This window comes from Gopherus flavomarginatus, chromosome 1 (genome assembly GCF_025201925.1).
Source record: "Gopherus flavomarginatus isolate rGopFla2 chromosome 1, rGopFla2.mat.asm, whole genome shotgun sequence".
In the NCBI taxonomy this organism is placed as follows: Eukaryota; Metazoa; Chordata; order Testudines; family Testudinidae; genus Gopherus; species Gopherus flavomarginatus.
This window is the reverse complement of record NC_066617.1, coordinates 138,829,210-138,972,287: the sequence shown is the minus strand read 5'-3', so window position 1 is coordinate 138,972,287 and position 143,078 is coordinate 138,829,210. Positions and strand designations below refer to the sequence as shown.

Below are 143,078 nucleotides of genomic sequence, written 5' to 3'. Positions count from 1 at the left end.
GTTGGAACGCCATGCATCAATGTCATCTAAGTCTAAGATAGCTACTGTGCTAGTATGATGCAAGACTGCATTTTTAAGGCTCTTTGACTGGACTTTTTGGCTAGCTGTCACTGTTGGAATTCCCCTCAGCAATCAGTCTCCTGGCTAGTGTCCTCTGGTTCTAATTCATATTGTTCTGACCACCATGTGGGAGCACTGAGTATATGCACGTGTTTCTCAAGGAAACATATCCTTTTGATCTAAGTTATAGTAAGGGAGACCATATACAGTTCTACAATGAATGGGGGAGACCTTAGAGATAAATAATGAACGTAAAATAAACTCTCACCAGTGCAGTTGCCTCTAAAGATCTCTCTTTTCTTGGAGACTTGGTGAGTCAGGGCACCTGATTTTTCTCCTTGTTCCACCTGGGAGATCACATCAGGCTTGGAAATCATAAATCCTTCTCATGAGGAAACAAAACAAGTGATAGCAAACATTATTAAATACTTGTTGAGTACTCACTATGAGCAATTACCTGTTATTTTAAAACTATCTCCTTTATGTGCTGGAGTGCCTGTTAGCTGAACAGATGGGGGATGTTTACAGAGCTCTTGTGGGAAAGCAAAACTTTTATAGTGGGAGATTCAGAGATATGCACACATATGGGGACTTGATGACTCAGCACAAATATTAAGCTACTAGCACTTGATCATTTCTGTACTTGCAGATAAGTCAGAGACCCTTCTGAGAATGAAGCAAGAGCCAAGAAAGGAGAATAAATTATTTTGTATTAGTACAAGCACATACATGTAAATGCAAGCATTCTCCTTTCATAGAATGCTCTTAGCCTGGTAGGATTAGCACCGCCACTGTGTTTCTGAATTTAGTATTTCATTGAAAGGACACAATCTCTATCACACAGGATCTGGGAAGGAAATAAATTATTTCCCCGGAAACATAAGGAACCCAGGAAAGAACCCTGAGCAGAAGCCAGACTAGGCACTAAACAGACACAAAAGGTGCTATTACCTAGCAAGAGCTTAGTGTCACAAGCCTCCTGCATGATATCCCTCCAGACACTTCTCTTTTCTTCATCACAAAGAGTTCCCTTGTCTTTGATGTAGAATGTCTCTGCTACCTGAAAGTACAACCATTCCCCGGTCACTGCCTACAGCTCCAGCAATAATTCCACCTCTGAACAGAGAGGGAAGGAGCTGGCAGTGTCAGGGCAACATGAATAGCTTTCAGCAGCACAGGCAGGCTCTAGGGATAAGGGCGGAGCTGGTGCAACATACCTGCACAAGGTCTGTGTGCTTATGCAGGTTGATGTGGGCTGGGGTGTGGAAGCCCGAGGGAGCTAACAGGAGACAGAGAGGGACAAAATGTCTTTTGTGATAAACAAATCAATTTTAAACTAAAAGAAGAATTTTAGATATAAAGTGTCCCCGCTCTCCCCCCCCCCCCCCCACGCACAAACACACACACATGTCCCCCTCAGCCAAGGCAGCTGGAGCTCTGTAGAACAAAACATTTAGAAATATAATAATCATGAAAAAGTCAAACTGAAGCAATTGAGGAATCCAAGAGAAAAAAAGGAGGAAAATGACAGCAAAAAATAATAAATATGGGGCCAACAATGCACAGTCTGAAAAACAGTTCCAGAGTAAAAGTAGCTACCTTTAAATGTATGGTGCGATGGATTTCCTGGGGGGGAAATGTCTCTATAATGTCAGGAAAAGTGTGATCGCCTGCCAACTGAAGATGCCACAGCAGGATCCTTGTAAGCCATATTGTGTGGAACATGGATAAGCAGCAGGATGATGCTCAAGGATGAGGTCACAAATATAGCTAGGACCTACCATTAAAAGCTTATAGTCAATTCACCATCTTAGACATAGCAAGTGTAAAGAACTCAAAGCAGCCCTGGTTGCTCAAAGCAGTGAGCACAGATGCTGCTGTGGTCCGAACAAGCTGCAAATGACATGAAAGCCCTGCTAAGAGAGAAGCACAATAACTGAGCCTTGTGGTCATGAGGCAAGAAGCTACTGTTGCAATGGTCATCACAGGACAAATAGAGGTGTACCTTCACAATTAGTGTAACTCCAATGAACTGTCACGTTACGTCCAACTGGGAGTTTTCTGTGGAAAGGGCATGCTCAAAAGCAACAAAATGATTCTTAACCTGACTCACTACTTCTGAACAAATCCCTTCAGCAAGTGGGGACAGGAAGGGGAAGTAAGGCATCATGTAGAAAAGATCATCTATCCAGAATTGAGACTTCTGCTCTCCCAGAAATGAGGATGAGGTAGCTCTGGTTCACCCAACTAGTGACAGCATCCAAGAAGTCCTCCAGAAGAGAGACCAAACCTGCAGGATCCACAGGACATTGTATATCATAAACTGTGTATCATATAATAATTTGAGATAGACTTATCTCATAGAACTAGAAGGGACCCTGAAAGGTCATTGAGTCCAGCCCCCTGCCTTTGCTAGCAGGACCAAGTACTGATTTTGCCCTAGATCCCTAAATGGCCTACTTGAGGATTGAACTCACAACCCTGGGTTTAGCAGGCTAATAGTCAAACCACTGAGTTATCACTCCCTCCCACTCAATAGTGATACTCTTCCACATGGATCTAATTTTGGTACATTTTTAAAATATATAGCAACAGAGAAAACTGGATTGCTCAAAGAAGGACACCACATTACAAATCTTTCCATGAAGATGTAATTTTCCATCCCCAGTAACTGACTACTAACATTTAGGTATGATTAGATCCTCTGGAGGGCAACTCTCATATGGCTTGATCCAGAGCCCACTGAAGTCAAAGGAAAGCCCCCAACTGATTTCAGCAGGCACTGGATCAGACCTTTAGTCAGCAGAGCAACTACCCATGGTTAGTCATATAAAAAGATACCAGAAAGTGCAGCATGACCAAATTGGGCCAACTGATCCTGTCCTATAATTAACAGCATGATCCTGATCAGCATGGCCTCAGAACTGAAGGAAGCCCAGCCCCTGGACTAGAGCCTGATATAAAGTTGGATAAATAGCTTCCAGCTTCTCCATCTATCTCCTTCCCAAAAGATGGGAGGATAGAGACTGGACAATATTTGGTGTTAAGCACTTCAAAATCAAGCAATGTTTTTTTAAGGAAGAGTTGACCCTCTGCAGACTTACAGCTATTCCACACCCTCCCTTTATGAAGTCTGGTGTTGCTGATGCTGGTGAATAAACGTGGGGGTGGCATGGAGCAGATTTTGGTGATACATGCTGTTTGGAAGAGGGTAGCTGTGGTCTGAGATGTGTTGAGGAGATATGGGTGGGTGTGGTAGGAGCTGTGATAGGTTGAATCACAGAAACCCCCTTGGAACTGCCAACCGATGTGCCAAGACTACTTCTGCCCGTGCTTTCCCTGCCAGCCTGGGACCCCAGCACCCTGTCTTGCTCCGCCAGACATGCCCATCTGCTCCAACACAGACCCAGGGTCTGAATTACTTGCCCCTAAACAGCTGCAGGCTTGACTGAAAGCAGAAGTGTTCTTGTCTCTAATACGCTGATGCCCAACTCCCAATGGGGTCTAAACCCAAATAAATCCATTTTACCCTGTATAAAGCTTATACAGGATAAACTCATAAATTGTTCACCATCTATAACACTGATAGAGAGATATGCACAGTTGTTTTCTCCCCTAGGTATTAATACATACTCTGAGTTGATTAATAAATAAAGTGATTTTATTAAATACAGAAAGTAGGATTTAAGTGGTTCCAAGTAGTAATAGACAGAACAAAGTGAATTACCAAGCAAAATAAAATAAAACAAGCAAGTCTATGTCTAATCAAACTGAATACAGACAAAATCCTCACCCTTAGAGATGCTTCACTAAGTTTCTTCACAGACTGGACACCTTCTTAGCCTGGGCACAATCCTTTCCTCCGGTACAGCCCTTGTTCCAGCTCAGGTGGTAGCTAGGGGATTCCTCATGATGGCTGCCTCTTTTCTCTGTTCCACTCATTTATATATCTTTTGCATAAGGCGGGAATCCTTTGTCCCTCTGGGTTCCCACTCTCCCCCCACTTCCCAATGGAAAAGCACCAGGTTAAAGAAGGATTCCAGTTCCGGTGACATGATCAGGTCACTGTAAGACTTCATTACCCACTTGCCAGCACACAGGTATACAGGAAGACTTACAGGAAAAACACAGCCATCTGCAATCAATTATCCTGGTTAATGGGAGTCATCAAGATTCCAAACCACCATTAATGGCCCACACTTTGCATAATTACAATAGGCTCTCAGAGTTATGTTTCATATTTCTAGTTGCAGATACAAGAGTGATACATTTATACAAATAGGATGATCACACTCAGTAGATTATAAGCTTTGTAATGATACCTTACAAGAGACCTTTTGCATGAAGCATATTCCAGTTACATTATATTCACTCATTAGCATATTTTTATAAACTCATATAGAGTGCAACATCACAGGAGGCAATGTTTGTGAATGGTGTTTGGGGTAGAGTGTGTGACAAAGGGTGCTGTGGAGGAAACATGGTAGACAAAGAAGAGCCTTGGGCAGGGTGTTTCCACTACTGGTTCTACCATCGCTGCCGAGGAAATAGCACCTTCCTGGCATTTTCCAAACTTCCATTTGGTAGGACTAGCTAGTTCTTGGGGAATGTTTGGGCTTGGACTACAAGTACACATTTTATTGGTATAACTATGTCAGTCGGGGTTTATAAGTTTTTACCAATATAGTGATACTGATGCAAGCTCTAGGATGGACAGTTATACCAGTATAATTGTGCCTTATACTGGTATAGTTATTCCCCTTCCCAAACAGGAATAAACAATACCATATAAACACTTTTATATCAATACAAGTGCATCCACACTAGGGGAGTTGTACTGCTTTAGCCACAACCCTGTAGTCAGAGCTGTACAACTTACTCCTATAGTCAAGTTCTTACTCACCAACCCCCTTCCTGAAATCCTGGCAGAGAGGGTCAGCTGTCACTATCTGTGCTGAAGATGCACACACCATGTGCTGTGCCTGAACTAGCTGGATTGTTTCTTATTTCCATCCCGGTGCAGCTCAGACTCCAGTCTCCTTTCTGCCCTTACCAGGTCCTGCTGCTAGCAATTCCAGACCTCTCTGCTGTTCTCTGTCCCATGCCCCTCCCCTGCTGCAGCCCGCGGCTCTCTCCGCTCTGGCTCAGCTGACAGCAGGGATGGGGTTGCTAATTTGATCCATGGTGCGTGCCCGGACACGGAGAGCGGGGCCTGAGATGGGGATTCATTCATTCAGGGTTCAGGTGCTGTGAGCGATCTCAGTGCAGAGGGACACACCAGGTTTCCAAGGGATGGCTAGCACAAGATGTTCCATGTGCATTTCGCTTCCCCTCACATTACTTCCTGGTCCTCTCTGGGAAAAGGAAGCAGCAGTTGCTCTCTGGTTTTAATCCTTAACTCCCCAGATTCAGGGAAATCAGTAACTTTTTCCTAAAACCCTCTCACTTCTCTCCATCACCTTAGCTTGCTCAGAAACAGCAATTCCCTCTCATGCCAGGTCAGATCAGGTCATCTAGCCCAGCAACCCAGTCCTGATAGTAAAGAGAAAGTGCAAAAAAACTCTGTAATGGACAGATAAGGAATAACCTGCCCCTGTGCTATATTACTAACCCCCAAAGTTACAAAATTGAGTTAGGTTGCCAAAAATCATGAGATTATTACAAAATATAATTAAAAAATGCATTATGGTGGGTTTTTTAATTTGCCTCTGGGTTTTGAGGCTTTGGGGTACAGTCAGCTCACCTTTTCAAACTGTTCTGGACAACCACAGTGGGTAGAAACTTTTTTTTTTCCAGTGAAAGCTAAGATTCTCATACAGTCAGAAAAACTCCAGCAGCTGGGCCTCTGAAACAAACACTAATTATTTACAAGACTTCCAATAAAATTGTGACATGTGTCACCACTGCATGGGGGAAGTTTCTTCCTAGGCCCTAGCATTAATGGGTTGGTCTATACCCTCTAGCATCAGAGATTATCCTTCTTACTCATATTTATTCTATCTAATGTAATTGTGGATGTTCTCATTGTGACTGTCCATATAAATGTCTCATGCTTTTAAAAATCTTGCTGAAGTCTTGGCCTCAATAATATCTTGTGGCAGTGAGTCTTGTTGTCAGATGCTACCGGTGTGGTGCTCTGCTCTGTTCAATGTTGATATCAATCAGCTGCGTGTGTGTGTTCCCTCTGTGTGCTGTCGCAGCTCTGCGCAGATAGCTGACCCAGCAGACCCCGAGAGAACCCTCAAAGACCACAGACTCTAGTAAGGTACGAAGGCACTTCGGCCAGGTTTATTGTCAAACGAAGCACAATGATAGTTCTCTCTAGACTTTACTCTACAGGACATACTACAAATATGTGCCCCCTGGCAATGGACTCAGCTCAGTCAGTGGCGGGACTTTCCACTGCCCCCTAGACTGGACAAAGACACCGCCCCAGGGATGCATTCTTATACACAGGTACAAACAAGTTACACATCACTCCTGACGTATTGAGGTACAACCCTTCTACGTAGCAAGGTACAACCCCTCTACGTATTAAGGTGCCACCTCTCATCTTGTACATGTTGGTTCGAACAAAACAACTCTATCCATCATATTACCCTTTTGGCCCTGTCATTGGGCTGGGTTAGTCTGTTCCTTGTTATCTGTGTGGAGTGTACAAGTATGCAAATGTTCTGATATCTAGTGTCCAGTACCTTTTAGGTATGTCTCTTTTTGCAGCATCAGCTCTTTCCTTGCCAGTTTCTGTGAGCAGGACCTGCCTCTGGCTCACAGCTTAACTTTGCTTTATGTTAGCAAAGTCTTGACCATTACTTTAGTTTAGGCCTTAGGCCTCATACCGGGCCTTGATACCAAGGTTTATATCTCAGAGCCTCCTCTTACTACAAGTCTCACAGGCCAATCATACATTGCGCAAAATGTATGGATTCCCTTTAGTCAGCTTTAAAGTTTGCTTTCTGTTTACTTTCATGTCCATGTGTTCTCCTGAGAAAGTGTAAACAGGAAAGCCTGACTGCCCCTCTTCAGTCCAGTGACCTCAGTCCTATTCCTGTCATTGTTCATGAAGAAAGAGCCTCCTCTGCAGCTCATGCCATCTGAAGCATAGAGGTATGAAGACTTTAGATACACATAATCCCCTTCTACTCCTTGTTCTTCCGGGAAAGTGTGTCTCTGATTCTGATTATGGGGGCTCAGACCTATGTTCGCAAGGCACCCACCCAATATCTCTGCCTGGAAGGGGAGGGGGCATAACCAGTGTCCTCCAATGGGAACAAGTGCTAATTTGCATACTAAGTAGTACATTGAAATATTCATTTTGACATTATTTTGAGGAAAATTCATCAGTGGAATGAATCAAGTGATTGCTATTTCATCTCTGGCGTTTCCCTATGTTTGAAAATATTTTTGGTAAGAGAGAGATGAGCCACCTGGTGCTTAGTAAATATCATCCCGATTTTGGCAGTCACTCCAGGAAGTGCAATTTGTGTCACTGAAACTCTATTAGTATTTGTTTAATGGGGTTCTTGTTTCTGCAAGAAAGCCTCATTTAGCTAGCTTGAATGAAAAGTATGACTGTTCTAATGTGTTTTGTTTATGTATGTGTGTGTAAAAATAGCACACAGTATAATGCAGTCACTGCTACTTATGGTTGGCAGCTGACTAGGTGGGAATCCAACCAATGCCTGGGGCTCTGAGCTTGATGCATTTTCAAGTTATCTGGAGAGGAATGTTGAAGCTGAGGAGCAAAGAAAAGAGTCAGAGGAAAAAGAGAGGCATCAATCTTTGATGCAATCTTTGATGAGGTGCGTTGAGGGAGTCCAAATGATATCGGGGCTGTTGGGGCAAATAATTCATTGGAGTGGGTTCTCAGTATGGAGAGAGAGAGCCATAGTAATTCACTGTGTTTCAAGATTAGTTGGAGATGTGTGTTTCTGTGAATGTGTGCAGGGGCAGATTAGTTTTTTGGACAGTGGTTTGCGTGTATGTGAAGGGGGCAGGACTGGACTGAGGAATAGATACTGTTGGCCTGCACATAGGACAAGAGCTCCTGGGAAGGATATGATTACATCAGTATCTCACTTTTCACATTTTTATGCAAGTTGCTAGTGCTTGTGGTTGTGAAGAAACACTTGAAGACATGACTCCAGTGTAACTGATGTGGGAGTGTCTGCCTGAATCTGAAGAGAGTTGGGAACAATGGGGTGAATTTTCTAAGTCATCTCAATGGCATGTTGATTTATTTGCCCTCAGAGCCCTGCCAATGTTATCCCAACAGAGAACTCTGTGTGTGGCAGGAGAGGAAGAGTGTATTGGGGCTAGCCATCCAAGCAAATAGCCACTGGGATGGGTTTCTGGTAAGTATTAGGGGGCCTTGTGCTGCTGCTCCTGCCTCTCTGTGGGCTGGATGCCAGAGACAACCCTTGATGCTGTTCTTGCTGCTCCTGAAAGGGTTGGGGAGATGGGGTTGTTGCCATCCCTTGGGGGGAAAGTGGCTCCATGCCACTGCCTTGCTGAGTGGAGAAGTGGGCCTCCTTTCACTGTTATTACAAGTGGAGAGTGGGGACAGAGTGTGAGGTTTGAGTGTGAGTGTGTATTTGTGTGTGCATGTGTGTTAGAGGGCAGGCAGCTGATTAATTCACTGAGAGATAGTTAAGAATGAGAGCACTTGGTCATGGAGTGGGGTTTTCCAGCTCCTCTTCTTTAGTTTGGGTCTCAGTATTGTGGAGAGTTCATGGTAGCTCCTCTCTCAATGAGTTGAGAGCACCTGTCGCATCAGCTGCCCTCTATAGCCTTGTCTTAGACTAGGGCTTTGTGAAGTTTCAGCCATTGGTGGCCAATCATTACTGTAGCTGAGACAGGTAAAGATACGGTTTGCACCTGGGGAGGTTATGCCTCTTTGAAACTGAAGGTAACCTCCCCCAGTGCAAATGGCAACTTTGCCTGTCAGCACTAGTGCTTGCTCTGATACAGCTACAACAATGGCTGCAACCCAGTGAAGCACCAGTCTGGGCCAGGCCTAAAAACATGTATGCAAATTAACAATCCCCTCGTCCCCCCTTTTTTTGTCTGAAGATGCTGGCAGGTATGAAGATCCCTGATGCAAACCCTTCTCTTGCTATTCCTCATTGTTGGCATCTCAGTTGAATCTAGGGGCTCAGGTCTGTTTTCAGAGAGAACCCCATCCCTACCCATTGCCTAATAGGGGGCAGGACCTAGCCAGAGTTCTCCAGTGGGAGCAGGGGCAAATCTGCATGCCAAGTAGGGCCACAAAATGTGTATTTTGATATTACTGTATTTTTGAAGTAATTCTTTATAAGATCTAATCAGATTGCTGCTTCAGCTGTCCATTGAGTCCCTAGATTTGAAAAACCAGTACACAGCTGCATCTGCTGGTCCTTAAAGCGGCTCTCTCTCGTCTCCAGGAGCTGCCCCCCAGAGATGGCAGTAGTTCCTCCTGCTCTCCTCCACTGGCCTCCCATAGCCATTCAGGGAAGAGGAAGATACACTAGCTTGTGTTGCTTAGAAGCACTGTACAGTCAGCCCTGAAGCTCCCATGCTACCTCCACTTGCCCTTCCCCCAGGATTAGCTGAACAGTAACAAGGGGTTCTTGTATTATGAAAACAGCAGAGCCTAGTAATTCTTCTCTCGTACCATCCCCTTCTCTGTCTCTTTGTCTCATCCTCATTGGTTTGAGAGCCTTCCTTTCTGCATCTCCTGTCATACTTCAGCATCATAAATTCTCCTGTACCTTTGAAAAATGGATCTTTACTTTCTATGTAAAGCCTATTAATCCTTCCCTCCCCCATTCACACACTTAAGAGTGAATGGTTCTATGTATTTCAGCTCCCTGTGCCTCAGTTTTCCCATCTGTAAAGCACTTTGAGACCTACTTATGAAAAGCATTATGTAAGAGCAAGATGAAAGTGTTATTCAATATACAATATTTTACTCCATAGATTGCTGCATTTCATACCCCCCAGGCTTTCAGCTGTCCTGTAATAGATCCCCTCTTTTATCCCATTTTAAAGCAACCTTTGCCAGGAGAATGGATAAATCCATAGTTAAAGCGAACTGGAGTTTTACTGGTTTCAGAGTAGCAGCCATGTTAGTCTGTATCCGTGAAAAGAACAGGAGTACTTGTGGCACCTTAGAGACTAACAAATTTATTTGAGCATAAGCTTTCGTGGGCTACAGCCCACTTCATCGGATGCATAGACTGTAGTTCTACTGTGATCCAGTGAAATATTCAGAATCTATTTGCTCCCGCAGATAGACTATTGAAATGACACACTTCTCTCAAACGCATTTATTAGCTTCAGAACCTTCTAGGCCCCTCTACAGGCAGGAATAACAATGTCTGGTCTGTTTTATTAGTCTTTGTACATCTGTGATTACAAGAGGCTATTCTCTCTGTATACTTTGCAGAGTGTCTGAGTCTGCCTTCCAGAATCAATGTAACTTAATTTGCACAATAAAGACACCCAAAGGTTTTAATGCTTCACGGGTTGACTTCAGGTGACGGTCTCCTGTGTCTTCTCTGTCAGTAATATAAATACATAAGGGAAGAAAAAAAATCCCTCTTATCCCTCTCAGTCTCTAGTCAATTACCCCCTACAACTCCTCTCCCTGCTATTCTCCTGTTCAGAATCACTCCCCACAGCTTGACTGATCACCCAGTGTCTGTTCTCCGCTTTCTCTTCACTTTACTTCTTACCACTCTCTGTACAAGCATCCAGTTTTTTAGTATGACAGCTCCACCCTCCCTCATGCTTCGAGTTCTTACTAGCCAATATTCAGAACACACAATCCCCAAATGAGCAGTAACCTCAGGAACATGTTTGCTCTCCTTCCTATGCTCAGTGCTCCAGAAAATGTATTTGTTAATTGGAAGAGTGACTGATGCACCTAAAAATGCAGCTGCCCCCCTGATTTCTACTCAGTGTGGAGACTCTGATGCAATAACATAAGCGCCTTGTTTTGGAGGCTTTCCCCACGCTGTGTACATCTGTAGGGGCCATCCTCCTTGTGGATTCTCTGGTACCTAACCAGGGCGGCTCTAGGCATTTTGCCGCCCCAAGCATGGCAGGCAGGCTGCCTTCGGCAGCTTGCCTGTGGAGGGTCCGTTGGTCCCATAGCTTCGGCAGACCTCCCGGCAAAGCGTCCCCCACGGCTTGCCACCCCAAGCACGCGCTTGGCGTTCTGGGGCCTGGAGTTGCCCCTGTACCTAACAAGGTGTGAGCTCTGGCTGAAGCTTTTCCCACACCGGGGGCATTTATAGGGTCTCTCACACTTGTGAGTTATCTGGTGTCTCAGGCGGTCTGAGCTCTGGATGAAACTTTTCCCACACTCCTTACAAGTGAAGGGTTTCTTTCCCAGGTGGGTGCTCTGATGATGAATGAGGTGCGAGCGCTAGCTGAAGCGTTTCCTGCACTCAGCACACTGGTAGGGTCTCTCTCCTGTGTGGATCTGCTGGCGGTTAATGAGGTGCATGTTGGTGCTGAAGCTCTTCCCATACTCAGGGCATGTATAGGGTCTCTCTCCTGTGTGGGTTCTCTGGTGCTTGATAAAATGAGAACACCGACCAAAGCCTTTCCCACACTTAGCACACTGGTATCATCTCTCTCCTGCATGGGTTCTCTGGTTAACAAGGTCCGTGTTGGCACTGAAGCTTTTCCCAAACACCTTACCTCTGGAGGGTGTCTCTTCTCTGTGGAGTCTCTGATGAGATGTAAGGGGGGAGTTCTCCTGGAAGTTTTTCCCACACTCAGTATATTTAACAGCTCTCTCTCCCATGTGAGTTCTCTGATGTTGAATAAGCTCTGAGCTCTGACTGATGTTTTCCCCACATTCGCTCCATGTGCCCAGCCTCTTTCCTATGGGGCAGGGGGAGGCAAACTATGGCACGCTTGCCAAAGGTGGTAGGCGAGCTGATTTTCAGTGGCATTCACACTGCTCAGGTCCTGGCCACCGGTCCAGGGGGCTCTGCATTTTAATTTATTTTTAAATGAAGTTTCTTAAACATTTTTAAAACTTTATTTACTTTCCATACAACAATAGTTTAGTTATATATTGTAGACTTATAGAAAGAGACCTTCTAAAAACGTTAAAATGTATTACTGGCACACGAAACCTTAAATTAGAGTGAATAAATGAAGACTTGGCACACCACTTATGAAAGGTTGCCGACCCCTGCTATGGGGGATTTCTGGCAAAGACTCATTTCTTTGAGGCTCTTGAAACTTATTTCCTGGTGAGTGGTTTTACCCTGGCTCTTCCATGCAGGGGTTTTCCTCTCGCTTTCTGACTTGCACTCACTGTTGCAGGGTTTTTCCCAGTCAGAAGTTTGGGAAATATTATCGTTAGATCTTTCCAACAATGTCTCTTGGGTTTCCACTGGCTCAGGACCTTTATGAGAAGGAGAATCCAGCAGAAGCCTCTCCATCAGGAACGCCTCATCTTCTGGAATAAAAAGAAAATAAGCGCATGATCTGTGTACTTGGGACAAATACAAGTGTGGAATAGGTAAACTTCAAAATCACAACCCCAAATCAGAATAAGATAAGAGAGATAAATAGTCAGGAGCCAAATCTTTATAATCCTTGATCAGAGTGTCAGAAGGAGGCAAATTGTGCTTATAAATCCCATTTGAATATTAAGAGAGGTACAGGGAAGGAAGTCAATTCGTACTGATGGAAAGCCCTCAGTGATGTCTGCAACAAGGATCTGACACCAATTGGAACAAGAGAGGACTGTATTATTTGCCACAGAATCTGAAGTTTTCATGCTGGCTTTTCTGAAATTCCATCTTATTTATAGTCTAATTGTTTTAGATTGCTTATGCTCATTCCTCACCTGTAGAGAAACCTCTCGGGATCATCCTATACACAGAGACCTGGAGATTTGGAAAACAAGTCTCTTCCCCTTGTTCCATACAGGAGATCACATCAGTTTTGGAAATCATAATTCCTGATCACAGGAAGAAAAGCAGGTGATATCACTCTTTAGAAAACAAATCACTGAGTACTTACGAAGACCATGGACCGGATTGTGACACCTTTACCGGTATTTGGCTACAGCTTTCTCCATAAATAGTCCTACTGACTCCAGAGGGAGTATCTGTGGAGTAAGATACTACTCAACATGACTAAGTAAATGAGAACATGGCCTTGTGAGGTTAAACTCACACCTGTTGTTCGTTGGCTTGGACGTGTAATCCAAAACTGATGGAAAGATGTTCAATGAGGCGAGATGTGTTGCCTCTCCTTTAGAAGCTATCACAACTTCCCTACATAGGGACTCACGGTGCACACTTATTATGCCACCTGCCAGTTCCTAAACAGTGCACCGCGTTGGAATGGAGAATGGCTTCCTAAGCCTTGAAAGACCAGCGCTCTCTTTCCAGGATGAAGCCAGTCTTATTGTGAGCATGTGTCTGGCACTGGGGTAGGAGGGGAGTAGAATAATTCTGGATACATATCATGTCTGTACATTGACAAAGACACAAAATACAAAGCCATTCTTCATCCTTAGACATTCATGCAAGCACTGTAGAAAGCAGAGGGACTGATGACTATGCTCAGGCAGATGCCCATATACACTGTCTGTCATGTACCTCGGAGGGCTGGAAGGCAGGCTCAGACTTTAGTATTCAGGCCAGCCTCTTGTCACGGAAGAAGTGTGTCTAGCTAGGTAAGCAGGCCTCGATCCACAAAGATACTTAGGCCCTTATGGACTTAGGCACGTAAGTCCTGTTTTCAGGCATCACTGCGAGCCACAAACGCCCCATTCGGCTGCTACCTGAGGCTGTAGGTGCCTAATTTGCTAGGCACATACATTTTTGCAGTGAAAGTTCCCTGCATGCCCTTGTTTCTGCTTCTAAGCATGCACACTGCTGCCTCACTCCAGGCCTAAACCCCAGAGCAACCCACAAAAAGGGCAGAAGATAGGCACTTATCTGCCTAACATGTGCGCAGGGCCTGATCAGGATTATAATATAGGTACAGGCCAATTTGGGCTATGTAGCTGTGTAGTAGGGTCCTCAGTGGGCTAGGTGGCCAAGTGGGTAGCATCCACTCAGCCATGGGGTAGTGGTAGGGGAGCCTAGGCCTCCCCACTCCATCAGCCTCCAACCCCAAGCCCTAGGAGGGTCAGTAGCATTGATCATGAAGGGTGGGGACCCTCTGAGTTACCCTCCCTGGGACACTCCATACCACTACTCCCTCTACTTCTGGTCCCAGATCAGGAAAAAGAAAAAAGAAACCAAACCATCAGCCTCAGCCAGGCTCAGCATATGGTCCCGGTACTTCAGGGAGGAGTCTCTAGCCCTCTCTGGCAGAAGCCTGCAAGATAGATCACTACTCCTCTCCTGCCTTCTGGGCTGGGTTGCTCCCTTTTCAACCCTGTCTCCAGTTGGACCGTGGTCTGCAGGGTTGGACCAGCAGGGCTAACTGGGCCCAGCACTGTCCCTTAACCCCTTCCGTCCCTGCGTGGGGTTTGTATACCCCATCACAAGCTGCTATTATTAATGCTTAACAATATGTACACTTAAATGTTTGGAATATGTATTGTGGGTAGTATTATCAGCATAATATATATGCATGCTAGCCAGCGTATATGAGTCAACACACCTAACTCAGGCTTTGTGGATTGCAGTGTTGTTCTCTTACTTTTCAAGGTGCCAAAAAGTTAGGTGTTGTGAAGCTAAGCATCCCAATGTCTAAGCCCCTTTATGGATCTAGGTCCAAATGTCCCCACAAAATAGCTGTCAGGTGCAGAGACATCAAGGAAGGCAGGCAAGCAACCACAGGCACTAAAGAAATAGCTACCCACTAGGAAGCCAAAGGCAGACAGGTAGGATCCAGCAAACATGGCCCTTAAGCACATAGGCCAGCAAGCATGGAGAACTGCAGGTGGCTAGGCAGACTATGAGAAGGCTAGCAAGCACCTATAAGAGTCAATGCCATCTTGCAGGAGCAAAGATAGCTGAATCCTACTATTTTATCCTGGGAGTGAAGTTATCAGATAGCAAATCCACTCTGTTCCCCAAATCAATTCACTGAGTGCCCAGCACAATTGGACACAAATCGTGGGATCCATATTCCAGGCACCCCAGATAAGCAATGAGGTAAATCAGCACAGGCTTGAAGTCTGTTACTGCTCTAATGAATATCTGCATTTGGCAGCCAGACCAATCTGTACTCCCACTGCACAAGTCCCTCTTAGCAAAATATAGTATTCTTGAAAAAATTAACTGAGCACAAGGGAGCCATGGATTAAAATGAAAAAAGCTTGATTTTCTGTGGCCACAACCATCCTAGAACACACGTTTCTGGAGCTCTCACATGTGCCTTAAGACACATTATCTGTGTGTGATGTACAGTTGCCAACCCGCCAGGATTGTCTGGGAGTCTCCAGGAATTAAAGATTAATCTTTTAATTAAAGATTATGTCGTGATGGAACCTCCAGGAATGCAGTGAACCAAAATTGGCAACCTTATCTGTGATGAGGTGTATAGACCCTATGCTGCAACAGCCATAAAGGGGTTAATTATTTGCTAGGCACACTTCCCCAGTTGTGGCTAATTATTTGACAAGCACTAGCTGGGATAAAAGGCTGCAGCTTTGACAGAAAGGGGTAGCTGCTGAAGGGACTACACTGAGGGAGTGCTGTTGCCTCCTAAGGAATAAACCCAGAAATGCCATGAGGTGAGAGTGCTAGAAAATAGCTATGTGAGACTGGACTTTCTTAGGACCATGTTGCTGGGTCCTTAGGAAGACTGCAATACAAGATTAAAAGTAGCTGACATGGGCTTGGAAGACCAAGAGAATGTGACCTTAAAAGGTCAGTATATTCTTAATACCCCTTTAGAGCTGGGGAATAAGACACCTGCAGACAGCCTGCAAGACTAAATCACTCAGTGCCTATTCCAGATTATATCTCCTACTGTTGTTGTTATGGTATAGACATGCCAGAGCAGAAGAATGCTTATTAATCTTCCCAAGTATAGACTGGGTCAGTGTCCTAGGGCAAGCAGGGTGTGAATTTCTTAGGGTCTGGATGTGATAATTAGATGCTGTCTGGTCTCCAGAACCTCTGCTTGCATTTGAAAGCAAATGAAACCCTTGAGTTGTTTCTTAGGACTTGTCTGTAGAATTTTTTTCAATCAGTTGATTGCCAACTAATCCAAGTTAACTAGCCTTTACAAAGATGATAATCTGGACAACATGATGGGTTGCTGTTTTTTGGCTGGAAATTCTGAAGATGGGGGGGAGGAAGGAGTTGTTCTAGGTCAAATTATTTGATTTTGACTTTTTAAACACTTTTTTTCAATAAGTGTTTCAACATTTCTTTTAAAATGTTTAACTTTAACAAGTCACAACAAAATACTTTTGTTGAGAATCTTTAGTTTGGCTTTTTAACAGATGCAGTTCAGTAAAGTGGACACACATTTGCAAAGTTTCAGTGTTGCTGAATTAACCCGCACCCCCCTACCCCCAAAAAAGAAGAACTTCAGCAGAAAAATGGTGCCTCTCTTTAGTCTGGACAACTTGTAAACTGGACACTTTGTGAACACTTGTTCTGGATTACAAAAGTAGCCTGGAACAAACACTTATGGAATGTCCAGACTAGGCTTTCATAAAAGATATTAACTACAGTGGGTAAGAACACTAGTGTAGACATACCTCTAGTCTGGCAAAGGCCTATGTGGATCTGCATAGATCCTGGAATGAAAGGGTTAAGAGCTGTAATTGCCTATTGACCATTAGGGCTTGATTTAGATGCCTAGTGATGCTTAGCAGTGACTTATGGTTTATCTAATTTCTTATTTGAGAAGTGGGGGCAGTCTCACATTTGCACAAATTACTGTAAGTGACATCTAATTTTGTGAGTGGTATCTGGGAGACTTACAAGTGATGCTGAGTCCAAAGATCCTAGCAGAGCCCGTGGGCCTAGTGAAGCCTCAATTAGAGGGAGCCAGGTGGCATGCACAATCTGCTTTAGAGGCATCAAACTCTGGAGACTGTGCTAGGCAGAGTTTAGAGTACCACCACCTTCTCCCTCCCAGCCCTAAAAAATCTAACCCCTTGAATTTTTAATGTGGAAAAATAAGCAGATATTTTCTTGAACTTTTTTCAGGCTTTCTTTATCCAACATCAAAACAAAATCCAAAAAAAGGACAAGCAGCCAATTCTTTTCTACCTTTTCAGGTCATATTTAAAACACAAAGTGACAAATTTTGAGCTGATTTGTGTCCATGCGTATTGTCCTTCTATTCCCCAATACTCAAGCCAGTCCCTTAACTTCTAATTAGCTTGCCATTAGGCAACTGCCACACATGCTCCCAGCAATCCTCTAACCATTGATTCTTAGACAGGAGCTCTTCAGGGCAGGAGATGTATTATGTGTTTGTACAGTAACTGGCACAATGGGACCCTGAACCTGATTAGTCTTTTGGTTGCTATTTCAATGCAAACTCTCTAAATAGGGGCTTGTCTACATGGGGATATTGACTAGAATAGCTATTGTGGAATTAAACTATTCTGCTAGAGCTATTCCAGAATAGCTCCATGTGTGGATGCTCTATTCCAGAATAAGTGGGGTTTTAATTTATTTTAGTCCAAACCATAGAGCAGGCAGGGACAAACACACAGTTGAAACTTTTTTCATTTCAGCTTGTTACTTAATTGCTAGTCCCACAGTACTCCTGCCACCTCTTTCATTGCCACCCTTATGTGTTGGATTCTTCTTTTTAGTTCTTCAGACCTCTTTCTGATGGCACTAAGTGTCCTTCCCAAGTACATATTCATTCTTCTGATTCAGCTTCTCTCCTGAAATTTCAATCAACAGCTCTTCCATCTTCCCTACTAGCACAACCTCATTTTCTTTGTGTTTGCCTTCAAACTATGGTCTTCACAAACATGTCTACTAACACCATATTTACCAATTTCTCTTCGTCAGTCAAAAGGGCCAGATCATATGCTAATTTTCTGCCTCCACAGGGTTAGTCTAGGATGAAATGTCAATGTTAAAAGTGAGATGGAAATATGCTGATTCAGACCTATGGCTAGGCAAACAAAAGTGAGGAGGCAAGGCAAAATCAGGCCCTGATTCTGTACATTACTCCACATGGGCTGAACTGACTGAAGTCAGTGGGCCTTTGAGCAGCACAGGGGTCCATCTGCATGCAGTAACTTGCAACATCAAGGCCCAAGACCTATATATTCAGTTCTGTGTAAGTGCTCCCAAATCAGAATGCTGCCTTTTACAACCTCTTTGCATGGGTCCAAAGGCTATTAAGAATCAGGTCGATATGGGTTTTCTTTCTTTCTCACAGGGCCTACAACAGACAGAAGGATTCAACTCTTCTCCTTGCAAAACCAAGACACTTCTCCCAAGCTGCCAGATTTTTGAAGGTATGATCCACTGGGTGGCTATAGACAAATCCCTTCACCACCTCTTTGTGCCTAATCTTTAAAATTGGAATGGCACTGCCCTCCTTTTCAAAAATGCTTTGAGATCTACTGAGAGCTGTTTAAGAGCTAGGTATCTTATTAAAGATGCTGATAGGCACCAGTGGGATTTTCAAAAGTGTCTAGGTACCTAACTTGGCACTGAGAGGGAGGCACTGTTGCCTAGTGAATAAAGCACCATACTCAAGATACTTGGGTTCTATTCCTAGCTCTGCTACTGGCCCACTGGGCGATCTTGGATAAGTCACTTTAATTGCTCTGTGCTTCCATTTCACCATAGTATCATTATCCCCATTTTAACGGACTTCCTTTGTAAAGTGTTCTGGCATCTTGCTGATGAAGATTGCTATTTAAGAGTTAGATATTGTACTCCATTGATTTCTCTCCCCTCCCCATTGAAATCCATAGAAATTTAGCACCTAGCTACCAATCTGCAACATTAGGTGCCTAAATACAGGGCTGAATTTAGGAGCAGATGACCCAGGCAACCACTGGGAGGCATCAGGCTCAGGGTGCTCTTTGTTAGTGACAAAAGGGAAAATAGAATGTTTGAAGTAAAATGTTTCAAGTATTCTGTATGTGGATTAATCTTAAAGGAAACTTTAAAAATTTGTTTATGTATGGTATGAATAAATACAGATTTAACAATTCCAGTGTGCAAATTTATCATCTGACAAGGATAAATCATACATGAAAATGGGCTACAAATGCATAAAAATGAGGTATTCAAAAGTTTAACAAATGAGGGGTGTGGGCATGTGTGCCGCAGATGCTCCTTGCCTGGGGTGCCATTTGGTCTAGGGCTGGTCTTGCTGAAATACCTTTTGAAAATGTGTCCATAAAATTTAATTTTCTTGAGAGTTAGAAGCATTTATTCCCCCTCTTTCAGATAAATTTCAATGTATTAGTTAAAAAGTAAACTAAGAAATCCTATTTAGTACTAGCAGTCAAAATGACTGATGGAATGTTAAACGGTAATATACTGTTCCCACACTAGGTGGCACTGTATACAAAACATTCTAACCCAGGGGTAGGCAATCTTTCAGAAGTGGTGTGCCTAGTGGACATTTATTCACTCTAATTTAAGGTTTCGTGTGCCAGTAATACATTTTAAAGTTTTTAGAAGTTTCTTTCTACAAGTCTAATGTATAACTAAACTGTTGTATGCAAATTAAATAACATTTTAAAAATGTTTAAGAAGCTTCATTTAAAATTAAAATGCAGAGCCCCCCAGATCAATGGCCAGGACCTGGGCAGTGTGAGTGCCACTGAAAATCGGCTCGTGTGCCATAGGTTGCCTACCCATGTTCTAAGCTAACCTGAGCCATAATTGGCAGAGCATTAAAGGATCTCTTGATGAAGACACCTGGCATGTCTATAAGCGAGCTCTGTAGCCAGTCCATATCTGGTACAGAGGAGCATGACCAGGACCAGTCACTGATTGTTCTAGGAATCTGAAGACAAGGGACAAGGAGGAAATCACGGGAGGGAAGCACTTCCCACACTTATTGTGCCAATCTCCACTAACATGCTTCAGCATTTGTCCTGCAGGAAATACCTTCAAGACTGAAGTTAGTTCAGCCTGTATAGCCCACTCATCCTTGCCTTCTCCAGTGAAGCTGCCAACCAAGGGGCCAGCAGTAATGGTGTGGGTTTGTGGTGAGGCCACCCATCTGTTTGGATCTGGCCTGAAACCACCCACTCCTCTCACAAGGGCAACCAAGCAAGTGGCCAGCTGGGTAATGGCTTTCAGTCAATATAGACGTGGGCTACACTGGAATTGCTACCCTGTATCCCACAGCTAGAGAACAAGATGATTGTGAAATGCCCATGTGGTGTTTTTCTCTGTTCGATGGGGGTCAAAAGATAAGATGAAGGGGGAGGGACAGCTGGGGGTAGGAAGTGCAGGAATGGGGAGTGAGACAAAGAAGGGGAGTGTGAATGGGCAAGGTCCCCTGGAGTAACTGGGGGAGGGAATCAATCTCAATATACAAAGTACAACATCATTTTTTAGAGGGGGGGAAATAAGTGAAGGAGCAGGAACTACACATACATACTTCTTCTCTGCCCTCCAACTATCACAACAGAGCTACTGCTGTGGCTCGTTCATTCTTCCCCTCTGCATGTAAAGATTTGATGGGGCTGATGCAGTAGTAGCTGTGTGCTGGCTTCTTCATATTATTCCTCCTTAGGCAAGTTCATTCTGTGGGATCAAAGTTCAGAAATGAGTGACCAAGGGGGCATGGTGGTAATACACACATCTGACCTGAAACAGAACTTAGCAATACATCTTCCCTCAGTGCCCTGTGCTAGCTCCCCCTTGAATACAGGCTCTGTCCTGACTGTGCAGGTTTCCAAAGGGCTGGCTGTACTACCTGTAGGGTCATGTCTCTCTGTGAATAAGATCACCCATGCCAGTTACATTCCATGGGAGCTAAGCAGCTCTCAACCAATAGGAGGGGCAGAAGACAGAATGTTCACTGTGGCCAACTTACAGCCCTCACTTCCCCAAGAATCACAGGGGACCTCACTGCATTCAGAATTGAAAGCAAAACTTACCTCTGAACTAGCCTACCCTTCCTAACTCTTCACAGAAGTGTGCACCCACAACAACCATCCAGAGCAGACTCCAGCTCTTTTGCTACCCCGAATGGTGAGGGAGGGAAAGCCCTGCTCTGCGGCACTTCGGCAGCAGCTCAGCCGCACCACTTCATTCTTCGGCGATGGGTCCTTCTTGCTGAGAGATCTGCCCCAAAGACCCAGACGTGCCTCCCCTTTCCATTGGCTGCCCCAAACATCTGCTTCCTTTGCTGGTGCCTGGAGCCGACCCTGCAAACAACATACTCTAAACTCATCAAGCTATTTCTTCTACCAATGGGGAAGGAAGAGAGATGGTTGGGATTTTCTATTTTCAGGTTTAAAATTTTTTATTAAAGTTAATGTTTAAAATTAAATATAAATGAGTTATGAGGGATTACAGGTATTGGTTACAAGGATCACAAGATACATACATATCATACAACCAGCATAGACCCAGATTGGGGTGCAGGACTTTTTAAAGCATCAGTGGATAAGTGGGCTCAGGTATGCCACCTATGGAATGTATTAAGAATCCAAGTCAGTACTGGTGTAGTGAATAAGTACGTGGGTGAGGCGCATCCCTTGGTGCATCAGGGAAGGAATTGGGTTACTTCCCTGGTTGATAGTCTTGGTTACTTGACCTGGTACTGGCTGTGTCCCCTGATGTGTTCTATATAGATGTCTCTGGACCACCTGATGCTGTCTCATGAGGTGGGCATAGAAGCAACCGACTCCGCACGCTCTCAGTACTGGCTTGTTGTGGGGGGTCTGTCATCTGTCACCCCTTTTCACAGATTCTTCTCTCTCTGTTCGGGCATGGCTGAAAATAAATGAAACCTTTCCCATAAATATCCTGTTGGGAGAATTAGGAGAGTATCACTGAAGATGGGGATTCATCCCTTGTGCGCTCCAAGCAGGAACACACAGATTATAACTGAACCACTTTATTAGCGTGTTAAGAAAATCTGGTGTTGGTCAGAGCTGGGTACAGAAACCTTAGGGTATGTCTATGCTGCAATCAAATACCTGTGGCTGGCCCATGTCAGTGGGCTCAGGCTATGGGGCAGTTTGTGGTGTAGCTGCTCAGGCTGGAGCCTGGCTCTGGCACCAGCCCGTTTCTCTCTCCCCTGTCCCCAGGAATCAGAGCCCAGGTTCCAGCCTGAGCCTGAACATCTACACTGCAATTGAAGTCATGTAGCCCAAGCCCCTGTCAGCTGACATGCAGGGCCGGATTAACCTTTTTGTGGGCCTGGTGCCAAACATACTGGTGGGGCCCCATGTAGTCACTATGGACCCTTTCTGAGTGTGGGTCTGGTGTGCCAGCACCATGGTATACCTAGTACTGAATCTCAGAGAAATTTTTCATTTTGATCACACACCTCTGCTTATCTATGTGTGTTGCAGCTTCTGCAGCCCCCAGTTTTTCTCATTGAGCAGTACCTGTGTGGGTTTACTGGTGTCCACAGTGAGCAGAACTTTCACAATCATCACCGAAACTCCCCACAGATTTATCTCCTTCCTCATTCAGGCATTCTATAGCCATGTCTCCAGTACCATCCTATTTCACCAGCCACTGTATGTGGTCCTGGCCTCAAATCAATAAAGTTCCACAGCCAGCAGATACCTGATCAAATCTGACAAATTCCTCCGCCAGCACCAGTCCTGCTGTTTGAACAAGCCACTTGCAAACATCATTTCTCCAACCTTGGCTCAGCGACCGCTTAGACCCTGGGAACCTGCAGTCACCAGCCACCTTTTTCCCTCTGCTCCCATCTACGTGCTATTCTACTACCTAGTCACCACCACCTCTCCACATGCTTGCTTCCTTTCTATCTTGGACGTGCTCCCCAGACAGCTGGGACTATTCTCCCCCTGCAAACCTGACCTGCTTCCACTTTCCCTGCTCCCCTTGACATTCCTTTCCTACGGGTGACCTCTGTTCCTTGATGTTAACTCCAGTTTCTTTATCTGCTCCTACCTTAATGGCCCCCAGTAGTCACAAAGCCACTTCTAGCTTCTCTGGCTACAGCCGTAGGGCCAATTGCCAGAGGTCAGCCTTAGACAGGTGCACCTACTAGCTGAGGGAGGGGTGGCAATTCCAAGACTGAGTATGCTTGGAACCTTGCAATGGCAGCACTAGGGGCTCTCAATCCTCAGTGCTGGACTTAGGCAGCTGTAGACTCTGCAGTTAGGTGTTTCCCTACTCCAGGCCAAGGCTTTAAGTACCGAGATGCCCATCCCCTGCAGCAGGGGCCCCTAATTCCTATGCACTCAACAGCTAACACATAGTGAAGAAGGTGCAGCCTGGATGATTTCTGAGGCTGGGGCACTAGGGAGATTCCCCATTCCTGAGCAGCAGTTCTGCAACAAGCTCACACCACCCTCCTCTACTGTGGGAAGAGGACCCTCTGAACACAGTGGAGTTACCCCATATATAACCAGTTCTATCCAAAGCCTGTTGAAGTCAGTGGGAGTCTTTTCATTATCTTTACTGGGCTGAGTATAGAAGCAAAGGAACTAATTCAAGATTCTAGGAGTACAGTTCATTCTAAAACTATGCTGCACTGGTTTACTATTGTAAACAGGAAAGACTCACATTACCTAGTGAATAATCAGCACCTCCTGCAGCACTTAACTTTTTCTGAGAGGCCTCCCACCCAATTACTAAATGTAAACCTGCTTAGCTTACAAGGTTTGAAAATATCAGGTGGTATGGTTACAAAAGCAAGGCACTTCTGAATTCAGTAGGAATTTTGGATGTGCACATTATGCAGGACCAGTTCCTGCATGGTTACAGAACTGCAGTAAAGTGGAACAATTTTCAGTTTGTGTGAATAGAGGATATTTGGATCCATATTGTAAGACTGTCCCACATAATGAGGAAAAGTTGAGGTGCCTTTGCTGTTCTTCTGTTCCACTCTTAGTTTCTGTGGGGAACTTGCCAATGCAATATCACTGTCACCTTCTTTTTAAACAAACAAAATAAAAAAATGGTAATGGTTGCTGAAAATAGCAATTCCAGTTCGCATTGGGAAGATGCCAGGATTTGTTGCTCAATTTTATCCTACTTTTTCTACAGCAAATTACAGTGGATCAGTATTTGATTTGGGAGAAATGAAATAGCAGAGAGCAGCCCAAATTGAACTTGAGTGCTCCTGAATTTTGAGGGAGTTCAAATCTGGAAAGGAGGTGCTAGATTCCCTTTCTGAATATTAGATAAATCTGGAAGGGAAAAGCCAATTTCTGCTTCTGTGTCTCAGAAGTGGAAATTGAATCACATCTTCCTGTGTGCCTGGTACTGTACCTAAAGCTGCCCAGGTTCTCTAGTAGAGCCTTCCCTCTCTTACTTGTCATTTTAGCTTCTCCTGGTGGGGTCCACATTCCTCCCTTGCTAGGATTCAGATAAAGGCACATTGTCCATTCATTCCACCCAATTCCTTCTTTGGGGGCTGCCAGCCGAGGCCACCAGCATCTCTAATCCAGTCTGGGGAAGTCTTCTGAGTGTGGTATCTGGGACGAAGCTTTCTACTCCTTGTGCATACATGTTCTCCATTCACAATACCACCCTCTTGTAGCAGCCAGCTCCCCATACAGAGCAAGCCGGTGCATCGGGTCTCACCAGCCCTGGCAGCTTCCCTACTCCCTCCCCATCCCTTTCCTGTTGATAGGGGCCAAGGGAATGCTGAGAATGTAGTTCCTTCCCAGTGCCAGGGCCGACTCTCTAGGCAGGGAACTGGCCAAGGAACTACAGCTCCCGGGAAGCTCTTGGCTTCTGGGCTGGATCCCTGCAGGTAGAGGATGAGAGTTGGAATGTTGCTGCCTGTCTCTGGGCTTGGTGCGGGTGATAGAATGTAGCAGGGCTCTGTACAGTATATCCTGGGAGGGGAGTGATTGGCAGTCTGCCGGCCTGTGGGGGAGTAAGTGGGGCTGGGGAGGTTGGTAACTAGGGTGCTGCTCCTTGCTTTCTCTCGGGGCCTCTCGCAGTGCTGCGGGAGGGGAGGAGGCCAGTGTTAGGGGACCCTTCTGAGCATGGGCCCCGCGCCACGGAACCATTGGGTGCCATGGTAAACCTGGTACTGCTGACATGTGTTAGTGGTGGGTGTTTAATTGCAATGTAGACATAACCTCAGAGCCCAGAACAGGCCTTTCCATTGGGGCTGGGGTTTCATCCCTTTTGCCATCACTGTCCATTCTTGATGTGGTGCCAGGTTTCTACATAGGTGTCAGAGATAGAAAGCTGGGATCAGGAAATGCACGTTTTACCATACCCATACTTCCTACTCTCTAGTACATTGAGGATTTAGAAGCTGTGTGGTTTTTAACCCTTAACTTTCCAGACATGAGGGAAACATGTTCTTTTCTTTCCTTCATGTTCCCATTCACCTGTGTCATGTCTCACATGACTGCTCCTTGAACACTTCCTTGTGCTACCTTTTAAAAACTGGAGCTGCATCAAGGTTTGATTGTGTGATCTTTAGAAACAGCCATGAACTGCCTGGAAACCAAACATGTTTGCAAACAATCTTAGTGTTAAACTGCCTCTCCCCATCACCCCCTTCCTCAAACACCTCCCATCTTCCCTAGTGATTTCAGAATGCAGCTCAAAATTACCTTTGTGGTTTTAATTAGCCCCCCACCCCTCTTCCATAGACATTCTAGCAACCTCACTGATCTGGTTCTCTGCTCCCTTCCAGGGACATAATTAGTATTACTAGTATTAATACTACTGTAACATCCTTGTCTCTGACCTTGTCCTATGCAAATTTGCCCCCTGAATATCTATGCAGAATCTGCTGCAAAGATCATTTTCCAGCCTTTGCTTCGACGATGTACCCCTCTCTTTGAATCCCTCCATTGGCTCCCTCTTCTCTATTGTGTCAAACATAAGCTGCTTGTCTTCATTTTCAAGGCCCTTCATGGCCCATCCCCTCACTACCTATCACACTCATATACTATTGAAGGCGACTCCAGGCTGACCAAGGCTCCTGGTATGTCAGGGAGATTCCCATTTGCAATCAAAAAACTCCTCACTCCCAATTTAATGTTCTCTCCTTCATAAAAACAGTGTTACCCAGCATCACATGCATCGGCCTCTCTCTCTCTGAGTCAGTGAGAGAGACTGATGGCTGATGCACAAAAGTTTGGGTAACAGAGGTGTCCTCTGCTCAGTGACTGCCAATGGGAATATGTGAGGGGTGGGGTCAGCCAGGCTCAGTGGCCAACAGCAGGGCAGTGGGATAGATGTTAAGTGTGGGGCTGCAGTGGTGGTGGCACAAGGTGGAGGCAGATGTGTGTGTTGGGGGGGTACATTGATCTGTGTGTTAAGGAGGGGATCATGCTTCATTCTCCCCCAGGCCTTGGCTGCAGCAGGGAGGGGGGAGATGAAGGTTTGGGTGGGAGGAAACAGCGCCACTCACCCCAGAACTCAGTGTAGTTGGTGGGGTTTAGGGATCAGGCAGGGACGTTCATCCCCCATTCTCTCCAGCAAGAGGGGGAATCACAGAGGGGGTTATGCCTGCTCCTCAGTGCAGGAGGACTCAGTGCACGAGGGCCAACACAGTTATGTTCTGCTGCAAACGCTCTGCTGAGTGTGGACATTGTCTCTGCTTTCTTGGGTGTAATTGTGGCCCTGCCTCCCAGAACGCTGCCTATGGCCCCACATTGAGGGAGTGTGGGGGGGTGCAAGACTGCTCTCCTTGCTGTGTGTTCTATGGACTACGAGGCACGGGGTGGGGAGATTGAACGGGGGTAGTAGTGAGGGGGCTAGGGGATGGCAGTATGTGTTAGTGGGGCTGGAGGGGAGCAGTTGGAGGGAGGGGGCAGGATGTTCCTTGAAGGTAATTTGAAAATGTTGGTTAGTGTGGTAGACTCCTGCCTCCATCATCCACTTGTTAAATTGTCAAACAAGCCCCTCAGTGCTTTTTCCCATGCTGCCCCCACAAACATCTGCAAAATGATCTCATTAGCCTCCTTCAAAACCCTCCTTAAAACTCTCCTTGACTGCGACAATGGTTAGGCCGCTGATGTGCGGAGACCACTCCCTGTCATGCCCGCCACTATTGTCTCCATGTGCTCCTATTGGTCTATCTGTATTTGTCTCGTCTTATACTTAGATTGTAAGTGTTTTAGTCTAGTGTCAGTGAGGACTGACTTTTTGTTCTGTGTTTGTACAGCACCTGGCATGATGGGGTCCTGCTCTAGGAGCAGGGCTCCTAGGTGCTATGATACCTAGAAAAATAATTCCTAGGGACAATTATCTAGATATTGGGTGGCCTGGACCAGGAGGTTGTGTGGTCATTCCTGCTGATTTCAGCTTATTCTTTAATAGAAACCTCTTAATTATGAAACCCTCAAGAAATCTGGGCCCTCAAAAAATGAATGTTCAGAAGTTTGTCTGATTATTTGACTGTACAAAAATCCCCTTCACAAAGACCTGCAATCTTCCATCCCTAAACAACTCCCTTTCTCCACAGCTTCTCTCTACTTGCAGTTGTCTTTGGGGAAGACAAGGCTCTCTAATGTCTTCTGGGGACATCTCCTCTACTCCCTGGAGAACTGAGGGATATGAGGCATCTCTACTCTCTTAAGGGAAAGGAATTCAGGGCTTTTCCCCAGTCTTTTCCCCCCACGTGTGACCCTTGCTCATATAGGTCATAATGGATTTATGATATTTGTGCACACAAATCATCTTCATACAGTATTAGGTATCCATCATTACAAGTCAAGCCCTAAAAACCAAGCAAACATTACCAAGATTTCATTATGCCAATAACAGTGTAATATTGGCAGAAGAGTGGATGTACAGTTGGAAGCCCCAAACTGAATTCTATTCCTACCTCTATTACTGCCTTGCTGTAATAATGGTCTACACCAGGGGTAGGCAACCTATGGCACGTGCGCCAAAGGTGGCACAGAAGCTGATTTTCAGTGGCACTCTCACTGCCAGGGTCCTGGCCACCGGTCCGGGAGGCTCTGCATTTTAATTTAATTTTAAATGAAGCTTCTTAAACATTTTTAAAACCTTATTTACTTTACATACAACAATAATTTAGTTATATATTATAGACTTATAGAAAGAAACCTTCTAAAAATGTTAAAACGTACTACCGGCACACGAAAATTTAAATTAGCGTGAATAAATGAAGACTCGGCATACCACTTCTGAAAGCTTGCTGACCCCTGGTCTACACTTATATAGTGTATATGCTTTGGGCTCAATTCTCCATTTCAATCGCGATACACTCGATGCAGAAGTGGGTGGGGGTTAGCATTGCCAACCCTCCAGGACTGGCCGGGAGTCTCCAGGAATTAAAGATTAATCTTTAATTAAAGATTATCTTGTGATGAAATCTCCAGGAATACATCCAACCAATACTGGAAACCCTAATGGGGCGGGGGAGGGCACGTCTGTGTGTGTGTATGTATGTGTATAAAACTGTTTTCAGTCACCTTTGCATCTCCTTCTATTCTCATTTCTTCCAGGCATCTGCATGGCTCCCAGTGTAAGATAGAGCAGCCTCAGGGCTTCTCTAATTTATGCAGGCTGTGCTGCACCAGCCTTTCAGGACCTAACACAGCAGCCAGTAGCTGGAGTGCAGCAGCACTGTGGCCACATCCTCTTCCCTGAGGCTATGCTTTCCAGCCCACCCCCCTCTATGCAGGAAATGTCGGGGAAAGGCTTACATCAGCTCTACAATCCCTGGGGAACCCCCTTGCCTGCACGTAGTCTTTCCAGTTCAGCCAGATTTCCAACCAGAGGATCTGGCACATTATTAAATTAGGCCTCATAACTCCTCTTCTGAGATAAGTAGATAGCATTACTCTCATTTTGCAGAGAAAGGTTACATGGCAAGCCAGAGCACAACAAGGACTACAAAACAGTAATCTGCCTATGCCTGATCCACAAATCCCTACCTTCACTGTGGCCCCAAACTTCAGGTTCAGCTGAGCCATGCTTTGCACAGGACCCAAGAGGGTAGGGGCAAAGGTGGCTGTGAATCCCTTCTACGTGCTCTTGATCCCTGAGGCCAGTTTGAGCTGCTGTAACTGATTACTGCCTGCATTGGCCAATGGGGGCATAACGTTCTGATAGTGCCCTCATGCTCCCAGCATGCCACCTATGTCAGGGATGACATAGGACCAGCTACACTGGTTCTGTGCCACCTGGAGATTCCTCTACAGCAGGGGAATCCTCAGTTGACCTTTTAGTTACCCTTAAAGCTGTACTGGGCCCCAGGGTGTGGCCCTGTGTCTCAGTTTCCCCATCTGACAAATGATTCACAGAGGTACCCTGGAGCTTATCTAGGTCAGTGCAAAACTGGTGTTTGTTTGTCACTTATTGACTGCAGGTGACATGTGGGAAGGTAGTTCCTAAACATGACACAGAAAAGGGTACCTGTGGTTAGACCACTTGCACTGTATGTTTCAGGGCACCCAAAGGGACAAGTTTGTGGGAGGAAACCTGGACAGGAAGCACGGCTCAGTGCAGCATCAGCATCTCCAGTCAGATGCTACACAGTGCATGTACAGTTTCTATAAATAACATACTGCTTCCAAGCTGCTGCACAAAATGAACGAAGTGACTGATGAGAGATTGAACAGCTCTGCGTTTGTGGCTTCAGATACTGGGCCCTATGTGGTGTGCGAAGCACAGAATTGCTATGGGATGGCTAAAACACAGAGATTTAGTGACATGCCCTGGGTCCATGGAACACATTGAGCCAACCCCTTCAGTCTCGCTGAGCTGTGTTTTGCACAGGATCTGAGGGGGTAGGGGCAGGGTGACTGTGAACCCCCTTTACATACTTTTGATCCCCGGGGCCAGTTTGGGCTGCTGTAACTGACTGCCTGCATTGGCCTGGGGGGTGTACTAGCACTGTGATCTAGTGGACTAGGTCTGATCCTGAGAGTCCAAACTGTGTTGACTTGAGGCAAATTACTTAATCCCACTGTACTTTTATTTACACAATTTAAAAAAGCCCCGCAGCGTAAGCAAGTGCAGCTCCAGTTTGCACTTCTATTCACGTTGTTATGCCACGCTCATCACTGTGTTATCTGAGCACTTTCCAGCAGTGCATTAAGCAGTGTGACTAATACGTCATGTGTTTGTTCCTCATCCTCTCCCCAAGAGGGAGAAGCATGTGCAGTTTCTTGTTTCAGTGTTTTGTTTTTTAAAAAAAGGCCCTATAGGATTTGTGACAGCAGGGAAAAAGCCAGTTTCCCCTGGCTACATCCCCCTCTACCTTCGATCTGTTCCATCTCTCCTCCATTCTGCCTCTTACATGCCCCTGACACATCCTGGATGCCCTCTACTCTGGAGAGAGAAGGACTCCTGCAGAGGAGGCACAGAGCCCCCATGCACTGGGCATATTCACTAGGCGCAGCTTATGGCTGCCTTACAGCCCCCTTTGGGCTAGCCTAGTTGGTGCAAAGGGGAAGCTATTCATCTGGCTCAGTGTGTTCCATTGGGGTGGGTTGGGTTGTTTTTTTGTATGCACGCATCTCATTGATGGCTCCTGAGACCAAGCACAGAAAATTTCAACCCAAAAGGAATTTGCCAAAATTATGAGCTATAACGAGAGCTGGGGTTATAAAGGAAATTGCATTTCAGCCTTCGCTCTAGCATTCTCTGTCACATTTGCTATTCTAAGGAGGAATTACAGAACAGATCACGAACCACCCAGCTGCCAGGACTGTGGGAATAACCCCTCCTACCCAGACCTCAGCTCTGCTGTAGCTACGTTGATCTCACAGTGGATTATTCTAGAATGAGATTACACCACTCGGCCACTCCTGTAAGGGAGCGAGTAGGTTGTTTCATGCTCTGGGCTTTTATCTTAGATTCACACAGATAGATTAGATGAAACTGAAGACAAATCCTAAGAAATCCCATCATCTCCAGATTTTTATATGGGTTACATGGCAGCTGTGCTAGACAAAACCCATCTCACTGAGAAGAGGTCACACCCATTCATTTCCAAATCTGGTCCTTACTGGGGCCATGAAACTGGGGAGTTCAAGATCTCACTCGGAGGGGGGGTGTGTGGAAAGACAGGAAATCAGAATGTATTGGAAAGAGAGATTTTATTTCAGAGACATTATTAATCCATTAATCAATCTTTTTTAGGTACTTCTAAGGTGTCTTGGTATCACTGTGGTTTCTAAGCACCAGTAACACAATAGGAAGCTAGAGTATTCTAAAAAGCACCATTAAACTGACAGAAGGACCTGGGCACCTGATAGGAACCAATACCTGGGATGGAGTATGGCCAGAACTTTAGACAATCTCCATGGAATTTCTGTTTAAATAAGAAATTTTACCATTTACCAAGGTTCTTCCAATAGTAGCTAAATATGATCCAGAGAGAGGAGACAAATTGTAAAGAAGCTACTAGGGAGGAGACAGGCTGCACTCCTGTCTGCAAAAGTCCATATATCCAGCAGTTTGGGAGCAGGCTTTCCAGCTCTCAGCAACCTCTTAACTTTACACATACTACTCTCTCCTGCATTCTGCCTGTGAGGCTCTGTGCCCTCGGTAGAGATTAAAGTCCTTCTGGAAGAGGAACACATATGGTAACCGCTATATGAGCAAAGAAATGGCAGTGCCCAAATCGCCCTTTGACAGCTAGATCACTATGGGAAGGACAGGATGTGGGGAAGCTAATGATTTCAGCTGTGTGGCAATGAACAGGGGAAATAAATCCAGTATGAGGCACAAAGGAAATTCCAAAGACACAGATTACAGTGTCTTCATAAGAGTGGTGAACAACCTTAGCAGCTCTGGCAATGGGCCCTGAGCCCTAAGACCACACCGAATCTGCACACAATTTTAAATAAGTATACATAAAGATTTTAATCAGAAATAAATGCACACAGTTATTTTTAATTTAGAGAGCACTGTTAAATGTACAAAGCACATAGAAGGACAACATATGCTCAGAGGACTGCAGGGAAAGGAGTTTTCAGTGAGGAAAGTGCCATTGCTTCTCTGAGACCAAATTCTTGATGCCAGGGTTTTCCTTTGAGTTGGTCTTGAGCATTAGGAGTTGCTGGCTTGAGTCCATTAATTGGCTGCAGTGTTTTGATTTATTCAGATTCATAACAGAAAAGTTCCATTTACTGGAACTACCCCAAACTGCAGTCCCCATCACTGAATTCTAGAGTGCTGTCAGATCGGCCATGCAGCAGGCATTTACCAAGGTTCAGTATGTTTCCTTCATCAAATTTGGATGTGAAAAGAGCAGACCGTTAAAAGTCAGTCAACTTTAGCTGAACTTTGGCTTAATCTTTGAGACTGCAAATTGAAAAGCATGTATGCCCTTTGAAAGTACGTCGAGCAAATGAGTCCTGGAATTTCTGGATCCATCCAGCATCTGTCTGACTCTCTCAATCAGATATCTGGAGCATTTGTTGGGAAGTTAAAACCAAAAACCCATTGGTCTGAAGTTGTCCATGGAAAATACTTGCAGTTGCAAGCAAAAGCCTCAGATCCCATGCAGCTTCAGAGAAAGGCATCCACTCCAGAACATTCCTCCACTTCCTCGAGCAGCAGGAAACAAAGGTCCGTGCTCCTCCAGGAGTTGCAAGCAAGTTCCCTGCTCCCCTCAAAGTTTAATATTTCAAAATACATTAAAATAATATTTTGTCATCTGTTGAGAGCCCAGAAGTGGCTTCAGGCTCCCAGAGAGTTCTGATCCCTTAGAGAGTGGCAAGTTTTGCCGAGCTAGCTACAGAATGAGCCTTTCATAAGCTTTCTTGGCTAGCAATTGCTCAAACTCCTGGATCTGCTCTGTAGCTTTAGCACACACAGGAGTTCTTTATTTTCCTGCCCCCCAGACCCTCCATTGGCTCTCACTAGTACTCCACCCTTCTGGAGATATTGTGAAGCCATGGAGCCAATTACAGAAATAATAAGCACATCACAGAACTAATATGTCTTCTCTATTCCTAATATCTAGGATATCCAGCCATGCTGGATAAACACATGAGCTTGATTCTTTTGCTAAAATAACTAGCAGTAAAACAGTCAAATATATTACAATTTACATGTTTCATGGTGAGTCTTCAATGTAGCACCCTAAACAGAAGAGCGGAGCATCTCTTGGAGTGGTTTCCCGCTTATTTGCCTGTAGATGCAGGCAGTTATTAGCACTATGTTGGATCACATTCTGAAGTCATTCTTCACAACTGTAAGGTCTACAAACTTAATATAGGCACAGAGAGGAGAACTTAAATTCTGCAAAACTGAGGTGTCACCAGAAGGCTGCAAGTTGCGTGCCACAATCTTATAAGCTGCAGATGTGACCAAGAGCCAAATAACCGCTTGGCATTTTTTCCTTCACTTCAAAATAAAATAATTTAAAAAAGGAACAAACACCAAAACAAACAGGAAAATTGACCTTGTCATTTCATCACCTGCCAGGTCTGAGATTCCAGACTGATCCATCCATGTTCCAGCACACAGCTCCTTGGCTCCCACCACTCTGTGACCCCAAACATTGCCTGTCATCCCAGGAATGTGTTCCACCCTCCTCTTTGATTCAGTCACCCACACCCCCAGTCGCTGCAGCTGTTTCATGTGCCTGCATGGTACCATACTTGCCCAGGGACCGAGCCACTGCTGCTCCCTACCATACGTGCACTCTCTGATGCGACACTAAGTACGAATTGCGGCTGAAGCTCTTCCCACACTGCGCACATTTGAAGGGCTTCTCCCCAGTGTGTGTCCTGCGGTGCCGGATCAGGGTGGAGTTGTCGCTGAAGCTCGTCCCACACTCGGAGCACTTGTATGGTTTCTCTCCTGTGTGCGTCCTGCGGTGCTGGACAAGGTGGGATCTCTGGCTGAAGCTCTTCCCGCACTCAGGACACATGTAGGGCTTCTCTCCCGTGTGGGTCCGGCGGTGGATGATCAGCTTGGAGCTCTCACTGAAGCATTTGTCACAGTCCGTGCATTTGTAGGGCTTCTCGCCTGTGTGCAGCCGCTGGTGCGCGATGAGGTTGGAGCTGTCACTGAAGCATTTCCCACACTCGGGGCATTTGTAGGGCTTCTCACCTGTGTGGAAGTTGGCATGTCTGATGAGCCCCGAGTTCTGGTAAAAGTTCCTCCCACACTTTGCACACACATAGGGCCTCTCTCCGGTGTGGTTCCTTTGGTGCTGCACAAGATGCGTGCTCTGGCTGAAGCTCTTCCCACAGTCTTTGCATTGGTAGGGTCTCTCCCCCGTGTGGATTCTCTGGTGCTGGATAAGGTGCGAGCGCCGGCTGAAGCTTTTCCCGCACTCGGTGCACACATAGGGTTTCTCGCCAGTGTGGATCCGCTGATGGCGGATGAGGTCCGAGCTCCGGTTGAAGCTCTGCCCACATTCAATACATATGTAAGGCTTCTCGCCCAGGAGAGTTTTCTGGTGAACGATGGTGTCTTTGCGTTTCCTGAAGCCTCTTTCACAACGAATAGGTTTTTCCTGTCTCTCCTCTGGAGAACATATCTCCTGCCTTTCACAGGTTTTGTCCTGGTCAGAACTCGGAAAAGCTTCCCTTATGAAAAAGTCTGATAATGTCCCAGGGGCTTCCACTGGCTTGGGACCTTCCTGCTGAGGATCTTCCTCCTCATTTTCATTCATGTTCCCATACCTGCTGGAACAGAATGAGAATCCAGACATACAGCACCCCCTGCTGTTCCAGTCCTGGGCTCTCCCTCTCTTCACTGCTCTGCCAAAGCATTTCATTTCTGACCTATGCCTCCCCTTGCTATTCCTATAGATTCAGACCTCTGGCACCACACCTCAGCCCGGATCTGCATCTGTGACTGTTCTGCGCTCTCTCTCTTCCACTCCCCACATATTTCCTCCACTAGCCCAGACCCTCAGAGAAAGAGGGCAAGAGCCTGATTCTGTTCTAATTTACACCAGTGTCAATCCAGTGACTTAATCTGAGTTGCCCTGGATTTACACTGGCGTAAGTGAGAGAAGTATCAGTCCCACAGAATCCAGGCTCATGACACAGACACCTTGACTGCAAACAATGGGATTAGGCAGCTACACTGGAAGCAGCCTTCCCTGACATCTCTTCTCTCCTGCTCTGAGAAGAAAGGGAAAGAATTCCCTTCGTGGGCACCATACACTGGCTCCCTCAGTTCCCCTGGTTCATAAATCCCAACTTACCACTCGCTGATATCATGGGATGTGTTCGGTCCCCCTCGACACCCTTTTACTTGCACAAACCACTGAGCCTGTCCTCAAAAAGATTTTAAGGCGAGGGAAGTGAGAAAGGGAAAAAGAAGAGAAGAAGTAGAATAGTGAAGACAAAGATGAGGGAGGTGAGAGTAGAGATGAGACAGAGGCAATAAAAAACGGGAGCAAGATCTGCTGAAGGCACAGAGCAGAAACAGAGAGAGGAGGAAGAGACACAGAAAAAGCAGAGGGGGCTGAATTTTGGGATCCTCACATCAGCGTTCCTAGGCCAATGCGAAACAATCGAGTTTCGCGGAGATCTGCAGGGAAGGATGCCTGCTAGGGGGACATGCAACAACCCAGCATTTAGCCCTCTCCGCTGCCTCCCCAATGACCCCTCTCCTGCAGACAGTTAACTGACAGCATGTGGGGCTACAACAAGAACAAATCCCCCAGGGGCTCTCGGGCAACCCACATGCCGCTATTTAGCCCCAGCCTTTGTGACAGCGGTAGGGGACCCTGCCGGGCTGGAGCCGCACAGACCCCTATGCGCTGTCTCGGAGATGGTTTGTGTTTTTTTCTTTCCTTTCTCAGTCATCATCGTCCAGCCTTGCGAGCCCCCTTCTGCCGCAGCCCGGCCTCACGGGCAGTAATTTCTTGCCTCTCAGCTGTTGTTTTCTCCCTCCCCCTCTCCCCTGGAGCTGCATTTCCACCCTCTCCCATTATGGTAGGCTCCCCCATCCCTGACTCACCTCTCCCACTGGCAGCAAAGAGCTGTATTTTATCCCCTTATGCTCTCTGGCAAGGGCCCGGGAGAGATCATTGGAAGCAGGGATTGAGGCACTTTGGCTACTAGATGCTCCCCCAGCCCCAAGGAGCAGACAACAGGCTCCAGGGTAATGGACTGCTGGGAGTAGGAAGTCCCTTATTTCTGAAGTCCGCCAACCTCCCCCGTCCTGTCCCCCTGCCTGTAAATACTTCCTGCTTCTCAATAGGCAACGGGGGAGTGCTGTGCTCTATGGTTGTAACCCTTACATCCCCAGGCGAGGCAAGCATGAGGCTTTCAATAAAGTCAGAGGAGCTGGCAATTCTGAGCTACCCTTTTTATTATTATCATGGGTAATTAATACGATTTTATGAAATCAGAAGAAACCTTGAATCTGTTTCTTCAGCTAAGCAACAGAAAGCCTAGGCACGCATGAGAAAGTATGGTGTATGCAAAATAATCTATTAGAAGATTGTGACTTTTGCATTATTTGTTTTCATGGTGTGAAATAAACAGGTGTTTTCAGTCTATTTTGCCATCTCCCAGGACTCAGTTGCGATGAACCTGCAGCAGGTCATTTGTGAGTCTGCCAAACTCTACCAGTTATTGAGGGAGAGGGAACAGGTGTCCCTCTGACAACTGAGACAGGAGGATGAGGTCTTCCTCAGAGACAAGGTGGTAAATCTGAGCAGCATAAGAGCGGAACTGAACTCTGTGCAGGAATCTGTTTCTGAAGGAGAGGCCAGATTGCAAGAACAAGATCCTACCACATTTTTCAAGGTGAGGATCTCAAACTCACATTGCTATCCACTAGGGTTGCCACCCCTGAAATATGAAAACCCAGCATGTCCAGGATGTTTGTGAGCCCATAAAGTGGGACAGCTGGCAGTGTGTACTGACCACCCTTACAGATTTCCCAGGACAGCTACCTCAGAAAAGGGATGATCCTGGAAAAACCTGGAACACTGGCAGCCCTACTGTCCACATTCCACAGACACATCCACACCTCTCATCTATCTGCACACATGCCAACCACCCATTCACCCTTCAATACATCATATTCACCTACACTATGATTTTTAGTTTGGCAGAAAACAGGTGATTGGGGCTCAGGGAAGGAGGATCCCTGTGCATGTGTCCTACTGCCCCACTACTGGTTGGGACTGAAACTGCCTGACTGTGTGTTTTACACAGATAACAGCTAATAGAGAGCCTCCTTTCACTCAGGTGATAGAAGCTTTTGCTTTCGAAGCAAGAGAATGGGTTTTACCCTTGAAGCCACCAGGAAATTCCAAGTGACCATGGAATGCAGTAGCAAAGTTACAGTTGTGAAGACCTATGTGGCTTTGGATTTGTTCCAATATAACCAGTGCTTAAGTTGTGCCAGGGCTGAGCCCCGGTACCCCTAGGCTTAGTAGTTCATAGCCCTGGCACCTCTGGGCTTGCTGCATCAATTATGAATGCAAAAAAATTATTTGGGTCCCGGCACCTCTTTCGTTACAAATTAAGGACTGAATATAACATATAACAGAGGATAAAAGGGGGAAAACTCCCTTCTCCCCAATTTATGTATATCTTTGTTGTTATTTGTTGTTATTAAAATCTTACTAGTTTTCACTGAACGGTGCCAAAACTGGTAACACCCTTTCTTCCTCCCCTTCCCTCTCTGCCCAACCCCTGACCAGATGCCTATGGGACATCCGATCCATCCTATCCCCAGATCTATCTCCCCTTGTCCAGATGCTTCTGCTGCAGGCAGCTGGGTTTCAGTCATCACTGAACTGAAAAAATTGTATGGGAACCCCTAAACCAACTCCCAGTTTAATCTTGTAAGTAAAGTTCAGTCAGGGCTGGCTTTAGGCCTATTCCACCAATTCCCCTGAATCGGGCCCCGCGCCCAGTGAGAATCCCTTTCCTGGCTAGAGGCATCTTTTTAATTTTTACTCACCTGGAGGCACTTCGGGTCTTCAGTGGTAGGTCCTTCGCTTGCTCTGGGTCTTCGGTGGCATTTCAGCGGTGGGTCCTTCAGTGCTGCCGAAGACCTGGAGCGAGTGAAGGACCCGCCGCTGAAGACTCAGAGCACCACCCAGTGAGTACAAGCCTCATGTGTTTTTTAACATGTGGTTTGTTTTTTTTAAGTCATCCCTGCAGGGGCCCCCTCGAAACTGTTCAAATTGGGCCCCGCACTTCCTAAAGCTGGCCCTGAGTTCAGTTACTAATTCCTGTCTCTTTGAGTATCAGGGTTGGAAGGGACCTAAGGAGCTCATCTAGTCCAACCACCTGCTCAAAGCAGGGCCAATTCCCAGGTAGAATTTTGAAACAATTCCTGATGGAGCACCTAGATTTGAACCAGGGACCGCTTGATCTGCAGTCAAATGCTCTACCACTGAGCTATACTCTCTCTCTTCTCAGGCCTGCTCTACACACAGAAAGTGCAGCAGTGTAACTTGTGTGACTACTGTTAAATTGGTTTAAGAATGCCTTATATTACTCTGTCAGGTGGGACCAGTAGATTATGAAATGTATTGCTTGGATAAAAAGCAGATTTATCTATTAGGCAAAATCAGATTTATTATATTAATTTGTCAAAACCCTGGAAGGTACAGAAAAGCCTTTTCATCCATCCTAGGGAGGGAAGAGAGGATCTGGGGCCTCAACTCTAACCCGGCTGAAGGGTGGGTTTCTGGAAATAATCTAGTCATTTTAATTTATGTTGGATTAAATAAACCCACCTCTGATGAAAGGGACTGAAATTCTGCTACTGTTGAGAGCCATATCGAGTGCCCTGGCTGGTGAATTCTCTGCAGCTTGAGGTCTTCAAACCAATTTTGAGGATTTCAATAACTCAGTCCTGGGTTAGGAGTTGTTATAAAAGTGGATGGGTAGGGTTCTGTGGCCTGCCTTGTGCAGGAGGTCAGACTAGATGATCATATTGGTCTCTTCTGACCTATGAGTCTATGAGTCTATGAATTGGGCCCCACTGTTTTACAAACTCTCTGATCTTGCTCCTCCTACAGCAGCTCCCCCTTTGGATGGCCCTGAACACTTCAAATGCTTGTAGATGTCTTATCTTCTCTTTGTTTAGCCTAGTGAAACATAAAGTCAACATTCAGCCAATAGAGTGAAATAGGACTTAAGGAAACAAGAAAACGACAAGGTACAAACTGGGTGCAAAATTCTTCTTTGTTGTATTGACTTTTCTCCAGAGAGGCAGACTTTAGATGAGGGCTGCTATCCCATAACTGATGAGGCAGAATTAGGATGGACTAGGTGTTCCATGGTAAACCATTCTGAATATCTAGTCACAATAGGGCAATTGTTTAATTCGGATAATCAAGGGAAAGTTCAATGAAATTAATACATGTTGGGGATGGTACTACCTTTTTCTTCTTCAGATAAGTGAGTTTTACAGGTGAGTGAGTCTTGGTTAATCAAGATTTGATGGTGTTTAGTTCTATTCAACTTTCTTTAAAAGAAAGCTAAGGACCAAGTGGGTAACAGGACGATAGAGGAGGGCTATAACCCTTAAACTCTACCCCACTGCATGAATTAACATACTAGGGGACTGAGATCTTTCTTGTGTGCCTTGCCTTTCTTATCTCATATTTGGAGGGAAATGTGGCATGCAACACTCTGATTAATTAGCATTGAAAATGGATTGTTGTTCAGGTGTCCGTGTCTCAGCTCCAGTTATGGTTTGTGGTGGGAGCTGTCACACTGAAGCACCAGTGGAACTTCACTTCATCTTGGTGTAGTAACATTGAGGACTTAAGAAAAGAGAGAAATAATGAGTGTCCACATGTAGTGGCTCTCGTTGATGATACCACATGGAGGATATCAATTGGCCTTCTTCCTGTGTTCTTCTAGGAGAAGTGTCTTGACCAATAAGTGCAAGAGGCTCCCTTCTTGTCACTCTTCTGTCATTCAGTAACAAAGCATGATGTATCCTTGAGGTTTGATCATGTGAAGTCACTTGGACACAGGGCTGTGTCTAATAAAGTTATTTTGAATGACTTACTTCCGCGAAGGGCAAATGAAATTGTAATGTAGGTACTTTCTGCTTCATTAATGGAATACACACCAAAAGCAAATCATCTGGACTGTGGCTGAGGGCAATATGATTAAAATGGGTCAAAAATCGAAAAAAAAATAGTTGGAAACTTTGGGCATAGTTGAAAGTGTGTTCTGTCTTGTGTTTCACAACAGTTTGACGTTTTTCATGTTCTGATTTTTTTTCTCAGAATATTTTTCTAAGCAACATTTTTCAGCTTTGAATTCAGATACTTTCAAAAATGAAAGTTTTGATTTTGATATAATTTCACCATGTATCTGAGCTGACCAATCAAAACTGACATTTCAATAAAAACAAAACAAACTGGGGGAAAAATACTTTGAAGAGCAACCAATAGGTTACATTTTTTATTTAAAGTTTGCTTTGAATTTTTTAAATATAATATTTCAAAAGAATATCTGAAAAAATAACTTTGATATAAATCTTTCGCTCAAAAAATTCTGACTATCTTTAAACATGACTTCTTTTTCTTCCTTTTTGGTTTATAACTTCACTTGGTCAAAAGATTAATTTAATTCTTTGGTGTTGGCTGTCTTTTAAAACAACAACAAAGAACTAGTAGAATGTTCAGAGGAGATTTCACATGCCAATAGCTAATGTATTCATTTTACTGGTTGCCTTGATACAAGATAAACTTCCTCATTGCACTGTTTGCCTAGATATAAAATGAAGGGGTAGATTTTCAAAAGATTATATGACATTTTGATCCTGGCCTACTTCCCATTGACTTCCAGTGGGAATTAGGCACCTAAATATGTTTACATAACCTGCAGAAGTGAGCCTCCCATCCTGGGCTGTCAGACTTGGGTTATGGGGCAATAGCTGTGTAGACAGTGCTTTGACTTTGCAGGTCAGGCTGTGACTCTGAAGCCTAGGGATTGAGTAGGCTGTCGACCCAGCCTGGGAGGCTCACTTCTGTGCATTGTGTAGACATACCCTAAGTGTGCCTTTGAAAATCTGTCTTAAACGCCTTCATTTTGCCATCTGAGTGAATTTGTGGAGAAAGCTGTTCTGTGATCACTTTAAAATAAATTCCTGTTAAAAAAATGCATTCTTATCTGTAATTGCTTTCTAAATAAATAATTTTTATACCAATATAAATATTTTTCTGTCATGATCTGATGCTCTCAGCACCTCTGATACTCAAACCTGGTCAGCTCTGGCCTGCTTATGGTATCTCTCAGGCCTGGAGGAAGGAAGATGGACACCAATGGGAGTGGGCAGCATGGAGACTCCAGCACTGCTGGGGGAGGATGAATGGGCACTCCAGTGATAAGCGGCGAGGGGGGGGGGAATTCTAGCCACCAGGGATAGCGGCTGTTCCTGTGGAAAAACAGGAGGTGAACCCATCTGCTATGTGGTAAAACACTGGGAAATGAGTCCTGTTGGGAGAGCAATGGGAATATGAGTTAGAATGACACCTAGGTGAACAGGCTCCTAGTGGGGTAGTTCATGGGTGCATATGCATTGTTATATTGCTGTCTGCAGGGTTGTAGCTATCTTGGTCCCAGGACATTAGACAGACAAGGTGGGTGAGGTAATATCTTTTATAGGACCAACTTCTGTTGGAGAGAGAGACAAACTTTCAGTAGTACACAGCTCTTCATCAAGTCTGGCTTCTTTAGACCTGAAGAAGCTCTGTATAGGCTCAAAAGCTTGTCTCTTTCAGCAACAGAAGTTGTTCCAAGAAAAGATATTACCTTACCCATCTTGTCTCTCTTGTTATATTGCTGTCATTCCCAAAAGACCCAATCGGGATTAGGGACCTATTATGGGGGGTGCTGTGAAAGCACATAGGAAGACAGTCCCTGCTGCAAAGAGCTTACAACAAAGTTGCGGATGTGTCACTGTGGAAGGACTGAGTGAGCTGGAGGGAAACAGGTTGACTCTTGGATAGGGGCTTTGCTGGTCACTGTATGCAGATTGGGATGGCATGAGACATACGAGTGGTCTACACCTAGCTGTGCAAACTGGATTGACAAGTATCCCTGGCCTGGGGATGAGCCTGGAATGCCAGGGGTGACTGTTCAACTGCCGTGAGGGTTTAATGCCTGGTTTATTCCAGAGGCAGAGAGAGGAGGGGGCTGAGCCCTGGGTTGGTCAGTGTGTAACTCTCCCAAGCCAGCTAGCCCCAGGAGTTAGTGAGGAAGATCAAAGAATCTCAGAGAGGGACTGGAGACCAACAAAACTAACTTCTCCTTCCACCCCCACTGCCCTGGACTGAATTTCCCACTTACCCTCAGAAACGTGGGCTGCGGGTGGGGATAGGGGATGTCAGGCCAGGGTAGAGCTTGGATCCCACTGCAAGAGGTAATGCTCAGGAGAGGATGATCCTTTGAGAAGAGCAGTGTTTGCCTGTAGGGCATGAAGCCTGGGGAAGGGGCTCTGTAACAGGTGTATGGGTATTGAGGACTAGGGTCCATATTCTGGTCCCCACCTGACCACTGTATGCCCTTAAGGCCGTGTATAGGGGCTGTGATAGACCAGGGAGCATTCTCCTAGTGCAGGCTTCGATGTAGGGGCTGTGCTGGAAGTGGGAAGGGTGTGAGGATTCTGGGCTCCAGGATTGTTGGGGTAAATTATAGCAGCTGCTAGGATTCCTCTACTTTATGCTGAGTGCCATTCCATTCCCTATAACTATGCTTTCTGTACAACACCTCTCTGGAGGCACAGCCCAGAATCTAGTCCTAGGGAGCTGCACACAGAGCAGCTTCATGCATCCAGGAGTTGGGTTCCTGTGAAAGGAATCCACTTCCCACTGGAGCAAAGGAGAGAGTGAGAAGACGAAACTAACGACAAAGACACTGCACATAAATCTGAGCAGGAACCTCTAGGTGGCAGGAGAGTCTAGAGAGAGCAAGCACAAGAGAATCAGAGGAGTATCCTACTCCCCTTTACTGCACCAGCTGCTGGTTTTATTCTGCAGGAGATGATGGCTATGTGAGGAAGGGCTCTCCATGAGACTCACACAGTAGGAAAGGTTTGCCATTGGGGAGAAAGTCCTGGGGGTATGGGTTACAGCTGGGTAGGGCAGAAAATGCAAAAGACAAGTGCCCAGTTATTGGGGATCTGCCCCAGATCCTCAAAGGTATTTAAGTGGCCTAAGTCCCATTGATTTCAATGGGTTCTATATACCTTTGAGGATGTGGTCCAATGTGCCTGGATTGAGAAGCATTAAAGAAAGTTGTCCTACACAGGAAGCTCTGCATTCAGGGCAGCTTCCTGCCTCACTAAATTTCCCCATTTTTCTCCCAGGAGTTGGGTTCCTCCAAAGAACCGAACTGCTCTTTACAACTCCACTTTCCTTGAGATCTCAGAGCTTCTTCAGCCAATGGGAAACCAGTTCCTAAGAACATAAAAAACATTGTCTTCTCAATGGATTTACAGAATGAGAGGAGGTCTCCAGAGCACTTAGCCAGTGAAGATGAGGCCCAGTTCCATATCCATCAGGCAGACGGGATCAGAATCTGTGATCACTTTCTCCTAGGAAACTGTCCTGAAGGACCTGGTTGCCCACTCCACCACACTCGCTATCCCTACCACTGGCAGTTAAGGCGGAGTGACAACAAAGCCTGGCAGAGTTTGAGTGACTCAGCTCAGCGGCACCTGGAAAATCTTTACTGCAATGTTAACAAAAGTCATGCTCATTTTTTGGACAAGTAAGTGATGAATAAATTCCAGCCCCAGCATTTCCCAGCAGGAGGTGCTGTAAAGAACAGCACAAGACAACTAGCTGCAGTGAGATCACTTCAACGCAGGTCCTAGCCTTGTACAGTAGGAGACAAGGAAGAGAATGAAGCAGACATTCTAGTTGTTCTAACACAGGTTGAGTCTTCCCTTACTGGAGGAACTCTAGGGAATGGTGAAAGAGCTCTGGCTGTGGAGAGCTCCCAGCTATGCTCCAATGCTAGCCACTCTCAGCTGGTGGTGCTGAACAGACCAGTAGCACTGGCTGTGAGGAGTGCATAGTTTCTCCAGTCCCAGTCTCTCCCAGTGGAGGGCATTATAGGGGATGGTGGAGGAGTACTGCCTTAGGGAGATCACCACTATTGCAGCCTCACTCTCCCAGCTGTATACATGCTTGTAACTGTTTATTTATTTTTCCTCATAGCAATAATTCTTCTGGGAAACTTCATAGAATCATAGACTATTAGGGTTGGAAGGGACCTCAGGAGGTCATCTAGTCCAACCCCCTGCTCCAAGCAGGACCAATCCCCAGATTTTTACCCCAGTTCCCTTAATGGCCCCCTCAGGGATTGAACTCACAACCCTGGGTTTAGTAGGCCAATGCTCAAACCCCTGAGCTATCCCTCCCCCCGACTTGCCCTGACTTCCTTGGAAGTGATAACCTCTGAGACCTATGACAAAGCAAGGCGTCTTTCCAACACCTGTGATTCACAGCAGAACCCCCATTTCCCCACACAGTGGGCAGTGTTTTGGAAAAATGGTGATAAATGGATAAAATACGAGGAGGTGAGGGAAAGAGAATGAGGCCTCACAGTATGATGTACTGGCTAGTGTCTTTCATGCAAGCTGTCTCCTCAAATAATGCTTCACTGCGATAAATGCCATTACATAGGATTGGTGAGGGGGGTAACTGCAGAAAAGCTCATCCAGCCACCAGGAGCTGCAGAAGAGAAAGCTGTTGTGTTGACTCTAGTGAGACTGAAGAGGCCAAGAGTTCATGGCATACACATGGAGAAGTTAGATAAAAGCATAAATACTCTTGCTGGAAGGTTGCAGTCAAACACTACTTTATTTCATAGAATTCAGAATGATAGGATAAAAGAGCCCAAAACAGAGAGACATAAAGCTGTTCTTCTACAGACTGACTGCTGTTAGACACAGATTTCATGCACCCCTACAGAGCCCCATAGCCAGGGGCTGGGCAAACATTGCCTTCTGTTACCCATCTCTCCTTTGGTAGATCAAAGGGCTGCCCAAGCAGATCCTGCCTCTTCAGTGGGGGGTGGGAGGATGGGCAGGAAAGCCAAGACCCAGGCGGCCAGCTGAGCTACTGCACTTCCTTCTCCTTCCCTTTACCCTTCAGCAGCTGTAACAAAAGGTGCTTCTCCCATGTGTCCCACATACACCTGGACTAGCACATAAATGCTGAGAAGGAGGGCTGTTCCCAGCCCCTGCTACCCCCACACCTCCTGCTCATCAATCTCTGGGAGTGCCTGCTTGCCTGCTCCCTCTCTTCTTGCTGAGTATCAGGGGGAGAAGACATTAGAGCTGGTCCTGACCTTATTAATGCAGGATATTCAGGGTGAGGAGTGCTTGATGCTGTCCTGCCCTACCTCCTGCTCTTTCGGAGGAAAGAGCAAGGAGCTGGTACAGGCACTTCCTTCTCCAGAGCTACTGAGGAGCTTCTCACTGTGGCCTCTTCCTGAGGGATTCCTAAGGGGGTTCCTTCTCAGAACCCAAGGACTGGATTTATGTTAGCTAGTGCAGGAGAGCTTCCAGAAGCCCCTAACTCTTCCCTCCTCCAATTATTTTTAAATCATATTTATATTGGGTATTTCTAACCATGGCCTCACTGTTTTCAAAGCAAGAGTCAGGGGTACAACAACCCTCATTGTAGAGAGGGTGACTGGAAGAGCCGACGGCAGATAGGAGAGAGCAGAGGGCTGAGAACTAAGGCTGGTGGGATTCCGGGCATGAGGGGCCATGGCACAAAGTGGTAGCTGTCATCAGTGAGAGAGCAAGAGCACAGCTCATGGATAGGCGTGGAACATGATAGGCGGGAACCAGAGAGATCTGCATAGCTATGAACACTGTTCAGGAGAATACAGCTCTTGAATGTTAAATGTTGCTCTGACAATACGGCTGATGAAAGCATAGGCAGCAGAAATTAGGGTGTTTTGGAGGGTGGGTGGGTTTTTTTTTGCTGCCTAGAGATGAGTTGCTCTTCTGCTCTGGCCAGAGGGAAGCCCAGATAAAAAATAGACAAAGATGTTCTTGAGTAAGGCCATGTCTACTACAGAGCTTACAGCGGCACCTCAGTACCATTGCAACTGTGCTGCTGTAAGATCTCCCGTGTAACTGCTGTATGCCAACAGAAGAGAGCTCTCCCTTCGACATCATTAAACCATCCCCAATGAGTGGGGGGTAGCTATGCTGGTGGGAGAAACTCTTTCACCAACATAGCGCTGTGCACACTATGCCGGTGAAACTTATGTCACTCAGGGGGATGCTATTTTCACACCCCTGAGCAACATAAGTTTTGCCGACATAAGTGGTAGTGCAGACATGGCCAAAGAGATGGTTGGAGAGATAAGTGCTGATTTCTTCAGCAGTTTGCTGAGAAAGGGAAGGTTAGATACAGGGCAGAGATTGGAGCCTGAGGGCCAAGAGACTGTTGTGTAAGTCTTGGTCTATGCCTAAAATGTAGGTTGACCTAGTTACATCACCCAGAATGTGTTAAAAATACACCCCCCTGAGACACTTAGTGAAGCCAGCCAGAGCCCTGGTGTAGACACCAATAGTTGACAGAACAATTCTGCTCTCAAGGGGGTGGATTTAGTACAGTGACCGAAAATGCTTTCTTTGCTGTAACAAGTGTCTGCACTGCAGCGGGGTTGCTGCAGCACCGCAGATGTGCCACTGTAGCACTTGTAGTGCAGATATACCCTAAGAAGGGGATGGATGAAGACAGAATTGAAAGTGTTGGGGAATGTAGCAAAAGCAAAGGAATGATGATAATAGGAGAGAGCCATGACTAAAGGAGAAGCAAGTGGGTGAAGAGAGACTGAGCATCTGTATGCAGACTTACTGCCCTCAAACTCCCAGAAACATAGGGTGGCATTTCTTCAATGAAATGCTAGAGTGCTATTGAGGGAGCACTGTGGAGGCGTACCTGATTTTTCCCTTTATCCAGTTTATCCTAACATCATATCCCCACCTCTTATTCTCTCTGAGCTCAGCCCGTCTTCAGTGATCTCCTCTCTGCCTTTGAGGAGGATAAGGAATTGCACAACTTCGAGCTCCGGGGCAAGAACTATAGCGTGGATTTGAAGAGGTTTGTGCAACATAGCATGGAACGGGGATACGTTCGCCACATCCAGCGCCGGCCTTCCTACCGATCACTCCTCAGTATGATGCCATACCTGCAGTACGTGTCTCTACTGGCAACAATGCTCCTATAGGCATTTCAACAGCAAGTAGGAAAATAAATGTTCCCTTCTTGTTATCTCCTTAGGATGATCTCAAGTAAAGCCAGTATACCCTCTTGTCCTACTCATGACATCCCTGGGGAAGATCCCACGGATGGTTACTATGGTCCATACCCTGCTGCTTGGATTCCACAGCCAACTGTTGATCAGGCTTTCCTGCAAATGGAGGTGACGCCATCAGAAGCTGCATACCGCTCTACTTGTGTTCTCTTCCACCAGTCTCTTCCAGAGGATGAGGTCCTGGTGCTGGCAATTTACAGGATCCGGAACGAAGATCTCTGGCAAAGATATACCAAGTAAAAAGAGAAGTGGATGTAGTTAGAGACAACAGCCTTGGAGTGTGAATTGCAGTGCTTGTGCCCAGGGTTTAGCATCCCACCATCCTCAGAGGTTGGGAATATGAATGTGGAGCTAGAGGGTGTGGCTCCTACACACAGAGGCAGGGACTGTGAATGTCGATGCCATCAAAGGATAGGACTGTGAATCCTAGTGCTAGTGCCACAGAACCCATTGTGTTAGAGTGTCCCAGCTTCCTAGATACTTATGTGGTCCCCCTCACCACAGTATTTGAGCATATCACTATTTTAAAATGTATTTATCCTCACAACATCCCTGTGAGGCAGTCAAGCGCTGTTATTCACATTTTATAAATGAGGAACTGAGACCCTGATCCACAAAGATATTTAGTTTCTTAGCTTCCACTGATTTCAGTGGAAGGTAGGGGCCTAATTACCTTTGTGGATCTTGGCCTAAATGATTTCTCCAACATCATACAGGAAGTACGTGGCAGAGCAAGTCCACAGTCTGAGACTAGCACCCTAAGCACTGGATTATCTTTCTTTCCATGTGAATAGGAATACTGTTATCAGTCTTCTAGGCTTTGGTTCCCGCTACACTCGGAGACTGAGAGCAAAAATCTTACTACTGTTGCTTTGAACTGTGGGTCCCAGTGCATGAAAGCAAACATATTTGTTCTTTAACAGGCACTTTCTTGTGCATTAATTGGTTGCTTCATCTACACCAGAGTGTGCTTCTCTCTGCACTGGGTGAATCCTAGCGCCCTGCTGTAGGTACAAATAGTGCATATTGATTTGATGAGTGAACAGTTGTGCATTACTGGATGGTGCACTCATCTATGAGTGCACATTGTTGCATGTCTCCATCCACGATGGCTTAATTAGTGTGTTAAGGCATGGATTTTATGGGTAGATGTTTATTTGAGTGCTTTGAGTTCTCAGTTGGAGAGACTGAACCCTAGTTCCCTGGGATTCAAGATTGTGCTACTTATCTTTTGCATAAGTAAGAGCTGAGGGATGGGTGGGAGGGATTACTCTTCCTGGCTCCCTGTGGACCTTCAGCATCACCCCATCAGGGCAGAGACTCTAACCTTCTATTTCTTCTTTGCTCCCAATTCAGCCGGAAAAAAATCATGACTTGGGGAAGAACAAAGCTTGAGAAACTACAACTGGAGAAGCACCTCTTCTTTGGAACCTCAGCCAGAAATGTGGAGCCCATTTGCAAGACAAACTTCAGCCAGTTCCTGCCGGAACAGCACAGCCCTATTTTTGGCCAGGGCATTTATTTCTCATTGACAGCAGATTATTCAAACCGATACTCCCGTGCAAAGAAAGGTGGGATGCGCTACATGTTCCTGGCCAAGGTTTTGGTGGGCAAGACTGTGGCTGGGAGAGCACATTACCGCCGGCCCCCAGAACAGGAGCCTGGTGGGCAACTCTATGACTCTTGTGTCAATAGTGTGACCAAGCCCCAGGTGTACGTGGCCTTTGACAACTTCCAGTGCTACCCCTACTTTCTTATCCACTACAAGCTCCTCTCTGACCCTGTGGAGCTGTACAGCTGATGGCACAAGGAGGAGGGGCTTTTCTGCTCTCTCTGAATCATCCACATAATGACTTCTACCATCAGAACATGAAGAGGGTTGGGTTTAGTCCTTCCCTTTCCTTCGAGCTATACTCCTTGTAAAGGACTTTACAAATAGTTCCTGGGCATACAGAGAGTGCTGGCTGCAAGTACGTGTAGGCTGGAATTTTCAAAGGTGCCTAAGGGAATTAGGCACCCAACTCCCATTGAATTAGAATGGGAATTTGGCACCTGAGTCCAATTCAAATTCAAGGGGAGTTGGATACCTAGCTCTTGGGGTGGGATTTTCAGAGGAGCCTTAATCCTTTCAGTATAGGAAAAACATACCCAACTAATTTCCACGCCATTCCTCCACCACCTTTTTGAATTCTCACTGATGATCCCCTCTATTCTTTCCCACAATCCACATTTACCCACCTCTGACTTTACCCTGGTCACCTTCAATTCATTTCACCATCCATCTAAATAAGAATGGCTGTGTAAGATGTCCCTTCTGGATTCCACTAAAAAAAAAAAAAAAACATTTTGTACATTGGACAGAAGGAGGCACTGTTGCATGAAATGAAGCCATTCTTTCTCATCCTGATCTCTGGAGGGTCTTGTGGACCATGGCGTGTTCCTCAAATACATTAAAAATGCCACCCTTACATTTATATGAAATATCAACACCTTCCTCTCTCTAAAAACGCTCCTCCCCATGTGAGTTATCTGTCAGTAATGACTGTTATTCAGTGAAGCCAGCTCTTAGTAATTGCTACATTTTCTTGTATTAAACACTTGTTTAAATTACTACTACTATAGTGGCTTTATTTGTTGGTAAGGTGTTTTCTTGAATTATTAAAACTAGAGAAGTGTTAATAGTTAATTTACAAAATGTGTGTATGTCAAATTAACTTCTGTATCTGATGGGGGGAGTCCACAGATTTGGGCTTGTCAGGGTTTCTAGTGGGTCAGGACTTGCTCCTGGCAAAAGTGTCTCACACCATCTCCCCCTTGCTACTAGAAAACCTCCATGGTTCTCTTGCACTGCCCCCTCATACCTGATCCATAAAACATCTAGAAAGCAGCTGGTTTCAAGCACCTCTTCCAGCAGTTTTTGGTGCTAAGCACCTACACTATTTTAGCAAGAAGCTGGGGGAGGTAGGAACTGTCCATTTTTCCACCTGTTTGCCACCTCATTGAAATAGCCTCCCTCTAGAGTTTATTCATTCAATCACGGCCAGATTCTGATACCCTTTACTCATGATATGAACCTTATTCTATCACTTCAGTGGGATTAATGGGGATTAAGGCAAGTAATGATCATTGTGATCACCTTGTCTGATCTCCTGCATAATACAGGCCATAGGAATTCCCTGAACTAATTCCTTCTTCAGCTCCAATAGCTGTGATTGAACTAAAGCGTGTATCTTAGAAAAAACACATAATCTTGATTTTAAAATTGTCAGTGATGGAGAATCTACCACAACTCTTGGTTACTTGTTCCAATGGATAATTACCCTTAGCATTAAAAAATTGCACCTTATTTCCAGTTTGAATTTATCTAGCTTCAACTTCCAGCCTTTGGCTCTTGCCATACAATTGTCTGAGGAACTGAAGAGCCTTCTTTTATCAAATGTCTGTTCCCCATGTAGGTACTCACAGACTGTGATCAAATCACCCCTCACCTTTTTGTTTGTTTGTTTTGATAAATTAAATAGATTGAACTCGGGCTAGATTCACAAAGAAATCTAGGCTCAGCATTGCCACACCGAACTGTTAGGCTCCTAGAAAATCATTGCAATTCATAAAGCCTGATTTACGTGCCTTGGCTCCCTATACAATGAATGGGGAGAGAAAGTCACCTCAGAATGGGATTCACAAAAGCCAGCATGCTAAGTAGTTCCTTGCCTAAAATAGCTGGTGGGAGCTGCCAAGGTGAGGGGTGTGTGCTCAGCCCCACCCTTCTCTCTGAGAGTTGTACCTTAATCCTGACTGTAGAGAGTGCCTCCCTCTGCTTGGGATTCTCAGCTGCAAACCTTCTCTTGGGCCTTGGGTACACCGGCGCTTTACAGCGCTGCAACTTTTTCACTCGGGGTGTGAAAAAACACCCCCCTGAGCGCAGCAAGTTACAGCGCTGTAAAGCGCCAGTGTAAACAGTGTCCCAGCGCAGCTCCCAGCGCTGTAAACTAATCCCCACGGGGAGGTGGAGTAACTGCAGCGCTGGGAGAGCTCTCTCTTAGTGCTGGCGCTGCGACCACACTCGCACTTCGAAGCGCTGAGAGAGAGTGCAGCTATACATTTGGTGTTAAGCACCTACACTGGTTTAGTGAGAAGCTGGGTGAGGAGAAGTATCTCTCATAACTTTTATCCCAGTGGTTAGAGTACTCACCTGGATGTGGGAGAGACCTGGTTCAAGATCCTCCTCCTGAGGGGGAGAAGGGATTTGCTATCTGAGAGGTATGAGATATTCCTATGTGAGGCTTCTTCAATGTCTCCTGCTGAAGCTGTTCCACTTTGGAGTAAAAATGAATGAATCAGTGGGCCAAAGAGATTGATTCTGTAGCCTACTGGTTAGCACATTCACTTGGGAAGTGGCAGATCCATGCTCCAGTCCTTCTGGTCCACTGACTTAAAAAAATATTTAGTCAAATACTATTGTGTGTGCTTCACAGAGAATTTCTCTTACATGCAGCTCATCTCTGGTTGCAGTGTAGAAGCCACAGTGCAGGTGGATGGAGTGTATGCATGAGGTGGTTGGGTGGCTCCAAAAGCAGGCGTACTGGGATGGTTTTAGTATAGATAATATTTCCTAGTTGCTGTTTTAGAAAAGTTTTCTAAATAAAACAAATCTGTTTAAAATGAGAAATTGACTCCAGGACAGTTTTTCTGCATTGTCTTTAGGAATGTAAAGGTGTACTAATCAAGGACACTCCCCAGCCGTGAAGCAGGAGGAGGAGGAGCTGTGAAGCAAAGCACAGTTGTTGCACTGTGGGTGCCAGGAATACATCACATGCAAGTGTGTACTATACATGGAAAGAAGCCAGCATCATGCACTAGTAGAGGGCAGCCCCACGTACAACATAACATGAATATTCATCATGATAGTTTTGTGTAACAGTAAACTTTGGAGGGGGGAGGAGGGGAGGGTTAAACAAAAACAAAGGTAACAATTTTGAGATTTTTGACTTTTCATCCCAATTTGTGACACACACAAATGTCAGAATTTCTTGGGGAATGGAAATTCCATTTGAAGACCAGCTCTAGTTTCTAGCCCTTATGGTTGCAAAGAAAAGTTGGTAAATGTGACCCAGGTGCCCTGTAAAGGCTCAGAAACCAGACAAATAAAAAAACCCACAAGTATTTATTTTAAGATTTCATTATTTTTAAGCCAGACTCATCACTTCTGGGGCACAAGTAATGATTTTTGAACACTCAGGGTTGCCAAGACTGGGAACGGGTAAATGTGATGCCAAGGAATTAACATCCCAATTCAGTACAGCAGAAACTTTAGGTAGAGCTAGTTCCCTCTCATTAATATATTTTCCCTACCTGCTGATACAGTAGCTGCTGGTTGGTGTCACAAGGACTCAGGTAGATCACTTTCTAAGTAGCCATAGTTCTGTGGATGAAACACCCTGGTTCAGTGACTCCAGGGGAAAAGTCTCTCATTCTTTCTATTTTGCTAGGTCTGGCACAGGTTTTTGCAACAGGCAGGAGACTTGTGACTGAGGAGCCACAGGAAACTTGCTTACCAGTACAGACTGTATGAAAAAGAACCAGCCTCACCTCAGACTGTATTTCTCCCTTGTTTTTGAGCACATGTTTCAAGTGGCCTCCTGCCTCCATTTCTCACAGCACTATCACACATCCATCACTATCTCTAACTACAGAGCAACTAAGATCTCCTTATGTCTCCCTTTCCCACCAGAAGGCCTCAGTGTAGTTGGCATTGTGTGCACCAGTATCCCCCCAGCACAGATATATTTATAATAAAGAGATTATTCAAATTAGGGCAGGGGTTCTCAAACTTTATTGCAACACCCCCCTTCTGACAACAAAAATTACTATATGACCCCAGAAGGGGGGACCAAACCCTGAGCCTGCCCAAGCCCCACCATCCCAGGTGGTGGGGCCAAAGCCTAAGCTCCACCACCCTAGGCAGGGGGCCCAAAGTCAAATTCCAGTGGCTTCAGCCCCAGGCCTGTAACCTGAGACCCGCTGCCCAGGGCTGAAGCCCTCAGGCTTCAGCTTTGGGCAGTAGGGCTCAGGGCTTCGGCCCCAGGAAGTCTAAGCCAGCCCAGAGTCACAACTCACTTTGGGGTCCCAACCCACAATTTTAGAACAGCTGAATTAGGGCAATGCCTATAAACCCCAAACAAGGATCAGGGCTCTACTAGGCTATATGCTGTACAGAAAAATACCAAACACAAGAGCCCCTGTGCTAGAGAGCTTACAGAATGAGAGTCAGAGAGACCACAGAAGGTGGACAAAACAGACAAATGCTGGTGAAGAAAGCAGGAGGATGAGATAACAGAATGAAAAGGTTACCAGAGAAACTGAAGTCTCTGCAAGTGTCTAAGGCAGCTCACCCTCTCTCCCCTGCAGACATCTTGGTAAAGCTTCCCTACTCCTCTCATTCTCCAGAAGGAGGCAGCAACACAGAAGGCAGCACTACTTTCTGCTGCTATCACATGAACACTGACAGCTCTTTGCATATATGTCTGTAGGAAGAAACCACATACCCGAGCAAACACTTCTCCCCAGAGCCCTTGCCCTAGTCATTCTTTAGCCCTGGAGCAGTGGGAGGAGCTATTTCCACCCTGACCCTGTCAGCCAATCACTGCCCTCAGCACCTTCTCCAATGAAAGGCTCACAGGGGGGGCACAGGGGAAGAGGAGGGAGGGAGGGAAAGCTGGAGCATGAGCTACAGTCTAAGCCCCAGCCCTTTTGGGCCTCATCAAGTAAGCCTGGCCTGAATGCAGGGGACTCTGATTGGATGGGGAAACTCAGGAACTGGGGTGCGTGTGTGGAGGGGTAATTACATTCTGGAGGAAACTGAAGGAAGGGAGAGGAGCTAGCAGTGCAGTGGGGAGAACTTGAGGAAGTGGGAGGGGGCACTAAGGTCAGAGGGTAGATTAATATAGTATTGGGTGTGGGATTCCTTGTTGCCAACACCAAGAACTTATTGGCACTAGGAAAGGGGTTGAGATTGAGCCATGGAGTATTAACTAACCCTGACCTTTTCTCTAAGACAGTGGTTCTCAAACTGTGTGTTAGGACCCCAAAGTGGGTCACAGCCCCATTTTAATGGGGTCATCAAGGCTGGCCTAGTCTTGCTGGGGCTAAAGCTGAACCCTGAGCCCTACCATCTGGGGCTGAAACTGAAGCCCAAGGGCTTCTACCCTGGGAATCAGGGTCAGGTTACAGGTGCCCTGCCTGGGACTGAAGCCCTTGGGCTTCAGCTTTGGTCCACCTCTCCCGGGGTGGTGGGGCTTGGGCTCTTGTGCCCCCCTGGAGCGGGGCTTGGCTCAGGTGGGATCAGGCTTCAGTCCCTCCTCCTGGGGATTGTGTAGTAAGTTTTGTTGTCAGAAGGTGGTCACAGTGCAATGAAGTTTGAGAACCTCTGCCTTAAGATAAACTCTCTTCTCCTGTTCTTACCTGTAAGATTACCAAACTGAGGCTCTTTCCACCAAATTCAGGGCTCCCTAGCTAATTGCTAATTGCTCACCAGTGTGGGACTGACAAATTCTCCCCTATTGTCTTAACATAACCTGTTCTCGCTGCTGGGGTGCATTGCATCTGTTTTCTTTCCCAGTAAATAAGGTTTCAAACTCCAGATCCCCTCTCTTCTTCTAGATAGAGCTGGAGGAAGAGCCTATGGCCTCTGGGCTGCAGGGCTCCAGAAAATGTAAGATCCAAGGAGACTCTTGCACAGGTGAGGAGTAGTTTATAACAGTTAAGTCACCCACAATAACTGAACTTAAAAAGCTGGGATATCAGCAAAGGTATTGTGAGCTCTAAAGTCTGTCTTCTCTCATCTGTTTGCAGTCTGCCATGCCAGAGCCTGTGTTAAGCACTGAGCTGGAGTCATGTGCTCTCTGTGATGCTGAGTGCTCCTTTTTGCCCTGGGCTTCTTCCGCTTTTTAAAAACAGGAAAGCAAAATCCACCTGAAATGAGTGACAACAAAAGCCAGAATTTCTCTCTTTTGGCTTTATCTTCCTCACACCAGAAGTTGGGGGATCTGAGCAGGTGAATTTGGACTCTCACATCTAAAGTATCTCTTACCCCTTAAAGGCATTTTGCAGGGCTGTAAAGGTTACCTAGGTCCTGCTGCACTGTCAGGGTTGTGAAGGCAGTTGATCACTGCAGAGACACACAGTCTCTGCAAATCACTGCAGCTGTTTTTGGGGGAAGCCTCCCTACTCTTACAATAATGAGTGAAATTGCTCCTTCCTTCCAATGGAGGGGAAAATACCAAAAGGACATTGTGGTGTTTTTAGCTCCCTACATGTGTAACTCCAACCTCAGGAATGAGCTAGCTCTTCACTAATGCATTGAATGGCAGTAACTGAATCAGTTTGCCTGTTAGTCTTGCCCAGGAAAGCTTTCTCTTAAACATACATGTTTGTAAATCAGAAGCTCAGGTTCCTGGTGTGAGGGAGAGGAAACCTCAGTTTTAAAGCAGGCAGACTGCAGGGAGGTGCTCTCATTCTCTATTAAATGGGCAGAGGTGATGGGCATGTGGGCTGAGAGAAAGATGGGAGGGGTCACTTGTTTGAGCCCATTCCTTTCTCTTCCTGTTTTGCAACAGGATTTATGTGAGCATAGTGTTTGGCTTAATCTGCCTTGTTCTGAGGGGAGGAAATTCTCGAGCGGGGAGAGTTTCTCATCTGTTCATCTTTGTCTTCCCTCACTCTTTCTCCCACTCCTCCATCACCTATTTCCTTCTGTCCTCTCATCCCCTCTTTTCACTTCCTCCTTCCCTTCGGGAAAGGGTTTGGTGGGAATTTGATTTTTGGATTTAAGGCCTCATGAACAGTCACTAATTAGAGAGAGAGGCTTTGCAAGTTTCAGTCCAAGGCTTTATTCCTCCCCAGGGCAGGGAATGAACCATGTCAGAACTCCCATTTTTATTCCAGCAAGTGATAGCACTGTGAGTGAAAACGAGGAGGAGAAACCTAATCAGGAAGATCTTGAGCAGGATGAGTTATCGCGACCAGCTGAAGCCCAGAGTCCTGGCTGGGGGAAAGCCAGGCCAGAAAGGCAGCAGAGAAAGAGATGCACTAAATCTGCTCATCAAGCAAGAGGATCTAAGAAACTAAAAGTCACTCTTAATCAAGAAAAGCCCCCCAGAGAAGAGAGTCCCTACATATGTACAGAATGTGGAAAAAGCTTCAAGGGGAGCTCGACCTTCCTGAACCATCTGAAAATCCACACAGGAGAAAAGCCCTTTGAATGTCCTAAGTGTGGGAAAAGCTTCAGCAGGAAGGCAAACCTTGTGGTACATGAGAGAATCCATACAGGAGAGAGACCCTATAAATGTAAAGAATGTGAGAAAAGCTTTGGCCGGAGCTCAAATCTAATCGCCCACCGTAAAACCCACATGAAAAAGAAATCCTATGCCTGTGCTGCATGTAGCAAAAGCTTCACTTGCAGCTCAGCCCTTGTCCAGCATCAGAAAAGCCACACAGAAGAGAAACCTTACAAATGTACTGAATGCAGGAAGAGCTTCCGCCTGAGCTCAAACTTCCTTAAACATCAGAAAGTCCATGTGAGAGAGACATCCAGTGAATGTGCAACAGGTAACTTGATTGCTTATGTTAAATAAATGGAGGACACAGTCTGTATTGGCTTTATTCCCAATGCACAGGAAGACTAGTCCATAGTCCTCTGGCCTCCATCAGATTCTAAACACTTGGCCTGGCCTACCACACTTTGGGTTTTGTGTATATCTATGAAATGTCCAACACAGACCCACCTAAGTAAATGCATCCATAATGTCAATACTGACACTTTTGTATGATGCTCCAGGAATTGCATTACAGACTTCACTATTGATTTCACATGAAAGATTCTCAGACACTATAATGATGCATGGCAGTATAAAGCCCTAAGATAGCTAGCTATGAAACACTGATAACTCGCATGCACCTAATGACTTATTAAAGGTAAGTCTCTCTTTTTTGCCATCCTCTTTAATCCTATAAACCAGCATAACAAGAGACCTTACATATTGACTCTTTATTAAGAAGAAAAAATCTCTTCTGACATGCTGGAAGAATGAAAGAGCCATTTTCCTCTCTCTCCTTTAAAAAGGATCCATCACTCACTAGGCAATAAAGCAGATAGACTTAAACCTGTCTATGTTATTACTAAAGAAACTGACTGGCTATTTAATAGAAGTATCTTCTAATGTACATGGTACAGAACTGTACTCAGTTCTTCTGGGAGCACTTGAGTGTAATATATTAAAGTTAAGGGGTTAGTTAAGAGTCTCATGTACACATTTCATAATCTTGTATATTCTTATTAAATTGGCCTAGAAAATATGGGGTAGGAAACTGGATTTGTTCCTTTCTCCTTGTGTGTGTATCATACAAGAAAAAATATGTGTGTGTGTGTGTGTGTGTGTATGTGTATATATATATATATATATATATATATATATATATATAAATAAAATGACTTAGGTTGGCTTTTTTTTTTTTTTTTATTAGAAATTCAAGGGTTGTCTACCATGGAAGTCTCTATGGATGACTGGGGAACAAGTAGTTTTATGACCTCAGTGAAGTGAAACCTGATTGAGGCCCTGATTCAGCAGAGCAGTTAATCACAGCTGAATTGAGAGGGGAAGTGATTCTTATTCCAGTTGTCACCTCTAACAAAAACACTTGAGAGAGAAGCTCTGTCTAAGCATTTAACTTCTCTTAAACTAAGCATGTGAAACTCCTAATCCATAGATAATGGAATTACCTAGCCAGCTCTCCCAACATAAACAGTGCAGACTAAAAACTTCATATTCCTGAAATTTGTAATGATGAAAAAAATTAAAGCTTTTTATACAAAATAAGCCCACCTCTCCAAAAAGGCACAACCTCACTTCCCCTTTACATCTTGTCATTAAGAAGAAATAGTACCCCCCTCATTAGATAACAAAGGAACACAGCATCCGCTTAATACTGATCTTACTTAAGAAGAAATTAATCCCACTTATTATGGAGTAGTAATACCTATTCCATAGTTGTATAAAAGACACTCAGTTGCAACAAGGGGGCCCATGTTATAGGACACCAAAAGAAGTCACATTGCTCTCAGAATTCATAGATTCCATCTGGTACTGAGTTAAATTTTTGCCTGTCAGATTTGAAGTGAATCAGCTTTGAGTTAACCAGCCTTTTGTAGAGCGCAGTAGGGAAAGCGCTGCAAATGCACTGGTGTGGCCGCATTAACAGCTCTTGCAATGGCCACAGAGAGCAGTGCATTGTGGCAGCTATCCCAGCATGCAAGTAGCTGCAATGTACTTTTCAAATGAGGGGAGTGGAAAGGAGTGTGTTGTGTGTATGTGGGGGAGAGAGAGTGGGTTTTGGAGGTGTCATAAACAGATAAGTAAGAGTTAATAGAACAAAACTGCTTCATATCTCTTTTGCCTGGAAAGGGTTAACAAGATCAGTGAGCTTGGCTGTCACCTGACCCAAGGACCAATCAGGGGACAGGATACTTTCAGATCTTGAGAGGGGGAAGTTTTTGTGCTGTGCTGTTAGTTTTGGTGGTTGTTCACTCTGGGGGCTCAGAGGGACTGGATGTGCAACCAGGTTTCTCTCCAAACTCCCTGATACAGGTTCTTATAGATTCAGAATAGTGAGTACTAGATAGATAAAGCGAGTTAGGCTTTTGTTTGTTTCCTTATTTGCAAATGTGCATTTCCTTGGAAGGAGTTCAAATTGGTATTTCGCTGAAAAGATTTTAATTTGTACTTGAATACTTAGGCTGGGAGAGTATTCCCAGTGTCTATAGCTGAAAGACCCTGTACCTATTCCATTTTTTTAAAATTTACAAAGATAATTTTTACTGTTTTTTCTTTTTTTAATTAAAAGCTTTTCTTGTTTAAGAACCTAATTTTTTTTTTATTCTGGTGAGACCCCAGGGGACTGGGTCTGGATTCACCAGGGAATTGATGGGGAGAAAGGAGGGAAGGGGGAGAGAGAGGCTAAATTCTCTGTGTTAGGATTACTGTCTCTCTCAGGGAGAATCTGGGAGGGGAAGAGAGAAGGAGGGAAGGAAGGTGCATTTGCCTCTCTGTTTCAGGATTCAAGGAGTTTGAATCACAGTGATCTTCCAGGGTAGCCCAGGGAGGGGAAGGCTGGGAGAGGCAACGGTGGGGGAAAGGGTTTACTTTCCTTGTGTTAAGATCCAGAGGGACTGGGTCTTGGGGGTCCCCGGGCAAGGTTTTGGGGGGACCAGAGTGTACCAGGCACTGGAATTCCTGGTTGGTGGCAGCGCTACGGGTACTAAGCTGGTAATTGAGCTTAGAGGAATTCATGCTGGTACCCCATCTTTTGGACACTAAGGTTCAGAGTGGGGGTTTATACCGGCATGTCATGGTATAAACCCCCACTCTGAACCTTAGTGTCCAAAAGATGGGGTACCAGCATGAATTCCTCTAAGCTCAATTACCAGCTTAGTACCCGTAGCGCTGCCACCAACCAGGAATTCCAGTGCCTGGTACACTCTGGTCCCCCCAAAACCTTGCCCGGGGACCCCCAAGACCCAGACCCTCTGGATCTTAACACAAGGAAAGTAAACCCTTTCCCCCACCGTTGCCTCTCCCAGCCTTCCCCTCCCTGGGCTACCCTGGAAGATCACTGTGATTCAAACTCCTTGAATCCTGAAACAGAGAGGCAAATGCACCTTCCTTCCCTCCTTCTCTCTTCCCCTCCCAGATTCTCCCTGAGAGAGACAGTAATCCTAACACAGAGAATTTAGCCCCTCTCTCCCCCTTCCCTCCTTTCTCCCCATCAATTCCCTGGTGAATCCAGACCCAGTCCCCTGGGGTCTCACCAGAATAAAAAAAAAATTAGGTTCTTAAACAAGAAAAGCTTTTAATTAAAAAAAGAAAAAACAGTAAAAATTATCTTTGTAAATTTTAAAAAAATGGAATAGGTACAGGGTCTTTCAGCTATAGACACTGGGAATACTCTCCCAGCCTAAGTATTCAAGTACAAATTAAAATCTTTTCAGCGAAATACCAATTTGAACTCCTTCCAAGGAAATGCACATTTGCAAATAAGGAAACAAACAAAAGCCTAACTCCGCTTTATCTATCTAGTACTCACTATTCTGAATCTATAAGAACCTGTATCAGGGAGTTTGGAGAGAAACCTGGTTGCACATCCGGTCTCTCTGAGCCCCCAGAGTGAACAACCAAAACTAACAGCACAGCACAAAAACTTCTCCCTCTCAAGATTTGAAAGTATCCTGTCCTCTGATTGGTCTTTCGGTCAGGTGACAGCCAAGCTCACTGATCTTGTTAACCCTTTCCAGGCAAAAGAGATATGAAGCAGTTTTGTTCTATTAACTCTTACTTATCTGTTTATGACAGGGGGGCTGACAGTATGTCAGCATGCTGTCGTGTAAGTTCAGACAGCAACAGACCCTCTCTCCCCTCCCCCCCCAACCTCTCTGGAGGCTGATCAAAGTGCAGTAATGCAACACCTCATTCACACTGATGCCCAGGCATTTCAGCCAATACGTACCAACTGTTAATCTTCTCACTGAGGTGGAGTACCAGGAGTGCTCTAGCCCTGGAGTCAGAGTGCTCTACGTGTCTTGCCAGTGTGGACAGGTAGTAAGCTAAGGCACCCGGGGCTGCTTTAATGCACTTTAACTTGCAAGTGTAGCCAAGCCCTTAGCAGGAATGTAATTGTAGATGGTTAGCTCTGATGAGCTTTAACATAGGTTATCAAATGATACTGGGGACGTGTGTGTGTGTGTGTGTGTGTGTGTGTGTGTGTGTGTGTGTTTAAAAAGGGCCTGACATTCAGCTGGCTTGCACTATGGGTAGTCACCTTCACTTTTGTCAAATGAGTGAAATATGCTTCCCTCCAGTTTGCAGCCAGGCACTGGAGAACTAGTGGCAAGAGCTTGTCCTTGTGGATACAGATGATCCTGTATTTACAGTTCTGCCTAATGATGCTTACCACATAATTCATGCTAAATATAAATGTGTGATTTACTATTCTATATTCTTTTTACACTTAAAATGTTAACATTATTTTCATTCCTCTTCTATAGTATGTCATGAGGAACAACAAAGTGGTGGCACAGAGCAAGTAGCTATGGACCAGTCGAGACTTATACTTGAAGAGTGTAAGTATAAAAAGGGTTTCTAAAGTACCATGCATAACACTTTTTAAATTGTAGAAATTAATACTCTTATCTTCACACAGTGAGGAGAATGAGGGACAACATGGATATGCTTCTTCTGAATCAGCAAAGTCAGCTACAGGTCCTTCAAGAGATTCAGAAACAGCTGAATGTCCTCCTCCCAGGCAATGATCTCATTAATTCAAATGTGTACAGCTTGGGACTTCTGTTGGGACAGCAGGCAGCTGCTATGGCCTCTTTGCCTTTTCCCCTTCTTCTTAACCCTAGTAACCTTCTCCCAGAAAACGCCCGGCCTTTTTCCTCCCAGGTTTCATCCCAGTCATCTACTTCTGAAATTCTCACTACCACACAACCTCCAATCTCTCAACTTCCTGCTGCTCCAGCAACTGCCTGATCCATCCTTATACTGTAAACATGGCAAACAAAATGTTTATATATAGTCATTCTGATTTACCCTGTCTGAGGTAAATATGGCTTTTATATTGTCGAGTTACAGTTGAGAGGCCTTTCAAGTGCTATAGCACTTGACCTTGCTCTTCATCTCTGAGGCATCCTTTACTGAGATGCAGTCAGTGAACACAGGGGATCAAATCAATCACACATTTGCTTACTGTAGTAACTGGTTTAATACGAAGGATGGATTTGTCCCAGGCAGCCTCTACTAACAAAGATGTTCTTCATGGAGATGCACCTAAGTAGAGCATCCTTATCTGAGGTGCTCTTAGCTAATGTGTCCCCAACTGTATAAGGTGTACTTAAGTGGCCCTTGTCTGAGATGTCTTTAAAATGCACCTTGTTGATACACTCTGGTAAAGCTATAAATTTTGGTGCTGTTTCTTACTCCAAGACTTCTCCATGAGAAAAGACTTATAAACTTGCATTGATTTTAATATAGCACTCTGGTTTGTGTCTTTAAAATGCTACCATGGTTACAGTTAATCTATTCTTTAAATATCCCACATTTTCCATACAGGAAAATGTTAGTGTTTAAGTAGATATTTAAATCTCTTTGATCTAGTTAACTAGGGTCTAGCTGGTGGCATTTAATCCCAGCCTATGAGTCAATCTCACAAGGCAAAGAGGCACAGATTTGCAGGGAGAGCAGGCTCAGTCCCACCTTTAAATTAAATAAATTTAAGCCACTTTGACATGAGAGCGCAGAATATGGGTTTGCATCAGCTTAACTAAACCTTGTGTGTAAACAAGGCCCTAGACAACATTCCATTGGCATAAGCTTTTACTAACAGTCCATCTTTCATGAGTTGAGAATGTCCCAGTGTAAGTGTGTAAAGCTGAATTTTATGGCTCTATACCTGTGCCTCTGGTTGCAGTTTGCATAGTGATTCTGACAGTTTGTCTCTTGCTTTTAAAATTGTTTTTTGTAATAATGGTTCTCACTTCAGTGTTTTTAAATTTCTTCAAAAGTAGGGAATTAAAATATTGCATTTTCTTAGAGTAGAAAAATCTAAATCTATCTGTGCCGTGCTTTTTCTGTCTCTTTTGTGGCCAACAAGGGAGATAAAGATCTAGTGCACTTGTGAATCAATTGCTTTATTGGGGTTTGGGTATGCCACTTAAGGATCATGCTGTGTGAAAAGGAGAGTCTGTTTGTTTTCACTAGCAAGGGCGTCCTATTTCGTGGCTGCTTAATTCACTCCTTGCCCTCCTGTTGAGGCAGAGTTGGGCTCAAATATCTTTCTTTCATTGTTTAAAAAGAAAATATGGTTCTGATCAGTTCTCAGATTGTTAGATGAGGGAAGCAGGGAGCCAACAAAAGTTATATGAAGCTTCCTGTGCAAGGACATATTCCTAGTGGCCAAATGCACCAGTTTTTTGGCCCCTACTTACCAGCAAGGTAAAGAAGCTGTATTGGAACTGATAATCAGGCCCTCTGCTTCTAGCCCTCGGAGTTGTGAAAAAACTAAACTTGAGTGAAGACTGATGCCTTCTCAAGTCTGCAGGCAGCTTGAAATAATAGCTCAGAGGTGGGGACTGTATTTTTAACTATCTCTCTGCTTCTGATTTTAGCAGGAGTTTCCAGCTCCTGTGCTTATCCTTTAATTCTGAACCATCCCTAATACCTCTCCCCCCACTCATTGTCAAAAGTCCCCTATTTAGTTGCCAAAAATCTCTGGCTTCCCCCTCTTCCAACAATTTACATGATAGTTAGGAAAATGCTGCAGTGCATCCAAAGCTGAAAGTGTTGGGACAATCAATTTTATTTAAATAAATAAAACATTGAACAAAAATCTGTACCTACTTCAATAAACACTTCCACTTTTATAATTCCAAATGAAATGACTACAGAATTTCTAGATGTCCTAGAATCCAAGGACATTGCCATGGAAAAATATTTCCAGCTTGTGTCAACCTACACAGGGTCTTGTCTTGCACCTATTCTAATAAAAACAAAAGGGGGGGACTTCTGAGAGGCAATCCAGGACCTAGATTAGAATAACTGGAAAGATGTCAGACCAGAATAGGTCTATGGGAGGGTCAAACTCACACTTTATTTAATGCCTGACAAGGAAACAGCCATTGCCATGAGACACTGATCGCTAAGATTCTTCAGAAGAAGAAAGTGACCTCCCTCCACGTTCTTCAGGGGTTTCTCTCCATCAGGGGTGTAGCAGGGAGCAGTGGACTAGTTTCAGTCACTGCATTGATGCTTTCTGTTCATCCTGTTCACAAGCTATACCTTATATCAGTGATATGCAGATGGAGTCTTGAGAGCCACAAGTAGCTCTTTAATGTGTCTTTTGCAGCATATGATATTAAATCACAGTTTAATTACTATCCAATCGGGATGCTTTTACTATGTTATTAACCAATTGTAGAATACTTGGTCAGTCATTTTGCTGTGAGACTATTATATACACTAAATGAAACAATGAATCCACACTACTGTGGATCTTCTGGGTAATGTTGATCACTAATTTGACTCCTAAGCCACTGAGGTTTGAGTATTGCCTCATACATACACAAGTAGGATCAAATCAATGGTGCAGCACTCCACCGTCAATTGGGTCCTCCACGACCTCAGCCTCAGCTTGGTCGTTCTTGGTCAGGGCCTGACCCCCCATTGAGATTCTTCATGGCCATGGATTGGGTTAGGAGCTGGGGCTGGTAGTCTAGTCCCAATGCTTGGGCCTCAGTAGAGTTCTCCATGTCTGGTGTCTCAGCATGGGTCTGGGCCTCTGTTTTCACAGCCTAGGCCTCAGGGGAGTTCTTGGTGTCCTGGTACTCCATTCTCAGGGTCTGGACTTCAGCCAAGTTCTCAGTGCCTGGTGTCTGAACACAGGCCTGGGTCTCAGCTGAGTTTTCTATATTCAGTGTCTGAACATGGGCCCAGGCCTCTTGTCTGGGTCTCGTGGGAATTCTCCTTGTGTGGGCACTGGGCCTGGTATGTCAATCCCAGGGTCTCGGCCTTTACTGCATTCTTCTTATCCAAGATCCTTGTTTTTACAAGAGTTTTTTTTATGAGTGATTGCTTCCCCCCTGGCAGGGTATAGATGGAGTGTCTCCCCGTGTGGCAGTTTCTATTGTGTTTTGTCAGACTGGACTGGGTGCTGAAGCTTCGCTCACGTTGGGGGCAGGGGTAGGGACTCTCCCCCATGTGAGTCCTGTGTGTATGGTGAGATATGATTTGTGAGAGAAGCTCTTCCTGCATTCCAGACAGAGGTAGGGTCTCACCTCCATGTGGGTTCACTGGTAGATATGGAAATTGTAGAGCCAACTGAAACTCTTCTTACACTCAGGACAGAGGAAGGGCCTCTCTCCTGTATACATTTTCTGGTATCTAGTCAGGTGCATGAGTTGACTGAAACTTTTTCCACACACAGGAAAGTGGTAAGGTTTCTCGCCCATGTGGGTTCTCTTGTGTCTTATAAGATGTGATGGGTAACTGAAGCTTTTATAGCAGGCAGGACAAGAATAGGGGTTCTCCTTTCTGCAGACTCTCCTATGGGCTGTGAGCTCCTGCTTTGGCCTGAAGCTTTTCCCGCAAGCTCTGTACTTTCAGGAATTCTTTCACAGGTGGTTGCTGTTCTCATGGCTTTTCAGGTCCCTCTGCCCCTTGAGGTTTTCCTTACATGCATAAGTAGTACATAGTCTCTTGCTTTTCTCAGGTCTCCCCTGCACAAGGAGATTGGGAATCTTCGCAAAAGAAAGTGAAAGGGGATGCAAGGTCTCTCGCTCACCCTCCATTGGCTTTCTTTTCTGACACTGTAACCTATGCTGCCTCCTGCAGACCGCTCTCTGCTGAGTTCCTCAGAATAGAATGCCAAGCACCAGATCTTCAGGACCCTCTATGGGATGCTTTTTCTCAGTTCTGCTCAGGATCCCATCACCTGCTGGATTAAAACGGAATCCAGACAGTCTAGTGCAGTCACACATCACTCCTCAAAGCAGTTTGCCCCTGGCACCTAGGAACTTGATCTGCCGAGCTCAGCAGATTAGATATGTGAACCACAGATGCAGTGGGTAAGCATGGGGAAAAAAATGAATGGGAAAAGCATGGGCAGGGGAAGGTTTAAAAGGGGCAGAGGCAAAAGGAAACAATAAGAGGAAAGACTACATGATGGAGTGAAGGGGTGCGTGTGTGTGAGAGAGAGAAGAGAACAGGAGATTAAGACAGGGAGGGAATATGTGGGGAGTTTGATATAGAAAAGTGGAAAGACACTAAGAAGAATGAAAAAAATTAAGCGCAATAAAAGAGTGGTTTTAAATTAGAACAAAAAGAAAATACTGAGAGGAACATATAAGAAGTGTTCTGAAATGCAGCAACATTGTATATTTACCCATATAAGTTGTAAACAGTTCCTTGGGGACCATCTCTCAACCCTCTAGTGATGTGGGGGCCACAGAGCAAGAATTTTGACCCAGATCTGTCTCTGTACGTGAAAAGCTTCAGCAGCAGAGTTTGCTGGGAAGCCAACATATATTCAGATCATATTTCACCTCAAGGGCAAGGAGAGCAGTCTGTCAGTCACTATTCTTGGCCCATGCCAGGCTGGAGGGGGTGAGAGTTGTGTGTGTGCCTGAGTTTCCAGTGGGAAGGGAATAGAGACAAACTGTTCAAGTTGCTTACCTGGTGTGATTTTCACAATACTCTCGGGATATGAAATGCCATCACAGGGCTAAAGGAATGTCCCAGGAGTACGGCTCCAGCACCCTCTCCAGCTGCATGGTTTAGGAAGTAGCTAATTCTAGGAGCCACATGTACTCCCTCTAAATATGCACACCAAATGCTGAAGTGAAAGGCTTGGAGAGAATGCTTCTTTGTAGGGACAGTACAGCAAGGGGGGCCTGCTTTGGAAAATCCAGCCTCAGGGATTCTGCTAAAACCAGCTCTCTCTCTTATTCCTATAGTATGCCCAACCCCACACCTTCTAAAATAATGAGTCAGATCCCCAAGGAGTTAGGAGATTTTTTTAAAAATGTCATGATTTTTAAGCCAAAGTAATACTGCATTGTTTTTTGTTTGCCAAACAAACATCGAACAATAAATTATGCCTCTGACTGTGGAGGGGAACTCTGCTTATCCTGACCTAACTCCTGTGGAAGCTGCCATTCTGTCCTTCTCTCTCACTATCCAGCCTTCTTTCCCAAATCTTTCCCTGCCCTTCCCAGTCCACTGTGCTCATCACATTCTCCCTCCACCTTCTCGCACATATTCTGATATATTTCCTTCCTTTCACCTCAGTCTCCTACCCCTCAAATCTTCATTCTCCATGTTTTCCTGCATATCTCCCTCCTTGGTCCTGTACAGTTTTCAAACCCTAGAATGCCAGGGGAGTGGAAAGAGGGAACCATCGTCACTGAGGGCAGCCTGGCTTCAGTCCTACTGTAAACCATGAGAGACAATGTCCATCTTTACTAAGTTTAGTCTCACTTCCATATCCAAAGGCTGTAGGAAAGTGGCAGCCACCTTAAGGCAAGGCAACTTTCAATTTATAACATGGGAAAAGGGGATGGCCACTGCCAGAAATCAGTACGGTTTGCTTGGAAGCCATGATTAACATCTGCCACAAGAACAGGCTGAAGTCTCATAGCAGTACTGCACAAAAAACACAGTCAGCAACAGCAGCCAGCTCCTGTTGATCAGAAAAATAAAGACCAAAAAACCAAACCAGGCTTCTTTTGTATAGTTCCCTAGCCTGAGATGTGCTCTCCCATGCTCTACCCCCATGAGACTCTCCTTTGTTGTAGGTTGTCTCTAGAGCACATGCCCCATAACAGTCATTTAGCCTTAATTCTTCCATCCTACAATGATATCTCTTTCATGATGAAAGTAGCAGTTGCTATGACAGTGAATATAACTCATGATGACTTTGTTCAAACCACAGCTTTTTAATTTACTCTGATAGTTTCTGAGATAGCTTCATTTATTTCTCACCTGTGCCGGCTTCTCTTAGTATTACCCTTTCTCTGGCATCCTGACAATCTGGGATGCAAGACTCTTCCTCGTTTCCATCTGAGAGTTCACATCAGGTTTTGGAGTCTCAAATCCTGCCCATAGGAAAACAGTCCAGGCAATACCACGATTTGTTATGTATTTGTTGAGCATTTATTACAAAATAAATTATCATAGATGTGAACCCAACCTGTTCTTTCATGGAAGCAGGGATTACAGAATCCCAACAGATGAGATTATGTCCACAGAAACCCATTGGGGAAGTAAAATATGTAGCTGGAGTTATTTTGTTTCCCTTTTGGAGACTCAAGGATATCCACATATGGGGGACTAGGTAAGTCGTGAGCAGTGCAAATGTTAATACACTTACCTATTTCTCGAAGTCAAGCACCTTCAGAGCTGGTGTTAGTCCCAGGGAGGGTGGACAGGGCAATTCTATGATTGTACTACACAACTAAACCACAAGGATGAGGCTGAGGTGTGACTACAGATCTCCTCCTCAGAATAAAAGGGCAATTCAGAAAAATAGTGGTTGCATGGCAGTGACTGTATCTCTCGCAAAGTTTCTGGGGACTACAAGGACCAAGCCCTTAGAAATCCAAGAGAAGAATCCTGAACCACAGTTTAACAAATTCTTGGGAGACCACACAGCTTTTAAGTAATGAGGGAAAATTAATTTTTACCCAGAGAGAAGACTTCAAATTCTTCTGCATGACATTCGTGTAGAGCTCCCTCTGCCTTTTGTCCAGATGACCCCAGTCCTTCTTGGTGAAATACACAGCCACGTCTTCCAGTGTCACTGGAACCTGAAACAGGTATTCCCTGTTCAATATATGCATATTCAGTGACAATCCTGCTGCTCAGTCACAGGCTGTACAGGCACAAGGGTTTGTTCTGTGTGATGAAGTGGAAGAAGAGAAGAAAAGAAAACAGAGGGGGTGTGTGCATGGGGGATAAAAAGGGAGGCAGGACAGGTTAGGGAAAAATGTGTTGGGGAAAAAAGAACGAAGGAGACAGAAGTGGGGAAGGGTCAGGTTGAAGAATAAGGAAAGAGATGGAGGATTTGGAAAAATTCAGATGCAAAGAAGTCACCACATTCAGAGTCACTTGAAATAAAATGAAATGCAGGGGACAGTCTATGTGTCTCTCTACCTTCTCCCTTGATAGTTATTCTTCCTTCTCTTTGCTTTGGAAGTATTATACTTTCTCTGCTCTCAGGTCAGCTCTTCATGGGCTCAAGCTAGGACCATCTCAGAGCTACATCCAGAATCAAGACCATTTTCAAAGTACCACCAGCATATTCCTCTTCAACCCACTATCACATTCCCTGACAGAAGATTAGGCTTCACCTCCCCATGGCTATCATCTGATAGCACTCTGCCAGGGACTCAGGAGCTGAAGGCTCAAGAAAGTAAATAAGCTGGCAATAGTCTCTTCATAGTCAAGATTCTTTCTAGACACGAGTATTCAACCAATACAAAGTAAAATTAGTGTGTTCACCTCAGGTGGTAATGGAATTGTTTAGAGTACAAAAATACTTTATTTTACACGTTCACTAACAATCTCTCCCTCATTCTCTCCATCACCTCACCTCTCTCCTGTTCCCTCATATGAATTAACATTCAGTGGTCCTTACCTTTTACCCACATTTCCCAATCTCCTGATGAATTAGCTGGAAATCCTCTACAAGGGCAACAACCTCATTACGTGTTTCTGAATGAAATCTCTGGGCCCATGTCTGGATTCCCTCAGGCGAGATGGTCAGGAATTGCTCAAGAACCAGCAGCTCGATGATCTGCTCTTTTGTATGGAGACCCAGCTGCAGCCACAGATGGGAAAGTTCACAGAGTCGGCTGTAAACCTCTTGGGGTCCTTCTGCTTCCTGATAGCAGAACTGTCTAAAGTGTCTGCAGTGCTTCTCCATGCTGATGCTGTACTGTTGCGGAGTGGCTTCCCTATCATTACTGGAGTCAACTGTCCCAGATAGGGATAGTGTGGGTGCATTTTTTGCTTGCTCTGTTTCCGCTGCTGGTCGATGGCTGAATACGTTTTGCTCCTCCATCTTTACTTCAGATTGCACCACTCAGTTTGTCAGTGTCTGTAACTGAAGGCGCACAGATGCAGTTACTCACAGCTGCATGTCTGGTCTGTCTTTGTGAGGTTACTCCAGCTTGGGCCTATGCTCTAGTTGTCTCAGTTCTGCATCTCACTTGTATGCTTGGTGAAAAACATTCATCCTTAGCATCCCATAGTTAGGATCAGCTCCACTAACCATTTCCTGCTGCACATACTTTTTGTAATGGTTTGATGATTTGTAGGCTTGCATCTCACACTCTGGAGATGAACTATTTAAACAAATCTAGATGGCTTTATTGGTCCAAGTGAAATTCACTCACAAAAGGTGCTTCCTGCAGGCTTTAGAGAAGAAAGAAACAAAACTGAGAAAAGGAATGATACATTCAGAATCAAACCAGGCTCTCTCACCCACCCAACTCCAGGGAACAGCAGAGAAGAAAGAACTAATCTGCCTCCAATGATGGATTTCTGTTTCTTATTTTCACAGACTGCAAGAAATTCAGCTCCAGCAGTCTCTCTTCTGAATCTCTCAAGACAGCACTGAAGTGATAAAAAGCCAAAGGCCTATACCCTTCATTTAAATAGCCAGAACTTCATTTCACTCACGCCAGTGAAAATCAAGAGCAACTCTACTGCACTCAATGGAGTAGCATCTGCATAAAACAGATACAAGAGGAGAATCATGTGCATAGTGTATAAAGCCATGTAACTCACAACTCTCTTTAAATTTCTAAGGGGTCTGTCCAGGGCCATCCCTATCCATTTTGGTGCCTTACACAGCCCCCCCACGGGGTGTGTGCATGGGGCCCCAGGCCTCTGTGGGAGGGCAGGAGCAGGCGTGCGAGGGGGAACTGCCCCCCAGTATGAGTCAGCAGAGCGGAGCAGGTTGGGACCGGGTCGCTCCATTTCCTGCCGCCTGGTGAGCGCAGGGCAGGCCTGTCCCCTCACTCATGGGGCAGCGGAGCGACCTGGCCCCAGCTCACGCCGCTTTGTTCCCCTGGCTCCCAGCCTTGGGTCTTGGGGAGCAGGGGGAAATCATCCCCCAGCACTCACTGGTGGTGCAGCTGGGAGTTGGCGGTGCGGAGTGGGCTGGGGCTCACTCCATTTACTGCTGCTGGTGAGTGCAGGCCCAACCCTTGCTGCAGTCCTCAGAGGAGTGGGGGTGGAGCAGGAGCAGGGGCTTTGGGGAAGGGGTGGAGTGGGGACGAGGCTGGGGCGAAATGGGGTGTGGCTGGGGCAGAGCATGGGTGGGGGCTTTGGGGAAGGGGTGGGGTGGAGTGGAGTGGAGTGGGGGTAGGGCTGGAGCAGGGCAGGGGTGGGAAGAGATGGGGCTGGGGCAGGGCAGGGGTGGAGGCCCTGGGGAACAGGCAGGGCAAGGATTGGAGCAGCACGAAGCTGCACAGGACACCAGGTAATTTGGTGCCCCAAATTTCCTGGTGCCCTACGCAGCTGCGTATTTTGTGTTAGGAGTGGTACAAACATGCCATAAATGACAGTCCTTACCCCAAAAAGATATTTGCTCTTTTTTGATTGGTTGTTTTCTTTAAATGAAAAGCAATTCAGAGGGCAAATGTATAGAAAGAGAGCAGAGAAAGGAATGAAAGGGGCAGAGAAAACGGGCCAGGGGTGAGAGGCAAATAGAAGACTGGTCTGAAGATGGAAGAGAAAAAGGGATAGGAGGGGACCTGCTGTATTTTACGGGGAAAGCACAGAAAGGAGAGCATAAGAGGGAACTACCTTAAGTCCTGTAATGGGTCCCAGTTCCTATTCCTAAAGCTCCCAGTAGTTACTGCTTGTTCTCTCTCCCTCTCCTGGCTTCAATGGAGATGGCTGTAATGAGTCTTCTTAGCATATGTGCAATGTCCCACAGGGGGCATGTGACCAGGATTCATCATTGAATTTGGTCCACTGTTTGGATCATTATCTTCCCCAGCCTGGGAACAGCTGGAGAAGGAGCTGGGTTGCCTGCCTCCTGCTCGTAAAGATGCACATTACAGTATTACCCCAGGTCTACTGACAGAAATCCCAGGCCCCAGGGCTATCCCTAGGGAGACGGGGCCTGGGGCAGAAATGACGAATCCATCACTCCTGGGACTGCTCATCTTCCTAGGCATGGTCTGGGCCCCATGCTTTGGGGGGCCCTGTGGGTCTCTGCGATTGGCCAGTGCAGTTGAATGTGCCTAGGAACCCTGTGGCCCACCTGGGCAATTGCCCTTCTTTCCCTGCCCCCTCCATTGGTGGGCCTGACCAACCCCAATGGTTCAAAAATCACAAGTTAGCTCCCAAAAGTCAGGAGACAGATTTTTAAAAAGAGTCTGATTCTTTAGCCTTCAGTGTATGTCTGCTGCCCCACCATTGGTGTGATCAGTTAAGCTTGAAGATTCAACCTTACAGACAATGCACACACAAGAGTATGAGCTACGTCCCTGGCTGCTTAGAGGGAACTCCACTAATCTCCCCCTTACCTCCTGGATGGGGCAGCTGCCATTCTTCTCCACCCCAATCCCTCTCCTTCCTCCATCCACAACCTCTCAGCCCCTCTCATCTATCTCCTGCTTCCACCTGTCCTCCACATTCTTCTTTTTCCCCTCAGTCTTCTGCTATCTCAGATTTTCCCACCCTGTCCCCACATTCCATTCCCTCAAGAGTATCCCTCCCTACCCCTCAAGCTTCTCCTGTCCTCCAGCATCCCCTTGATTCCCCACATCACTCCAAGCTGATTGGTACACTGTCTCTGTGTGTTCCCTAGATGTTCACCTGCCCCTCAGTGAACTTCTCTGCCTCCTGATGGCACACTGTGTGGCATCTTCAGTGAGGGTAGCCTTGCCTTTAGTCTCACTGCAAACACTGTACACACTGGTGACCATCTGTACTAAGGGGAGCCTGGCATCAATCCTGCTGAGAACAGGACACAGTGGCCACCCTATAAAAGGGCAAGACTTCATCCTTAGTTCATGAGAGACTTTGAAACAAAATCACCTATTACCCACCCCAGAACACACAATTCCATCTGGAAAAGAGATCTTTCTGAGAGGTTTATTATCTCACTGTCAGGCAAGGGGCAGGTTCCCTCCCTACCTCCACTCCCAAATCTCTGCATCCCCCTTGCAGGAGACATCAGCACGAAGGCAAAGCAGCTAAAAAAAGGCTCCTGTGTAAGGTACTTGCAATTCCATAGACAAGTGGAGAGATCCAGGCAGGACTTCCCTGCTCAAGGCTCAGGCTATTGCACCCAGGCAGAAATCTCTCGTTCCCCCTCGTCCCCCGGACCGGGCTACCAACTTCAGGCTCCCTATTTGGTTTAGAAAAGTCCCTGATCCACCTCAGAGCCCCACTATGACCTGCCCCTGACTTGTCTCCTCTTGCCTCTGCCAGCGGCGGTTCAGCCCTGGGTTCCCCTGGGTCTGCAGGAGAGGATTTCTTGCCCCCCCTGCTGTTCCATTCTGCAGCCCTCCTACTACTCTGCTATCTCCCCTCAGCCCAGACTCACCTCGCTGGGCTGGCAGCATGTGGGACCAGAGAAACCTCCTTGTTTGGGGCCGATGCTTCTTTGGAAACGGATTCAGCCACGCAACTCTAATGCACAATTGCTGCAGTGGGCTAAGTTACAAGTGAGGAGGGCAAAGAGTTGGGGACAGGAAGTTCCTTTTATATTAATTTCCCCCCTTGCAGTAGTTCCTGGTCCTCTCTACAAAGGCGTATGAGCTCTGTGGTTTAACCCTGTCACTGCGCATACAAACACTAGCGGAAGGGTTGCAGCTGCAATTCAGCTAGCGGAAAGGCAGCATGCGCAGGTACTGAATGGGACTGGGACCCCGTCTTCAGTGTAGGAGGGATGGCTGAGCAGCGATCTCAGAGCTGGGCTTTTTTTCCTCTATAAAGAAAGAACTTCCGTTTTTCCTTCTGCTGCATCTGCTTTTAACCCACTGCTCTCCAGTTTACAAAGCACTGTTATCTCAGTGCCACGGGGGTAACTGCTACCCCCTCTGCCCCTGCTTGTACCAGGGTTTTGCCCTCTGACACCACCTCACTCCTGGGCTTAACTCTGCCTCCCCCCCCTTTCTGATTTTGCCCTTTAGCCCCTCCCCTAATGTTGCCTCCAGCTGTTTGACCCACCAGACCAGTAAATTTTCACCCCCTGCTCAGACCCTGGTCACCCCCCTCCTCCGATTCGCCCCTTTTGTCACTTTTTAACCCCTCTCAAAAGTAGTCCGCAGAAACTTACGACTAATAAGGACAAGGTGAAGGGCAGTGGCTTCAGCAGATGTACCGAGCACGCTCAGTGCACCCTAAGTAGCACATTCCTAAGGAGTATTTTAATACACTACACCTGTAGCGACAGAGATTTTGGTCTCATGGACGTGCCCGGGTAAGAAGGATTTGTATGTTAAGAAAGAGCTACCTCACTGCTCGGAGGCAGGGAATGACGAGCTTGTGGGGTTTTTTTGTTTGTTTGTTTTGTTTCTGCCAGGAAGCTCTGAATCTTAATATGAAACTTTTTAGAGGTCAAACTCAGGTAACCCCTGGCCCTTCTCAGGATGTTTCTTACCTTAGCGCTGTCTGGGAACAATCTGGGAGAGGAAGAGAGCCAGCCTGGGAATTACATATCCTGTAGCATTGAGAGTAAGAATTGACACTCCTCCTAGGCTGGAGCGCTCCTCCTCTGAGCCTTCTGCGGCAGGTCCTGGAGTGAGAGAAGGGGTGTTCTGTTGCTTCTCCCCAGGACCGTGGAGTTGGGTGGATGAGAGAGCTTGCTCTGTTCCTGAATATGTAATGTATGGCTCATTTTAGTTTGTTTCTCTTCCCCAATGAAGCCTGCAAGAATACCTCTCACTGGCCATGATCTTCACTTGCACCTGTATAATGTCTTGGATTGTCTAAAGAGTTTGTTTGTTATTAGGATGCAGTTCTCTTATTGATAACCTAGACTCAGCCAGTCACTTTATTAATTAAAGGTATGATTTGCTCAGATGCTGGCTCAGGGTCTAACTAATCACCATATTTGGAGTGAGGAAGGAATTTCCCCCAGGTCAGATTGGCAAAGATCCAGGAGGGTTTTTTGCCTTCCTCTGTAGCACGAGGCCTGGGTCACTTGCTGGACTGAACTAGTGTAAATGGTGGATTCTCTGTAACTTAAAGTCTTTAACTGAAGATTTGAGGACTTCATTAACTCAGCCAGAGGCTATGGTCCTATGGCAGGAGCGAGTGGGTGAGGATTTGTGGCCTGTGATTTTCAGAAGGTCAGACTAGATCATCATGATAGTCTGTTCTGGTCTTAAAGTATCTGAGTCTGTAAATCAGCACAATGCAGAGACATTTGTCTTCCAGAGCTGGTAATGCACCATCTCTTGCAGTGGTCAGCCTGTCTCATATTTATATTCAAGTTGTTTACAACAAAACAAGGTATTCCAGCATTACCCAAGATTTACACACCAGTTTGTGACAGTTTTTTATCCTGTTTTGAACATGGTATTACAGAAGTCAGCAAAGCTTAGAGACACCTGTACCTTGGTATAGCCTGCATGTTGGTCAACATGAACAAAAATAATTTATTTTATCTTATCTTTTTGGCATGTCTCTGTTTCTGGCACAGAAATTACAACATTTCATATTTTCCCTTGGTTAAAGAGCTGAACATAAATAAAAAGCATCCTGGAAAGAGTTTAACATGAATACAATTCATAGATAAACAAAAATATACCAGATATTATATATAATATTAATATTGTATATTATATTGGCTGAAACTATATTACCATAGTGTGCAGGAGCAGAGAAGCTGCCACCTGGCACAGCAGGGGTTAAAAAAAAACCCTATGGGTTCAGCTAGCCCCACCCTGCTATACCTGCAGCCAATGCCAGGCCTGGAGAGGGGAGAAAAGAAGGGAGCCTGGCAGGGCTGGTGCTTCCACTAGGCAACCCTAGCCAGTCACCTATGACGGCAGGATTTTGAGGGGGGCATTTTGCTGCCCTTGCGGAAATTTGGCAATGGGGGTCCTTCCGCTCCGGGTCTTCGGCAGAAATTCAGCGGTGGGTCCTTCTCTTGCTCCAGGACCTGCCGCCGAACGCTCAGAGGAGGAGCGCTGCCGCCTAGGATGGCAAAAACCCTGGCACCGCTCCTTGAGCCTCGCTCAGTTGGGGACTCACTGGCGAGGAGGCAGGAGCCTACATGAAGGTGGAGATCTGCGACTTGCCAACCAATGCAGCCACTGGAGGCAAGTAAGTCTTTCCCTGCCAAGAGGAGTCTGCAGATAAGCCCCAACTGTGGGATAACTGGACTACCTGGGGCTACACCCCAAACTAAAGAGACTTTAGTAGAAAGTACCAGTGGGGGAACCCACACTGGCCAGGCAGGAGCCCCACTTCCTCTGGTAGGGCCCTGGGCTGGGACCTGGAGAAGAGGGAAGGCCCAGGTCCCCCTACGTCCCCACTGGCCAATGATCTAGCCACTATGCCGCCCAGCCACCAAAGGCTCTATCGCACACAGACCTTACAGACTTTCTTTATACAAGTTTTGCAAGACACAGAGGCGCCTTGTACCAACTAGACTCTTCACAGATTCATAAATTCCAAGGCCAAAAGGGATCATTGTGACCTCCTGCATTACACAGACCACAGAACTTCCCCAAATAATTCCTAGAGCATATCTTTTAGGACAACATCCAATCTTGATTTAAAAATGGTCAGCAATGGATAATCCACCAATTGTAAATTGTTCCACTGGTTAATTACTCGCACTGTTAAAAATTTACACCTTATTTCCAATCTGAATTTGTCTAGATTCAACTTCCAGGCATTGGATTGTATTATATCTTTGTCTGCTAGATTGAAGAACTCATTATTAAATATTTGTTTCTCCTGTAGTTACTTAAAGACTGTAAGCAAGTTACCTCTTAACCTTTTCTTTGTTAATCTAAATAGATGGAGTTCTTTGAGTCCCACTACAATTTTCTAATACCCTAAACAGTCTTGTGGCTCTTTTCTGAACCATCTCCAATTTATCAACATTCTTCTTGAATTGTAGATACCAGACGTGGACACAGTATTCCAGCAGAGGTCGCACCAATGCCAAATACAGAGGTAAAATAAGCTGTCTGCTCCTATTTGAGACTCCCTTGTTTATGCATCCAAGGATTTCATTAGCCCTCTTGGTCACAGCGTCGCACTAGGAGCTCATTTACGGCAGATTATCAACCATCACCCCGAAATCATTTTCAGAGTCACTGCTTCCCAGGGTAGAGTCCCCCATTGTGTAAATATGTCCTATAACCTTTGTTCCAAGATGAGATGGAAACAAGAGACAGACTTGTTGAAAGTCTTTGGGTAAAGATAAAAGGGGTAAAAAAAATGAGGGTGATGTCATGGTAGGGGTCTACTACAGACCACCTAGGGAGGAACTGGTTGAGAATTTGAAAGTGGAAGGCAGCTTGGATAAAAGTGATCATGAAATGGTAGAGTTTATGAGTCTAAGGAATGGTAGGAAGGAAAACAGTATAATAAACGTAATGGATTTCAAGAAGGCAGATTTAGCAAACTCAGGGAGTTGGTAGGTATGATCCCATGGGAAAGAAGTTTAAGGGGAGAATCAGTTCAAGAGAGCTGGCAGTTTTTCAAGGAAACATCATTAAGGGCACAAGAGTAAACCCTCCTATTGCATAGGAAAGATAGGAGGTATGGCAAGAGACCACCCTGGCTTAACCAGGAGAGCTTCAATGATCTAAAACTAAAAAAGGAGTCCTACAAAAAGTGGAAACTAGGTCACATTATAAAGGATAAATATAAACAACGAAAGCATGTAGGGACAAAATTAGAAAGGCCAAGGCACAAAAATGAGATTAGATTATCTAGGGACATAATGGGTAACAAGAAAACATTCTACCAACCCATTAGAAGCAAGAGGAAGACCAAGGACAGGGTGGGCCCGTTACTCAATGAGTGGGGAAAAACAATAACAAAAAATGTGGAAATGGCAGACATGCTAACTGATTTTTTTGTTTCCGTTTTCACCAAGAAGTGAAACGTGGTAGTTATTGGACATCTAAGAGAGCGAACACCAGTGAAAATGAGAAGAACAAGTTAAAAATTATTTAGAAAAGTTAGTTGTCTTCAAGTTGCTGTGGCCTGATTAAATACATCTTAGAATGCTCAAGGAGCTGACAGAGGAGATATCTGAGCCATTAGTGATGATCTTTGAAAACTCATGAAAGACAGGAGAGGTTCTGGAGAACTGGAAAAGGGCAAGTATAGTGCCAGTCTATAAAATGGGGAATAAGGACTACCTGGGGAATTACAGATCAGTCAGTTTATCTTCAGTACCTGGAAAGATAATGGAGCAAATAATCAAGCAATCAATTTGCAAACACACCTACAAGATAATAAAGTGATGAATCATAGAATATCAAGGTTGAAAGGGACCTCAGGAGGTCATCTAGTCCAACATCCTGCTCAGAACAGGGTCAATCCCCAGAAAGATTTTTACCCCACATCCCTAAGTGGCCCCTAAGGATTGACCTCACAACCCTGGGTTTAACAGGCCAATGTTCAAACCACTGAGCTATCCTTCCCCCTGAGTAACAAGGAGGATGGATTTGCTAAGAACATATCATGTCAAACCAACCTAATAGCTTTCTTTGACAAGGTAACAAGGCTTGTGGATAGAGATGAAAGGGCAGATGTGCTATATCTTGACTTTAGTAAGGATTTTGATACTGTCTCACGTGACTGTCTCATAAACAAACTAATGAAATACAGCCTAGATGGAACTACTATATGGTGGGTGCATAACTAATTGGAAAAGCATTTCCAGAGAGTCGCTATCAGTGGTTCACAGTCAAACTGGAAGGGCATATTAAGTGGGGTCCCGCAGGGACAAGTCTTGGGTCCAATTCTGTTCAATATCTTCATCAAGGATTTAGATAATGGCATAGATAATACTCATAGACTTTAGGGTCAGAAGGGACCAATATGATCATTTAGTCTGACCTCCTGCACAAAGCAGGCCACAGAATCTTACCCATCCACTTCTATAACAAACCCCTAACCTATGTCTGAGTTATTGAAGTCTTCAAATTGTGGTTTGAAGATCTCAAGCTGCAGAGAATCCACCAGCAAGTAACCCATGCCCCATACTGCAGAGGAAGGCGAAAAACCTCCAGGGTCTCTGCCAATCTGCCCTGGAGGAAAATTCCTTCCCGACCCCAAATATGGCGATCAGCTAAACCCTGAGCATGTGGGCAAGACTCACCAGCCAGCACTCAGGAAAGAATTCTCTGCAGTAACTCAAATCCCATCCTATCTAACATCCCATCACAGACCACTGGGCATACTTACTGCTGATAATCAAAGATCAATTGCCAAAATTAAGCTATCTCATCATACCATCCCTTCCATAAAAACTTATCAAGCTTAGTCTTAAAGCTAGATATGTCTTTTGCCCCCACTACTCCCCTTGGAAGGCTGTTCCAGAACTTCACTCTTCTAATGGTTAGAAACTTTCATCTGATTTCAAGTCTAAACTTTGTAGTGTCCAGTTTATACCCATTTGTTCTTGTGTCTACATTGGTACTAAGCTTAAATAATTCCTCTCCCTCTCTGGTATTTATTGCTGTGATATATTTATAGAGAGCAATCATATCTCCCCTCAGCCTTCTTTTGGTTAGTCTAAACAAGCCAAGCTCTTTCAGTCTCCTTTCATAAGACAGGTGTTCCATTCCTTGGATCATCCTAGTAGCCCGTCTCTGAACCTGTTCCAGTTTGAATTCATCCTTCTTCAACATGGGACACCAGAACTGCACACAGTATTCCAGGTGAGGTCTCACCAGTGCCTTATATAACGGTACTAACACCTCCTTATCTTTGCTGGAAATACCTCGCCTGATGCATCCTAAAACTGCATTAGTTTTTTAACGGCCATATCACATTGGCGGCTCATAGTCATCCTATGATCAACCAATACTCCAAGGTCCTTCTCCTCCTCTGTTGCTTCCAACTGATGTGTCCCCAATTTATAACTAAAATTCTTATGATTAATCCCTAAATGCATGACCTTGCACTTTTTACTATTAAATTTCATCCTATTACTATTACTCCAGTTTATAAGGTCATCCAGATCTTCCTGTATGATATTCCGGTCCTTCTCTGTGTTAGCAATACCTCCCAGCTTTGTGTCATCCACAAACTTTGTTAGCACATTCCCGCTTTTTGTGCCAAGGTCAGTAATAAAAAGGTTAAATAAGATTGGTCCCAAAACTGATCCTTGAGGAACTCCACTAGTAACCTCCTTCCAGCCTGACAGTTCATCCTTCAGTATGACCCATTGTAGTCTCCCCTTTAACCAGTTCCTTATCCACCTTTCAATTTTCATATTGATCCCCATCTTTTCCAATTTAACTAATAATTCCCCATGTGGAACTGTGTCAAATGCCTTACTGAAATCGAGGTAAATTAAATCTACTGCATTTCCTTGTCTAAATAATCTGTCACCTTCTCAAAGAAGGAGATCAGGTTGGTTTGGCACGATCTACCTTTTGTAAAACCATGTTGTAATTTGTCCCAATTACCATTGACCTCAATGTCCTTAACTACTTTCTCCTTCAAAATTTTTTCCAAGACCTTACATAATACAGATGTCAAACTAACAGGCCTATAGTTACTTGGATCACATTTTTTCCCTTTCTTAAAGATAGGAACTATGTTAGCAATTCTCCAGTCGTACGGTACAACCCCTGCCTTGTGTGCAGGGGACTGGACTAGAAGACTTCTTGAGGTCCCTTCCAGTCCTACACTTTTATGATTCTATGTATATATTTACATTTAGCCATATTAAAATGCATATTGTTGGTTTGCACCCAGCTTATCAAGTGATCCAGATAGCTCTATATCAGACCTGTATTCTTCATTTGTGTGTCATCTACAAACTTTATCAGTGATGGTTTTGTTTGCTTCCAGATGAAAGAACCTGGTGTACTGTTTTCGCAAGACTCAACAGGGCATCCATCTTATTCACTTGACGGATTCTTCCAAACTTTGCACATATAGAGGTAGCCGGGACAGGAATTGTACTTGAGCCACTTGGACTGAAATTTTTGATGCCAGGTATCCGCCTCAAGTTGATTTATTTAAAAGTTTCAGCTAAATTAGTTCAGCCATTTGTAACAGATATTTGTAACAGTTTAGCTACCAGTAAGTTTCCACAGCAGAATGTAGCACAAATATGAAGAATTCTGGATGTAAAACATTCTTTATAATGTGCCTTATTTGCTATTAGCTACTTTCTTATCTTAATAGCACAATACCCTTTATTCAATCGCACTGTAGTTACATCAGTAAATCAATTTACACATTTTGGTTAATACTAGGGCTGTCAAGCAGTTTAAAAAGATTAATCATGGTATTAAACAATACTAGAATACCATTTATTTAAATACTTTTGGAAGTTTTCTACATTTTCAAATATATTGATATCAGTTACAACACAGAATACAAAGTGTACAATGCTCACTTTATATTTATTTTTATTACAAATATTTGCACTGTAAAAAACAAAAGAAATAGTATTTTTAAATTCACCTAATACAAGTACTGTAGTGCAATCTCTTTATCATGAAAGTTGAACTTACAAATGTAGAATTATGTACAAAAAAACCTGCATTCAAAAATAAAACAATGTAAAACTTTAGAGCCTACAAATCCACTCAGTCCTACTTTTTGTTCAGCCAATCACTTAGACAAACAAGCTTGTTTACATTTGCAGAAGATAATACTGCCGGCTTCTGGTTTACAATGTTACCTGAAAGTGAGAGCAGGCTTTTGTATGGCACTGTTGTAGCCAGTGTCGCAAGATATTTACATTGCTAATGCGGTAAAGATTCATATGTCCCTTTATGCTTCAACCATCATTCCAGAGGATATGCGTCCATGCTGATTACAGGTTCTGCTCAATAATAATCCAACGCAGTGCGGATCAATGCATGTTAATTTTCATCATCTCTGTCAGATGCCACCAGCAGAAGGTTGATTTTCTTTTTTGGTGGTTTGGATTCTGTAGTTTCTGCATCGGAGTGTTGCTCTTTTAAGACTTCTGAAAGCATGCTCCACACCTCATCCTTCTCAGATTTTGGAAGGCACTTCAGATTCTTAACCCATTGGTATCTTCTTTGCATTTTGTCAAATTTATAGTGAAAGTGTTCTTAAAACGAACAATGTGTGCTGAGTCTTCATCCTAGACTGCTGTAACATGAAATATATGGCAGAATGTAGGTAAAACAAAGCAGGAGACGTACAATTCTCCCCCAAGGAGTTCAGTCGCAAATATAATTAACGTATTATTTTTTTAACAAGCATCATCAGCATGGAAGCATGCCCTCTGGAATGATGGCCAAAGCATGAAGAGGCATACAAATCTTTAGCACATCTGGCATGGAAATATCTTGTGACTCCAGCTACAACAGTGCCATGTGAACATCTGTTCTCACTTTCAGGTGACATTGTAATTAAGAAGTGGGCAACATTATCTCCCATAAATGTAAACAAACTTGTTTCTCTTATTTCTTTTGTTTATCATTTCTCATTTTTACAGTGCAAATATTGGTAATAAAAAATAAAGTGAGCACTGGACACCTTGTATTCTGTGTTGTAATTGAAATAGATATATTTGAAAATGTAGAAAAACATCAAAATATTTAATGTCCATTTGTATTCTATTGTTTAACAGTGCAATTAATCATGATTAATTTTTTTGAGCTAATCTCGTGAGTTAACTGCAATTAATCGACAGCCCTAGTTAAGGCCATCTGTTTGCAAGAGCCAGTTTCATGGTTGTTAGTACAATTCCATTCCTTACGTGGTGACACTACCATTGCAACATCAATAGCATAGTTACTCAAGGAGTGTTTTTCTGCTTCACTTATAGCCTAGTCATAAAGTACTGTGGGACTTTCATTCATTTTGGTCAACTCTATAAAGCATTAAACAAACACTGGTGGTTTTAGCAGTGTGACATGGCCAGTGGTGTTGATTCTAAAGTACAAGACCAAAGTCTTAGATATCTTTTGCCAGTTACATTAGAGAGATACAGCAGTGAGATGGCTAGAGCATAGTGCTGATCTGTATTAAGGCAATCCCCTATGTCATAAACAGATAGTAGGAGTTAATAGAACAGAAATACTTTATATCTCTTTTGCTTGTAAAGGGTTAACAAAATCAGTGAGCCTGGCTGTCACCTGACGAGAGGACCAATCAGGGGACAGGATACTTTCAAATCTTGAGAGAGAGAAGTTTTTGTGTGTGCTGTTAGTGTTTGGTGGTTGTTCACTCAGAGGGACCAGATGTGCAACCAGGTTTCTCTCCAATCTCTTTGATACAGGCTCTTGTATGTCCAGAATAGTAAGTGCTGGGTAAATACGGCGAGTTAGGCTTGTGTTTGTTTTCTTTATTTGAAAATGGGTATTTGGCTGGGAGGAGTTCAAATCTGTATTTTGCTGAAAGGATTTTTATTTGTACTTGTATACTTAGGCTGGGAGGGTATTCCCAGTGTCTATAGCTGAAAGACCCTGTAACATATTCCATCTTAAATTTACAAAGATAATTTTTTACTGTTTTTTCTTTCTTTAATTAAAAGCTTTTCTTGTTTAAGAACCTGATTTTTTTTTTATTCTGGTGAGACCCCAGGGGACTGGGTCTGGATCCACCAGGGAATTGGTGGGGAGAAGGGAGAGAGAGAGGTTAATTTTCTCTCTGTGTTAGGATCACTTTCTCTCTCAGGGAGAGTCTGGGAGGGGGAGAGAGAAGGACGGGGGAAGGTGGATTTTCCTCTCTGTTTTAAGATTCAAGGAGTTTGAATCACAGTAATCTTCCAGGGTAACCAGGGGAGGGGAAGCCTGGGAAGGCAATGGTGAGGGAAAGGGTTTACTTTCCTTGTGTTAAGATCCAGAGGGTCTGGGTCTTGGGGATCCCCAGGCAAGGTTTTGGGGGGACCAGAGTGTACCAGGCACTGGAATTCCTGGTTGGTGGCAGCACTACAAGTACTAAGCTGGTAATTGAGCTTAGAGGAATTCATGCTGGTACCCCATCTTTTGGACGCTAAGGTTCAGAGTGGGGGATTTATACCATGACACCCTAGAAATAATTATGACTTCAAAAAAGGGTGTACCTGCACCTGTGTGCTTCCAGTTACATCTAAATTGAAGGGGGAGATGCAGCATACATTGAACCCTAAAATGGATGGAATTGAAGAAAGCATTAAAAGCCCCTCCTGTATCCCAATCTGGGGCAATTTTCTATATTAACATAAAAGAAGATATCCACTATAGTACAGCATTGGCCTGGATAACAATTTTATCAGAAATGTGAAGGATCCTGAGAAGTTTACAGTCAACACTGTGAACTTTCCCATCCATGGCTGCAGCCAGAGATCCACACAAAGGAGCAGATCACAGGGTTGCTGGTTCTCGAGCATTTCCTGACCATTCTGCCTGAGGTAATCCAGACTTAGGTCTGGAAATCTCATCCACAGACTAGTGATGAGGCTCTGGCCCTGGTAGAAGATTTCCAGCTAATTCATCAAGAATCTAGGAGACTTGGGCAACAGGTAAGGAAATTTAATCCTGTTAATTCCAAGGAGGAATGAAGATAAAGAAGTGAGACCAGAGAAGAAGAACGACATAGTGAGGGAGAGGAAAGCCATGTATGTGAATAATGCAGAAACGGGTATAATGCCCATTGTTTGTCCTCAAACAAATTCTCTGCACTCTAAGATGTGCCCTGTAGGTTACTGTTCAGAAAGAGCCTAGTGGATGAGTGCAGCTGCATAACCAGGAATGATTGGGGTATGAAAGCTGGCCATCTGAACTATTTTAGTCAGGGGTGGCTCTAGCTTTTTTGCCGCCCCAAGCACAGTAGTCAGGCTGCCTTTGGCTGCATGCCTGCGGGAGGTCCCCAGTCCCACAGCTCAGCGTACCCACCGCCGAATTGCTGCCGAATCCGCGGGACTGGCAAACCTCCTACAAGCAAGCTGCCTAAGGCTGCCTGACTGCTGCCCTCGCAGGGACTGGCAGGGCACTCCCTGCGGCTTGCCACCCCAGGCATGTGCTTGTAGCTCTGGTGCCTGGAGCCACTGCTGATGTTAGTACTGACTTTGGTCTTCCTGAGAAGGAAGTCTAGACTTTAGTGATTAGTGTGGGATCTGGTAATGGGATACATGTTACCAGTATAGAAGAACCATGTGTATCCGAGCCTCCATTATCTGGCTCTCCATATTAACCGACCAACCATCACACACACAGGAATATGGGAAATTGACATCACCTTGGCAACACTACTGTAACCATCACAGCTTTTCAGCCTTGTAAAATGACCACGATTAGTAAGTGAAAAAGTGTAGTACTGTCATTGGATGCTAAAATAGAGATTATTAATAAAATAAAAAGGATAGTCACTGGCAAAAATAGCGCAAGATTATAACGTTGGAAAAGCACAATATTGGACATCAAACACAATACCGAGCAAATTCTTAAATACAGAATGAATAACTCTGCATCCCGAAAGAACATGAAGCAATTGATGGACTCTGGTCTGGATGAAGTCCTTTATTGGTGGTTTATACAGGTGGGAGAGGAAAGTATTCCTATTAGTGATCCTTTACTATTTGAGAAGGCTAAGAGCTTTAATCAAACTTTAGGAGAGGACTCATGTTTCTCTGATAGTCAGCGATGGCTCAGTCAGTTTAAAAAGCCTAATGACATCTGACAACTGATTATCAGTTTTTCATTTTTATAAAATTGCATTGTTTGTGATGTCATATGTAAACCAATTATCTAGAGATGGTGCCTTCTGTAACATTAAACAGACTTTGTACATGGTCCTTATAATGTTCAGGGTTAAAAAATAAAGCATGTAAAAATGATCAGTACAACTTGTTAAAAACTCAGGTTGGTTTTCCTGTTAATAAAGGAACAAAACGTTCTTGTTTTCAAGAATCAAATGCTTTGTATATTCTGTTAAGGAGATAACAAGGGAGCTATGTTTTAATGCTTTTCTGGGAGGGGTCAGCTAGCTTGAAAGCAATGCCGCATCTTAAAATAACGGATAGAAAGCTCTTTGCCCATTCTCCTGAATTTTTGATTATCCAATCTGGCCCCAGTCCCAATTAGATCTGATAAATGGGGTTCTACTGTACTTGGTAGTCCGGTATTGATGGCTGGGAGGCCATATATATCTAAGAGAGCTCAGTGCTGATCACATAAACATCTGGACTGTGAACTGGAAAAGGAGAATTTCCCAAAGCACAGAAAAAGAGGAAAAAATGCCAGAGTGGGTTAGGGATGAGAAAGAGAATGAGCTTCACAATTCAGTACAGGCAGAGCTGGTAGCAGTGCCTATAGTTAAGTTTGCCCAACACTTTCTATTAGAAGAGTCTGTTTTCAGTTGGTCTTGATCTTCACATACTTCAACCACTTGGACTGAAATTTTCCATGGCAGGTGTCTGCCTCACGCTAATTTTTTTTGGAAAGTCTCAACTAAAATAGTTCCACCATTTCTAAGAATGAGAAGAGAAAAACACGTTTTGTCCATGTAAAGAAATGCTCCCAGCTGCTTTATTGAGAAGTTCTAGCACCTCCAGGCATTGGCAAAGGGACTTGAAGTCAATGGGAGCTGCACTTTAAACATATAAGTGCTATATACTTCTAAGTACTCTGATCAATCAGGTCCTATATATCTCAAATTGGGCACCCAAAATTAATAGACACTTTTAACAATTTTGGGCTTTAATCTCTCTGTGCCTCAGCTTGCCATCTGTAAAATGGGAAGAATAATAACCCCTCACCTCACAGAGGTGTTGTAAAGATAAATTTGTTGATGGCTGGGAGCAACTCAGATATTAGAGTGATGAGCACCACAAAAAAAAACCATGAGGAAATGAACAATTCAGTGTTTAGTGCAAGGTTTGGATGGTGTGTGGTAAATAAGGTGAGGAGCCACACATTGAACGCTGAGTAGAAAAAGAAATATTAAAGAGCTACCCATTCCATGAGCACCATCCATCCATCCTGTGCACTGAATGAGGTTGTCCTCTGAAAAAATAATACAAGTTCAAGTAATTAAAACTGTATCATAATGCACTGAGGTTGCACAGGCAGCCTTAACTCTGACAATTCGTAACTTTGGGGTGCTTGACTTTGCCACCTTAACATGCTTTTAATGTAGGCTTTTGTTGTTGTTTGTTGTATATAATGGTATTTAATATGACTCTTGAACTAGTGAATTCTCTGTATCTACTTTTTTTAAATACCTGTCTCTCTCCCAATAACCAATCCTGTCCCTTTTCTTTGCTTTTTCCCCAACATCGCTTTCTCTACCCCCTTCCTTTCTCCTTCCACCTCACTACATAAAACAGGTCCCAGATCCTGAACTAGTAGAGCACCTGCCTCTGGATCCTGCCAGCAGTGTTGGGAGCATTATGCCACCCTCAATTTGCTGCTTCTGTCTCCCTAGTCTCATTACTCAGCATTGGGTAGTGGGATTGTCGTTGGAGGTAGGGTCACTTATTAGTTCACATGCTGGTGACATTCCGTGATGTGGCTGTGTATTTCAGACACGAGGCATAGGCGCATTTGGATGAAAGGCAGCTTTACAGGGATGTCATGAGGGAGAATTATGGGACTGTGATCTCTCTGAGTAAAGATTTATTTTCTCTCATTCCATAGAAGCTGTGTGATCTCCTGGTACCAGGTCTGCTGTGGCTCTTGGTTCTTCTCTCATGTCCTAGGCCTGGTCTGCACACACAGTTTTCACCAGTTAACTAAAAACCTTAAAAATTTTAAATTACTAATTTACTGAGTTAAGCTAAATCAACACTGAAAAAATTTACAGCTGTGTGAAGAGGTTTGCACTGGTTTAACTAAATTGGTTTTAAAATGGATTTTAGATAATCAGGTGTTTTCTGTGTAGACAAACCCCTATACTCCACCTTTCAAACTTTCCACATCCCACCTGTTAACCTCTGTTCACATCCCTCTGTTGTGGAAAATCGACCACATGGTTGATTTTAGATCAGACAGCCTGAGGCACCTTTATTTCATACAAGCATATATGCAGGGAGAGACAGCATAGACCCCACGCAAGAGGCAGGCTGCTCTACATGTTACAAATTTTACCAAGCTTATAAAGGTTAAAACTGCAAAACGTAGCACACTGGTTACACATATTATTTGCCTTATTTGAAATAAAATATTGCAAACAAGCAAGCTATCTAACAGATTTCCATATTAGGTTTTTCCTGTTTTTGTCCTTGGTAGTCAAGTTGGTGGTTTGACTATTGCAACGACCCCTACATTGCGGTTACATTGTGCAAAAGCTATTGCTACAAGTCGGTGCAACAAGTTGGCGCAACGAGTTGGTGCAATGAGGACCCTCCTTTTCTCCTTTCCCTAGTTTCCTTTTAACAATTCTTGCTTCATTCCCTGGTCCCTGGTGCCCCTTCTACAGACAAACAAATTAAGCAGAAGTTAAACTCATATTCTTAGTTAAAGGCTCTGTTCTTAGCTACAGGCCTTGGGTATGGCCAAGGGAAGTGCAAAAAGGGGGAAGGGGAGGCTTTTCCCTATCACCTCTTAGCGCTGCCCTAGGACCAATCAGCATTAAGGGGTCTGACATATGTCCTACCACTAAGCATGTACTGTGAGGCACAGTTGGGCCTTCCAGTGCTAGGTCCTCCTCCCCTGGACCAATCAGCTCTGAGATGATTCTGAAAATCACAGCTCTCTATGTCTCCCAAGACTCTGCCCCCGAGGCACACATCGCATGTGTTTGATTGTTTTTCCAGGGGTGAGCCAGTCCTCATGATCCCTTTTGTAGGCTGCCCATGCTCACCTCTACCAGTCTGTCTCAATCTAGGCCCTGCGTAGTGTTGCCTGATTTAGGGTGTTAATAATATTAATTTGAATAATATGAGTTTTAGGCTCGCCCATCTATTTGATCAGATAATAAAAGTTCTTGTCCCGAATCAGGCTCCATAGAATTTAAAAAGGACCCTTGGGGGTATGACAGGAAGCTCACACTGAGGCAGATATAGCCATAAAGACTTTTTATTAAAATAAATGAAGTAGTAATTAAATGGTAAAATAATGAGAGTTACAAAGTTATAATTGCGTTGCTGCTATTCAAAAGATACATATGGTAATACAGTATTAGATGCTACAAAGCTTTGGTTAATATACTCACACCTTTTCTTGATAACCTGGTGGTTATCAAGGCACAGGACCAACCTCGCCTCTGGTAGTTCAGGTTTCTCAATTCTTGAGTGAGAGATGCAGTGCTTAGAAGAAGCTAACGCTAAGAGCTATCAAAGCTAACTTGGAGTTTACTTAACTAACTTAAACTTAAATCAAAACCTAATAAAGAAATGAAGAAAAAAAGTAGGGAAACCAAACAGCCTAGTCCCCTTGGAAGTTAGAAAGTTAAGAAAACAAGTACAGCCTACTAATGTAGTAGTTGTCATAGATAGAATAGAATACTCTAGAGAGGTGGGTCATCTCTTTTATAGGGCACAAGTGCCAGAAACCCTTCCTCCTATGCCAAAACTTCATTGCTCACCCACAAAAATGTTAAGGTACACTTACTCCATAGATAATATGTTTGTGCGTATTGATGACATGTACATCCATACATGTTATTTTTGTTCTTTAGTCATTTCAGTTCTTTCCTTATCATGTACCTGTTAAGTCTGTGGGTACAAGCTTGGACTCCCCGCACCATGCCATTCTTCCATTATCTATCTATCTAGGTCAGGGGTCAGCAACTTTTCAGAAGCGGTGTGCCGAGTCTTCATTTATTCACTCTAATTGAAGGTTTCGCGCACCAGTAATACATTTTAACGTTTTTGGAAGGTCTCTTTCTATAAGTTTATAATATATAACTAAACTATTGTTGTATGTAAAACAAATAAGGTTTTTAAAATGTTTAAGAAGCTTCATTTAAAATTAAATTAAAATGCAGAGCCCCCCTCCCCCCCGACCAGTGGCCAGGGCCTAGGATCCGGGCAGTGTGAGTGCCCCTGAAAATCAGCTTGCATGCCGCCTTCGGCACGCGTGCCATAGGTTGCCTACCCCTGATCTAGGTAAAAGGTCTTAGACGTATACATGGATGTTGACTTGCTATTTAGGTGAAAGGTCTCAATATGTAGGTCAACTTTTTTATCTCGGTGAAAGGTCCCAGATATAGATATATACTAACTTTGCCTTAGCTTAACATACAGGATATGGCCTGTAGGTCCCTTGCATTACAGCCAAACTTACTTTACTATAAACTTATTACAATAAACCAAATACTTAAATTATAAGAAAAGATATTATATATATATATATATATATGCAAGCAAGCACAATAATCCTATAGGCTACAGTATGCCCAGTTGGGAGTGGGACCTTGTGGGTAGTGGGACCTCCAAGACCCACACGAACCAGAGATGGTTTCTAGGCTGGAAATCTGACCTCTAGTGCTTAGCCTTTGGTTGTTTGTAGCATTACGCCAGGAGGCCTCAAATCCTCAAGGTATGAAAGAGGCAATCTTGTTTCAACAGCACATTTTCAGAAATTGTGGAAACATGGACTGCTTCACCACCCCATGAGAGTTACAGAATTTGTTTAGCTCTGAGTGTGCTCAGGCATTGCAAATAAAGCACTATGCCAGTGACATTTCTGAGGAGGACGTGAAGCCTTCTGGCCCAGCCACTGCTGGAGATTCCAGAACATGACCAGGAGACCTGAGTGATCTTGAGGCTGTCTGATGAGTGTGCTGCCAGCCCATTGCTTGAACCCATAGAAGGGAGGCCTCATATGAGGCTGGGGAATCTCCGTCAAACAATCTGAAAGGCAGAGCCATGTCGCAGGTCAATAGGGTATAAAGTACTGAGGAGGCTGGTAGTGTTGGGGGTAGGAACTGACCAGGGCTTTATATATCTAAAGCAGGAGTTTACCAATGTTTGTTTTCTTAAAATTTCTTAATAGCTGGACAATGGCTAGAGACCCTGGACAGCTTTAGATCAGAGGACACAGATGAAACTGTTCCAAGTTGGTTTTGCTCATCCCTGAGACAAGGTGTTCAAGAGGATGCCGAGAGTGAAGATGAGGATGGCTATTTGGCTTTAAGCAGGGCAACAGGCATAGAGCTATCCAAGGCCAGGTCTACACTTAAGATTCAGGTTGAACTAGCTATGTCACTGTGAAAAAGTCACACCCCTGATCAATGTCGTTAAGCCGACATAGCCCTCGCTGTAGATGCTGCAAGGTTGAGGGAAGAATAAAGTGCTATAGTATTAAAATGCTATTATCCCTGTTGGATAATGAAAGGGTTAGTGAACTGTACAAAATGTGCCTGGAATAAGTGATCACCCTGACCAAAACCACAGTTTGGCATGTTTGAATGGACCTTGGACAAAGCTAAATGACTGTGTCTTCTGATATGAGTGTCTGCTTGGTGACAATGACTCAGCTTAGGGTCCTATATGCCACTAATTTCCTCTCTGAAGACTTTGCCAAGATGTGGCACAGAGGAACCTTTCATAAACAAGAGGTGGCTTTGAGGTGGGTGATGGTGGCTGTTGCTAGAGCCACAAAGGGCAACACGATAAATAAAGAACCCTGACAAAAGCCCCACTACCTCTGTGTCATGTGGTAAAGCCCCCAGAGCAGACCAGGCTGTTCCTTCCCTTTGTGGCTAGAGATGGACCTACACAAACTCTGGACCTCACCAATCTCAAACAACAAACAGTGTGTGTGTGTGGGCGGGGCAGAGATAAGGCTGCAGTGAAGAAGTGGGAGGAGGGAAGTGTCTATGCAGGAATACATTGCCTTACTTGACACTCACACCATGAGAGGAGGATTCTGTTGAAGACTATTGTAAGACACTCTGGAGACAGGGAGGAGTCTTATTTTATTTATGTATATGCACACAAATATTGTTAATTAATTATTACTGGCTTTCCCAAGTTTATTCTGTCCCCTTTCCCCCACTGGTGGCTTGCTCTAGGGCTGGAGATCCTGGGGCTAAGGTTGCCCTAATTTTACAAGCTGAGAGTAATCAGGTAATTCAAATACAAAAGGCAGCAGGTGAATGGCTGAGAGAAGTAGTGGGGACTGCCAGAGGCAGGAGGCCTGGCAGTAAGTTAGGGACTCACAGAAAACAGGAGAGTGTGTGGAGCTGACGAAAGACTTTGTGTTTGTTTTGGGACTTCTGAAATCTGTTTTTGACAAACTCTGTTGCCAGTCTGGTGAAGTGTGAATTAAAGGACTTTTGCGGGTAAGAAGGTGACCAGAGACTGACTGACTTGTTAAAGGGGCCTGGTGAAGCAGAAATAGAGGTGGGTGGTGATCATGGCACTACACCCCAATAAATCTTGTTTGTTTTGTGCAATGAACTCAGGGCTTGCAAGAAGAAAGCAGTGCCTGTCAAGAGCACATAGTGGGGAATTCAGTTTTTCCTAAGTTTCTGGGTGGGGGGTGAAGCTGATATGTAAATTTTTAAGGAGAACCTCATAGTAATTAAACCCAGCTCTTTTAATTGCCACCAACACACGGCAAAAGGGTTAAATAGGAACATACCAACCCACTAGTGAACAAACACTTGCCAGGCAAAAGGTATATGGCAGTCAATTCTTAAACCGAATTTTACTAATCACACACAAACTAAACAGTTGCAGCTAGCAAAGTATCTTGGATTACTATGAGTGTCCATTTTCAACAAGCAGTGCTCCTTAAGGATTGCTTGGGAGGAAAGTGCACTATAGGCGAATCACAAAGCAACCCCTTAGATTTCCTTAACAAAATAGTTAGTTTAGGATTTTCTAGCTGTAAACTATGGATTTACCCGTGATCTTCCCTCACTTTGCAATGCTGACAAATTTCAGACACATGCAAACCAACTACAACTGTCTCTTTCCAACAGTGTTCCTGATTCCTTTGGCACCTGCTGCCTTATATCCTATAGTCCTAGGGAAGGAAGTTGTGTGTAAAACTTCTCAGCTCCTCAGTTCACACATAACAGTGAGTTGGCAGAGGTGTCCCATTCTTAATTGAATAATAACCAGGGGAGCTGCCGGGGGTGGTACCTGTGGAAGGTCAACATCAGAAAAATGTCTCACGGCCCACAATCAGATTACTCTGATGGGCCACATGAAGCCCACCGGTTGTCCACCAGTGTCCTAGAATGTTGTCAGCCGTGCCCTCCTGGGTATGGAAGGGGCGGAGTGTCACCAGTTAGGCAGTGAGATATAAGAACAAAGTGAGAGCACAGCTGCAATACTGTGAACTTTATTTTATTGTGTAATTGTGAAAGTATACTTGTGTTTTAAGACTCAAAGAGTGTAAGTAGCAACTAATAAAGGACATTTATATATGGCACGGATAAATACAGATTTACAGATCCTAGAGTGCAAATTTATCATCTTATATGACAGGGATAAACCATGCGTGGAAATCATGCATCAAAGTCATGAAATGGGCTACAAATGCAATAAAAATAAGGTATTCAAAAGTTTAACAAATGGAGGGGGTGGCACTGAAGATGCTCCTCTCCTGGGACACCATTTAGTGTAGGGCCGGTCCTGTGCTCATGGTAATGTTGAGGTGCTTTGGTAGATGTGTAAGAGGCATCCTAGGACTGACATGGGAGGGAGCAGAGCAGACCAAGACTGAGGGACAGCAGCAGAGCTGTGGTGAGCTCAGGGAATTGAAACAGCAAGGAAGTGGCATATCAGAATTGTGGTGTATTGTTCAACTTGTATTAGAGCCTCAAAGGGAATTTCAAGAATTTCTGAAAGTTAGAATTTGAGGGATTAGCAACATTTTGTTGGAACCCTGGACTGAAGTAGCAAGTACTGCTGATGGACATACAGACGGACAGCAAAGGGAGAGAACTCAGGCCCCTGCCACTGATGGACAGGAACGAACTGCAGTGGGAGAAATGTAGGTGGACTCAGAACTGGAATAATATGGATGCTCCAGGTTAATCTGATGAATGTGCAACTGAGCAAAAAGTGCAGAGGTGAATTTATACGGGATATCAAGAAACCTCTCTTCTTGGGGTGGGATTTGTTAGACTGTTGAACGGTCTCCAAAAGGGAAGAGGTAGAAGCTCCATCAGAAGGGACATTTAGACATCTCATCATGGTATCTATCACAAGAAAGGGTGTGGGAAAACCTCAGCAACTTCTTTTCATCACTTTTCTTCAGAAGGCACATGGGCAGATACCTTCTCTATACAGGCAATCAAGATGAGGCATTGTCAGATACTGAGGTATCAAAAAAAAAGTAAGATTGAAACAAATTGATAAATCACAGTAACTCAGGGTCAGATGAAATTTTCCAAGAGTTCGCTACAGATTATAGTTAGGAGTGACTGAGCCACACCCCAAAATATGAAATGTGTTATGAAAATAGTAGAAGGTAATTTACTAATCTAGCCTGGCAGGTAATCAGTGCTGTGGATATCTTTGGTTTGTTTCCCTGACTCACATGGAGCAATAGGACTACTTGTAGGGTAAGGTATTTATCCACACGTAGCCCTATTTCTCAGAGTAAGATGCTACTCCATGAGAACAAAGTTAGCAGAAGCTGGCCAGGGAAAGGAACAGAAAATTCAGATCACAGAAGACATTTGCTTCACATGGAAAAGGCAACTTACTTCAGAAATACCAACAAGTATGAAATAGATAATTAATGAACTCACACCAAACAGATTTGAATCTAGCCTTAAAGGAAAGACAAGCGATTATGAAAAAAGAATGCGAGTACTTGTGGCACCTTAGAGACTAACAAATTTATTTCAGCATGAGCTTTCGTGAGCTACAGCTCGCTTCTTCAGATGCACATCATGGAACACACAGAAAGGAGATATTTATGCATACAGAGAACATGAAAAGCTGGAAGTATGCATACCAACAGGAAGAGTCTAATCAATTGAGTTGAGCTATCATCAGCATGAGAAAAAAAACTTTTGAAATGATAATTAAGATGACCCATAGAAGGTGTGAGGAGAACTTAACATAGGGAAATAGATTCAATTAGTGTAATGACCCAACCATTCCCAGTCTCTGTTTAGGCCTGAGTTAATTGTATCTAATTTGCATATTAATTCAAGTTCAGCAGTCTCTCTTTGGAGTCTGTTTTTGAAGTTTTTTTGTTGCAAAATTGCCACCTTCAAGTCTGTCACTGAGTGGTTAGAGAGGTTGAAGTGTTTTCTCCCACTGGTTTTTGAATGTTATGATTCCTGATGTCAGATTTGTGTCCATTTATTCTTTTGCATAGAGACTGTTCAGTTTGGCCAATGTACATGGCAGAGGGGCATTACTGGCACATGATGGCATATATCACATTGGTAGATGTGCAGGTGAACGAGACCCTGATGGCGTGGCTGATGTGATGCCAGCTCTGTCCACATATCTATTCAAGTGGCACCATCATAGGATCTAATCTGTCACTTCAACCTCTCTAACCACTCAGTGACAGACTTGAAGGTGGCAATTTTGTAACAAAAAAACTTCAAAAACAGACTCCAAAGAGAGACTGCTGAACTCGAATTAATATGCAAATTAGATACAATTAACTCAGGCCTAAACAGAGACTGGGAATGGTTGGGTCATTACACTAATTGAATCTATTTCCCTATGTTAAGTTCTCCTCACACCTTCTATGGGTCATCTTAATTATCATTTCAAAAGTTTTTTTTCTCCTGCTGATGATAGCTCAACTCAATTGATTAGACTCTTCCTGTTGGTTTGCATACTTCCAGCTTTTCATGTTCTCTGTATGCATAAATATCCCCTGTCTGTGTGTTCCATTCTATGCATCCAAAGAAGTGAGCTGTAGCTCACAAAAGCTCATGCTGAAATAAATTTATTAGTCTCTAAGGTGCCACAAGTACTCCTGTTCTTTTTGCGGATACAGACTAACATGGCTGCTGCTCTGAAACAAGCGATTCTGAGTTCTCTCTAAAAATTACAGCCACCATTCCATGTGAATAAAGCATCACACTTTTTTCATTGGGTTCTTATCCCAGTTGGGCAGAGATGCCAACTTCTTAGCGACTTCCCCCTTAATGGGCCAGCCCCAAGCCACAAAGAAAGGGGCCAGATTCTTCTTCACCTGCCGAGAGAACTTCTCTGCCCACAGGTTCATCTTGGAAGGGCTGTCTGTGGGGATATTAGACATTGTCTGGTATTCAGAGAAGAGTTGGATAAAAGGTTTCCAGCCAAAGGCTTCCTGCAGCTGAAGAGCATGAAAAAAACCAGCATTAAATGTGCATCATTCTCCGCTAAGGTAACACAAGACACTGCACCTGGTCCCATGTTATGAGGATCACTGACAAAACCTACATTTATTGCTAATCACACCTCATGAATATTACATGGTTATCTGTCATGATATCATTTTGGGGTAAGATACTGAAATTGTATTTTAGTGTTCATGTCACAACCCAATGGTGCTAGATGAGAAATCTGCAGCTGTGTTTCTCTCCCACTCAACCACAGATAGCCATGAGAAAAGAAAAAGTATGCTGAACCAGGGCTGCAGAGATGGAACACACAGGCGAGACAACGGGGGCTGGAGGGAAGCAGAGCTGCTCGTCCCTGAAGCTGGTATGTTTTGAAAAAGTTAAAAAGACCACAAAAAGCCAATTTTAACTGGTACAAAAAGCACCAGGAACAGCGGTCCCTAAACGGAACACCCCCAAAGGAACCCAGGACTTAAAACTCTCCTAAAAGCTAAAGCACCTTGGAGATCACAGCTGACCCAAGACGACCTGGGCCAAGGACAAAAACTTCCGTCCACCCCTCCCACTCTTCTTCTTACATTGGCCAGCCTTGGGTAGTGTGGGTGTAAGTATGAAAGTGGGTTAGGCCTTGGGGCACTAATGCTTTCTTCCTTCTTCTGAGTGATGTAGGAACCCCTTCCCCCAGCCCCCAGCACTCTCTGCTGTTATTTTATTAATAAAACTTTCAAACTTAAACACTTGGTGTGTTTCGTCATCTCCTCCCCAAATGATCCTGTGGCCTCAGCCTGATCACCTAGGGCCTCAGGCAGGTTGGTAGCAAAAATTTGTCACAATCAGAGTTAGGTGTGAGGATGGGGAAGGGCAATTTTACAGTGTATTTCTACTCTGCAAAGAGACTGTTTAAAAAAACAGTACTGGTATGGGATTCCAGGCTTATTTTTTCCCAATAGTTTCACTATCCAATATGCTCAGTTTACAATTAAAAAAATGCTTTGTCTTTCTACCAGCCCCTCCCCCTCTCCTCCCCACACACCTGAGCTAGGATCTTTCCTTTTCATGTATCATCACTAATAAGAAAGAGTCCACAGATCCAGTTAGGCAGGGCCAGTGCAACCCATTAGGCGACCTAGGCGGTCGCCTAGGGTGCTACAATTTGGGGGATAGGGACTGCGGTGGTATTTCGGGGGTGGGTCCTTCCGCCACCTCTGTGGGGGGGCGGCATTTCGGGGCGGGACCTTCCACCGCCTAGGGCGGCAGAAAAGCTGGCGGCGCTCCTGCAGTTAGGCCATCATTAAGAGCTGTGAAACATCATTGTGTTACCTACTAGAACATATACACCTCTGATGATGCATAATTCACCTTCCTCTCACTGAGACATTGCTGATTATGTTGCACTAACAGGAGTAAGAACTTAGTTTTTAGGGCCAATTTTTTCAAAGTATTTAGTCCCCTAACCATGCTAATAGGTGCCTTTTGAAAATCCCACCAGGTGCTTATCTGCATTTTTAGGCACTTAAATACCCTTAAAAATCTATCCCTTAGTCACTAAAGTGAGGGACTCTAATTCTGCCTGCACACAGAAAGTGTGTCTTAGAGTTTGAAGGTGTCTTTTTTATATAATTACTTTTCAGAAACAATTTAACCTGCATTATTAAATGTGCTATCTGATGTGAATGTGCCACCACTGCCCTTTACTAGACATACTGGAATAGGTCTGTAATTCCAAGTCAGTATGTTGTGATGAGGCCGGTAGAATAAATAAGCCATGCAGTGAATGGTGAGTCTTATTTAGCCCGAATGGGAGGGGCCTGAATTTTAAGGGAGAAGTTTCTGAGTACTCTCCCCCTGCCACCTGTTTCTATGTTTGTGGAACATGCAAACCAGCCAGCATCTTTTATAGAATCGTTTGCAGTCAGACACTTTCTTATGAATCTCTCTGTGTTACCTGCAGGTAGGCCTCCAGTGCGGTCCAAACATCCAAGTCCTTTAGCTGGGCTCCTTTGCCAAGGTAATCGCTGATTCTCTTCTTGCGATGCTGCAGCTGTAGCTCTTCGTTAGCTTTGTCCCTGGAGATTCCCAGCACCTTCTCATGCACATAGACAGACCAGAGGTTGCAGGTGGCCTCAGTAGTGTGAGGGGGGAATTCCCAGCCTGCCCGCTGCTGGTTGTGTCCCAGCTCATGGATGGGCCCCCAAAGGCCATTCGCTTGCATGTATTCCATGTTCACCAACTCCTTTACTGAATCCAAATTACACATGATTGGGTAGCCAGAGTGCATCCAGCCTGGAGGGGGGAGACGGGGCCAACAGTCAAGGTGAGATCTCAGCTCAAGAAAGTTGTTTTTCTGTTTTTTAGAAGTTGGCAAGTAATTCCCAAAGAACAATAAATCGGACCAATTAAACCCTTTGTGGTGGTCTGGAATTATCCTCTGGATAGTTCTTCAAATTAATTCTTTATCAATGTTAATGGATGAATACTGAAAACAAGTCAGTGTGTGTATTTGATAATCAAAATTTGATCCATGTTGTGATTGGTCAGATAAATCATCTTGTTGTAAATGCTGTACCTGTTTGGGGATGTATGTGCAGGTCCTTCCACTGAGAATACTCCCATGTTAATATGAAAATTTCAGTTTCTGCACAGATTCATGCACACCTCTCTGAAATTCACTTTCCGTGACCTTTTGTGACAGTGAAACTCAAATACTGATGGAAATCAAAGCCAAGAGAGGCACAAACACCACCATGGAGGATGCATTAAAGCAATAGAGCTGATATTCATGAACATTTTTGTAGTGGTGTCCCCAGCTCTAATGTTTTTATTGTATTTTAGAATGTTTTAATATCGTGTTCATTATATGGCTCTTTAGAAATAAATGGTCTGAGTGTCAGAGATGCTGATCCCCTTGGGTTGCAGGGGAGTGGGGGTGGAGAAAAGGGGGAGGGGCAGTATGATTTAGTATTGATATTTAATTTCTTTGTTACAGTCAATTTCAGCATGAAGAAGGGTGCTGGATTGACAACTGTAGTTGGATAACAAAACACTCAGTAAATCCACAAAAGAGAGAGACACTGGGCAGTGGCAGAACAAGCTTCTAAATTACACACCATCTCCTCTCAATTGATCGCAATTTTTTGGAGCATATTGGATATTGAAACTATTGGGAAAAAATAACCCTGGAGTCCCATACCATTACTGTTTTTTTTAAAACGGTCTCTTTTCAGAGTAGAAATGCACTGTAAAATCGCCCCTCTCTGTCCTCACACCTAATATCAATTTTTTGGAGGGACCACCCCTTGTGGTGCGAAGTTAGTTCAGTCTTCATGATCCAGTCTATCCTTGGTATCTGATTCTCAACACAGGGCACAAATCATTCTAATCATGATGGTTGTTTGTTGGTGTGGGCATTAATCTGCTGAGGACTGGACTGACATCCACCAAGTAATTTCAGACAGACCACTGAGTCATCCTCAGATAGCACTCAGCCTTGTAAAATGCTGCATGCTCTGGCCCCAGTCCAGTAAAGCATTTAACAATCAGCAGAAACGTAGCCCCATTGATGCAATTGTACAGCTGGACAAGAATGTATAAGTAGCGTGATGAAATTGACCAAGAGACATTTATAGTGGTGAGCTCTACTAATGTAGAATATGGAATAGTCTTCTCCAAAGGAAGTTGCATGGTTGGAGTCATTTAAATCTAGGAATGAACAAGGACTAGAAAGTATATTGTAGGAGGGGATTGAATTACATTTGCTAAACTACAAATCTGCTGAAGTTTGGTTCACTATCACCTAAGAAAGCCAGTCACATTATTTGCTATCTGTTTGGAATTTTAAATATTTGATAGATACCAAAAGCAAACAAATGGCATTTCTACGGAGGATTTGCCAAGGATCAAGATGGCTATTCAGGCTTCAGAATTGACCAAGCAGCTCACTAGTGGATTGAGTAAATGTGCTGAACATTGTATAAGTCTTTATCCAGATCAGTTTCTAACTGAACTAAAATCCTTCTATTAATAGCATATATTTTTCCCTCTCAGTATTTTGACCAGCTCTAGCTGTCTAGAATAATTTTGCACTGGTAAGGAGAGCTGCTGTACTGTGAGTTGGGTATGACCAATTCCTTTCCCCCCGCTTCTAGAGTAACTTGAGGCAGGTGCTGACAACTCGAATAAGGGTGTGCTTGAGAGAGAAGCTTCACTGTAAATAGAGTTACACTGTTAGAGGGCCCCACTGTATTCACCACATTTTGAGTCTTGGTGAAAAGGTCAACAGAGGTTAGTGACTTTCCAAGGTGTCATAGTGAAAGTCAGTGGAAGAACCAGCATTGCAATTAAAGAGTTCCTGGCTCCCAGCCTCCAATTCAATCCTTTACCCCAGGGTGTCACTCTTTCGCCTTTTATGACAATACACCATACTCACCAGCTGAGATCTGAACGTCTGCTACAATCCTTTCTGGCCGAGGAAACGTGGCTGGTGTGGCTGCCAGCTCAGCTACAGCTGCCATAATCCGCTCCCAGAGGGTCAGCAAAGGCTCTGGATCGTCTATGGGACGGATGCTGTCAGCAGGCACCGTTAAGATGATATTCTGGGTAGCTAGTTCTGCCCATGGAGCTGGATAGTGACGGACGCAGGTCAGCCACTGGCTCTTAGATGTCTTCCCTGCATCAATATGGGAGAGAGAGATGAAGTGCACAAATCCCGTGATGATTTGGTTCCATGTCAGTTGGGTATAGTTGATTTTACTTGGGGCCCTTGGAAGCCTTAAAGATGAGCAGAAGCTACTTAAGTAACCTCATGATTTGATTTGATTTATTTTCCTTGATTCTCCTTCCCTCCTTTTTTTGGTTGCATTCTCTCAAAGACTGATCCAAAGTCCGTTATAGTAAATGGAAACAGGCCCATTGCATTCATTAGTTCGTGGACTGAGACTCTGTTACACCTTTTCTCAAATTAGATTATAAGCTGTTTGAGGCAAAAATGATCTGCTATTCTGCATTTGTACAATGCCAAGCACAATACGGCCTCGATCCTGATTGGGACCTTTAAGAGCTGCTATTGAACAAATCATTATATTTGACTTTTCCCTTTTCTAAATAGAATAATAGACTATTAGGGTTGGAAGGGACCTCAAGAGATCATCTAGTCCAACCTCCTGCTCAAAGCAGGACCAATTTCCAAATCCCTAAATGGCCCCCTCAAATATTGAACTCACAACCCTGGGTTATACTTAACAGCCAGAAATGATAAAATAAGTGTGTTCTTCTATTTAACATGAAAACTAGGGGCTGAGGATCAATTCAGTCAACTAATTGCAAAGAAAAGTCATTTGTTCTCACCAAGGCTGTATGAATAAGAAACACTACTGATTTTCTTTAAAGAGAATTTTACTATCAGGTTAAAGCACATTTGAACACAAGGAAAATCACTTTGAATACATGGGAACAATATGTTCAAAATACTATTGATTCAAGAATCATTAGTAATATTAATTTTTGAGCCAAATTCAGACTGTCTCCCCCATCCCAATCCACTGACTTCAGTGGACTCGTGTGGACGTACAGTAATTCTAAATTTGGCCCTGTATATCCATATGAAAACTTAAAACAGCCTGAGATTTTGTTGGATTCATCTAGCTCAGTGGCTCTCAAACTGTGGGTCAAGAGTCAAGACCTCAAAGTGGGTCGCAACCAGTTTTAATGAGGTTGCCAGGGCTGACATTAGACTTGCTGTGGTCCGGGGCCGACGCTCGAGCCCCACCACCTGGGGTCGAAACCCAAGGGCTTCAGCCCTGGGCAGCAGGGCTCAGGTTACAGGCCCCACACCCAGGGTTTAAGTCCTTGGACTTTTGCTTTGGCCCACTCACTTGGGGTGGTGGGTTTGGGCGGACTCAGACTTTGGTCCCCCCTCCAGAGGTCGCGTAGTAATTTTTGTTGTCAGAAGGGAGTCGCGGTGTATTGAAGTTTGACAACCCCTAAAAAGCATGAGGCTACAATCTCCTTTCCCTGCCAATGTTGGTTCCATCTTCTGCCTTTATCCTCTTCCCTCATAGCATTTTAAGGTGCTATCAAATAACTCTTGTTCTTGCTCTAATGTCTGGTGAGAAACATGAAGGTATCAAGTTGGCAGAGATACACTAATCTCTCTGACAGAGGAGAACAAGGTTTAGTGAATACACAACGAATACACAATACATACTAAAGAAGAACTTGCTCAGAAGTGGCACTAGACTTTAAACAAGAAACATGATAAAGGCAGTTGGTGGCTGCAGTGAAAGAGGTGAAAGAGAGAGGAGCAATTACACCTTACAAGAACTGACTGAAAACTGATCAAGCCCAAATCATGGATAATTAGAGAGGCATGTCTCTGTGTGTCTCTTCACAATCAGCAGCAGCAGCTGCAAAACTGGCTAAGAAGAGATGTGCAGGCCATTTACCAGCACACTTACCAAACCTGAAGAAAGGAGCCTGCACAGCTCCTTTTACAGTAATCGACACTCTCCCCAGCTGGCTTCCCTTTGGCACTATGATGTAAATGAGGCCCCCCCAGAGAGAGGAGACTGACATCTTCTGATCTTTGATGTCACATCTGCGTATCACCACAGGGGGGCGTTTCAGCTCCTCTGCTCTGCTGAGGTCATCTGATTGACACCCAATCTGCACCTGGAAATGAAAAGGTGGCTTGGTTAAGGGAACAACTGAGCAATGAACTTTACAGACCATTGTTTAAACACTTATCCAAGTGGAACAACTTCAGCAGGAGAGACTGCAGGTGCCCAACACCAGACTGCCCTGAGAGGTGCTAGTCCCTGTTGAAATCTTTTTGCCTTATCAGGCAGAGAGGGGAATTGAACCTGGATAACCAACATCCTGGTTGAGTGCTCTAATCACTGGGCTAAAATTTTGGGCCATGCAAGCAAGATAGGGGGGCCAGTGCCAATCTCCCCCTGCTTTGTGGATCATGCTGGGGCTTATGTTGGAGACAGGCATCTGGACACTTGGAGGGAGGTGGTAGTTTGCATGCTCAAAGGCAGACATTCAGGCACCCAGGGAAACTGAACCCTGAAAATGTAGGCATGAAATGAGTTTTGTTGTATGCAGCATGAGGTGGCTGCCAAGCAGGCGTTTTATGGATTGCAGTGGTGCCTAAAGCTGGGGGAGCCAGAGGAGAGCAAGTGCGTGTGAGGAGCTGGGAGCAAGAGGCACAAGGAGCTGAGAGTGAGAGGGTGTGCTGCTGGAGGACTACGGAGTACAAGCATTATCAGACACCAGGAGGAAGGTCCTGTGGTGAGGATGAAGTAGGTGTTTGGAGGAGGCCATGGGGAAGTAGCCCAGGGAGTTGTAGCTGTCATGCAGCTGTTACAGGAGGCACTATAGACAGCTGCAATCCGCAGAGCCCTGGGCTGGAACCTGGAGTAGAGGGCGGGCCTGGGTCCCCCCAAACCTCCCAACTCCTGATCAGACACAGGAGGAGTTGACCCAGGCTGTGGGGAAGATCACTGAGGTGAGCAAGTCTGCCAATAAGTGCAGGACCCACCAAGGTAGAGGAGGAACTTTGTCACACCATGTATTGATGACATAGCTACTTGAGAGCTCCAAGCTTGGGAGCACACTGTGCCAGGAACTATGACCCACATCCTGAAAGGTATTTAGGCACTCGAATTCTACTGATTTCACTGGGAGTTAGGGGCCTAAACTGCTTTTGGAGATCTGGGCGTAAATAAAGATAGAAGATAATTTGGGTCCTAAACCAAAGAGCTTAATATTTATGGGACAATTCATTAGAACTTAGTAAACAAGTCTCTTGTCAGGAAGACATGATGCACAAGAAGACAGAAAATCTAGCTCCCTCTCTACTGCCTGTGTTTGCTCTGCATGGTAAATGCTCCTACAAAGCAAGAAGCCATTATTTTTCCACAGAGCTGAATATCCTCCAGGAGCAGAGCTGTACAATAAGGTGTTATTTTTTATGTAATCACATTTCCAAGTAGAACTACAGTTCAAGAAAAGTAACAGGCATCAGAAAGGATGATTAGTTCACCTGCAGGCCAACTCCAGTAACAGTGCTAGGAAATATAAAGGTCACTGTGTTCCCACGTGGAAGGTAAAGTCCTGTGCTCCTCCATGCTGCATCACCTGGCATAAAACACAGAGGACAGGTGTAAACACAGAGCTACTCTTAAACACCTCCGTCTGTTTTCCAGTATGAAAGGATCAAGACAATGGCATGGCCAGTCTGCATGAGGAAAGGTCTCCTCTCACTGAATGTCATCGGGGGGTGAAGAGTATTCCATGTGAGATGGAGTAGTGGAGCAGGGGAGGGCTAATACTTCCTGCTGCATTCTCCTAGGAAATTAACTTCTTGTTTATAACATTACCATTATGCAGACATTGTAACAACTTGATTTGTATGATATTCTGCTGCTGCTGTCAGAGCTGCAAGCAAAAGGCCAAATGACAATCCTTCAGTCTGGTTTCTTTAAACAACATCATTCAGGATCCTCAGTCCTGGGTTCCTGCTCCTTAGCACAAACCAAATGTACTCCCTTGGGCAAAAATCTAAGGTCTCGAGCATAGGGAGATACAACAGGAGCGAAGACCTTACTGGTCTTCGCACACTAACTGCACATTAGATTAGATTATGTGGACATACCACTGCCATAACACTCCATGCTTTTCTCTGAATTGAACAGCAGGTGAAGCTCAGCAAGGGATACCAATCAAAATATGAAACCTTACACTGTTGCCTCAGCAATGTAAAAACAAGGAGCTGTAACAAATATATAGATACCCCACAAGGAAGAAAACCAACTTAGAGGGGGATGGATGAAAAGCCTGTTAAATAATGTTTTCAAAGAAACAGAATTACTGTGATTTCCAGATTTCCAGTGATTCTCACTCCTGGAGATTAGGAGGTGTGAGGGACAGGCCAAAAGAAGAGAGAGCATTTTTAACAGTGTTATGGAAAGTTGGTGGTGGTTGTTACAGGTGGTTGTTAAAAATGTTACAGGGCAGATTAAGAGAACAGACCATTACCAGGGAGACTTTGTAGTCTGAACAGTAACATTGAACGGGGTGTGTGGGTGTGGGTGTGGGTGTGGGTGTGAGAGAGAGAGAGAGAGAAACCCAAATTTGATGAGGAAAAAAGCCTTGACCTACATAAAATAAGAGACATCCACATTCCTAAAACAAATGAACAACTTCTCTGGAGGCAGTAGAACTGGGCCTCACCCATATTTTGGAAATAAGTTCTGGAATGCAGAGCATCCAAGATGGGTTTCTAAACACAAACAAACAATAAGGCTGTAGGAGCATGTGGAGGGAGGACCATATTTCTCCCTTGCTGAGAAAGTCAGGGAAGAGAACTGCATAATTGCTAGTTGTGGCAGCTTTCCCTGTGACTAAATTCACATTGATATAGCCTTCTAGTGCCATGCCAGGGAGGAGAAGCCAGAAGATGTACTTTGATACCCATTTAGACGTAGTCTTCTTAGCAAATAGCACTGTCCAGTGACTTGGTATCAAATGAAATAAAAAGTTGGGTGGACTTTCTAAGGGTTTTAGTCTGCTCTATGTAGCATCCCAAGGACATTTTTATATCAAGTATCTGAAAAAGCATTTCTCCCACAATGGCATGCAGGCATGGGACGAATGTGGGCAGGCCAATAGCTCAATAAGGTGACCTTCAAATACCACCTTGGAGAGAAATATAGGACTGTGGGGAAAAAGTAGTTCATCCTGGATAAATTCAAGATAATATAGCTTGACTAAAACATTTATTGAAAAACAGATTTCAAAAACAGTAGTTCCGATCATAATAGACAATAATTAAATGTGTGCTTGCAATGTTATGCCTCAGCAAAATGGCAAATGTGAATGTTGGGGCTACATGTGCAGAGGTTTAATTACATTGTAAAATATGAGGTAAGGGTCTCTCTCTCTGCTTTTCTGGTGACTGCACCAGAAATACTGGATTCAGTATTGGGCATCTCTGTTCCATTAAGATATCAATAACACAGAGGAATGTAGAGAAAAAACAACATGAATGATTAAGGCAGTGCTTAATTTGTGCCAGGGTTTGCCAAGGCTGAGCCTGGACACCTTTGGGCTTGCTGCATCGGTTATGAATGTAAAAATATTGATTGAGCACCAGCACCTAATTACTTGAGCCCCATAACCTTTCACTGCAAACGGAACACTGGATTAAGGGGCTGGAGTGATTTGGTGATGAAGATTAGGAAGTAAAAGGGTAAAGTGAAATCATGTCTCGGTGGCAAAACTCATTGATTTGAGTTGGGCCAGGATTTTACCTATCGAGTGTAGCCAAATGATGATGAAATATGGAGGTAGAAGAGGCTTTCTTTGAAATAGAGCTGATCAAAACCCAGGCTAAAATAGGGGAAACTTTTGCAGATTTTCATCAAACTGGTCAGAAGATGAAGGAGACACACCAGCCAATTGTTGTTCTTGGCTTTTGTCGAAAAAAATTGTTGACAAAAAGTTCCTGAAAAGTTCTGATTTGAAAGCTGTAAACTCTGAAGACAGCAATTGTTTAGCATGTACCAAAAGGGTGTAATTAGCAGTAATTGGATGAGGCTGATGAAAGTAAATTAAGGCTAAATGTTTAGAAATGTTTCCTGATTGTGAGGTGTATTAGATCATGGAATGAATTTTTTAGAGAAATTGCAGAAGTCCCATCACTCAAATAATTTAAAACTGGACTAGATAAAAATGGAGAATTGACTTTAGGGGGAAAGCCTAGACTAGTTCCAAAAGCAGAAATTAAATGTAACCTCAGAGGAGCCTTTCCATCTCTTGCATTTCTGCACACAATGTGACAGATGTAATCTATGTGATCAGGGCAATGAAGAGTTATACACTGTTATACCCCATGTTCTACAGGCCATTCCATGTTGAAACGAGGGAGGGGAGATTAGTGAGGAAGGACAGATTCTCTCACCTGAGTTTGTGCAGTTGATTTCCACAGTGGTGCTAGGGACTGTGGGGAGTTCACAGAGTGCTAGCCTCTCACAGTCGGACATGGTTTGGCATAATGCTGTAGCCACGTGAAGCAGCACGACCTCCTTGGAGTTCCCCTTGACTGGGTGTTCCTTGCTCACCGGTGGGATCCCATTGCTCTGCAGCATCTCATATAGGATGTGGTACAATGAGGCGTAGACGTGGCCATTTTTGACTGGGATCTGAAGGACTTTGGCACAATCCCAACTCAGTTTTTGAAGCCAGCCTGTCACTGGGGGCTGGAGTTCCTCCTTCTTGTCTAAATGCTGCTGGAACTGAGCGAGTGCCCTGCGGAAGTGATAATGTCCCCGCTGCTCTTCGGGTCTTAATGCTGGGTATTTGCCTGTCTCACTGGTTTCCCCCAGAATGCTGATCCCGAACCCATTGAGGATTTTGTTGCCAGGATATTCAGCCAGAACGTTTTGGCCCTTATTCTGAGAAGCCCACCACCAAGCCTGACCTCCAATCAGCAGGCCTCCTCCTTCTGCCACAAACTCATGGATTTTCTTGGCCTCATTGTCACTGTAGGACTGGCAGCAGTAGATGCTGAGATTGTCGGTAAGCTCTGAGATCTCGCACACCACCTGCCTTTGAATCAGTAGGTCATGAAGGTTCTTCAGATTGGGATTGATGCCAGTTCTTCCTCTCTTCTCAGCACCCAGCCAGTGAATGGCATTGAGGATGAAGTCTGTGAGTTTCGGGGTGCTAAGATGGACCTCATGTGCAGCCACCACTACACGGCCCCGGCCATAGTGAGCTGCTGCAAGAAAGCATTGATAGGCGCTGTCCAAGCCAAGGGGGAAGGCCAGTGTGCCATGGACCAGCAGGTGAGAAGGCACACCATCTGTCACTATGTCTAGCTCTGACACACCTCTTAGGAGAAGGTTTAAGTCTTTGCTGAAATCTAGCCTGCAAAACAGGAGATGTTCTTGTCAGGCCATATGCCAGCACTGTCACAGCCTCAAAAGGTGGAAGAGGAAGATTGTGTCGTGTCTCTACTCTGTCCTACAGCATATCCAAATGTTCTGAAATCACTTCTACAAAGAGCTAATTTATACAATCAGAACTCAGAGAATTTCATTTGCTCAGCAGTAAAGGGCTCTTATTTTAGAAAAGTTTGTAACAGGTTTTTGTCATGATCATCCACAGTGTATACATAAACAGACATTTGTGGAGCACAACTACTTAAAGGTTAATTATTGTTATTGGTTCTATACTAAATCAATATTTCAGACCACAAATAGTTAGCAGGATCCCTGCTTACTGAAGTACACACAAAACAAGTTAAAGGATTCACTTATTTGCTTTGTCTCATGCTTAGAACTTCATGAGTCATCTGAACTCATTCAGAGCATCACAGTCCCCAGAAGTCAAATGTTTCCCCAAACGTCTTTAGCAGGATTCTGGTTTTATTTCTTTCCTGTTAATTCCTTTTTCCTCCCCCTGGGATAAGGACCCGCATACCCCCTTAGGTGCTAGAAAATAAAACCCTTTCCAACATTGCAGTATTTAAGAATATATTCTTCTCCTGAGGGTGTTCAGCACCAAAAAATTAAAAATTGTGCTGATTTTTTTTGTCAAATAAATGTGGAAGTTCCAACATGGCATTGGGGAGCATAGGCCACAGGCTGCATGGAGGTGGGAGATTACTATGCAGCTCCCCCCTGCCAGCACACGGACTCAGCGATGAGGTTGCCCCCAACCCTGATACAGCGCAAGGACAGGGTCTGCCCCAGAAACACCCCGGGGCCCTGCCTCTCCGTGCCAGGTGCAGCAGGTGTGGGTAGCAGTCTCAGCAAGGTAGGATCCAAGTGTGGAGGGGCTTAGTGTGGGGGGATTGAGGGATGGGTTGAGACGGTTCTGTGTGGGGCAATCTGGGTGCGGGAGGCTCAATTGGGGATCAAAGTGCAGGGGGATCTGGATGCACAGGGGCTTGTGGTGGAGGTTGGTGGTGCAATGATAATGGGACTCTGTGGGGGAATCCAGCTGAAGGAGGTTGGGGTTCAGCAGGTGGGTCTGGATGTGTAGTGCATAGAGATTGGCAGGGAGGACTTGGTGTGGATGTCTCAGCTGTGAGGGTGTATCTAGATGCTGAAGGAAGTGGAGCTCAGTGGGGTGCGGATCCAAGTGCAGCTAGTTGGGGCTTGGTAGGGTGAGGATACAGGTGCTGTTAGCCAGATGCAGGGGGAGTGGGGCTCATCAGGGTGGGTTCTGGGTGCAGGCAGGGTGAGGCTCGGTGGGAGGATCTCGGTATGAGGGGCTCTGGATGCACTGGGATTGGGTCGATGGGAGAGCAGCTTCTTGTACAGGGATCCTTCCCCCTGCAGCTGAGGAGCAATGGGTTCAGAAAGCACAGGAGTGGGGAGAGAGTTTGCAGAGCTTCCTACAGCCAGAGGAGAAATCTGGAGTTGGATCTGACACAATCCCGGATGCCATGCAAGGGAAGAGGAAGTCCCGTCCTTCCCAGACCAGCCAGGACTAGCAGCTGAGTCTGGCATAGGGTAGGATCCCTCAGCCCCAGTTATTTACCTCTCTGCTGGCTGCCCTGGGCACCTGAAACATACTGCTGGGGAGAGTCTCTTGACCTCTATTGTGACTTCCCTTTCCTTCCCTGTCAGAAAGTCATTTTTCTGCAGGAAAGCAAAGAAATCTGCAAGAGACATAAATTCTGCGCTTGCTCAGTGGCATAGAATTCCCCCAGGAGTAATTTTCTTACAGCTTTAACTACAAGTTTTAATACATAGGAAAAGATTTCAGATACTCACGAAGTGATCAAGGGAATTGCAGGCACTTTGTCTGAGACACTGAAGATCCCAGTCTCGCCATATATATCCATGAAATAAACGCCAGCCACGCTGGTTACATGGTTCCCAGGGAAATCGAACAGCACTCTCTCTGTGTTGTGTCCAGAGGCCCAGTGCCAAGCCTGACCTCCAATGAGCAGACCCCCTCCTCTCTTCACAAACTGGATCAGCTCCCTCCCCTGTGTAGCATCATAGGCATCCATACAGTAAACCCCAAACGAGGCAATGAGCTCCGTACTTGGCTGCACTTGGGTGCCGGAACTACTGAGAATGCTCAGCAGGGAGCTCAAGCTCTTCTGGACACCAACCACTGCTCCTGGGGAGGCACTGAGCCAGCCCACAGCATTGTGTAGGAACCGAGCCATCTTGGGACTCCCCAGGTAGCTCTCATGAGAGATGACCACCATCCGGCCTTTCCCATACTGTGAGGCAGCGATCAGGACCTGCCCCCGGGGGTTCACCAGCACTGGGAAGGCAGTCTCGCCAGTGAGCAGCAGCTCACAAGGAACACGGTCACCTGTAAGATCCCAGTCCTGGACATCGTCCACCAGCAAATCATAGGCAGCTGAAGGATCCATGTTCAGCATTGTCTTGTCTACAGGAAAGACAAATTATAGTTTTTCTTAATAGTTTTTCACTCCTGGGAAATTCTACATGGAAGGAAGCTTGTCCTGTGGGATTGGAAGCTGAATGAAGGAAATAAAACAAAACCACGTGAACATTTTCAATCTTTGTAGTTGTTTGAATTCTGAAGGGCCAGAGACTCTTAACTGAAGCCTGAGATATCTAGGGACTGATTTCTACCTGCCCTGAAAGACACTTTGAATTGACAGGTCACTATAACTCTGTCACTCTTAGGATGTAGATGGTAACTCATTTGTGTATAAGTAGAATATACCTCAATAGTATTCATCACCATGTATTTTTTGGACAGGTTTCCATGCCCCCTATAGGGCTTATGTCCTGACCTCCATTCCCGTTTCCACTGGTGTCGAGGTTTGGCATAGTTGGCCATTTTGAAAAAAAAATTGATTTGTTTTTATGTTTGAATAGGGGAAATGTTGTGTGCTTTTGCTTTGATACATTTGATTGATTGTTTAGAGAAAAAGGTTGAAAGAATAGAGTGAGAGAACTTAAAGAAAAATAGAGATTTTTTGTTTTTAAAGGGTTAGTTTGAAAGAATAGCAGCAAGTTAATAAAATAAAGAAATATTTTTGGTTAGGTTTACTAAGAAGAGGTGTTTTTAAAGGCCTAGTTTGGTATGTTATTAAAGAATAAAAAATTTTGAGAAATTTAAAAGGTGTATTAAATATAAGGGTAGGTTAAGAAAAGAGCATTTAAAAACATTAAATAATAATAAAAAATATAAAGAGAGGTCAAAAAAAGGGAATTTTATGAAGTGGAGACTGTTTGATAAGCACACAGTAAAAATATAAAGGGAAGTTAATAGAAAAGCATTTAGAATATTAAATACAAGGATAGGTTAAGAAAAGAGTGTTTAAAAAGAGTTAAATAAAAAAGAAGCATATAAAGATAGATTAAAAGAGAGACCAGGGCAAGAAAAAGGAAAAGAAAGCCCCTTTGCAAAGGGCAAAGATAGACAGCACGTGGCTGAATCAAAGAGAGAGACAGATCTTACCTTTTCCACTGTTCCAGGGGAAAGAGGGAGCTCCCACGGCTCACAACCTCTCAGGCTAGTTATCTTCGCCTTTGGATCGGACCAATCAGAGGCTGTTCTACAGCTGCATCATAACTGCCTTATTCTTATCTGAAGAAACAGACTCCAAGCATCTTTCCTGCCATGTAGCACTTTTACATAGGTCGTGTAATAAAGGTTAAAACCGTAAGCCCTTAGTAACAAACAGTTTTAAAAAGTGTTTCTCCTATGTTTTAGACTAGTATTGGTCATTTTTTAGGAAGGACAAATTGAAGCTGCAGCAAAGGCACTGTTAGCAAAAACAGTCTCTGTGAGTCAGTGGATCAGAGAAAAAAAGAAGGCTGCTTCTTGTCCCACTTTTTAACAAAAGCAAGTAAAAGTTATGTAAAGGAATAAAGCTCTGTTTTAAAAACACCTGAAAAGACAAGCCTCTATGAAGACATAACCCTTCATTTATAGGTGTGTTTTAATAAAAAATGAGCATGCAGAAACACCCCAGGGCTAAAACCACAGGCAACCAGTTTATTAAAGTAATTTATAGTAACAAAAAAAAGTTTTCCCCTATGCTTTTGCTAACATTGGTGATTTTTAGTGAAAACAATTTGAAGCAGCCTTTCTAAGATAGTGGATTAGAAAAGAAGACCACTTTGAAAGACAAACCTATCTGAAGAAACATCCCTCCATTTAACACTTTTACATGGGTGTTTCAATAAAAAGTGAGCATGCAGAAGCACCCTAGGGTTAAACCCACAGACCCTTACTAACAAAAAGTTTTTAAAAGCTTTTCCCTATGCTTTTAGTGAGGACAATTTGAAGCTGCAGCAAAAACAGCATCTGTGAGCCAGTGGATCAGAGATAAGAAGACTGCTTCTTCCCCCACTTTTTAACAAATACAAATGAAAGTTATGCTAACCTTTGTAAAGAAATAAACACTTTAAAGGACAAACCTATATGAAGGCACATCTCTTTATTTAGCACTTTTACATATGTGTTTCATATAAAAAGTTAGCATGCAGAAACATCCCAGGGTTAAGAACGCAGATATCTCTATAATTTACTTTTAAAAACAGGTTAAAAATGTTTTTCCCCTACGTTTTAGTCATAAAACATTGGTCATTTTTTAGTGAGGACAATTTGAAGCAGCATGCTTTTTCAGCAAAGTCACTGTTAGCCTTTGTAAGCCAGTGGATCAGAGATAAGAAGACCGCTTCTTCCCCCGCTTTTTAACAAATACAAGTGACAGTTATATTAACCCTTTGTAAAGGAATAAACACTTTAAAAGACAAGCCTATGTGAAGACAGAGCCCTTTAACATTTTTACATGAGTGTTTCAATAAAATAAAATAAAAATGTGCATGGAGAAACACCCCAGAGTTAAAACCACAGAACCTTAGTAACCACTAGTTTATATTCCCCTTATTCTGTAAACCAGTGGATCAGAGAGAATTTTATTTTCCTCCCCACTTTTTAACAAATCCACGTAAAAGTTATACTAAGCTTTCATTTTCTTAGGACTTTTAGATTTAAGTATGAATTTTTCTGTTGCATTATCAGAATGTCTTTGTTTTCAAATGTTTGCAACCCGGGTGCTGAGACACAGGTACAAGGCTCCTGTGTTTGTTTTGGGTCCATAGATTTTATTAAAATAATACATCACAGGCTGGAGCTGTGGCTTTCTCTACATATTAAAAACAGCTAAGACTAATTAGGCTAGCCAGTGATCCATGCACTATAGTCTGCCTTAGCAATGTTCTAGGGGTCACCCCTGCTTGTTTTTTTTATACAGACTTCTTTCCTAACTTTTTAAACGCTGTTAAAGTTTTAACAAATGGTGAGATTGCATTGAAAGACACTTTGTGAAAATTATAACAAAGTATTTTATTCCATTTACTGATTGAAAAAGTAAAAAACCATGGTTTTGTGACTGCATGAAGCTCAGAGATCTATCTGAAGAACATCCCACCCCTCAAGTTTTCCTCCATACTTTTAACACTTGCTAAACATGCAGTGTTTCGTTATAGAAAGGGTTTTTTTTAAAAAATATTTAACATGAAAAAGCCGTATTGACTGAGCGTAACAAAACAAGGCCACTCTTAGCGATATTTTGCAGAAGTTTAATGAACTAAAAAGACTTAAGATACTAGCCTATCCTTTTAAAAATAGAGTTTTTAAGGTACCAAAACAGCTACTGGGTAAGAATATGAAAACTGGCAATTGAGGGAAGTTTACGTATGTGTTTTAATTAAAAACAAAATTAACAAAAAATACTCAAGATTAATTTTTAAAGGTTGGATTTATACAAAAAAAACACATAAAAATTAACGTATTTAAAAAAGTTACTTTTTTTTTTTAAACCAGAGATAAGGAGTCTGCCCCCCCCAACCTTCCTACTATCTCCCCCCCCCCGCCTCCCCGCCACACACACACTTTCTTCTTTTTTATTGGTTTTTAAAATCTAAACCAAGGACAAATAAATTTTTTAAAAAGCCACCGCCACAGAGATCAGGCCATGGGAGTAAGAAAAAGTTGTCCTGACCTTTAGTAGGCAGCAGACACCTAGGGTAATGGTGGGATGGATATGGGGCCAGAGGAGGCAGTGGGAGGCCTAGAGTGAAGTGGGAGATGAATGCAGGGCCAGGAAGGCAGTTGGGTCCAGACGCGATTGGGGGACGGGTGAACGCGGGGCCAGAAATGCAGCAGGAGCCAGGGGTGATAGGGGTGGGTGGTGAGCCCTGCCACAGCATGGCCAAAGTCAGAAGTTGGCACCCACTGCCGCGTGGCCAGGGGTCAGTGCCTGCGGACAGAGCCCAGAGCAGGAGCTAAGCGGTCGGAGTTAGGGGTTGGAGCTGCATGGCCAGAGCTGGGTATCAGAACTCGCTGCTGCAGGGTCAGAGCTGTAGGTCAGTTCCTGTGGCCAGGGCCCAGTGCCACACGGCCAGAGCCCAGAGCTGGGTACAAAAGCCCAGAGCCTCGTGCCTGGAGCCAGGGGTCAGTGCCTGGCACTTGCTGCTGCATGGCCAGGGCCGGGGGTCAGCATCCAGGGTTGGCTCCTGTCATCTCACAGCTGAAGCCCGGGACCAGAGCCAGGGGTTGGTGCCTGCTGCCATGCGGCTGGGGTTCAGTTCCAGGGCCAGGGATCAGTGCCAGGGGCCGGGGCTGTGAGGCCAAAGCCAGGGGTCAGAGCCCCAAATTCCACTGCTGAAGCAGCACAGCCAGAGCCAGCACTCAGCACTCACCGCCATGCAGCTGGAATCAGGTGTCAGCATCCAAAGCCAGGTCTGGGGGTCAGCCTCTGGGGCCAGCGCCCATGGCCGGAGCCACAGCTCAGCACCCAGAGTCCTGCGGCTGGAGCCCACTGCCAGGCAGCCAGGATTCAGGGTCGGCCTCTGGGGCCAGTACCCACTGCCGCATGGCCAGAGCAGGGGCTCAGCAGCTGACGCCGCGGGTGAAGCCTGGGACTAGAGCCCAAAGGCCCGCAGCTGAAGTCCAGGGGCCAGCATCCGCTGCCGGAGGCTGGAACCAGGGATCAGCACCCACCGCCCCACAGCCAGAGCTAGGGGCCGTGCAGCCAGGATCCCGAAGCCCAACTACCTCAAGGCTGAAGACTGGAATGCCCCCCACCCCCAAGATGGGTCGAGAACTTACCTTGCTCCTGCAGCGATGTGCCCCATCTTTCTCCAGAGGCGGTGCAGGGCGGCACATTCAGGAGCAAGAGGGAGGGAAGGGGAAGGGCTGATGCTTTGTCATCCCCCCCAACCCCTATCACCGCTGTTGTGGCTGCATGAAAAGCCCCTGGTGGCTGCATTTGAGAAATGCTGAGCTCGGGAATAGTTTAGACTGTTCCAACAACTTTTCTGGTCAACAGGTCACCATACCAGAACAGCAAATTAATCTGTCATCAAAGTAATCAAAGAGTCATGGTGAAAAGAGTCAGCTTTGTGCAGAAGGCCACTTCCTGCTCGTTTCCAGTAGCCAAAAGAAACAGAGCTTGCAGCACTCCAGAGGCGATCCTGGCAATGATGTGCCAGTAAGCCTAACTTCAGTACCAGTCAAATTGGTTGAAACTATAGTGAACAAGTGCTACATAACAACTGGCATCCTTGATGACAGTCTATGAGACAGATCAAGAAATGGAATGGGCATAGACTCAACGACTCAATCACCAGACAAGCAATCCCTCTAAGACAGAATAGTATGTTAATGGCATGAAAAGTCTTGCATTACTATTCCCTAGGCGCTAAATAAATTATTTTATTATCTCCAGGTGGTCAATGCAACATCTTTCACAAACATGAGATGACCAGGAGTTGGCATGACATATTTTGGGACTTACAGAAAAAAAAATAAGATGCACACCATTCATTACAAAAAGTTGAGAGCCTTTGATCTGGCATTTGAAGTGATTTGAGGACCTAGCAAGTCTAGCAAGGGTTGTGTTTTGGTGGCACCCATGATGGAGAGGTAAAAAAGACAGGATAGGTCATTCCCAGGAAATTTCCAGCTGCCACAGGAATTCCGAGGTAGGCTTGAAGTCTTATGGGATTTGGCTCAAGATTTGGAGCCATTATAAGAGCCCTGTGCAAGGGGCCACTTCCTGTTTGCTGGTTTCCAGCAGCCAAATAGAAACAGAGCATGCAGCACACATGCATCATAGGCAGCAGTCTGGCAACGATCAAATCCTGGTTTACTGTGCAGGGCACATGGTTGGGCTAAGAGACCCATTGCAGCTGCCGGATGCAGGGGGACTTGTGTTGCTTATCCTTGAGCAGGAGGCAAACAGAAAGGTCAGAAATGAGAAAGAAAAAAAGCATGGTGTTGGAAAGGGAATCACATACTAAGCATCAGGGAATAGGGCAATTCGTGGAGATGATGCAGTCCATTTTGGATCAGATTGAAGCTGAGGAAATGCATAGTCAGGCACACCATGGGACACCCTGGTCCCTGCAGTAGAGTGTGTTCACAAACAGGCAAGGACACCTGGGAGAGCAGGCAGCAGGCTACAGTTGTAAGCCCCACAACCACCACCACAATGCATGTGTTTTGGGTTCAGCACACTCCCAACTCCTGCTGTCTCAGACACGCAGCTCTGGTGGGAGCAACAGGGTGGGCTCCAGGTGGCTTCAGAGTCAGACCTGCAGGGGTACACAAGTGGGACATGAACAGAGGGGAGGTCACAGAACAAGCCCCATGACTGAAGGTACGGGGGGGACCACAATGCCCGGAGCCCCCAGAGGACAACCCTCCAGCCTCCATCTCCTCAGATGGTGGTTTTACAGATTCCGGCATCACAGCTGCTGGCCCCATAGCCTTTAATGCAGCAACCCAGAAGGTTTACTAGTGTGGGTTTGAATGCGATCTCGTATGCAGCTGCTTCTGATAAGTTAGGGGCCCAGCTTTCGTTAACAATATGAGAAGATATGGTGAGCAGATTATATGGACATATTTTCCCTGCAGTTCAGGGAGAGCCTATATTGGAGGGAAGGGATAAAATGGAGAGGAGAGTAAAAAAAGAGTACAAGGTGCCCCAAGATAGAGATGAATTGGGACAACAAGCTTATAGCCTACATCACCTACATGGGGATGATGGGACAGCTGTAACCAGCAGTGCATGGGCTCATGCTGAAGTATCTAGATATTTTATGTAGACTGTATAATGCTTTTTGAGGCACTTCAGGCCTCTTGTAGGATGAACAATTTAGAATGAGGAAACCCTAGACCTCTTCTTGTGCTGGAATGAAACCGATCAGGAACTGTGGCTGTAGTATTTGGCTTGGGGGAACCTGTTACAGGCTCTTACATCAATAGTGGCCATACACTGGTAAAGTCAGGGTGTGAAAGGGTGGGGGTGTAACTCGGGGGATCACCCTGCACCCCTGTGTTCATTCTTATAATATGATTGTGTGGTATCCAATGCAAAATTTGTCATGTCAGGTGTCTTTGAAAGGCTCATGATGCACTTGTTATAGTGATGTTATAGGCTATAATTTCATGTATATAGTTATGAGGCTGAAAATGTATCCTCATGGCTTAAAACAAGCCCAGGCAAAACTCTCCAAGAGCAGAGAGGCAGTTCACATCTCATCAGGGCATGTATGAGACAAACCAGCCCAGCCTCACGGGAAAAAAAGACGCGGGCCTAGGCAGCAACAAAGGATCTGTTGAACTCTTGAGTAAGTCACCCCTCTTCCCTTGCTCAGTTTGGGACTATAATGAGGTCATGCTTACCTGACTCTGAAGGGGGCGGAGGCAAAGCCAAAAGGAGAGAAAGAACATGATAAAAGGGAGAGACGTTTGCCATGCTCTCTCTCTTCCACCTCCATCTACAGACACCACCACCAAGCAACTGAAGCAGTGATCAAAGGGGAGAACCTGGCCGAAGGGCTACCAGCCAGCCTGTGGTGAAAAGCATCTAAGTTTGTAAGGGCACTGAAAGTGTTAAAATCAGCTTAGAATGTATTTTGCTTTTATTTCATTTGACCAAATCTGACTTATGCTTTGACTTTTAATCACTTAAAATCTGTCTTTATAGTTAATAAATCTGTTTGTTTATTCTACCTGAAGCTGTACATTTGGTTTGAAGTGTGTAAGAGGCTTCCCTTGGGATAACAAGCCTGGTACATATCAATTTCTTTGTTAAATTGACAAACTCATATAAACTTGCAGCTTTCAGCGGTCATAACTGGACACTGCAAGATGGAGGTTCCTAGGGTTGTGTCCAAGACCGGAGACATTGGCTACTTTCATTTGGCTGCACAATCCAAGCAGCAGCTGGCCAAAAGTGCTCAGTCATGTGCTAGGAGCAGCACAAAGGCTGTGCATGAAAAGCCCGGGAGTGGGGGTTCTCACAGCTGAGCAGGGTAAGGCTGGCTTGCAGAGTCGAGGATTGGAGTGACCTAGCAGATCACCCGTCCAGATAACACCAGGGGAATGACACAGGAGGATAGGGTGAGGCTCAAGGCACCAACATCTGTCCAGCCAAGGCTTTCATGCTGGGAGTACACTGAGACAGGGAAGTGTTTTCATGCATCGTGTAGGTTTTGACATGAATGCAGGCATTGTGGAGGCAGGCACGAATATTCAGGCTGCCCATGTTTTAAGCACACCTTCCCCAGAGGATGCGGGGAGCAGCCCAAGACAGCACAGAGCAGGGCCAGAATGGCTGAAAAAGGCTATATCTCCAATTAACTTGGGCGTTTTAAGAGACCTTTTAAGGGATTATTCCAAGGAAGAGGATTCCATATATTTGTGGGAGGGTTTGTTCATGATCCCATAGAAGGGGAGTGGGTGCACAAAATGGCAAATAACCTCACATCTCTTAAAGGGCATGTCCAGGGACAAGATTCAAAAGTAGGTTTGTTTGGGCAGGGTTGCAGGTCCTGTTCAGCAAATGCTGTTGCCTGATCTCCATATCTCCTCTGTAGGCCTTGTCCCTAAAGGTTCCTGGTGAGTATCACCTCATTCCCCTCTCTTGTACCCAAAAGGGGGAAATCTGTGAACAGTGCAACCAAACCCAGGCTCTGCACCATGTACTACACATCATTTGATGCTATGCACATGATACCCTCATACGGCCCTTTTGCCTTGCTTGAAAAAAACTGACATTAAACAAGTCTTCTGCCTTTTCCCAGGCCACCCAGTTGACTGGGACCTCTTCTATGATCAGTTTTATATGAACAGAGCAATGCCTATGGGCTGTGCTATTTCATGGGCAACCTTTGAAAAAATTCAGCACAAGGCTGGACTGAGCAGTCAGGAGGTGTGCAGGATGCCAACAGGTGACACACTACCTGGATTATTTTCTGTTTTCAGGCAGGGTGAGTGTAAGGGGCTCCTTCAGGTTTTTTAGGAGCTGATGGGCAAATTGGGTATTCCCTTAGCTGATGAAAAAATGGAGGGACCTGAGAACACATTGATGTACCTAGACATTCAGCACAACACAGTCCAGAGGCAGTCCCACCTAACTTGGGACAAGTTCATGGTGCAAAAAAATAAATATGGTTGTTAGAGTCAGCAGGACCAAAAATATTTGTCTAAGGGGTCTCCAATCCCTGTTGGACAATTTGAACATTGTATGGAATGTCATAGCCTCTGGGCATGCCTTTTGTGAGCAATTTGCTACTGCTACCATTGAGATATGGGCCCACACCACTTTATGAAGGTCACTACAGAGATGAAGGAAGACCTGGCAACCTGGCACTGATTCCTCACTCACTATAATGGTGTGTCTGTATGGAGGGATGTTTACATGATCAGGGCTGACTTGCAAGTCCACTCAGATGTAGCAAGCAGGATAGATTATGGCTTGTATTTCAGCAAGCACTGGTGTGCCCATGAGTAGCCCCAGGAATGGAGGGAGTCTGGAGTTTTGAAGGACATCATGATCCTGGATTTCTTTCCCATTCTGGTCACTATTCAGGATGGGGCATTCAAGGACAAGATGATCAGGTTTTGGTGCAACAATCAAGTGGTTATTCACTTGGTGAACTTTCAGTCCGCTAAAACTGCCAGGATAATGAGGTTTGTGAGGACTTTCGTTCTCCATTTTCTCCAATGCAATATTCATTTCACTGACAATCATGTACCTGGGCTTAACAAAGGCATAACTGATGTTCTCTCTCAATGGTCAGTAGACAGATTTGGAGCACTAGCACCAGAAGTCACAGGTGCCAGATCAGATGCTTGCAGCCCTATGGAATCTTGGTTGCTAGTGCAGTATTCACAGCCAAGGGATCATTGCACCATGCATCTCTTTGGCGTACTTGATGGTGTTTGAGGCATTCCAGACATTCAGGGGGCTGCGAGTCTCCCCAGGGCCCAGATCCCCAAAACCTGGCAGTTCATGATATCACTACATAGGAAAGGGCTGGCACCACCAACAATAGCTAACCAGTTAGCTGGGGTGGCATTTGCCTGTGGGTCTGTAGGTCATTTGGACCTATGTAGGGGATTCATGGCCCATAGGATGCTGGAAGGTTGGGCATGTGCTGCTGGGACACAGAGCAATGTCAGGAAACTAGTCACCTTGCAGGTACTAAGGCAATTAGTTAAGGTTCTTCCCGGCATCTGCCATTCGTGGGTGGGCGGGTGTGAAGTTGTGCTCTTCAAGGAAGCCTTTCTGTTGGCTGTCTTTGGGCCCTTTCAGGTCAGTAAGCTGGTGCTTTCAGCCCGTGGAGACTCTTCAGGGCAGGCTCCCAAACTACATGACGTGGTGCAGTGGGAAGGTGACTCTCTACAGCTCAAGGTCCACAGCTCAAAAACAGATCAAAGGGTGTTCAGTGAGGCTGTTGTTCTGCAGCGTTCTGGTGAGATGAACTTGCTTCCTGTACATGCACTGCAGACAGTGTCTCGATGCCAACCCAGCGAGGGGGGACCCCTATTTCTACACAGTAACCATTCCTTCCTAACCAAATTCCAGTTTGTTGGAGTCTTTCAGAAACAGATCTTATTCTTGAGCTTGCCACCGAGAGAGCATGCTTCCCACTCTTTCTGTACAAGGGCTTCAGTAGTGGCTACCCAGTTGGGCACGGGTGAGTCAAAGGTCCAGGCTATAGGACGCTGGCAATCCAGGGTCTGTAAGTCATACGGCAGGTGCCTGAGGAAAAGTAATGCAAGGGGTGGGCCATAAGCACCACAGGTTTTAACCATGTCTGCTTCCTCCCCCATGTCGATCATAAAGAATGTATTGCAGCGCACATATAGTTGAGGATATGGATTTGAGAGCACAGCATTGTGCACTGGGCTTACAGGAGAGCATGTAATTTGGCAAGAGACTCTCAGGTGGACATTGGTATGGATGCAATTCTGTATTGGCACAGCAGACAGTGCATGTTCTGGGACTAGCTCATGCCCTTCTTGCATGGTTCTGGCACCCTGAGAGGACATGCCTGACATCATCATTATCCACCTAGGAAAGAACATCCTGGGAATGTGCTCCAACCTCAAACTGATTTTGAAGGCTAAGCAGGATATTGGACTGTTGGTGGTGAACACATTTCCCAGTGTGGGGATTGTACTGTTGGAGATGTTGACCCACAAAGTTTGGTGAACTGCAATACAGCCACAAAAATGTGGATATGGCCTAGAGGAAGGACCATAGAAAGTAGAAACATGGCTGGAATCCCAAGGTGGCTCTGTTATCAGACATGGTCATGCAGCTCAGAGTATGGCCGAGCTTTATTTGATATAAGTGCTGATATGTTCCTGGATGATCTCAGTATTGCGCTGGCCAAACTTCTAGGTTGCGATGGAAGCAGCCCAACTGATGCTGGTGCTTCCTTGTGGCAGGTGCCCAGCGCAGGAACTCATTGATTTAGGCTCCAAATCCAAAAATGTAACATAATGGGCATCCCCTTATGAGATGGGAGCATCATATCTAAGCCCTGCTGCAAACAAACTGGGTCAGGGGCACTACCCTAGGGGGACTGCCCCAGAAATGTGCTTGATGGCAGTGCTTTCTGGGGGTTGAAGTCCCCTGTCACCTCAAGCCCTGGAAGGAGGAGGGATGCTAGCAGAAAAATGGAAGTGCCCTTAGACTTTCCTAGTGTGATTATTGGCTCCCCCGATGGTGGGAGCCCACACGAATTGTCAAATAATCAATGGGGTACGAGTGACTGTAGTGGACTGCTCCCGGAGGGATACCTTGGATGTAATTTGACTAATACATTTGTGGCATGGTTAAAACCCATAATACATATCCTTGCCTTCTTCCATGCAGTGAGTACACCAATCCAGGGGAAGAGAGAATTCCTTTACTAAAGAAAAATTTGATTATGTCAGTTTTACTTTACCTGTTTTCAGAAATGAAACATTTAGAACAGGCCAATTATAATAAAGAAATTATTAGATTAAGGATTTACTTAAGAGTTTTATCAAACCACAGAGCTGTAATCTAGGAATTTCATGCAGCTTTCTTTTTTTTTTTTTTAAAAAAGAGTATCAGAAATTATTTCATTTCTTTCATCTACAGGAATTTTGTTGTTTCCTTTCCTAAGGCATGATATTGGGAGAAACAAGAACTATGCTTTCTTGACACAAAAAGCAGACTATTTTTATTTGTATCACACAATCTTTAAAACTGCTAAAATACTAGTAGATTTGGTAAAGTCCACTCATTTGTATACTGTCACGTAATCCATCAGAAATTCACTCCATTATAACACTACGTAACTAAGGCCAAACTCTTTCCTTAGTTATATCACTGCCTCCTACTCTGGTTTAAATTGATGTTATAGCCACACATCAGAGGGTGAAGCATATTATCTCAGTTGTGCAGATAACTATGCACAAGACTCACTGTTAAAATACCGGGAAGTGGTGGCATTTTAGTTACAGTACAGTTCCTGTTGTGGATGTTGTGTGAATTATTTTGATTAGCAGGGGACAAGACCCACTGTAACAGGAGGGTGCACAAGAGTGTTACTGTGTACTCCATTCTGTCTCAGGAAGCTTTAGGGAGATAAAAAAAAAATTATGCTAAAATGATACTCACCATATACTTTGTAATTGTTAAGAGGTATAGGAGGCTGCAGGGAAGCTGCATGGGGGATACACTCTCACTTAGCTATAGATAGGGACTACTTTTATTTCTATACTTCTAAAATACATTCATGAGACTCTCTGGCCACACAAAATACACCTGAACTACGTCAACATTATCCCTTCAAGCAAAACCCTGAGAAAACAGATGGTCTTGCACAATACTAAAGGCTAAAAAATATGAAAGACACAGTGGATGAAGTAACACTTTCTTTTTTTGAAACCAACTTCAGTTGGTGGAAAAGACAAGCTTTTGAGCTTTATTCGGCTCTTCTTGCGATATGGAAAATGTAATCAGAGGCTCTCAGCTAAATACAAGGTGGGACAGATTGTTAAACACATGGGGCTAATTAACATTGCAAGAAACCACATAAAATGAAGTGGGCAATTAACACCCCAAGAATGGCACAAGAATAGAAAGTCCATCACTGAGAACACTTTGCCTCAGTTATCTAAATATAGGCACTGCTAGCAATATCATCAAGTAATCTCAGGCTATGTCTACACGATGCCTTATGTCAGCAAACTTATGTGGCTCAGGGGTATGAATGAACCGCCCCTCGTGAAGCAAGGGTGTGCACCAGGGGGGACAAGCCAGACATGGGGCCCCTCAGTCAGTGGGGCACAGAACTCTTCCATGGTGGGGAAAGTGACCTCCTCTGGCCCCAGACCAATGAGGGAGATCCAGCTCCTCTGGGCTGCGGCAAGAGAGTGAGCTCCACTAAGACACAGGGGGAGGCGAAGAGAGCCAGCTCCTCAGGCCCCAAAGCCACAGGAGGGAGAGCCAGCTCCTCCAGCCACCTGGGGAAAGCCATCTCCTTGGACTGTGGGGGGCATAGAAAGTGCCCCTCCAAAAGCCTCTGGATTTTTATTATTGCATATGCCCCTGCCCTTGAGAGACATAAGTTACACCAAAGTAAGTCCTAGCACAAGATCTAAGCTACTGCGTCAGGGACATTTACGCATATAGGTGAGTTAATCTTTGCTTAGCTTTTGGCAGGTTTTGGGCATCTACAGGCACTGTGTACTATCATACCCAGCTGTACAGGGAGAGGTGACACGGAGCCATGCTCCCAGTCTCAGAACGTGGGCACCCTCAGGATGCACAAGAGGAAGCATCACATGTGAGAGCAAAACACAGACAGGGCACTGATGGATAAGGAGGTACACATGAGACCCAAGGACTACATCTACACTACACAGTGTCAGCGGCATGCACTGTGCATGTAGCTGTATGCTGCGGCAGTGAAAAGCAAGCTGCTTCCACCATGCAGTGTGTGGCTACTCGTGTCAATGAAAGACTCCAGCAGCAGGGAGGCACCGGGAAAGGCTTCTGCTGACAGAACCTTTCACTGAGGGAAGGAAAGGCTCTGGCAGGGGAGAGGAAGCTGGGAAACCTCCTTCCCTGGGGCGGGGAAAGGCTCCGACAGCAGGGAGCTCCCCAAGCTTTTTCCCCACTGCTTCCCCCACTTTCCCCCCCAGAGCCTTTCCCCCCTTCTGGAGTCTTTCCCCTCTAGTGGAGAAAGGCACTGGCAGCAGGCTAGTACACTGCTAAAAATAGCAGTGTAGCAAGGGTGGCACAGCTTGGATGAATAGAGTTTCCATAGGGTATGGACTCGCTTACTTACTCACACTCTTCACACACGTCTTTACTTGCCTAAGCCATGCCTCCTTGGCTACGCTGCTATTTATATCCAGACTAGGTAGGGCTACATTGGTAGAGGTACCCTATATGCCACCAAAAGAAGAGGGCAGTGTAGACATACACCATCATCCCGACTGATTTACACAGCCCACCCAAACTTAATATTGCTGTCTAATAAAATTGAAAAATACATCATGACAAGTTACTAGATTATGAAATCATATTCTTATTCAAAGGTTCAATTTTCAAATATAATCTAGCAATGTATACCTTTGCATATATTTTGCAAACTTTACAAGGGCAGCATGGGTCAGTATGAAATGGTATGTTCCCTGTACATAGCATGTACCTTTGACTGTAATAGTCAGCCCCCACTTCACAGCAGCTATGTATGCACCATATACTCGCACACGTGGCTGGGGGAGAATGAGACAGTACAGGGTGAGATCCCTACCAGATCCCTCTAGCTATGTGTATTGTGGCATTTGGTTGTTTTGCAGAGGTGCTTGGATCAGTATGGATAGTAGACAACACCCATATGCTCAGTGTATTTCTGCGTTTGACTATGTGGTAGTGAAAGGAGCATGGGACAGTACTGGGGATGGCATGAAGGAGGAGTTTAGGGAGGTATGAAAGGAATATATGCCCTCTGTACACACTGTGTACTCCTACACTTGGCTGAGGAAAGAAATGAGGGCAGTTGTAGGACAGCATGGTAGAGGGGTGGCAGGACACATGTACATACCGTGTGCTCCTATATTTGACTGGTGGGAGGTATGATACAGCAGCATGAGGGTACTATGCGGGTGGAGTACAGAAGCATAGGGATGCAATGTGTCCTCTGTACACTATCACTTATCTGTGGAAAGTTAAGAGTTGTAACAGCAGAGATGGTATTATGCAGGCACAAATAAGCCTCCCCATGCACATCATGTACTCTCGCACCTGGCTATAATGAATAAGGGTCATGAAGCAGTAGCAGGGAAAATACAGAGTGGCACATAGGGTAGGTTGGAGAGGCAGTATGGGTAGATAAGTAGTCAGTATTAGAAATGGAGGGCAGTATGAGGTGGCAGAGTGTGATATGGGGCAAGTATGAGGGGAGGGAGGAACAGTATGAGAGGATGTAGTGTAGTAAAATGGGAGGATACAGAGACAACAGTGTGAAGATGAGATGCATAGGGCAAACAGGATAGTGAGGGCACTATGAGGAAGATATAGAGTGGAACAGTGAGGGGAACTACGAGATTGTAGGGGAGTGTGGCAAATTGCCAGCACTACTATGATGGGTCTCATGCTTTCTCTTCTGGGGAGGAGGTCAGGGCACCATTTCTTGCCCCTGAATGAGGATATTAACTGCCCCACTAGTGTCCTAAAGGAGGGGAGTAGAGAGGGAGGGAGTCAGGCCCACCCTCTACTCCAGGTCCCAGGCCAGGGGCCCTTGGGATAGCAGTAAACTACCTGAACTAGTGGTTCCTTCTCCTGAACTACGTCCCTCTCCTGCCCTTCAGCTTGTGAGGGCTTCCTGCCCTCCCTATGCACAAGCCAGGTGTCCCTTGACCTAGGGTCTTGGTCTTCTTAGCCCACAGCAGCACTTCTCCAAACTTTCCTCTGCTCCAACACCAATCCACTCTGCTTCAGCTCCTTTCCCTGTCTGTTTGAAGCAGGGGGGTTTTACCAGGTGACTGGCTTCAGGTGCTCTAATTGGCTTCAGGTGCTTTAATTGGCTTCTGGTGCTTTAATTAATCTATAGCAAACTTTCTTCTCTCTACAGGGAATAAAGCTCCCTTCTAACTTTTTCCTGTTGTCCTCTGGCTATGCTGTATCACAGGGAGGTACAATGGTGGTAGGTTACCAGGCAGGATGATCTGGGGCGGTGTTAAGGGGTTCATGGGCAGGCAGGATGGGGTGAAAGGTTGAGGATGGTCCTCAGGAGAGGAAATAGGAAATTCAAAATATTTTTCTCTCCTTACTACCCAGCCCTGAGAGAATAAAATATAGCTGTATAGAGATAAACCCATGTGGTTCATCTTTACCCTGCAGACTTCAAAATCTCTTTCTAAACAAACCCTTCCATCTCCAATGAGTTATTACCCCCAGGAGCTTGCTGGAATCTACACTCCCTTTGATCAGAAAACTTTCTCAGGCAAGGCAACAGGACAAGTGCATTGCTGCCTGTGCCTGCCTGCTGAGTAGATGAACTGTAAGGATCAGAGATCTTATATATATATCTTTTCTTATAGTTTAAGTATTTGCTTTATTGTAACAAGTTTATAAATTTATATTAAAGTAAGTTCGGCTGTAATGCAAGGGACCTACAGGCCATATCTTCTATGTTGAGCTAAGGCAAAGTTAACACATATGTCTGGGACCTTTCAAGCAGATAGCAAAGTCACCACACACTCGTATGTCTAAAAACTTTCACCAAAATAAATAAATAATAGTAAAATGGCATAGGGGATTTCCAAATCTGTAGCCTCAAACTTAACAGGTACAAAACAAGAGAAGAACCAAAATAACTGGGAGAACAAAAATAACGTATGCGTATATAATCTAATGCAGGGGTGGGCAAACTTTTTGGCCTGAGGGCCACATCTGGTTTCTGACGTTGTATGGAGGGCCTGTTGGGGGAGGCTGTGCCTCCTAACTGCCTCCTACCTCCCCATCCAACCCCTCCTCTCATTTCTGACTGCCACCCCCCCCCAGGACTCCTGCCCCATCCAATCCCTCTCTCCTTCCTGACTGCCCCCTGAGACCCCTACCCCCATTCAACTCCCCTGTTCCCTGCCCTCTGACCCTCCCCCATCCATACCCCCACCCCCTGACCACCATCCTGAACTCCCCTGCCCTCTATCCAACCTCCCCTGCTCCCTGACTGCACTGCCTGGAGCACCAGTGGCTGGCAACACTACAGCCACGCCGCCCAAAGCACCAGGACAGGCAGCTGTGCCGCCGGGCTGGAGCCAGCCACACGACTGTGTAGCACAGAGCACTGGGTCAGGCCAAGCTCTGCAGCTGTGCTGCTCCAGAAGCTTGCAGCCCCGCTGCCCAGAGCATTGTGCCAGGGGTGCAGTGAATTGAGGCTGTGGGGGAGGGAGGCAAGCAGGAGAGGGATTGAAGGTAGCCTCCCTGGCAAGGAGCTCTGGGGCCTGACAGGAGGGTACCACGAGCTGGATGTGGCCTGCAGGCTGTAGTTTGCCCACCTCTGGTCTAATGTCATTAATATGTATGTACATGTCATCAATACGTACAAACATACTAGCTTATAAAGTAAGTGTACCCTAACATTTTTGTGGGTGAGAAATAAAGTTTGGGCATAGAAAAAGGGTTCAGGCACCTGTGCCCTATAAAAAAGGTGACCCACCTTGCTAGAGAGAGCCTGTATTTGTTTTTCTTAGAACTTTCTAAGTTCCAAGGGGACTAGGCTAAGCTTGGTTTCCCTAAGCTTTTGTTCTTAGTTTTGTTTATTATGTTTTAAGTTTAAGTTAGTTAAGTAAACTCTAAGTTAGCTTTGATAGCTCTTAGCTTTAGCTTCCTCTAAACTTTGCACCTCTCACTCAAAAATTAAGAAACCTAAACCTCCAAAGAGAAGGCTGGTCCTATGTCTCTCACCACCAGGTTATCAAGGAAGGGTGTAAGTATATTAACCAAAGCTTTGTATCATATAATACCATATGTATCTTTTAAATAGCAGTAATACAATTGTAACTTTGTCACTCTAATTATTTTACCATTTAATTACTACTTCTTTTATCTTAATAAAAGGTCTTTAAGGCTATATATGTCTTAGTGTAAGCTTCCTGTCATACACTCAAGGGTCAGGATTCAGGACAGAAACTTTATTATCTTCTAACCAAACAAATTGGCGAGCCTAAAACCCATACTATCGAAATTAATATTATTAACCTTCTAAATCAGGCAACAAATGGGCTATCAAGGCAGGAGACTCAAGGAGTGTGGGACAGGGATTTTCAGGGATTCCAGGCATCTTTAGACCCCTGAGAATCTCACCTGAGGCATAAGTAAAGAGTTAGAGAGCAAGATTGTGTCTCTTACTCACTCTTAAGAACACAGGAACCTGATTTTCTGTGACTGCTTCTTGGCAGCGATCTCAGTATTTCCTGTTATGTGCTGTGGTTTGACTTAGAGTTTTAGCTTAGAGGTTTTGAATTTAAACTTGCAAGATAAAAAGTAATAGTGTTGTTATTTAAAGTTATATGCGTGTTTAAGGGGCTTTGTTAAAGGCTGAAGTTATAATGAATGGTACAGATTAGATATTAGGAGTAGCCACACTAGTGGTGGTGGGGGAGTTGATAAATTTATGTATTAATTGCTACCAAGAAGCTGCAGTAACTCAGAACTTGTACAGTTGGAGCTATCTTATTTCAGTGCCCTCGACTCTCCCAGGCTGCACCTCTGATCCATCTGCCTCAGTTTCCACCAGCTGTTTGGCAGGTCCTTACAGAAGAAAGAGATCTCTCTATCAGCTACGAGCCATCAAGGGAAGAGAGGGGAACACCTCCCCCCATCGTATATGTGGAACTTATTGAACTAAGCATAAAAACTGGTTTGGGGTGTGGTTTCCTGTTGTTTCTGTGAAGGGAAGCCTTCAGTTTCAGAGTGAAAAACAGCAGCGTGTTCATTATATAGTTTATTACATAGGCTAGTCAATAGTAAAATTTTAGAATTGAAATGAGTTTTAACTTACGTGTTAAAATGAGTTGAGCAAGGGCAAAAGTAAAGTATATTGGAGTTACCCGCAGTATGGCTTTAGAAAACTTTGCTAGAAAATACAGTCAGGAACATGGAGAAGGTTTAGTACAACTGATAAATAGCAAGATAATCTCTGAGCATTGTAACTCTTGGGGTTTTGTGAGCGAGGTGTTTAATATAGAAACAGAGCAGAAAAAAAGAAAGACTAAACTGGTGAAGGGAATAGCTCTTAAATGTCTGCTCGTGGCGTGTAGCTTGCTGAGAAAGAAATTAAATAAAAAATTACTCAGGAAAGGCCAGCAAACTTTGGATGAGGGAGGAAAGGTTATTCAGGATTTAACAAATCGGCTACATGTAGTGTCAGAGGAGTGGTCAGTACTTTTCAAAAAGAAGCAAGAGTTAGAGAAAATGTTAGAACAGTGTAGGTACCTGTCATAAACAGATAGCTAAGGGTTAATGTCTCTTTCACCTGAAGCACCTGACCAGAGGACCAATCAGGAAACCGGATTTTTTCAACTTTGGGTGGAGGGAATTGAGTGTCTAAGGTCTTTGTTTTCTGCCTGCCTGCTTTCTCTGAGCTTTGGAGAAGTAGTTTCTTTTTTCTAGTCTTCTGTTTCCAAGTGTAAGGACAAAGAGATCAGATAGTAAGTTATATGGTTTCTTTTTTTTGGTATTTGCATAAATATAAGTGCTGGAGTGCTTTGATTTGTATTCTTTTGGAATAAGGCTGTTTATTTAATATTCTTTTAAGCAATTGGCCCTGTGTTGTATCATCTTAATACAGAGAGAACATTTGTACTTATTTTTCTTTCTTTTTATATAAAGCTTTCTTTTAAGACCTGTTGGAGTTTTTCTTTACTGCAGGGAAATTGAGTCTGTACTCACCAGGGAATTGGTGGGAGGAAGAAATCAGGGGAGATCTGTGTGTGTTGAAGTGGCTAGCCTGATTTTGCATTCCCTCTGGGTGAAGAGGAAAGTACTTTTTGTTTCCAGGATTGGGAACAGAGAGGGAGATTCACTCTGTTTGGATTCACAGAGCTTGTGTCTGTGTATCTCTCCAGGAGCACCTGGAGGGGGGAAGGGAAAAAGGATTATTTCCCTTTGTTGTGAGACTCAAGGGATTTGGGTCTTGGGGTCCCCAGGGAAGGTTTTTCAGGGGGACCAGAGTGCCCCAAAACACTCTAATTTTTTGGGTGGTGGCAGCAGGTACCAGGTCCAAGCTGGTAACTAAGCTTGGAGGTTTTCATGCTAACCCCCATATTTTGGACGCTAAGGTCCAAATCTGGGACTAAGGTTATTACATGGTGGCAGCGGTGGGAGATAGAATCCAGAAGCCAGTAGGAATATTATATTTTTCTTTTCTCTGCTAAGGGCTTTTTAGCAGAGAGAAACAGTTGGTTTTAAAAGGGAACCAGAGAGAATTTTTTTTTTCTGCTCTCTCTGGCAGTTTGTGGCTTGCATGTTAAGCGAGAAGCCATTAAGAGGCTGTTGAGCGTCTTTTGTCATGCAATAGCCCTCCCATTAGGAAGCAAGTACCGGCACTTATATGCATGCAAATAAAGTGGTTTTTCTGGTTTCCTTTCATTGAACATTAGCTAGAGAGAGAAAAGGAAAAAAGCACTGTTGCTAGGCAGACTTCAGGAGGCAACAGAACCTGCAGTTCAGAAGATAAACACCGGAGGGCACCCCAACACAAGAAAACAGGAACCATGACTTCTAAGGCAAAAATTGACGCCGAAGAACAAATCAAAGAAGCTGAACACAGGCGACAGATGGAGATGAAAGAAAAGGAAGAAAGCATGAAACTGGCAGCCTTCCAAAGAGAACAGGCAGCCCAAGAGGCAGCACACAAAAGAAAACTAGAAGAAGAAGAGATAGCCTACCGAAGGAAACAAGCAGAAGAAGAGTTGGCCCACCACCGAGAAATGGAAAAAACACCAAAAAGAAATGGAAAAACACCAAAAAGAAATGGAAAAACAACAAAAAGAAATGGAAAAACAACAAAAAGAGAATAAAGAGAAGGAAAAACAGAGAAAACATGAACTGGAGTTGGTAAAAGCTGGGCTGCATGTGCCCGCCAACCCTAACAACCCGGCGCCAAATATTGCTCCACAGCACAGGAAATTTCCCACCTACAAGGCAGGTGATGACACCGAGGCCTTCTTGGAAAATTTTGAAAGAGCCTGTCTTGGGTACAGCATTCCCGAAGACCAGTACATGGTAGAATTGAGGTCACAGCTCAGTGGACCTTTAGCAGAGGTGGCAGCTGAAATGCCTAAGCACCAAATGAATGACTATAAACTTTTTCTAACCAAGGCCAGATACAGGATGGGGATAACCCCAGATCATGCCCGTCGGCGCTTCAGAACCCAAAAGTGGAAACCAGAGGTGTCATTTCCCAAACACGCCTACTACATTGCAAAAAACTATGAGGCCTGGCTAACAGGAAACAACATTCAAACCTAGAAACAGAGCAGAAAAAAAGAAAGACTAAACTGGTGAAGGGAATAGCTCTTAAATGTCTGCTCGTGGCGTGTAGCTTGCTGAGAAAGAAATTAAATAAAAAATTACTCAGGAAAGGCCAGCAAACTTTGGATGAGGGAGGAAAGGTTATTCAGGATTTAACAAATCGGCTACATGTAGTGTCAGAGGAGTGGTCAGTACTTTTCAAAAAGAAGCAAGAGTTAGAGAAAATGTTAGAACAGTGTAGGTACCAGGTACAGGAAGTAGAAGAGGAAACACTTTGTTGGCAGGTGCAAGTGACAGCTAGCTTAAGATCGCTGGACAGCTATAAATTAGACCATGGTCGGCTGCTGGAAAGAATCAAAGAGTTGGAAAAGATAGGAGATGCGTTAGAGGAGGACAAAGACTCAGTTCCCATCCCTATTGGCAAGGTGGAACCGACAGAGATAAAGAAACCTGCAGGGCCCATTACTAGAAGTAGAGCGAAAGAGTTAGTTCAGGCTCTTTAGGAGCAGAGTTGGAGATTAAGTCTCAGGAGCCACAGAAAGTTAGCAGTGCAGAAGCTACTAGCAGTCTGAAAATAAAAAAAGGAAGTCCCAGGGTGGCATCACAGGAGATGGAGTTGAGTGTCATCATAGAGGAGACGACTGGTGATGTAAAGAATAAAATGAGCAGAGCAAAGGGGGAGGAGATAGCCTCTCCTCTGTTAGTGTCCACCCCGATAGTGAAAAGGGAGTGCCTTTAGAGACTGTGATTATTCAGGGACTAGAAGATGTGGTGTCAAAAGTGACACAAGAAGACAGTGCTTGTATTGTAATCTCTAGGTTACAACAGAAAGAGATACAACAACCAAGGAATGCAATTCCTACTCCTCCACCCAATGTTACATTGGCACCATATAGATTAGGAGACCCAGCCCCTTTGCCTGGACATTTATTGGCATTTGGGCAATCATCAACATTGCCTAGGTCCCTAGAAATTTGTGAAAGCAGCAAAGAATCCTGTGGCACCTTATAGACTAACAGACGTTTTGGAGCATGAGCTTTCGTGGGTGAATACCCACTTCGTCGGATGCATGTAGTGGAAATTTCACACACAACTATTTCAAATTTGATGACAATATATATCTCCAGATCAGTGGCACTGCTATGGGCACCCGCATGGCCCCACAATATGCCAATATTTTTATGGCCGACCTGGAACAACGCTTCCTCAGATCTCATCCACTCACGCCCCTTCTCTACCTACGCTACATTGATGACATCTTCATCATTTGGACCCATGGGAAGGAGACTCTAGAAAAATTCCACCACGATTTCAACAGCTTCCACCCCACCATCAGCCTCAGCCTGGACCAATCTACATGGGAGATCCACTTCCTAGACACCACGGTGCAAATAAGTGATGGTCACATTAACACCACCCTATACCTAAACCCTACAGACCGCTATGCCTACCTTCATGCCTCCAGCTTTCATCCCGGGCACACCACATGATCCATTGTCTACAGCCAAGCGCTGAGGTACAACTGCATCTGCTCTAACCCCTCAGACAGAGACCAACACCTATAAAATCTCCACCAAGCATTCTCAAAACTACAATACCCGCACGAAGAAATAAGGAAACAGATCAACAGAGCCAGACGTGTACCCAGAAGCCTCCTACTGCAAGATAAACCCAAGAAAGAAACCAACAGGACTCCACTGGCCATCAGATACAGTCCCCAGCTAAACCCCTCCAATGCATCATCAGGGATCTACAACCCATCCTGCACAATGATCCCACACTTTCACAGGCCTTGGGTGGCAGGCCAGTCCTCGCCCACAGACAACCTGCCAACCTGAAGCATATTCTCACCAGTAGCTGCACATCGCGCCATAGTAACTCTAGCTCAGGAACCAATCCATGCAACAAACCTCGATGCCAACTCTGCCCACATATCTACACCAGTGACACCATCACAGGACCCAACCGGATCAGCCACACCATCACCGGTTCATTCACCTGCACGTCCACCAATGTAATATACGCCATCATATGCCAGCAATGCCCCTCTGCTATGTACATCGGCCAAACTGGACAGTCTCTACGGAAAAGGATAAATGGACACAAATCAGATTTTAGGAATGGCAATATACAAAAACCTGTAGGAGAATACTTCAACCTCCCTGACCATACTATAGCAGACCTTAAGGTGGCCATCCTGCAGCAAAAAAACTTCAGGACCAGATTTCAAAGAGAAACTGCTGAGCTTCAATTCATCTGCAAATTTGACACCATCAGCTCAGGATTAAACAAAGACTGTGAATGGCTTGCCAACTACAAAAGCAGTTTCTCCTCCCTTGGTTTTCACACCTCCTCCCTTGGTTTTCAACAGGGCCTCATCTTCCCTGATTGAACTAACCTCGTTATCTCTAGCTTGCTTGCATATATATACCTGTCCCTGGAAATTTCTACTACATGCATCCGACGAAGTGGGCACTCACCCACGAAAGCTCATGCTCCAAAATGTCTGTTAGTCTATAAGGTGCCACAGGATTCTTTGCTGCTTTTACAGATCTAGACTAACACTGTTACCCCTCTGATACTAGAATTTTGTGGACCCTCTACACGCCCTTCGTATATGCTGGTATTGCCTGGTGTACAGGTAGAACACCCTACTACACCAGATCTTAATGGACTAAGAGATGTCCTGCGTCAGTGTGGAGATGCCTTGAGTGTAGGACATAGAGGTTTTATGAAAAGTTACCCTGCTCATCCAGGATTATTTCCAGAGGAAAGTTCTGATAGCTCTGATAAGGAAAATGTGAATTTGGGTAGGAAAAGTCAAAGCATAGAAATTATAGATTCAAACTGAGACAGAAGCCCCGAAGATCCTCAAATTCTAATTCTGACTGCCCTGTAGCATTTGTTACAGATATCAAGACTGTAGATCTGGTAGCTAAGCAAGTAGGAATAATGGAGAATTCCTCAGTTACAATGCATGCACAATGTGTACAAAAACCAGCAAAAGTGTTTGGGTTACCAAGGGAAGATTGGATTAAGATCTGACAACTCACAGTGAATCCAGCATTACAGAGTATTTTGCCACCTGAGTTTAGGGTAGGAGAAAAATCTTTTAAAAACACAGTAGTCCTGTTGAAACACAATCTTCATCCAGGGCAAGCTGGAGTGGCCATCCTGTCTAACCTAAAGCAGAGACCTAATGAGTCCCCACATCAATTTCACCTGTGGTTAAGTGCAGCATGGCACAATCACATGAAAGAGTAAACAGATGAGCCACCATACATTACTTTGTTGGTCAATAACTCTCTTCCCCATTTGCAGGAAAAGGGTAACATGCATATAAATGATAGCACTTCTTTGAAGGAGGCATTAGCTTTACTGGCCAAGGCATATTCTCAGGGAGGTCCTAAAAAAGGTCTTCATGGAGCCCCTGTTGCAATACTTCAGGAACCACAAGCTAAACCCACCATGAGCATTAAGGGATCCCCAGGGTTAGGCCAAGGAGCTCCTAAATTCCCTAGGTAGCAGCATTGGAAAAATGACCCTAACTCATGTAATAATCCTGGACCTTCGAGTGGGCATGCCCCTCAACAGGGTTATGCCTTTGGACCCCATGTAGGGGCCCGGGACCAGGTTCCTTTCTTTTCAGATGCCACCCAGAACAATTTACACCTGCAGTGATCCAAGTCACCACCTCCCCACAGAGATGAGGACTCAGTTGTAATGATGTTTAAAACAGAGCAGCAGATGCTTGAGGCTCAACAACAGAATATCCAGGAACTCCCAGCACTTGTGAATGAGCTGATGATGGAAGGCCAAGGCCCAGCACCCTCGAACTGTCTGGTGGCCTCTGTTAACTCATGTCCTTTTGTCCGATGGACAGGCTCTTCTCCTCCAGAGTTGGCTGCCTCCGAAGGGATAGAAGGAGAACCCATAGATTATTTGTCTGCCTACTCTACATATTACACGTCATGATGCCAACCGGTCCTGAGCATAGTCATAGCCCCTTTGGGCAGCGATGCAAGCGGGAGACCCACAATATCTGCAGTGTTAGGGGGCCGCCACAGAAATTTTATTATAAACACTGGGGCAGCATTTACCATTATCCGTGTCAAGGATCCTAGATCCTTTTCTCTGTTATCAGGGCATACAAAAACACTTTCAACTTTTGCAAGCAATCAGGTTGTTACCACACTTTCTAAACCCGTTAAAGAACAGGTAGGTCACCTAAGAAAGGTTTATACCTTTGCATTGATAAAATTAGCAGACCAACAAAATTGCCTATTAGGAACTAATTTCCTGTACTAACAGGGATCTGTTCTTGATTTGGTTAACTAATTGTTGTGTCTTACTGTAGAACAGGCAAAGGATGACTCACCAGTAATCATACCTGAGTGTGGCATGGTGTCTCCAGTGAAGGACTCTGAACCTGAGGAGTATGATTTGAACAAAATAGTGGCTAATCATGCAGACCAACTTGAGTTACAGGCTTTACTTTGCAAGCATATGGATGCCTTTGCTAAACACAAACATGGCAGTCACTATTGTTTTGAAAGGAAGAGATATATCAGCCCAAAGACAGTATCCTTATCCAAACCAGACAAATCCATACATAGGAAAGACTATCAAGGCTTTACTGACACAGGGAGTACTACGTAGATGTACTTCCACTGCCAATTCCCCTATTTTGCCTGAGAAGAAACCAGATGGTTCTTGGCTTCTCACAATTGATTACAGATGCCTGAATCAGATCACACCCACTTGTGCTGGTACAGTGGCCAAGATGCCAGATCTAATCAAGTACTTTGATCCAGAGGCTGTGTGGTTTACTATCCTTGACATCAGTAGCAGCTTTTGGACATTACCATTTTGCATTTAGTTTCCAGGGGGTCCAATATTCCTGAACATGTTTACCCCAGGAGTATAAAAATTCTCCAGCTTTATTCCATGGGCAAATGAGGCAGGTACTGTCACAATTTTCTAAACCAACTGTTCTGTTTCAATGTGTAGATGACCTTTGTTTAGCAACATGGACCAAGAAAGAGCATCTGGAAAGGCCTGACGACTTTCTGCAGATCTTAAAAGAAGCAGGACTAAAATGCAATCCAGCCAAGGCAGAGCTAATGGCCAACTGTGTCTCTTTCTTGGACCTCACCCTAACAAAATGAGGTAGAACCCTGGCGCAACAGAAAGTGGATGCAATCCGAACATTGCCTTTACCACAGGACCCAATGGCTTTAAGATCCTTTTTGGGTTTAACTGGGTACCACAGGGGTTTCATTCCTAAATTTGCTTCCATTGCAGGTCCTTTGTACCAACTGTTAAAGAAAAGAGTCCAATAAAAGTAAAATAAGCAACACACAGAAGCAGTATCCCAGCTAAAACAGGCCATTGTCAAGGCTTCTGTGTTGATCACTCCAAATCCTGAAATACCCCATCATTTAACAGGGCCGCCCGGGTGGGGGGGGGGAAGTGGGGCAATTTGCCCCAGGCCCCAGGCTCCACATGGGCCTCCAAGAGAACAGCTGAGGTTCCTGCCCCAGCCTGACCCCGGCTCTGCCCCTCACCCAGAGCCTCAGCACATCCAGGAGCATCCCTGAACAGTGCATCAGTGTGACTCCAGCAGGGCCCCTGAGCTCCTCCCTGCTCAGAGCCGCATGGTAAGGGGGTGGGGCTGCGAGCTCCGGCAGGGCCTGAGCTCCCTCCACTTGGCCTGGAGCTCGCAGCCCCATCCCCTTACCACATGGCTCTGAGCGGGGAGGAGCTCAGGAGCCCCACTGGAGCCCCACTGCAGCTGTCGAGAGAAGCTGCTGGATGCGCGGAGGCTCCGGGTGAGGGAGGAGCCGGGGGTAAGGGGCTGGGGTGGTTGGCTAAGGGGCAGGGAGTCCCAGGGACAGTCAGGGCACAGGGAGGGGGCAGAGGTTGGGGTGGAGGTCAGGGGACCGGGAACAGGGGGGTTGGATCGTGGGCGTTCTGGGGGTCAGTCCGGACTCAGCGGGGGGTGGTAGATGGGGGTCGGGGCAGTCAGGGGACTGGGAGCAGGGGTGGGGTCTTGGGGTGGTGGTGGGGGGTGGGGTCTCTGGGGGATGGTGAGGGGACAAGGAGCAGGATGGGTTGGGGATTCTGAGGGGAGGCGGGCAGTCGGGGGTCAGGAAGTGGGTGGGGGTCAGATAGGGGGTAGGGCCAGGCTGTTTGAGAGGCACAGCCTTCCCTACCCTAAAGCTCATTCAGCAGTTTGAGGCTTGCAGAAGAGCCAAGCTGTAAGGTTTCAATTAGGACTACCATCCCTTTTACTTCTCAAATGCCAAATTATAGTCCATATTTAACTTTAGAGCCATAGGGAGATTCATGTCAGGGAAGGGTAGCTTCATTTAAAATTAGCCACTGGGGGAGGGATCACAGGAGAAGAGCAATGTCCTTCCCAAACCTACCAAGGGAGACCCCTGCCCCTCCCCTGCATTCCCTGAGGCTTCAGAGGGGTTAATTCAGTGGCTCTCAAACTTTTGTCCTGGTGACCCCTTTCACATAGCAAACCTCTGAGTGCGACCCCTCCCCCCTTATAAATTGAAAACACTTTTTTATAAATTTAACACTATTATAAATGCTGGAGGCAAAGTGGGGTTTGAGGTGGAGGCTGACAGCTTGCAACCCCCAGTAATAACCTCGTGACCCCCTGAGGGGTCCCAACCCCCAGTTTGAGAACCCCTGGGTTAGTTTAATTTTAGCACCCTGTGTCCATTCACATGCATGTGCTATTTTGAGCATTTCAGTTTTCACAACATAGGCTCATCCCAGATTCTGGAACAAGCTCAAATGCTCAGTTCGTGGAGTATTACATAAGTTATACTAAAGACAAACCCACAGTCACTGTCTCCAGTTTGTGAGGGACCCCATGGAGCCAGTCTCTAGGAAACAGATAAATGCATGGAAGTTAAGTCCATTAATGGCTGTTAGCCAGGATGAGTAAGGAATAGTGTTCCTAGCCTCTGTTTGTCAGAGGGTGGAGATGGATGGCAGGAGAGAGATCACTTGATCATTACCTGTTCACTCCCTCTGGGGCATTTGGCATTGGCCATTGTCAGTAGACAGGATACTGGACAGGATGGACCTTTGGTTTGATCCAGTATGGCTGCTCTTATGTTCTAACCTAAATGAACTCAAAGTTATGGAGACAGATACAAGTCAAGGAAGCCAGCAGAGTATCAGAAACCTGGAAAAATCTCTGACTGGATGGGCTCAGGCGTTTGGTCACAAGCTGAGGTGGTTCAAAAGTTTTGGCTTTTTTTTAAGCAGAATTTTTTTATCTTTTCTTTAAACAATCTAACACAGCAAGCAGCAAATATTTGGCCACACATTTCTGAAACCTCAAACCATATTCAGGTTTTGGCAGATTAATTTCAGCTTTTCAATTAAAAAAAACACAACAAATTTTGAAGGAAAGCAGACATTGTCTGTGATATTTTTCTGCTTTTTAAAAACCCCTAGTTTTTGATCCAAAAAATGTTTTGATGGAAAATATTTGCCCAACCCTTTTAATGAGCTTTAGTGCCTTTTAGCACAAGCTGATGCTGAGAACCAGTGATACCTTGTAAAGAAGTTTTCGCAAAACTGTGTTTGTGCCGAGATGCAGATTTTTCCCAGGGCCACCTGTGGTGGGGGAGCAAGTGGGGCAATTTGCACCGGGCCCCACAGGGGCCTCCATGAGAATATAGTATTGCAATTTTTTTTATGGAAGGGGCCCCCGAAATTGCTTTGTCCCAGGCCCCCTGAATCCTCTGGGTGGCCCTGTCATTCTAAAGGTAGCAGTGAGTCTTAATGCGTTAGCAGCTTTGGCTTCACAAAAAAAACACATGAAAAAAATCAGATCTGTGGCATATGCCTCACATTTAATGTCACCAGTGAAACTTAAGTATGACAATTGTAAAAGTACCTGTTGGCAACCATTTGGGCCATACAACACATTTCTTTTCTAATTGGCCTCAGTCAATCATATTACACTCATCACATGCTCCCCTTCAGTTTTTACAGTCCAACAGGGTAAAAAATGGGCAAGCCTCAAATGCTCACCTACCCCACTGGGCATTGCTGCTGCAAAGAAAACATATTGCAGTAAAACCTGGTAGAACAGCATCTTTGTTACCAACTGCCCTACTGTACCAAGGGGAGCCTCATATGTGTCCCAGTCTTAATCAATTAAATCTAAGGGGGAAGGAAAACAGAAAGCTTTTCTAACCTGTAGCGGGGTGGTTACTTGCTCCTGCCCTCCGGTGCTTAAAACAGCCCAGGAGAGGGCTGTGGTTGAGGCAAGAAGCCTGGGCTGATTGGGAGAAAGCAGGCTCGGCTGTGGCCAGGTCCCAATCAGGCCCAGCTGGCCCTTATAACAGGCTGTGAGCCAGAAGCCTAGACAGTCTTTCTCTGGTTGTAGAAGGAGAAGAGCCTGGCTGCAGGGAGCTAGACATAGGGTACCTGAGGGGAGCAGGGCTGGGGAGCTTTTGCCTGGAAACCCCCAGGCTGTGGCCTAGCACAAGGCCAGCAGGTACTGGGGGTTGCAGGGGGCATCCAAGGGGTAGGCAAAGGCAGCAGGTCCAAACCCCTTTGCTGATGATGAGTGGCTGATACTGCAGTCTGCCCCAGTGAACAGGGGCTAGATGGAGACTGGGCAGTAGATAATACTGAGGCAAAGTCGGGTGAGTGTTCCCCTAGGAGGGGGAGACCTAATTAAAGGGGCACCAGGGTCCTGGGAGGGACACAGGGGCCAGTAGCTGGAAGGCAGATCAACAGCCTGCAGAGGGTGCTCCGGGCTGGATTGAGATAATTCCTGGGGACTACCAGCAGGAGGTGCCATGGGGGTGAGTCTGCCCATCTATACAACCATAACTATCAGGGTTGGAAGTGACCTCAGGACATCATCTAGTCCAACCCACTGCTCAAAGCAGGACCAGTCCCCAGACAGATTTTTGCCCTAGATCCCTGAATGGCCCCTCAAGGATTGTGCTCACAACCCTGGGTTGAGCAGGCCAATGCTCAAACCACTGAGCTATCTCCTCCAGTAAACCAATTTTATTTAAAGGTATCACTTATTTGTTGATGGTTTTAGTTATTACCATCAAGACAAACCTTACACTGGGTTTGGAATCTATGCAGTTCCTCCTGAGGAGAAAGGAGAGCCTTGTGAAAAGGCATATTCATGTATTTCACATTTGGCTCAATATGCTAAATTAGCAGCGGTGGGTTGTGCTGGATTACTGTGTGCAGTTCTCCATCACCACCACATACTAAAGTATCTGTCTGTTTTCAGACTCAGAATGGGTGTACAATTCTCTTACAGAGTTTCTGCTATGTTGGAAGACACATGGGTTCCCATCTTCTAATGGCTCACCTATGAGGTATGCATAGCTGGTGAAATACATCCACTGGATAGCAGTGGCCACCGTGGAACAGGGATTGTTAATTAAAGTAAACAAAATAAAAGCTAACTAAAAATTAAAACCCTATGCTACAAAAAATGAAAAGGCTAATAAATTAGTCCTCGATGCCTACCTGTCTGTTGAGGAAAACTATACAGATAAGATATATATGTAAACTGTTTGTACAAACTGTCTAGGTTTATACATCCCCAGTGGTAGAGGTACTGGGCCCTAAGGAGGAGGATTAGAGTCCTTATTCCTACACGTGTGCTGGGGAAAAATTGCATAGGTGAATATAAGATCGAGCCCAAAAGGTAGAGGACATATTGTTCCCCGATCCTGCCCTGTCAGGCAGAGTTTTTAGTGGTTATAGACTTTTTGCCCAAGAGCATGGGCACAAAAAAGTTAGAAAGGTAAAAGAGATTAATAAAGAAAATATGTTCAGGTGAAGAGAGTCCCCTAAGGACAAGGCTTAAGAAGAGCAGAAACAATTACCATTCATGTAGGAAACTATTCCTTTAAAGAAACTTTTGCAAAAGTTTGAACAAAGCCCATGGACTGAACAAGCATTAGCCAATGTCCATATTACAGTTCAAATACAAGAACTGGGAAAGCTCATCAGTGCATCCTTACCAAAACTAGAAATGGGTGTGCTTGTCCTTGCCTGTCACCACAAAACCATGTAGCAGGGAGACATCACTGGGAACATGTGTATGGGACAAACTAGAAAATGTGACACTTTTTTTGTACAATGGACGATGTGTATGTGTTACATCATGGGAAACAGTATTTTGGGAAGATGCAAGTATCAGCCAACCCCCAGTGTATGAATGTAGATGTAAAGCCAGTGTATTATATACTAGCAATCACACGTACTATTTACCAAAGATAGAAGCACAGAGCACTAAAACCACCACCCTGGTTAATTTTTCTGTTACTATTTGCCTAGATTGATACGATCTAACTGATCACTTATTGTCAGAAACAAAGGTGACTCGGTTTTTACAATAGATACAGAGGGATATAAAAAGTGTCATTCAAGTAATACATACAAATAAAAACATGCTTAAAAATTGCTAGGTCTGAAAAAGAACTGAGAGCCTATCACTGGTATGACATTTTTACAGGCTGGTCCTTGACTTCTAAGGGCATATTGTCTATCATATTTCACCCATTATTAGTTCTGTTAATATTGTTCTGTGTTTGCTTGCTAGGAATGTGTTGTATGTGCTGTTGAACAAAAAGAATGTTTGTTAAATTACAACCAGAAGCTCAAATGGCCTCTCAATATATTGCTATAAAACAGTTGTATAAAATATGACCTACTCAAGAATTGTTCTTGAAGGGTCAAAAGGGGGATATGTAGTAGTAGGATTTTATGTTCGTATTATGTATAATTTAGAATGAAGACTAAAGAATAATATAACATGCATTTAATGTGTTAGTCTATGGTTTGATCATATCCTGCCAGCCACCCTTTCTGAAAGCAGAAAGGAATGGCCTAGTGGGCCATTGGTAAAGATGCATCA

General features: G+C 44.8%; 4 protein-coding genes and 1 non-coding gene across 7 annotated transcripts in view; 1 reads left to right on the top strand and 4 right to left on the bottom strand.

Moving 5' to 3' along the window:
• Positions 1-12,938, bottom strand: part of LOC127042902 (zinc finger protein 251-like) — a 13,370-nt gene extending 432 nt beyond the window's left edge. Inside the window, exons 1-6 of the mRNA XM_050936416.1 lie at positions 12,914-12,938; positions 12,326-12,520; positions 11,749-11,934; positions 1,278-1,339; positions 1,012-1,120; positions 329-442 (exon numbers count right to left, since the gene is read on the bottom strand). Coding sequence (XP_050792373.1) covers positions 329-442; positions 1,012-1,120; positions 1,278-1,339; positions 11,749-11,934; positions 12,326-12,520; positions 12,914-12,938 — 691 coding nt within the window. The remainder of the gene's footprint in view (positions 1-328; positions 443-1,011; positions 1,121-1,277; positions 1,340-11,748; positions 11,935-12,325; positions 12,521-12,913) is intronic.
• An 18,252-nt stretch (positions 12,939-31,190) lies between these two features.
• On the bottom strand, positions 31,191-74,395 carry LOC127042895 (zinc finger protein 391-like). Its single transcript, XM_050936410.1, has 6 exons — positions 73,523-74,395; positions 71,770-72,004; positions 69,664-70,371; positions 68,640-68,762; positions 67,964-68,051; positions 31,191-34,864 (listed from the first exon to the last, which is right to left on the bottom strand). The coding sequence occupies exons 3-6, from the start codon at positions 70,016-70,018 to the stop codon at positions 33,739-33,741; spliced, it is 1,692 nt and encodes a 563-aa protein (XP_050792367.1). The 5' UTR covers positions 70,019-70,371; positions 71,770-72,004; positions 73,523-74,395; the 3' UTR covers positions 31,191-33,738.
• TRNAC-GCA (transfer RNA cysteine (anticodon GCA)) lies at positions 38,374-38,447 on the bottom strand. Its single transcript has one exon. It is a non-coding gene; the product is annotated as a tRNA-Cys (tRNA).
• LOC127057822 (protein mono-ADP-ribosyltransferase TIPARP-like) lies at positions 40,988-49,916 on the top strand. The gene is made up of 6 exons (XM_050966939.1): positions 40,988-43,777; positions 44,230-44,251; positions 44,442-44,591; positions 47,045-47,232; positions 47,320-47,589; positions 48,710-49,916. Exons 1-6 carry the CDS (start codon positions 43,494-43,496, stop codon positions 49,152-49,154), a joined length of 1,359 nt encoding a protein of 452 aa, XP_050822896.1. The 5' UTR covers positions 40,988-43,493; the 3' UTR covers positions 49,155-49,916.
• Positions 74,396-89,098: 14,703 nt separating the features above from the next.
• On the bottom strand, positions 89,099-110,791 carry LOC127056899 (TRPM8 channel-associated factor 2-like). 3 transcript variants are annotated; one of them, XM_050965239.1, is made up of 8 exons: positions 110,085-110,791; positions 107,261-108,228; positions 104,342-104,436; positions 102,750-102,963; positions 100,724-100,963; positions 98,243-98,580; positions 96,168-96,290; positions 89,099-94,315 (listed from the first exon to the last, which is right to left on the bottom strand). In XM_050965239.1, the coding sequence occupies exons 1-8, from the start codon at positions 110,708-110,710 to the stop codon at positions 94,253-94,255; spliced, it is 2,667 nt and encodes an 888-aa protein (XP_050821196.1). In that variant the 5' UTR covers positions 110,711-110,791; the 3' UTR covers positions 89,099-94,252. The 3 variants fall into 3 exon arrangements, with proteins under 3 accessions (XP_050821196.1, XP_050821190.1, XP_050821203.1); XM_050965233.1 differs by having other exon boundaries at positions 89,099-96,290; XM_050965246.1 differs by lacking the exons at positions 89,099-94,315; positions 96,168-96,290 and having other exon boundaries at positions 98,222-98,580.
• Positions 110,792-143,078: the final 32,287 nt, after the last annotated feature.

Bases quoted from the DNA above. Each gene is read 5' to 3' on its own strand.
- LOC127057822 (XM_050966939.1), top strand. From the start codon at position 43,494: ATGGATTTACAGAATGAGAGGAGGTCTCCAGAGCACTTAGCCAGTGAA. The intron at 44,592-47,044 runs GTGAGGGAAAGA...CTCTGAGCTCAG, and splicing joins AATGGATAAAATACGAGGAG to CCCGTCTTCAGTGATCTCCT. The intron at 47,233-47,319 runs GTACGTGTCTCT...TTATCTCCTTAG, and splicing joins AGTATGATGCCATACCTGCA to GATGATCTCAAGTAAAGCCA.
- LOC127042895 (XM_050936410.1), bottom strand. From the start codon at position 70,018: ATGGAGGAGCAAAACGTATTCAGCCATCGACCAGCAGCGGAAACAGAG. The intron at 68,763-69,663 runs GTAATGAGGTTG...TACCTGTTTCAG, and splicing joins GAGATTTCATTCAGAAACAC to GTTCCAGTGACACTGGAAGA. The intron at 34,865-67,963 runs GTAATACTAAGA...CTGAATCTATAG, and splicing joins GTCAGGATGCCAGAGAAAGG to GAATAGCAAGGGGAGGCATA.
- LOC127056899 (XM_050965233.1), bottom strand. From the start codon at position 110,710: ATGCTGAACATGGATCCTTCAGCTGCCTATGATTTGCTGGTGGACGAT. The intron at 108,229-110,084 runs GTGAGTATCTGA...CCTGTTTTGCAG, and splicing joins GCAATTCCCTTGATCACTTC to GCTAGATTTCAGCAAAGACT. The intron at 96,291-98,242 runs GTAACACAGAGA...CATGCTCTTCAG, and splicing joins CACTGGAGGCCTACCTGCAG to CTGCAGGAAGCCTTTGGCTG.